Genomic DNA, 144,179 nt, shown 5'->3' with positions numbered 1-144,179 from the left:
GTTATGAGGTCTGATCTCCACGCCTTCATAGTCATAACACAAGTGCAGCCTTTGCCAACTTGGGCTTGAGGCGGGATTGATATTGCTTTGCAGGAGAATAGTTAAGACACTTGATGCGGTGCACATGCAGAGAGAGCTGGTGTATGCTGATGTGATTCCTTCATGCTAGGACACTAAGGTATGGGCCCGCCCTAAAACAACCCAAAGAGACCTTCTTAGCTAATAATATAATATATGTGTCAGGGAGGGTGAGATATAAGTGTTGTTAACTCTTATTCATTACAGCATGTTAACATGCTGTCACCATTCGCTTTTTATGTCTTAGTAACTATGCTGATAATTTTGCTACTGATAATAAGTGTACTTGTATTATCTAAGATACTGCGCCTGAGAAGACGGCATTAGTAAATAAACATTTCAAATGCACATGTGTCTTCTTTACTCCATGTTCTGGTTTGTAATGATAATATAACGAAAGAGTGTTCATGAGTCCCACGTACCCTGAGGTACTGTAAGTTCATGTTCTGGTTTGTCTAAACATTGGGTGTTTGATATGTCCAATGAGACACTGTAGCTAGCTCGGTAAGGGGTGAGTTGGTTGCTAAGGTAAGTTTTGGGACATCCTAATTTGCCGAGGTTCCACTCCTCTGTGCACAGTTCTGTGTGAGTACAGAAACCCTGCAACAAAAGGTTTTAATATTGATGAAGAACTTTATGCTTGTCTATATTGATAATTGTCTCCCATTAAACACACTCTTCAAAGAGAGCAGTATAAAAAACGTGTTATCAAAACAAAGAGAAAGGCGATAGAAGGGTAATAGCTAATTAGGACAGGCACTTAAATGAATGAAAGCACTTTAGATATTTTACACTTTATATTGATTTTTGGGTACATTTTATTGGAAATATCTACACTATAATAAGACACTAGCCAAAAGATATGACATACGTGCTCATCACATTCTGTTGTTTTTATAAAGTAGAAGGTTTTTTTAAGGGAATTTTCCCATGAAATAATGATTTTTTACAGAAGAGACAATTGTAAAAAATGTTTGGTTTATGTCCAATTTAGAACATCCATGAAATTGAACAAATAAAATATTTATGGAAAGTTTCATTAAATGAAAAATTAGAACATTAGTAGAAAGAGCCACTGAGTAATCCACAAAAAGAATCTGAGAATGTTACAAAATGGCGCTGACAGTGATCAGCTATAGTGCAAGGATATGTTCCAGACTTGTCCTTTCCTAATGTATATTGTAAATAATTGAAAACAAATTAATGCATTGTAAAACAAATGGTGCTCGTCATCGTGAACAAGGCTACATTGACAGTAGGAACGCTTGGATGAATAACTAATTTTCGTAATAAAATAAGAGAAGCCCACAGGAGAGCCGACATCATTTTTTGAAGGAAGGTGATTTGCATCCTATGTGAGGTGTGGCGGGTGCCTCGCTAGATTGGCACCCCCGGTGGTTGGAAGACACACCAGCAACCGCGAGGAAAAGTAATATATATATATATATTACCTACTGGCGGTCGCCAGTAGGTATATATAGTTAGGATTTTTTTGAATAGGGATTTCTGAAAATTCTATGTTGAATAACTTTGGCGTTGATGGACGGAATTGGCTGAAATTTTCAGGAAAATGGCACATTTTGTTTCTGAGCGTCCCCTGAAAGTTTAGGGGGGTTTCGTCAAGCGGGGGCCGAGAAAAAGGGGGGTCCCAAAACGTGTTTTTAACATTGAGTTTTCCATAGGGCGGGTGGACTCACTTTTAGCTCGAACGGCTGAATGGATTTCCACAAAACTTGGCAAAATTATAGGGACTGGTAGCCCGATGTGCCTTTGCTATGTCTCAAGATATATGCTCCAGTGGTTTTTACGAAAATTAACTTTGAAAAATATATATTGGGCTACATTGGGCTATATATATGTTAGGGCCCAAATGTAGCCCAATGTAGCCCAATGTAGCCCAATGTAGCCCAAAGATGGCCACCAGAGACAAAAAAAACAAATGTAGCCCAAATATCAGCCAGATGTAGCCCAACTATAGCCCAGTGACAGAATGTCCCAGAGTGTTCTAAAGAACAACTAGAGCGCTAACAGTCTTACTTATGACAAAAGTATGGCACACCTGAAGTCATCTTGATTGGAATAAAGTGTTAACACTTAAAACATTTAATTTGCAAAGGAACAAAATGAGGGGGTTCATTTTGCCATAGAAATTATGATTAGTGCTGAAGAAAGAAAAATTAGGGCAAATTTTGAGTGACTTCTCAAATCCTCTTATATTTCATTAAAAAAATTCTGATATGCAGTCTCCCAAGATGGCCATCAGAGACAAAAGAGCCTGTGCTTAAAAACTCTGTTAGCAAAGCAGGCATTTGAGATTTACCTTCAGTGCTCATGACAAGGTCAACTCGTCATGGGTTTTACCTGCCCTGTGCTTATGACGAGTTGACCTTGTCATGAACAATGGGAATCCACGATGATCAGCACCCAGCGGGAAAAGCCTTAGCATTGAAGGTGTTAAAAAACGTTTTTATATATAAAAACGTTATCCGCTAATAGAATTAGCATTTAAAAAACCTTGCGAATTCAATGAAAAAAACATAGGATTCAGGCCTTATATAGTTAGGAATTAGCATTTAAAAAACCTTGCGAATTCACTGAAAAAACCATAGGTTTCAGGCCTTATATAGTTAGGAATTAGCATTTAAAAAACCTTTGAAATTCATAGGTTTCAGGCCTTATATAGTTAGGAATTAGCATTTAAAAAAACCTTGCAAATTCACTGAAAAAACCATAGGTTTCAGGCCTTATATAGTTGGGAATTAGCATTTAAAAAACCTTGCGAATTCACTGAAAAAACCATAGGTTTCAGGCCTTATATAGTTAGGAATTCGCATTTAAAAAACCTTGCAAATTCCCTGAAAAAACCATAGGTTTCAGGCCTTATATAGTTAGGAATTAGCATTTAAAAAACCTTTGAAATTCACTGAAAAAAACATAGGTTTCAGGAGTTATATAGTTAGGAATTAGCTTTTAAAAAACCTTTGAAATTCACTGAAAAAACTATACGTTTTAGTGGTGTTATAGTTAGCTGGACATTTTACTCATACAAAACCATTGAAATTGCTCCTATATAGTTAGTTGTACTAACTATATTTCGCACACCCGCAATCCACTGCTGATGATGTCACATATTAGATCATTCATGACATGGTCAGTGACATCACTGATGACATCTCAAATGACATCACTGATGACATCACTGATGACATCATCCACGTGACAATCACATACACCTTTTCATACACTATTACAATTTTTCATCACTCTTTGTAAAATACAGAGTATCATATTTAAATCCATTGTCACAGCAATACAAGTATCTAAAAATCCACTCAGTGATTCATAGATGTATACACACATCTAATCACTTAGCTATGGATTCACTCATACATGCTGTCAATGAACAATAGAACACTATCAAAAATACTTATACATCTATATTGACATTAAACAACAGCACGCATCCTATTCACATGTGAAGTCATCCTACTCACTTATACAAACAATGAATCATACTTACATATTTACTTAGCAAAACACTTATACAAACACCACTTCTTCTATTCATTTAGATAGAAAGTCATACTTAGTGAATTATAAAATCATTATTACAAGTATACAGTTATCCATACAGTCACTCACACAATCATTGTGTCTTATGTATACTTATTTATATACAACAACTGACACATACACTGCCTTTTATTTTTCTAGTTTGTTGGACCTGTACCATTGAGAAACATATTTGCTCATCACCACACCCATAAAGATATTCACTCACCCAAACAACTGTTAGAACATGTAGTTTTAACTTCATATATCTACTGAATCAACTATTCACACATCTTTGGACAGTCACACACCACCCACCGAACCACACACACTTTCACACTCCCATACAAATACTCAGTTAACTAATCAATAACTAATATAGACTTTCACATAGCTAGTAACCAACTGTAGAATCAGTTTACACAACAACTGACAAAGTGATACAGATATTCACACAGTTTAGTCACTATCCACTATATTTAGTGAGACATTATAAAGTGGTCAAGTAAACAGTCAATTACACTGCTACTAAATCCTCAGGTCCTCAGGTCGAGCCTGATGCAAGAAGGGGTGACCTAGAGAAAAAACTAACGAAAAGAGAAGTGACATTAATCATAAAGTGCAACTCAGCAGTGAATGGTTTGAATGAGATGTCAGAAATCTATCATCTATAATTATATGAGTGGCCACGACACTGGCTAATCAGATAAGATCTGTCATCTTAGTGCATTTTTTGATTCATACAGACCTCTTTGTCAATTTAGGCATGTAACATATGCAGCCTTTTTCTAGGCTTTTACTGTGTTTGGACTTGAAAGACTTTGGCCATATCCTTCAGACCTGCCCCGGTAGTATAGATTCAGCTTTATGTAAAAACATCTTGACTAGAGTAAGAAATGTAGCCTTCTCGTCAGCCTACTTCTTATCGAAATAGTGGGTGGACGAAAGAAATAAGAAAAGGTCGTAATATTGACAGTTTTGTGACGGAACACGAAATATATCCAAAGCTTCTCCGACCAACAGCTCTGAGATGTCATTTCCAGGAGCATTCATCCGATCAACCTACGTTTCCCAGAACAACCACCCCCCCTTAGTCGTCGTTCGGACGTAACAGCTAAATAGATAAATTTACAAAGGGTAATGTAATTGCGGCACATTCATCTAATTAAAGACGAGTCAACACCTTTTAACTATTGAAATGTATCGTTATTCAGATCATGAATTTGAAGCATGTTAAGAGGCACCCGCCTGCAGAAACTACGCTTCCCATCATCCTCCAGCATTTGACAACGTCTACATATCCGCGCCGGATAACACCGGCTAACAAATGAAGCTGACAGTGGAATTGAAGCGCCACGTTTAGGGAGCCCCGCGGCTGGACAAAGGTAAAAACTCTGCCTTTACAGAAGGTTTTTAAATACAGGCGTGCTACGTACATGACTATTTTAAGTGCTTAGCACTCGACTCCCAAGCAGAGCAAATAGTTTGTTTCTTAGTCGGTAGTTGGGCGATAGTTTGGACCTAAATAGACTCGCTAAGCATAGGAGGGTTTCAGCATTATGTAAGGTTTTCGCATAAGGGATTTCCATGGAAAAGAAATTTGAGGACGCCAAAGCAAGCATCAAATTGAGTTACACTTCAGCTCTGGCGAAATGGATCACAAACCTTGCCCTTTGTTTTCCATTTTATACTAGAGGCTTGGATGCAAGCAAGTCCCGACGACGGCAAAACCGCGAATGATACAGCGATAACCACACATTTGGAAGAAGGTAAAGCTTAGTTTGGAACGGATTTTTAGCCTCAGCGAATTTTTGTAATAGACACTAATGTCGCTCTCCCCTTCTCTCACCATTCTATTTAACAGCCAAACCAACAAATAAAAGACAAAGGAAAATTTACCTGTTTACGAAGTATGATCAAAGAGCCTGTTAGAAGTAAGCACTTTTTCGATACATCCAAGCTGGTTATACTAAAAGATTACTCCAACATAAAATTGGGACTATAACATCGTTTGTTGATTTTTCCAGACTTTCAACTTTGAGACTCTGTCAAGTTTCGATAGGTAAGGAGAGAGTGTAGCGGTACTGGGTAAATGGAGAGATAGTGCTCAGCTTGCAGCAAGTAAGAAAGTTTTGTCATTTTTTTTGTCTTTCAGAACACTCTATTGGTCCTGAGGAGAATCCCCCTAGTGAGGGAGATTCGAAACGCGTTGACCATTTTGTTTTTTAGGCCAATATGTGTGTTCCATTGATTAGAAAAGAAATTTAAATTGTTCATGTCGACAGATGGTCTGTGTGTTGACCTATCCAGAACCTTAGCGATAGCTTCATTTAATAAAGAGTAATAGTGCCACACCATAAATAGGATAAACCAAAGATTTTGGGTGTGGCACTCTCTTCAGTTTCTCTTAGTATGTATGAGAAGATTATAAATGGATGAATGAAATAGGTTTTTGAGGTGCATGAATGTAACACAGTATGAATGTTGTGTATATATAGTACTTTTAGAGCGTGAGTGAGTTTTTTCTACAACTCTTCTAAAAAAAATGCTCACAAAATTCTTTAATTAGGGGGCTCCCTAAAAAAAATAAAAAATTAGGTGTTTAAGATTTATGTGTAGATCGTTCAAAAATTGTGATAATGAAAAAGTAATAAATGAAATAAAAGAAAGAATTGTTGATGATCCATTCTGAACTGAAATAGTGGTTTCGAAAAGACAAATATTTTATTCATTGTCTGGTTGAATTTCAGAAATACTAGTGCAGCACCGGCAGCTTGTGATTCGCAGCACCAGTTCCTGCCTGCTTTTTGTTACTAATGTCACAGACCCTGGTGCTGTCTGTTCATTCTCCAGCCTGAAGTGCGGTTAACTGCCAATAATTCTATAGAGGCTTCATGAAGACCAGTTTCCCAAATATAAAAAAACATGGGCTTGCATTGACAGTCTTAGCTCCTATATGGTTCCACACTGCCCACAATAAAGTGTGTCATGCAAAGTGAAAATACAGACTAGAGAAAAAAGCTGATGGTGCTGAGTGGCAGAAAAGCAAAAGTAGCATATTTTAATGTTGCAGTTCACCAAACCAAAACCAACTTGTAGCGGTAGCAAATAAGGAATGAAAAAACATTGTGAGAGTATGCGCCACTGCTCAACGTCTTTTTACATACATGCGTATGGCAATACAAGCCACGTACATCTCTCAATCAATCACATCATTTCATTTGTTCAGTGTTACATCACCCGTGGGCATGTATGTACTTTTTTGTTTAGTCACTCAAAGCCTTTATATTCGCTGGCAATAGGAGGTTAGGGAACACAATATATGCCACGCTCTGCAATCAGTCACCCGCAAGCCATACTTTTAATAGCGATAGAGCTTGTCAATGACGCCACTCAATTTTAAGGGGCTTTCAGCAGCTGTGTCCTGCAGTATGGGTGCACTCGCTAGCCAGAACAGCTTGAACTGCAACTGCCACTTCTGATAGGAACAGCTGAGCCCCACTGCACAGTCTTCATCAATGCCTGTGATTTCCCTCTACTTCCTCACATGCTAAACAAGCACTGCCTAGGGCCGCCAGCGAATTCCGAGGTGCAATGAGTACACATGGTTATGTTAATTAGGGGTCGACGGAACTCCGTGGAATTCCATGGAGTTTTTATTCAACTCCATGGAATTCCGCAGACTGAAACTCCTCAAGCTCTGTCCACCACAAGTTAATTCCCATTTGGATTTTGAACACGACTACAGCCCGAACTGCTAAACAGAAAAATACCAAATTTGACAGAAAGGTTTCTCTTGGTCTAGAATGCACCCTTTTAATGTTATTTGATTTAAATCCCTTCAGTAGTTTTCGAGCTATTAAAGGAAAACCACATTTGTGTATATAGGATGTGGATCCTCTGTGAATCCAAAATGCCCCTTGCTGATATCTGATTTGCTGCCAACACGTCAACCAGAAAGTGTTGGGAGCCATCTTGGTATTCAGCTGCAGCCTTGTCCCAATGAAAATATTTTTTTAAAAAAAGAAATGGGGGCATTGTAGAAATACCCTGACTACCCCTAGTGCTGGTCCTGCTATCATCCTGGGATACCACCAGTGCAAAAAGCATTTTTATTTTACATTTTTGCTGCAAAATCATGACAAAGTCACAAATCTGGGGTAAAAAAAAATAAAAAACAAATGCGGTCTCCTGTGCGTGTTTCGACTATAGCCCCTGGATGGACCAGGCCCCTTAGGCATGTAGACATGCAAGAAAAGGAGGGGGCGCGCAGGGCACCCCTCCTTAGGCTCATTTGAGAGGCTCTGGGACCACCACCTGCCCAGAACTACTTTAGTATATTGGAGAGGTTTTGTCGGACCCCCCTCCAGGAACTCATTTGAGCCCCTGGGACCACCGTCTCCCGGGGACTTTAATTTTTTTAAGGGAGGTGCACACCACAGACTCCCCTCCAAGGCTGTTTGAAGCCCCGGGAACATCCACCTTCCTGTGGCTAAATTAAAATATTTGTTGGGAGTCAGATGGACCCCCCTAGGCCATGGGGATAACCACCTCCCTGGGGCATGTAATATATTTAAAAGAGTGAGGGGCCCCACAGCCCCCTCCCAGGTCATCTACAGCCCAAGGATCACAACCTCCCTGGGCAGGCCTATGCAAAGTAAAGGAGATGGGATCACGCAGCCCCCTCCTGGAGCCAAATCATGGCCCTGGGGACCACCACCACCTAAGGCCAGATTTTGCTATCGCCTGAGGTGCCCACCCTCGAGAGACTGCAGTTTGCTTTTGCTTGGTGGGAGCTATAACAGGTCCAGGCAAGCAAGAGTAAACATAATTCAGCTCCGAGGAAGCGGGAGCCGTCAATCTGCTACCGCTTGGTGAGAGCAGAGTTGTCATCTGTTTCCCTGCCTGCTGTCAAGAGGGGAGGGAAACAGATTAAATGATTGGTCCTGAACACTGGGTGCTTCACATTTAGCAATTCCCTGCATGCAGGAGCAATGCCAGCTCCCACAGAAGACCAGGAGCTGGTAGGGACCGCAGGGGCATGCAGGCTCCCGCTGGGATCCCCATCAAAGCACACTAGATGTCCTGGGTGGAGCAAGGGAACCCAGGCAGACATGGCTGGGTCCCCGGGGATGAAATCAGCCGGGGGAGGGGGGCCAAGCAACCCCCTCCTCATATTATGTTTTTTTAGTAGGCCCCGTGAAAGTCTTGGAGGGCCTGAGGTGTCCACATGCCCCCGCTTATGTTTAAAAATAGCCCAGCAAGGTGGTGATCCTTGGGGCATGGTAAAGCCCCAGGAGAGGGTCCATGCAGCCTCCCTCCATTGATAAATTAAAGCCCCAGGGAGGTGGTGGTCAATGGGACATGGTAAAGCCCCAAGATGGTGGTCTCTGTAGCCGTCCTCCATAAATAAAATAAAGCCCATGGGTGGTGGTGGTCCCTGGGCCTCCAAAGAGCCCTAGAAGGGTTTCCCCGTGGGCCTCCTGCTTTCTTAGCTTGCACCCACTCACAGACACAGTCATAAACTTGTGCACACCCTCACAGACCCACTCAAACACCCACTGATGATCCCACTGAGAGACTCACTCACCCACTAATAGACCCACTCGGACACTCATGCACCCACTCATATATCCATTCAGGCATTCATGCACCCATTCACAGATGCAATAAGAGACTCACACACCCACTTAGACATTCATGCACCCACTCACAGACCAATTCAGAGACTTACACACCCACCCACAGACCTACTCAGACTTATGCACCCACTCACAGATCCACTCAGACACTAACACACCCACTCAGAGAATCACCCACACATGCTCTCACAGACCCACTCAGACACTCATGCACCCACTCTCAGATCCACCCTGACTGACTGACCCAGTTAGACACTCACTCACCCACTCACAGACGCACTCAGAGACTCACACAATCACTCACACACCCACTCAGATGCTCATACACCCACTCACTCACGCACTCAGACACTCATCTACCCACTCAGAGACTCACACTCTGACTCAAAGACCCACTCAGACACTCATGCACCCATTCCCAGATCCACTAAGACACTCACACACTGAGTTACAGACCCACTCAGACACTCACACACCCACTCACAGATCCACACAGTCACTCACACAGCCATATATAACCATACAATCATTCACTCACCCACTCACAGACTCATACAGCATCTCACACACCCACAAAACCATTCAACACCCACTCCAAGACCCATACAGCCACTGACTCACCTCCCTTTACAGCCACTCACACACCAACTCTCAAGAGTTATTGTTATAATATAAAATTTTAAAAAAACTTTGATAAAGGTTACAGGAACGTTATAGTTAGGAAATATAATTTCAATTTATATTCATTGCAAAAGCCAAAGGTTACAGGGGCGTTATAGTTAGGCTCATGTTTGTATATGCTCAAAACCATAGTAATTCAGTCAGTCAGTCAAAGTACTTTATTCGATAATTCAATATCATAAAAAGACAGTATTGATCAATATATAAGTTACAGTTACATGCTTAAAAAATTCACAAGATTCACAAAATTTCATAAATGTAGAATAGTTAGAAAAATATTAAAAATATTAGGAAAGGTCAATACATATACAAGGTAAGTACTATACAAAGTTGCATGAGCATAGATTATAAGAATACGATCAAGTGTGGAGATTCAATATCTTTTTTCTCTCCCTGACAGCCCCCACCAAGAAACTTGCAACATGAGAGATGACCCTGGGACTGTTTAATAGTTGCAAATATAGAAGAGCAGGCCTCACCTGAATAAGCCCTGCTTCCTTGAGAATAGGAACAAGAAACTTCCTCCTTGCCGCCATATAATGGCCACAGAACATTAAAAAATGCATTGTGTCCTGCTTAGAGAAATTATCACAGGAACACGGAGGCGCTTGATCGGAGGTACACCATGCCGTTAGTTGGCCTAAATTCAAATAAATCAGATTTAAACAAAAACGCGTTAAAAGAAATCTATGGTAGGGTCTGTTAACTAAAACTAGGTAGGGCTCAGGGCCTGGAGGATTAGAAATCATAAAGTTGGATCTAACAGTAGTTTTTCTGAGTTCCTTCTCTTCTCTACACAATGACAACCTCTGTAGCATTGCCACTTTTGTTAAAGCTACATCCTTTGCGGTTATATTTTCTGGCTCAAAAAAGCGCCCTGGTCTTCCAATGTTCTGAAAACCTTGTTTAACGTAAGATAACCACTTAATTTTGTTTACGTTGTCTAAGTGGAGACAATCCTTGAGTATGGAGTGGTTCAAGGAGAGTTCTTCATTTAGCCAGGTCTTCAGCCAGGTTATTAACGGCGCTACCTTTAGTAAATCAGTAATAAAACTAACGCCCAGCTCTGAGTGCACTGAAAAAGAGGGGGTTGACTGCGGGACTGATAAAATTGTTCTCATAAATTTATTTTCAGTAATTTGCAAGCAGTCTGTCGCACCGTATCCCCATAGTGAACAACCATATGTTGCTACCACCAAACACTTTGCTTTATAAATATTTAACAGTGCTTCTATGGGCCTTCCCCCGAGCTTTTTGCTAAAGGCCATAATGGCCATAGAGGATCTTGCGAAAGCAGTATTTCTTGCTTTAATCTGTGTACCCCAAAGCCACCTCTCCTCAAAGATAATGCCTAGGTAAGGGAATATTGAAACTCTGCTTAGTTCCTCACTGCCGCAGAAGAAGGTTTTCACGTTCTTCTTTCGGGAACCTTTCCCAGTTATCATAATTTGGGATTTTTTTACATTAATTTTAAGGTCTAATGAGTTCATAAAAACTCCAAATGCATCCAACAGGTGTTGAAGCACCACCCCAGTTCGCGAGAGAAGGACAGCGTCATCCGCATACAGGAGAACCGGTATACCCAGATCTCCTGCATGTGGTATGTCTGCCTTCACCTCCTTAAGCACCGATTCAAGGACGTTTATGTAAATCGTGAACAAGAGAGGGGCCATGATACACCCCTGCCTGACCCCCCTTTCTGAGTGAAAGTGGCTAGAACAACGGCCCTCTGTATTTACCCTAACGGTGGCCCGCAGACCAGAGTGTAGGTCCGCCAGGAAGTTTACCAAGGTTGGATCAAGGCCTAAGTCAGTTAGGATCTGCCACAGTTTCGGGCGATTCACAAGGTCGAAGGCCGAGGAGAGGTCCATAAAGTCTAAATATAAGGACCCTTCCCTAGCGACAGTGTATTTGTCCACTAACAGTTGTAAATTGAGACACTGATCCAAAGTACTTCTTTTGGATCGGAATCCATATTGGACATTTGATAAGATCCCTTTATCATCGAGCCAATTCTGCAATTTACGCAGGATGACCCGCCCCAGGATTTTAACAGATGAATCTATTAGAGAGATTGGGCGGTAACACGCTGGGTCTGACCGAACCCCCTTCTTAAATACTGGGACGATAATAGACTCTTTCCAGGATGATGGAATGTTCCTGTAGTTTAATGCATTGAAGACCTTGCTCAGGATTTTTGACCATAATTTTGGGTCGCACTTAAAGATATCTGCGGGGACCCCTTCGGGTCCAGGTGCCTTATTTTTCTGCGTTTCGTCTATAGCCCTTTCTACTTCTGTGACTTCAAAAGTAACATTATAACCCTCAACTCTCTCTTTATTCATATATAATGACTCTTGAGGAGTCTAGTACTAGAGTATATGTTACTAAAGTGCATAGTCCAAGCCTCGTCAGCAACATTGGATTCAAGGGCGCTATTCTCTACCGGAGCGAATAGGGGTTGATTTACTACTTTCCAGAATTGAGAACTGTTTTTTAAAACATCTGGGTCTAGTAACTGTGACCAAGCATTATCTTTTAGCACGTTTTTTCTGCTTTGTATAGCCTTTTTATAGGTTACTCTTAGCCTGGCTACTAGTGCGCGATCTTTTGGATCAGACTTTAAAGCCTTTAACAGGTCAGCATGAGCCTTGGAGAAAGAGCGATCAAACCATCTCTTGGCCCGATTTTGTGGGCAGCCCTCAACCACCGTTAAGCTCTGCTTGATCTGTTTACAAATACTGTCAAATGAACTAATCACTTGCTCAGTAGCAGCCTGAGAGTCTAAGCACTTAGCTACGTCATCATCCACCTTATTCAATACATCCTGTATGACGGCCTCTGGGTTTATATTTGCCCATTTTAGTCTGCGAACCTGATCTATCAGGATCACTTCCTGTCCACCCTTGTGTGACGCTGTTTTAAATGATAAAAAACCCTTAGACAGAACCTCCAGTAAGACTGGATTATGGTCACTAAAGACTGAGATTTCTGTTCTGTACTTAAATACTTTTCCTAAAATGTAACAAGACATAAAAATAAAGTCAATAACTGTGCCATCACCCATACCTTTAAAAGTAGGGACAATCAAATCACCTTCCCTGCAGCTTGATTCATACAGGTTCCATGCCGCCAAAAATTCTTCAAGAGCCTCCCCCCTTTTTGTATGTTCAAAGTGCACTACTGCAGAACATGGAGGACCCTCTTCTACTGAATTGGCACATGTGTGGAAAAGTAAATTTTGCCATGTTCTGTGTCCCTACGTGTCATCCATCATATGTTATGTGTGCATGATTAAATATGCATATGTATTCCCCATGTTCGATTAATGACGCAATTACAGTTGTGTCCACCTCTAGTATGCCAGTTTCCAGTTCTCGTGAGTACTACGAATATCAGGCCTATGTAAAGCTACGTTGCCACGTTTCTCAGTGTGCACGTTATTCCATTGTAAAGTCCCCGTTTCTAGGCCTCAAAAGGGCCTGGACACCAGATTCAGCTCCTGTCTCCTGAAACTTCGCTGAGGAGCGATACAGCCCCCACCTGTATCCTCGACCCTTCACTTACTTCCTGCCTCGCAGTGCCCGGCCTAGCCTGGCTCAGCCTCTGAGTCTGCCAAAAGTATGTTATAGTTCCAGTTATCAGTTCAGTCCTCCTTCTCTGCATTCCTAAGCTACTGAACTGCATCAATAGTTTCCGTCATTGTCTAGCCTTCACGTCTCCACGTTAGAGAAATACTGCATTTAATGGTCATTTAATCTTCTTCATCACGCACTACATGTAGAATAATGCATGGTCCAGTCTTAGAATCAAGTCAGCCTTTCCTCTCCTAACTTCTAGTTTATATCAATATGTTCTCTAAACATCAGATACTAGATACTGTTTAGGTACATGTCGCCCTGACTCTCCAGACTTCAGTCTCTGCTCCTAGCACAGAGTTCATAGCCCCCAGCTTCTCCTAGTGATACGTCATTGCTAGTTTGCGCGCACCATCAGGTTAGAGGTCCCGGCTCCTTAGGTAGCCCCCTCCATGGTTTCCGCCCCATTCATGACATATTCTGTTACGTTTGCATCACATGTCTATGTATACGCCCAGTTACACCTACTTTCGCCCTTATCTTTCGCGACTGCTACGCGTCACACCTTCTGCTCCACCCACTGCTACGCCTACTGCAATGTAATGCTATGTGTTTGCGTTATGTATATATGCTCATGTATGGTTATTAAAAGTCAGCGCGCTCATCCCAGATCCAGCCCCAGCAGCTGCTGGGCCCTGTCATCCTATTCCTATGCAGGTTGTCCTGTTCCTGTCCTTATGCTGTAATAAACCTGCGAAACTCCTACTACCTCGAATCTTGACTCTTATTTATTGAGCTATCTGTTATGATATATGTCTAGTCAAAAAGAGAGGTATTATTTATTTATTTATTTACCACATAATGGCGCCCGAATAGGGACTTGCCCTTTCCCCACGCGTCGGTGAAGCCACGCCGACCCCCTGACCCTCTGCAGCCGTGACGGAACCATACCGTGCACATGCAGATATTTCTGCTTCAAGTATCCCTCAGGCCCACGGAGGAGACGGAGGAGGCGGTCCAGCATCCAAACGAGACGGTGGAGGAACGCGGTGAGTCCCGACCAGAGCCCAAGCCAAGAGTCCAAGGTCCGAGGTATCCGGAGGCCCACCCGTAACTGAAGTCCGAAGTTCGTCGTCCGTCGTCGTGGCAGTCCAGTCCAGTCCGAGGCTTTCCGTTCTTGCTGCCCGGTGAGTACCATTACTGGGGTAGTATCTAGACAGGGTCAATCTAAATTGACTCTGGTCCGTGGGTTGGTGGTACACAGACTCACAAACGAAGTGTTCACCTAGGTGGATACGGGTCTTGATGCGTCCCTTTATGGGACCGGTATGTTCCGTACTGTTTCAGCAGTGCATCCAGTAACTCTAGTCTGTTCCGTTCTCGAGAAATTCTTGTGTTTCTGTTCTCAGTATTCCAGGTAATATTCTGTCCGAACTGTTATGTTATGATGTTGTTCAATGTATTTCCAATGTCGTGGTATGCCTGAATTGTTCTCCAAATTGTTATTGTTTCTCGTGTATTGTATTGTGTTCCGATTCAAGTTTACAATGTCTCTCTTTTCGAGATTACGTCAGCTAAAAACTAGAAAGGGTTTGTTAGAAGAAGCAGTTCCTGTCCCGCCGAGGGACAGTCCAGGTCACTTTATGTATCAGAAGCATGGCATAAGCGCCATATTGTATCTAGATTTATGGGTAGAGTATACCAAACAGTTAGAAGAAAAGTATAGATGGCCCGTATCGGGTACATGGGATGCCGAATGCATCATGCGAGTAGAAGAAGCATTATGGAAAAAGAAAGCCAGACAGTCACAGAAAGATGCCATCGAGTTATGGCGCAAAGAAGCTCATAAAAGAACTGAAAAGGAAATCAGAAAGTCAGAATTAAGTAGAGAATCCTTAGAACGAGCACAAGAAAAAGAACTAATCGAGATAGGTGAACAAGTCAAAGCCGAACAGTCAGATAGACAGAGGCATGCCCTTATTAGGGGTATGTATCCTCTCCTTGCCGAGGGCTTGCCAAAAGCGACCCCAGAGGCATCCAGTAATTTCCCGCCACCATTAGTTCCGACCAAGCTACGTCACAAACAGACCGCAGCTGATATTTTTATTTCGTCCTATTTGGACGACACAGTCCCAGAATATGCAAATCCTGTTCGCGCTCCGCCAGTCCCTGTAAATCAGGCACTTCCCGCTTCTCCAGACACCGGAGTACCTGTTACGGTACCCCCGGTCCAGCCCGCCATACAAGTCCAGCCTACATTTCCATTTCCCACTCTGCCAGGACGAAGAGCCTCAGTAGACGACTCCAGTTTAGGGGCCGCAGGGGGAGGTACTCCTCAAACCCCGCCGCCACACAAGCGTTTAACGACAGCCGAATTACATGCACAAGCGTCACAGCGTACGCCCAGACATCAGACTGTAGCAGAAATAAGAAAATCCCTTGCCGAATGCGGCTATGATCCAGTCCCAGGCGAGGATAATATGGTTTTATATTCATTCCGCGTAAGAAAGGTGGCCGAGTATCTAGTCACCTTACCGAATATGAAAGAAGATCTAGACAGAATATATCGTTTCATCCGTACAGGGGATGATCCGGAAAGCATTAGCGAGGCCATGTCTCAAAGGAAAGCCGAGATCCAGCTCATGATATTAAAGTTTCTGATCAATTGTCTAATAAGAGAACAAGATTACCCGTCTAAAGATCCGGCCGAAATGAAAATCCTGACAAGGTGGAGTGATAATATAGCCGAGGGTAAGCACAAGACCGTCGGTGCTATGGAGAGTATGTACAAGAAAATCCGTAGAGAAATAATAAAGATACACGAACAACGTAAAGCAGCACAAGTAAGCGAGAAAGAAAGTAACTCTGATACTGAAGAGGTAGAGGACGAGAATCCCGCCAGAATAGCGTATGTAGGAAAATCTAGATTTCCAGATCGCCATTTACGCCTAGAACACAAGTCTACTTTCCATCATCCAGCACCAGAACAAGGTTCTCTAGAACAAGTGTTCCAAGCTACCGATCACATTCTGAAATCACGAATCGGTTACAGTGAGTTAAGTACCATGCATGAACAAGAACTAGCCCGATCAGCAGTCCGATGGATTACTGATTCTACCACTTTTCCAGACGAAATAGTGGCACAAATGTTTCTGAAACTGCCCCCAGCCGAGCAACGACTGGTGGGTATGTATATGATTCAGCACCTCATCACATTGTATGAGGGTCAGCACTCTGATCCAGGTCCGTTACATGATGTCCTGAACGAGTTACTCCAGTATAGATGGAAAGGTTTAGGTACCGACTTAATTAGTATCATTCTAGAACAGCGTCACAAATATAGAACGTTTCTGAACCCGCATTTTGTTCATGTCTCACCCCCAGAAGGTAAACCATTTTACATGGAGAGACAGAATCCGTTACGAGAAGTCCACCCGGTTAGAGGAACGGGTGGCGAACTAGAACGAGTGTTTGTTTACACTCCGATTACAAAGATGGAACTCCTCGAGATGAAGAAATTAATTCCCTGTCATGACAAAGATCCAGCAGGGTTCCATAGAGAATTAAAAGACATGCTCCGTATGGGAGAATACACATATCCAGATATAATTAAAATGTTAAAGGTTCTGCTGCCCGCAGGGGTGTATGAAAAGCTCAAGGAAAAAGAATGGGAGGTGGGAGAGAAAAAGATCGATTGGGCAGTTCTAGAAGCTGAAGACAAGGCACGAGTACCAGGTACCGGTCTTGGAGATAAATGTAAAGAATTACCAGAATTATTAATACAAGTTTTACCCAGATTATTGACAACTAGAAAAGAAGACTGGGATGCAATCTCAGCCTGTAAACAGAAGCAAGATGAGGATATTAGTGATTTTTATTCTAGATTTGAAAAATGTTTCAGCATCAACAGTGGCCTCAAGACAAGTAGTGAGTCATACCCTCACCTTTTTGTTACTAAATTAGTCGAGAATTCAAGTCCGCAAATTAAAAATCGAGTTTTGAAAGTCGAAAGTACCTGGCAAGCTAATACCCCGTCCCAGATGTTGCAAATGCTCCAATACCACCAGAATAGAATCAGGGAAGAACAAGAACACGAGAGAAAACGTATGAAAGACACGAAAATGAAAGTACTAGTTGCACAATCTGTTCCTCAAGACAGTCAGAAGAGGGGTCCGAATCAAGCCAGTCATCCTGCAGCTCCCGTTAAAGGGAACTGCAATTATTGTAAACAGCCAGGTCATTTTATAAATGAGTGTGCAGTTCTGAAACACAACATAGCTACTGGTAAGACTAAAGAAAGACCACGTCCGCCTAGACAAGAACAAGTTTCACAGACTCCTCAGCCACAGAATGCACCACAGACAGTTCCAGCACCGCAGCCTATTGCTGCAACACAGCATGTTACATCGCAGATGTACCAGTATGCACAGTCTGAGTATCCAGAGTACCAGCAGTATTCATGAAACAGCCTAGAGAGGGAGGTAGGCTTGCCTCTCATCGAGATACCTGTAGATCAAGAAGGTCCCTATGTTCACAGTCAAGTATTAGGGAAAGACAGAAAGTTTTTGATTGATACAGGGGCAAGTAGGACCACAATTAGTCACGCCGAAGTTCCAGGGGCTCCGCTCTCAGGCTCAAGAAATGTTTCCCTTGGATTTTCAGGAAAACCTATCGTAAATGAGATTTCAAAGCCAGTTACTCTAGAAGTAGGTCCATTGTCCCGCACTACTGATCTGTTACTTACTAAGTCATGTCCAGAAAATCTATTAGGCATTAAGACACTGAAAGAGTTAGGTGCAGTTATATGCTGCTCCCCAGAGGGAATACGATTGTTCCTACGTGACTTTAAGGGTCACTATGTATTACGAGATTTTGATTCAAGACTGTCTAATGTTCCACAGCATCTATGGGCACAAGGTCCAACTGATGTAGGTTACATGCAAATCACACCCTATCGTGTGACTCTCAAGCCAGGTGTAGTGTTACCACGAATCAGACAGTACAGATTGCCACCTGAGGCTGTAGCAGCCTTATCCAAAATTATTGACGAGCTTATTGCTCAAGGAGTGGTTGTAGAAACTGACTCCAATGTATGTAATTCTCCGATCATTCCAGTCATGAAACGTACTGATCCAAATGCACCCCCAGTATATCGATTAGTGATTGACCTACGAGAGCTTAATAAATGTATTATTCCGCAGTACCCAGTTGTCCCAGACATCTCTTCCCTATTAACGGCCATTGACTCCGAAGCCACGTTCTTCACTGTCATAGACCTCAAGAACGCATTTTTCAGTGTTCCTATTCATCCAGACAGCCAGTTCCTTTTCGGATTTTGTTTAAATGGAAGGAGCTATATGTTTACACGAGCTCCTCAAGGTTTCACAGAAAGTCCTAGTATTTACAGTCAAGCACTCAAGAGACAACTAGACAACATTCACATGCCAACTGACACTGCCCTGCTCCAGTATGTCGATGATCTACTGATCACAGCCCGTTCTGAACGTGCTTGCGAGCGGGCATCCCTTACAGTCTTGTATTTCCTAGCCGAGATGGGGCACAAGGTGTCCCCTTCTAAGCTTCAATTCTGTGTCCAGCAAGTGGTATACTTAGGACACTTACTGTCCAAGAGGGGTAGGCAGTTGACACCAGACCGTATCCAGTTAATAGCGAGTCTTCCCCAGCCCAAGACCCAGAAGGAGGTACGTGCTTTTATCGGCCTTACTTCTTACTGCAGACAATGGATTCCCCAGTATGCATTTCTAGCCAAGCCACTGATACAGTTAACGACACAGGAGGCAGCCGTATCGACTGTCCTCCCTTGGACATCTGAACATACACTTAGTTTCAATGAGTTAAAGAAAGCCCTATGCCAAGCTCCAGTTCTAGCTACACCGAACTACAGTAAGCCTTTTACACTTTTCGTTACTGAACGTGAAGGTACAGCATTATCTGTTCTCACACAAGATCAAGCAGGACAATACAAGCCCTGTGCTTATTTTTCGAGCACATTAGATCCTGTAGCCCAGGCTCTGCCTGCGTGCCTCAAGTCAGTTGCAGCCACAGCACTAGCTATCAGACAAAGTGATTCCATAGTCTTAGGACATACCTTGACAGTACAAGTTCCACACTCTGTGGAAGTTCTTTTAAACCGAACACAAACTCAGCACTTGACAATTGCACGTTTAACAGGTTATGAATTGACACTGTTCCAGCCACACATAGAAATCAGACGCTGCAACGTCTTAAATCCTGCTACATTATTACCATCAGTTACTTCGAATTCTGCCACACATGACTGTGTGGAAGTAGTTAACATTACGACAAAACCAAGACAAGATCTGACAGATATTCCGTTACCAGACCCCGACCTGACACTTTATGTGGATGGTTCATGTATGAGAACTAGTACAGGAGAACTAGTCGCCGCGTATGCAGTGACTACTGACACTGAAGTTATTGAGACACACCGTATTGATACCCTGTCCGCTCAAGCAGCAGAGCTAGTTGCTCTGACACAAGCCTGCATACATGCCAAGAACTTGAAAGTTAATGTTTACACAGATTCACGTTACGCATTTGGAGTTGTACACGACTTCGGAGTGCTCTGGCAGGAGAGAGGTTTCATGACTTCTCATGGAACCAAGATTCAGCATGGTCTCCTTATTCAAGCTCTGTTAGATGCCATACATTTACCGACATCTATCGCTATCATGAAGTGCAAAGCACATACGAAAGTTACTGACACCATTTCTCAAGGTAATGATCTAGCAGATCGCACAGCCAAGCTTACAGCACAGACTCCAGACATTCAAGTTAATCCGACACAGACACATACTCCAGATCCGACTACATGTATGACAGTTAAGGACCCTACACAAGATGTCATAGATATCCAGTTACATGCTACTCCCGATGAAATCAAGAAATGGTCCGAACAAGGAGGGGTCCAGACAGATCAAGGATGGTTAACGAAGGGTAGAGCCACATGGTTTCTCCCCGACTCTATGGTTCAAGTCATTATTAATACCGCACATAGTCCAGCACATTTAGGAGAAAAAGCTATGTTAGACAGTATCCAGAACATTTGGTTCAACAAACATTTACGAGCTGCAGCCAAGCAGAAAGTCCGTACCTGTATGATATGTTGTCAGTTTAATCCAGGTAAAAGTGTCCCGGTGGAACAAGGTGGATTCCAGCCCCCTGACCACCCTTTTGAAGTCCTCCAGATGGATTATATTCAGATGGAGCGATGTCGAGGTTTCAAGTATGTCCTTGTAGTTGTATGCGCTTTGTCCAGGTGGACAGAAGCATATCCAGTCCCAGATTACACAGCCGCGACCACTGCTAAGCAGTTGGTTCGTGAGTTCTTCCCCCGTTATGGACTCCCTAGAGTCGTATATTCTGACAACGGCCAGCCATTCTCATCTGAACTCATGAAGCACGTTTCCCTTTTGCTAGGGTACCAGTGGAAGTTTCATTGTGTACGCCATCCTGAAGCAGCCGGTCTCGTAGAGAGACATAACCAGACTCTGAAAATCCGTATTGCAAAAGTATGCAAAGAAAAAGGTGTGGACTGGCTAGTAGCTCTGCCAGTCGCTTTATTTTATATGCGCATGGTCGCACATTCCAGATCAGGTCTGTCCCCGTATGAGGTCGTTTTCGGCCGCCCCCCTAACATGTGGGGTACTCCTAGACCCCGAAGTATTACCGATGTTTCAAGTAATATGCTGACAGATTACCTAGCTTCCTTGATGTCTGCCCTCAACTCATGTCGTTCACAGGTTGCCGCCGCATTTCCAGACAATACCGAGGTGGCACCGCACGAAATCGTTCCAGGATCCATGGTGATGGTCCGCAACTTTGACAGATCAAGTCCGCTGGAGCCTCGCTGGAAAGAGCCCCGACAGGTCCTCCTCACCACCCGTACAGCCGTGAAGTTGGAGGGTCGCAAAGGCTGGGTGCACCTTTCTCATATTAAACTTTTTAATGGACTGAAACCCGTCTTAAAGAACATTTCCCGGGATTTGAAGGATTGCCAAAATATTGTTCTCAAGGACTGTCCCGCAAAAGACATTGCTACAACCCCTCCCCTGTTAGAGAAAACTCCGCAACAGGAGTACAAGCTAAAACTCCGGTCTAGTAAAATAAGTCAGTCAGTTTGATTGTCTAAGTCCTCCCCTAGGTGAAACGGTTAGACTGTTTCTGACATGTATAAAATAGACCCCCATAGTGAGAGAGTTAGTCAAAACTCAATCCGATGTATCGTTTTTCTATGTTTCATATTGTTTCTCAGCCTTATGATTTCCTGCACCAGTTATGCATTTTACTTGTATTTCCCAGTTCTTCATGTAAATAAGTCTGCTAATGCTACAGTAGAGCACACGTTTAGTGATCTGCCTCCTCATGAACTCTCTTACCGCCTCGCCATGCGAAATAACTCATTTATCCGCATGTTACATTACTCACACCAGACCAGCAATGCCACTAATTGTTGGGTGTGTGGTCGACTCCCCCCTTTCCAGACACCGAAGGGAGTTCTGCCACTTTTTCCTTATCCATTCTCACATAATGGTTCGTGTGGAGCATGGTCCACGTTAACGTCATCCTCAACAGATATGTCTTTTCTTAACAGTACATGTTTTCCAGACAAGCAAGGTCTCCCCCACAGAACAGGGTTAGATCTAGAAAATGAAGTGTATAATTTAGGTAATTATTCTTCGAATTTCATGGTCTTGAATGTTCAGTCTGATACTACTCCAGACTTACCTGCTATTTCAGTACTACCAGTCAAAGGCGAATTATGTGTCCGAAATAAGGGTTCCATACACGTAGGACATAGTGAATGTACTACTATTGTCAAGTATAGTGACAGTGGGAAATCTATTTTTAAAGCTTCACGTCATTCTTATTTTATTTGTGGTCAAACCGCATATGTTCGTCTGCCCCTCGATTGGGAGGGAACCTGTTACATTGCCTTCCTACTGCCACCAGTTTTCCTAGCCCCACCTGATTATCATAGAAATACACATCTAGTACACATTAGACATAGAAGGGAGTCCCCAATTGTCGATTATACTGAAACTGCTCTAGAACAGTATACAGATTTCAACAGAGGTTTCTTCTTCTTTATAGGACCTATCCAGAATAGTAAGCTAATCCGTAGGTTAACCAGAACCCTCTAAGCTGTAGTAAATGAGACTGCCTCTGCTCTAGGTAACTTAACCGAAGAGCAATCTGCTATGAGATTTGTCGTTTTACAGAATCGTCTCGTCCTTGACGTCATACTGGCCGATAGGGGCGGGGCCTGTAGAGTCATCGGATCTAGTTGCTGCATTTTCATTCCAAATAACGCGCCGTCTGTCTATTCAGCTATAACCAGACTCCATAAAATTGCCCATCTGTTACACCAAGATCCAGGCACCTGGACATGGTCCGGTTGGTTCTGGAATATAATTTCCGCATGGGGATGGAAAATATTGTCCTTTCTAGGTATTGCAGTAGCGATCATATTCAGCTGCTGCCTCTGTATACAATGTGGCCCTGCGATTTGCGGCATTTGTGCTACCTCTTGTATTCCTAGTCCCAAGCCCCGTTCTAAATCCCGTTCCAGGATAATTCGAGACGAGCAAATGATACTGTATGAAATGATAGACGGTATCATGAAAATTGATGTTTCCTGATGGAAACGTAGTGACAAGGAGGGAATGTGGAAAAGTAAATTTTGCCATGTTCTGTGTCCCTACGTGTCATCCATCATATGTTATGTGTGCATGATTAAATATGCATATGTATTCCCCATGTTCGATTAATGACGCAATTACAGTTGTGTCCACCTCTAGTATGCCAGTTTCCAGTTCTCGTGAGTACTACGAATATCAGGCCTATGTAAAGCTACGTTGCCACGTTTCTCAGTGTGCACGTTATTCCATTGTAAAGTCCCCGTTTCTAGGCCTCAAAAGGGCCTGGACACCAGATTCAGCTCCTGTCTCCTGAAACTTCGCTGAGGAGCGATACAGCCCCCACCTGTATCCTCGACCCTTCACTTACTTCCTGCCTCGCAGTGCCCGGCCTAGCCTGGCTCAGCCTCTGAGTCTGCCAAAAGTATGTTATAGTTCCAGTTATCAGTTCAGTCCTCCTTCTCTGCATTCCTAAGCTACTGAACTGCATCAATAGTTTCCGTCATTGTCTAGCCTTCACGTCTCCACGTTAGAGAAATACTGCATTTAATGGTCATTTAATCTTCTTCATCACGCACTACATGTAGAATAATGCATGGTCCAGTCTTAGAATCAAGTCAGCCTTTCCTCTCCTAACTTCTAGTTTATATCAATATGTTCTCTAAACATCAGATACTAGATACTGTTTAGGTACATGTCGCCCTGACTCTCCAGACTTCAGTCTCTGCTCCTAGCACAGAGTTCATAGCCCCCAGCTTCTCCTAGTGATACGTCATTGCTAGTTTGCGCGCACCATCAGGTTAGAGGTCCCGGCTCCTTAGGTAGCCCCCTCCATGGTTTCCGCCCCATTCATGACATATTCTGTTACGTTTGCATCACATGTCTATGTATACGCCCAGTTACACCTACTTTCGCCCTTATCTTTCGCGACTGCTACGCGTCACACCTTCTGCTCCACCCACTGCTACGCCTACTGCAATGTAATGCTATGTCTTTGCGTTATGTATATATGCTCATGTATGGTTATTAAAAGTCAGCGCGCTCATCCCAGATCCAGCCCCAGCAGCTGCTGGGCCCTGTCATCCTATTCCTATGCAGGTTGTCCTGTTCCTGTCCTTATGCTGTAATAAACCTGCGAAACTCCTACTACCTCGAATCTTGACTCTTATTTATTGAGCTATCTGTTATGATATATGTCTAGTCAAAAAGAGAGGTATTATTTATTTATTTATTTACCACACATGGATGGTTACACGGGTGAATGCTGAAGTCACCTAAGAGAATTATCTCAAAACAAGTTACCGTAGTAGTGTAGACTGACAAAAATTTGTCTAATTGGTCCAGATTAAGTCTGGTGCTATCATTTACAGTAGCATTATAAAAATGTATAAATAAAATACTAATGGGATCTGGGGGATTCAATTCCACAATTAAACAATTGCTACATCCTGAGTCAAGCTGAGTTAGCTCTCCTTTTAACTCTGTTTTAAACAGAGTTAGTAGACCCCCTTTAGATCTTGCTACCCGACTAGCTATGGCAGGGATGAAAAAATTTACATATCCATCAAGCGAGAAACAGTTCAATTGGTCCCATGTTTCCTGTAAGGCCACAATGTCAAAAGTTTTTAAATAATCAATCCAGATTTCATTCCCCATTTTACCCCTTAATCCAGCAACATTCCAGGTCATTATTCTACATGGTTGTGCTTGGATCTGTTGGTTTTTTGCCAGTCAGTCATTTTCCTCCAACGATGTTAAAGGAGCAAACCGGTTAAGTAATGGCAAGATTTGCTCAGGTGGAAAGTTTGGTCTGCATAAATTGTAACAGTAAGACTCTTGAGGTGTTGGATTATGGTGACCGGTGTAGGCATGTGGCACTGTGCTTTGCACAAAGGGAGATGTTAACGGGTAATGATGAACAACTTGTGGTTTCGTGGTTTCGTTTAGATGATTATAAAAAAAAAACAGAGGGCGGGCACATACAGAATTGTCCGTCGACGGCAAGGAGGCTGCCCTCAACAAAACGGTTGCAACATGCTGAGGGTGCCTAAAATTTACGATAACACAGTCTCCCCTACTTGTCTTTTTTGAGTTGCCTATCCAGCCCACTCTTCGTGTCGACAAGATGTCATTACAGTAGGCAACAGGAAAGCCACAATATTTGCTTAGCCAGGCTATTACTTACTGATTTAAAGAGTCACGCTTTTCGCCTCTGGCATCATGTAGATGTTTATTTATTTATTTTGAAAGTTTTATATAGCGCGGACAAGATCCTTGCAGATATCAGAGCGCTTTACAAAGAGAAGTACATGAGGGAGCATGGTTAAACAGATAAATCAATAGGTCCATGAGTACAAATTGGTGGCGATTAAGCCCAACATGAGTACAAAGTAGTACAACTAGGTGGTTACAAAGCTAAACATGTGAGTAATAGACAGTTAAATACAAATAATCAAAAGGGTCAAACATGTAGTATAGCTCGGTGCAGAGTACTAACAGTGATCAAGATAGTAGTTCAGGTGTATTTAGCCATGAGGATAGCTTTTACTTCATTTTTAAAGAGTGTGGTGGACGAGATAAGCCTGGTTTCGGTCAGGAGAGAGTTCCAGATCCTAGGCGCCATTCCCGAGAAGGAGCGCTTATATGTTTTTTCCTTCCGGAATCTTCGAGGTTTCAACAGAAGATTGTTTTTGCCTCTGGTGTTTCTAGTTCCTCCAGAGATTGTCAGTTTCTGAGCGAGGTATCCGGGTGAGTTTAGATGTACCGCCTTGTGTGTCATGCAGGCGATTTTCAGATGTTTTCTAGCTTCAAATGGCAGCCAGTTCAGGGATTTCAGGTCAGGAGTAATATGGGAGTGTTTTTTTGACCCAGTGATGAGTCTCGCTGCAGCGTTTAGAGAGGCTCTTAGGGGTGCGGTTGTAGTTAGGGGGAGTCCTCAGAGGGCGATGCTGCCGTATTCTATTCGAGGGATGACTAGTGCTTGTACTGCCGTTTGGAAGTCTTTGGCTGGGAGGTAGGGTTTAAGTTTCCTCAGAGTGTTGATCTGGAAGTTTGCTCCCTTTGTTGCCTTGCTGATATGTTGCTGCATGTTCAGATTGGTGTCGAGTGTTATGCCTAGGGATTTTGCTGAGTCCACAATGGTGGGTTGGACATTGAGTGCAGTTAGGTCTTTAAGCCAAATTTGAGTGGTGGAGACCTTCGCTGGAGGTGAGATCAGAAGGAACTCTGTTTTCAAGGCATTGAGTTTGAGATGATTGTCGGCCAGCCATGATTGGGTGCTTCTGATCATTGAGTTCAGGAGCAAGATGTCCTTGGGGGACTGTAATTTGAGATAAAGCTGGGTGTCATCTGCGTACATGTGAAAGTGTACATTGGATGCTTGTAGCAAGGTAGTGAGCGGTTCCATGACTAGGTTGAACAGAGTTGGGGATAGAGAGGATCCTTGGGGGACACCTAGCCTTACGGGTATTGGCGAGGACATCATGTTGTTGCTCTTGAATTTCTGCGACCTGTTGTGAAGAAAGGAGGTGAACCACTTGAGAACAGTTCCAGATAAGCCCATTCTTGTGTTTAGAAGCTCTAGTAGATTCTCATGTTTAACAGTATCAAATGCTGAAGAGAGATCAAGGAGGATGAGGAGGCAGGTGTCGTTTTGGTCTAGCATTTGAAGTGCGTCGTCAATTATGTGAGTCATAGCCGTTTCTGTACTGTGCCCTGCTCGGAAGCCTGACTGGTGCGGGTCGAGGAGATCAAATTGTTCAATGTGTTTAGTCAACTGTAGTTGTGCGCATTTTTCCAGCAGTTTGGCAAGAGTGGGAATATTGGTGATGGGACGGTAATTGTTGAGATCAGAGGGGTCGGCTGTAGGTTTCTTTAGGAGAGGTGTGACCTGACCAACTTTTAGTGAGTCAGGTATGCTTCCTTGTTGGAGAGAGCTGTTGATAATTTTAGTCCAGAGAGGGATAAGCAAGGGTGTAAAGTCTTTTACTGCTGCAGCAGGGAGGGGGTCCGTGAGGTGATTGGATGGTTTCAGGGTGCTGAGCAGTTTGCCAATTTCCTCTTCTGAGTATGTGCCAAAGGTTGACCATGTGGCATTGTTTTTTGGTTCAGTGGCTGCTAGGCACTGTGGTTTGGAGTAGAGGCTTGCGTCAATGAGGAGATCGCTCTTTATGTTGTCAGTTTTTTGGGAAAAGAAAGCAGCGAAGTCTTCACAGGAAGGTGCCTCACGCGCAGTGATGAGTGGTTGTGGTTGATCCTTGGATTGTGATCTGATTAGCTCAAACAATTTTCTCGGACGGTTTTTTGCTTGGTCGAGCTGGAGGCTGAAGAAGTCTGATTTTGAGCTTTTTATTTTCCTAAAGTAGGCGTTTCTCTTTTTCTTCAGTTCTTTTAGGTGCATTGCCGAGTGAGCTGATCTCCAGGTACGCTCTGCCATTCGCATGTCTCGTCTATCTTCATTGAGTCTCCCGTCGTACCATGGATTGGAGATTTTAGTAGACGCTCTTTTTAGCTGCAATGGTGCAGCCTCATTGATTATAGAGGTCATAGCGTTGAGATAATGGTCGGTCAGTGTTTGAACGTCCGTATCGCCTGTCGGTGGCAGTAAGACATTGCACCTGTTAGGGGGCAGAGAGCCTGGGTTGAGTTTTTTCATGTCTCTTTTCCAGACTTTTGGCTTGGATACTTGAGCCGGGTTAACTTTAACTTTTTCCTTGATAAAGAATGTGACAGTATGACGATCTGACCAGTCACAGGGTTGGATGGAGTCGAGTTGGATAGATTCTTCTTTGGAGATGACCAGGTCGAGGATAGATCCTTTCTCGTGGGTCGGGCTGTTGCATATTTGGGTGAGGTTGAGGGCATCGAGGAAGTTTTTAAGACTATTTACCACCGCGTCATTGCAATCGTTCCAGTGGAGGTTGAAGTCACCAAGGTATATTTGGGTGAGCTGCCGTCCGGAATTGGTTGAGATCATATCCATGATTTGATGATGATGATGTGAATCTAATCCTGGCACGTTAGTCAACACAACTATGTAGGGGGCACAATCGGGTGGGAGGTTGACTGTAGGTTTTTGCTTTCCCTCCCTCCACCCAGTAGGTTCTCCTGTAATGTTTGCCTGTGTATTGACTCGTAAAGTTGGGTGAATAATAGGTGTCTTAGTGGGAGGCTGGTCACTAACTACAGCTGGGACCAAGGTTTTATTCGCCCCACAACCTGTGTTAGCTCTCACCCCCTTCACCATCACATCTGGACTAGGGGGCCTTACTGTTTTAGTGGAAGATAGATGAGTGGATAGAAGGACACCCAGTTTAGACACTTCCTTGACAACCTGGTCTAGTTTAGCTCCTTCCCCTTTACTTGGGACAGCAGGACCCTTATGAGTTTTGCTAATTGTACCCAGATTTTGCGGTGCTGCTATGTGGGGAGTCAGGAGAGTGCTTATTCTAGAAACTTCTAGAGAGACAGATTCCACTTTTTCTATCAGTGGCCTGATCATGTCTTCCAGTTTGAGCGTAAACATGTTTACCAGAAAGTCAAATTGATCTACGGTCAAGGTGTCCGCGTCATGCTCTTCATGGGTGACAGCAGTAGACTTTGATTTAACAGCAGTAGTGTCCACCTTTTTTGCTCTGTGATACACTGCACGTTTATTCTGTGTCCTTCTACAAGCCCTAACCACTCTACGAGCAGAAGGGGACACTTGAGAAGGTGCTGGTGAAGTAATCGGAGATACAGATGGAGATCTTTGAGTTATATCTAAAAGTGTAGAGGGCAGGGAGTTGTTAGTTTCCTCAGGATTTGGTTGTCTTAGGGCAATTATAACTGGGTCCCCTCCCAACTGAGCGCTGGAAGACCTCTCTGGGACTGGGTCTGGGACGGTTAGCTCTGGAAGTGCAACGCCACTTCTTGGTGAGGCAGGTGGACTGACACGACCCAGTGACATGCGGCGATCTCAGTTTATTTTAGAAACAACTTTAACCATATAGTTTTCTATAGTGCCGGTGGGAGTTGGCAATTTGGATGAGCGCAATTTAGTCATGATCAAAATTGAAGGATTAGCCACTCACAGTTCAGCAGGGTATCCTGATCTGCAGGTTCAAAAGGCCGTGGCCCAGTCCAGCCTCTGCCAGTTGCGGACTGTCGCAGACTGTCCCGCCCTTGTCCCGGGCTTCTCCCGCGCGTGACTCGCGGGGCGAGAGGAGGGCGAGCCTCTTGAAGCGCCTCCGGGCGTGCTGATTACGTGTGAGGTGTGCGCCGGCCCCGGGTGGTGCTGGGAAGTGTAGTCCCCCGATGGGAACTACAGCCGTTGCCCTCACGGCGTTCGCGGTCCGCCTGTCCGCCTGCCGTTCCCCTCACGGCGTGTGGCTGACCCAGCAGTCGGCAAAGCAGCAAGGTAGGTCCGAGTTCGTTTAGCACCCCATATTAATTCAACAGTTACATTTATCTGAGCTAACCATACCATATGCCCCGGTAATGTACTGGTTATGACCTCATATATTACATCACTCATGATTTGGTCAGTTACATTACTGATTACATCACTGATGATATATCAAATGACATCACTGATTACAATCATCCACAGAACAACTCACACGCTGATTCATACACCCACACAACCTCTCATTCATTTACTCACACACCCATACAACCACTCACATACCCACTTACTCATCCACAGAGCCACTTACAGACCCACTCACTCACACATTCAGCTACTCACTTACCCATAAACCTACTCACACAGCCACTCAATCACCCATACAGTCACTCACACACTGACTCACTCACCAATATAGCTACTCAAATATTTAGTCACTTGCCAAAACAGCTTCTCAACTGAGCCACTCACACACCCAAACAACATCTTACATACCCATTCACACATCCATACAAGCACTCACACCTCTTCTCACTCACCCATACAGCCACTAGCAGTCATTCGCCAATACAGCCACTCCCACATCCACTCAGCTAACCAAACACACTCAGTTGCTCACTCACCCATATAGCGACTTAGACACCCAGTCACTCACATATAGTCACTCATACAGCCAGTCACCCATGCAGTCACTCACACACCCACTCATACAATCCTTCACATAGCCACCCACTTAGTCATACAGCCACTCTCACACCCAAACCCTCACTCATCAATACAGCTACTCAGTGAGCGCTCACTTACCCATACAGCTTCTCGCACACCCCATTATGTACCCATACACCTACAGTCCTTCACATAGCCACCTACTCAATCATACAGCCACTCACACACCCACTCCCTCACTCATCAATACAGCTACTCACAGAGCACGCACTCACCCATACAGCTTCTCGCACACCCCATTATTTGCCCATAAACCTGCTCAAACACCCATACACCTACTCAGACACCCTATTATTTACCCATACAGTTGATCACACACTGACTAACACACCCATACAGCAACTCACACACCCACTCACTCACCAATATAGCTATTAATACAGCCACTCACTCAACTAGACAGCTACTCACCCACCCACTTATCCTCTCATACAGCCACTCACATGCCCCTCCAACACCCATACAGCCTCTCAAACAACCACTCAGCCACAGATATACACAGTTACACAGCCACTCATATAAAGTATATTTGAAATAGTATCACTCATTATCAGTACATAAGGTATACTCATTTAAGTTTTGTAGTGCCTTAGTATATATTTTAACACTCAAAAGCTTTTATGAAACATTAACAATCACTGCATGGTGTCATCAGTGATGTCATTTGAGATGTCATCAGTATTGTCACTGACCATGTCATGAGTGATGTAATATGTGAGGTCATAAGCAGTGCATATGTTATTGTTAGCACAGGTAACTATAACTGCACAATTTCTATGGTTTTGTGCGTATAAAAACATGAGCCTAACTATAACATCCTCGTAACATTTGGTTTTTGCAGTGAATTTATACAGTTTATTAATACTATTTTCAAACTATAATGTCCCTGTAAGCTTTGTTTTTTTAGTGTTTTTCAGCGTTTTTGTTCAGTGACTATATATGTACATATGTGTATATATATATATACATATATATATACATATATATATCGATTACCAATTCGTACTTCTTCCGATTAAGAAGAGGCGCTGACACCGTGAATTCTGTGCCAAAGTAAGATTTATTCCAACTTTGCTGCTCAGACGCGTTTCGGCTGTAAGCTCCCGCCTTGTTCACTACATCTGCATAATCACACATACAAGTTTATATATGTTCAGCATACCTTTCTTTACAGGTTACAACTGGATCTGGTTGCTATGGTAACACTGGCAAGACGTTCCGGACAGACATAGAAGAGTTTAACTTATTGAGTCATGATTAAATTGAAAACTTGGTACTGTCCGATGTGCGCTATGATTTATACAAACGTTAATGGCACATTTGTAGATTCATTGTATCTGCACATTGTATTTATATGGAAACGATTTAGGTGAACACTCAGATTTTTAAAAGAAAAATAACCAATTTTGAATCACTGTTTAACTAAACATGTGAAAACGGGTGTCTGAGTAGAGAGCATATCGAGTCACATGGCAAATGATAGTTTAGATTGTAGTACACATTAGAAAAGATCAACATATTTGGAGTACATATCTACATCAGTGTATGTTTTGGTTTTTACATATACGTATGGAATTATAACCGCAACCTAATAATACATTGGATGTGTTCAGGTTTTGAACCAGTGGTGCATGGAAATCCTTCAGTAGTGTTTCGTATTTAGTGGTCTTCGCTACAATGGATACCTGTCGTATTTATGCTACAGCGCACCCCCTGACCAAACAACAGACATACGTTTAAAGATTGGTAAGTTTAAAGACTATATCACATTTCCCACCTAACGGTGCAATTAACACAGTGTTGCTTTCCTCATCTCCAAGTGGAATGGTTATGCTATCTGCTACCCGTTGGTGGCCTGTTGTAGGAATTGGTTCATTGGTGCTTGTGTGTCGCGATTTATGTTGCGTCCCTAGCCGTGCTATGTCTCTACTCTCATGGTTCAAAAAGAAATACAAAATTAAACAACAAAGTTAAACTAAAATAAAATTAAATTAAAAAGTGCTCTAATGTGTCACAAATAGGAAAAGTAGCTAATGTTTAAAATTAATTTGTTACATTTAGTGAATTGCAGATGTTCTTAAAGTGATAAGGGTTTTGGGACAAGCAGTCTAGATTATAGGTGTACATTAAGTGCCTCATCGGCGTTCAACCCGTTCGGAATCTTTAAGTCAAGCAAAATGATGTACCGTGATTCTAACCTTTGCAGGGCTAGTAAGCGGTTACCTACCCTGATGTTTTTGGGTATGTTGTCAATTACAAAGTAAGACAGATCTTGAGTGTTTCCTGCGTGGTGCAAGTTTATGTGCCTGGCCACGGGGTATGCCTGATCATCATTGGTTATTGCCCGAAGATGATGTAAAATTCTTACATGGGCTTGATGGATCGTGCTTCCCACATATCGTTTGCCGCAGCTGCAGGTTAGTACATATAGTGAATAGTCTGTTTTGCATGAATAACTGCCCCTGATGATGTACAGTTTCTGTCTGAAAGGTAGTGTCACAGTGCTTGTGTTGATTCCATGCTGACAAGCTTTGCACTTTGTGCATTTTCTGAAGCCCTTTTGTGTTTGGAGCCATGTGGTAGGTTTAGTGATGGTAGGGGCATTGCAGACAATTTGACTACGCATGGATTTTGCCTTCCTAAATGTTACTGAAGGTGCATTGTTCAAAGACAAAAGGTCCCAATCACAAATGGACAACAGAGGATATGTCCGATTTAAATATTCCTACTAAGGGTGTCTAACTAAAACAGCATCCCAAATTCTTAGGCGTGAAAGGCAAAGGTACAATATAGTGTTTTTACGATAGTAACCATATCTCTAAAGGGACAGTGGTAGACTCACACAAAATTACACAAATTACTTTAAGCTATAATAATCATTGAGGCTTATCGCAGTGCATGTTTGGTAAAACTCTGTTATCAAATTTATTAACACAATCAATTTACAATTCATATGATCATTCAAAAAACAATTTAAAACCAAGTCTCACTAGACATTGATAAAAACGTATTCTTTTTATACAAAACCATTAAAAACAAGAAGAATCACAAAAGTCGACGCGGCGTTTCGGTTTTCTTTTAGTACACCTTCCTCAGGACTGATTCTTATTCCAGGTGGAGTAAAATGGCTCTACTGGAAAGTGCTGGCTATCCCAAGCAGTTTTCTATGGGCTTTTTTTTGATAGAGGACGAATCACAGGATGCCGTGTTCAATTAACAAAGTTTGACCTCTCAAGGCATGCTATTAGATGCAGATGGCTACAAAATGAACATTGATTAAACTTCTAAATCGAAGAGAGAGGTCACACTTTTGGAATAAGAATCAGTCCTGAGAAAAGAAAAACGAAACGCCGCGTCGACTTTTGTGATTCTTCTTGTTTTTAATAGTTTTGTATAAAAAGAATACGTTTTTATCAATGTCTAGTATTAATGTCTAGTGAGACTTGGTTTTAAATTGTTTTTTGAATGATCATATGAATTGTAAATTGATTGTGTTAATAATGTAATTTGTGTAAAGTAATTTGTGTAATTTTGTGTGAGTCTACCACTGTCCCTTTAGAGATACGGTTACTATCGTAAAAACACTATATTGTACCTTTGCCTTTCCCGCCTAAGAATTTGGCATGCTGTTTTAGTTAGACACCCTTAGTAGGAATATTTAAATCGGACATATCCTCTGTTGTCCATTTGTGATTGGGACCTTTTGTCTTTGAACACTACTTTCCCCCCAGTCCCTTATAAGTCTGTGTGGGGTCCTCCTCCCTTTTTATAGACTGAAGGTGCATTGCCACACAGGGGGCCTATGGTTGGGTCATTGCGTACCAATGGCCAATGCCTGTTCAGAATTTTTCGAAGATTTGCATGGTAGGTGTTGTACCCTGTGATAAGTCTTGGGGTGTTAAGTGAGCCTTCTTCTTTTTGTTTTTGTTTTTTTACAATTGTGTTGTCTGGGAAGAGTAGGTATTTTCTGTCTTTCTTCCTACACTTAATTTCCGCTTTTTCTAGGGGTTTTCGACTGTATCCTCTCTTTCTCAGTCTCGAGAATAGGTTTTCTTTTGCTTCAGTCAAGCTTCTTCAAGTGCTGCAGTTACGAATCATTCTGAGGCATTACGCATATGGAATGAACTCTTTGAGTTTTGTAGGGTGAAAACTTTGTGCATGTAATAATGCATTTCCTGCTGAGGGCTTACGATATGTGCGTGTTTGTATCTTGTTTTTGTCTATGTACAATTCTAGATCTAAAACTTGTATTGTGGTTTTACTGGTGGTACATGTGAACTTTAGGTTTAGAGAGTTCTCATTAATTTCTGAAACAAACATTTCCGCACTCTCACATGACCCCTTCCACAAAATAAAGATGTCATCTATAAATCTTTCATAGAGCACTTCGTTGTTGTTCATTACTTCTGATTGTGAGGTCGCTAATACCTGCTCCTCCAACCAGCCCATATGCAGATTTGCATAGCTGGGGGAGAAGCAGGTACCCATATATATATATTTATATATATATAAATATATATATATTCAACTCACAAAGGTTACCCCACTGGAAGAGGCCACAGGTAAGTGCAGATATTCCGTTTATTTTCAAAGCAACTGCATTCTGTGGAAGACGGAGTGAAACAGCATAGAAGTTCAAGTTGCCAGACCGGTTTCGGGATTCCTTTCCCTTCATCAATGGCATTCTGTGAGTGATGAAATGATTTTCACGTGCACTGATGTATTTTAAAGTTCCTGCCCTGATGGGCGTGGCTGCGCTCACAGCACTCTGGTTCCTGTAGTGCTCCGTGATTTGTTACTCAAGTGAGTCCATTCACAAACACAGAAGAATTACATGTTTTAAAAAGCCCTTGTGGGTTTGATGTTCGCTCTCATTCAAACACCAATGTTTTGTTCAGTCACTTTTCGGAACATACCTCCCAAAAACGATAGCATCCTTATGACGCCATCTGGGTCTGCTGGCAGCAGCGAGCCTCTCCCGCGGCCGGGTATAGCCGCTCAATATTCAACTCACAAAGGTTACCCCACTGGAAGAGGCCACAGGTAAGTGCAGATATTCCGTTTATTTTCAAAGCAACTGCATTCTGTGAAAGACGGAGTGAAACAGCATAGAAGTTCAAGTTGCCAGACTGGTTTCGGGATTCCTTTCCCTTCATCAATGGCATTCTGTGAGTGATGAAATGATTTTCACGTGCACTGATGTATTTTAAAGTTCCTGCCCTGATGGGCGTGGCTGCGCTCACAGCACTCTGGTTCCTGTAGTGCTCCGTGATTTGTTACTCAAGTGAGTCCATTCACAAACACAGAAGAATTACATGTTTTAAAAAGCCCTTGTGGGTTTGATGTTCGCTCTCATTCAAACACCAATGTTTTGTTCAGTCACTTTTCGGAACATACCTCCCAAAAACGATAGCATCCTTATGACGCCATCTGGGTCTGCTGGCAGCAGCGAGCCTCTCCCGCGGCCGGGTATAGCCGCTCAATATTCAACTCACAAAGGTTACCCCACTGGAAGAGGCCACAGGTAAGTGCAGATATTCCGTTTATTTTCAAAGCAACTGCATTCTGTGAAAGACGGAGTGAAACAGCATATAAGTTCAAGTTGCCAGACCGGTTTCGGGATTCCTTTCCCTTCATCAATGGCATTCTGTGAGTGATGAAATGATTTTCACGTGCACTGATGTATTTTAAAGTTCCTGCCCTGATGGGCGTGGCTGCGCTCACAGCACTCTGGTTCCTGTAGTGCTCCGTGATTTGTTACTCAAGTGAGTCCATTCACAAACACAGAAGAATTACATGTTTTAAAAAGCCCTTGTGGGTTTGATGTTCGCTCTCATTCAAACACCAATGTTTTGTTCAGTCACTTTTCGGAACATACCTCCCAAAAACGATAGCATCCTTATGACGCCATCTGGGTCTGCTGGCAGCAGCGAGCCTCTCCCGCGGCCGGGTATAGCCGCTCAATATTCAACTCACAAAGGTTACCCCACTGGAAGAGGCCACAGGTAAGTGCAGATATTCCGTTTATTTTCAAAGCAACTGCATTCTGTGAAAGACGGAGTGAAACAGCATAGAAGTTCAAGTTGCCAGACCGGTTTCGGGATTCCTTTCCCTTCATCAATGGCATTCTGTGGGTGATGAAATGATTTTCACGTGCACTGATGTATTTTAAAGTTCCTGCCCTGATGGGCGTGGCTGCGCTCACAGCAGTCTGGTTCCTGTAGTGCTCCGTGATTTGTTACTCAAGTGAGTCCATTCACAAACACAGAAGAATTACATGTTTTAAAAAGCCCTTGTGGGTTTGATGTTCGCTCTCATTCAAACACCAATGTTTTGTTCAGTCACTTTTCGGAACATACCTCCGAAAAACGATAGCATCCTTATGACGCCATCTGGGTCTGCTGGCAGCAGTGAGCCTCTCCCGCGGCCGGGTATAGCCGCTCAATATTCAACTCACAAAGGTTACCCCACTGGAAGAGGCCACAGGTAAGTGCAGATATTCCGTTTATTTTCAAAGCAACTGCATTCTGTGAAAGACGGAGTGAAACAGCATGGAAGTTCAAGTTGCCAGACCGGTTTCGGGATTCCTTTCCCTTCATCAATGGCATTCTGTGAGTGATGAAATGATTTTCACGTGCACTGATGTATTTTAAAGTTCCTGCCCTGATGGGCGTGGCTGCGCTCACAGCACTCTGGTTCCTGTAGTGCTCCGTGATTTGTTACTCAAGTGAGTCCATTCACAAACACAAAAGAATTACATGTTTTAAAAAGCCCTTGTGGGTTTGATGTTCGCTCTCATTCAAACACCAATGTTTTGTTCAGTCACTTTTCGGAACATACCTCCCAAAAACGATAGCATCCTTATGACGCCATCTGGGTCTGCTGGCAGCAGCGAGCCTCTCCCGTGGCCGGGTATAGCCGCTCAATATTCAACTCACAAAGGTTACCCCACTGGAAGAGGCCACAGGTAAGTGCAGATATTCCGTTTATTTTCAAAGCAACTGCATTCTGTGAAAGACGGAGTGAAACAGCATAGAAGTTGAAGTTGCCAGACCAGTTTCGGGATTCCTTTCCCTTCATCAATGGCATTCTGTGAGTGATGAAATGATTTTCACGTGCACTGATGTATTTTAAAGTTCCTGCCCTGATGGGCGTGGCTGCGCTCACAGCACTCTGGTTCCTGTAGTGCTCCGTGATTTGTTACTCAAGTGAGTCCATTCACAAACACAGAAGAATTACATGTTTTAAAAAGCCCTTGTGGGTTTGATGTTCGCTCTCATTCAAACACCAATGTTTTGTTCAGTCACTTTTCGGAACATACCTCCCAAAAACGATAGCATCCTTATGACGCCATCTGGGTCTGCTGGCAGCAGCGAGCCTCTCCCGCGGCCGGGTATAGCCGCTCAATATTCAACTCACAAAGGTTACCCCACTGGAAGAGGCCACAGGTAAGTGCAGATATTCCGTTTATTTTCAAAGCAACTGCATTCTGTGAAAGACGGAGTGAAACAGCATAGAAGTTCAAGTTGCCAGACCGGTTTCGGGATTCCTTTCCCTTCATCAATGGCATTCTGTGAGTGATGAAATGATTTTCACGTGCACTGATGTATTTTAAAGTTCCTGCCCTGATGGGCGTGGCTGCGCTCACAGCACTCTGGTTCCTGTAGTGCTCCGTGATTTGTTACTCAAGTGAGTCCATTCACAAACACAGAAGAATTACATGTTTTAAAAAGCCCTTGTGGGTTTGATGTTCGCTCTCATTCAAACACCAATGTTTTGTTCAGTCACTTTTCGGAACATACCTCCCAAAAACGATAGCATCCTTATGACGCCATCTGGGTCTGCTGGCAGCAGCGAGCCTCTCCCGCGGCCGGGTATAGCCACTCAATATTCAACTCACAAAGGTTACCCCACTGGAAGAGGCCACAGGTAAGTGCTGATATTCCGTTTATTTTCAAAGCAACTGCATTCTGTGAAAGACGGAGTGAAACAGCATAGAAGTTCAAGTTGCCAGACCGGTTTCGGGATTCCTTTCCCTTCATCAATGGCATTCTGTGAGTGATGAAATGATTTTCACGTGCACTGATGTATTTTAAAGTTCCTGCCCTGATGGGCGTGGCTGCGCTCACAGCACTCTGATTCCTGTAGTGCTCCGTGATTTGTTACTCAAGTGAGTCCATTCACAAACACAGAAGAATTACATGTTTTAAAAAGCCCTTGTGGGTTTGATGTTCGCTCTCATTCAAACACCAATGTTTTGTTCAGTCACTTTTCGGAACATACCTCCCAAAAACGATAGCATCCTTATGACGCCATCTGGGTCTGCTGGCAGCAGCGAGCCTCTCCGGCGGCCGGGTATAGCCGCTCAATATTCAACTCACAAAGGTTACCCCACTGGAAGAGGCCACAGGTAAGTGCAGATATTCCGTTTATTTTCAAAGCAACTGCATTCTGTGAAAAACGGAGTGAAACAGCATAGAAGTTCAAGTTGCCAGACCGGTTTCGGGATTCCTTTCCCTTCATCAATGGCATTCTGTGAGTGATGAAATGATTTTCACATGCACTGATGTATTTTAAAGTTCCTGCCCTCTCCCACTCACAGAATGCCATTGATGAAGGGAAAGGAATCCCGAAACCGGTCTGGCAACTTGAACTTCTATGCTGTTTCACTCCGTTTTTCACAGAATGCAGTTGCTTCGAAAATAAACGGAATATCTGCACTTACCTGTGGCCTCTTCCAGTGGGGTAACCTTTGTGAGTTGAATATTGAGCGGCTATACCCGGCCGCGGGAGAGGCTCGCTGCTGCCAGCAGACCCAGATGGCGTCATAAGGATGCTATCGTTTTTGGGAGGTATGTTCCGAAAAGTGACTGAACAAAACATTGGTGTTTGAATGAGAGCGAACATCAAACCCACAAGGGCTTTTTAAAACATGTAATTCTTCTGTGTTTGTGAATGGACTCACTTGAGTAACAAATCACGGAGCACTACAGAAATCAGAGTGCTGTGAGCGCAGCCACGCCCATCAGGGCAGGAACTTTAAAATACATCAGTGCACGTGAAAATCATTTCATCACTCACAGAATGCCATTGATGAAGGGAAAGGAATCCCGAAACCGGTCTGGCAACTTGAACTTCTATGCTGTTTCACTCCGTCTTTCACAGAATGCAGTTGCTTTGAAAATAAACGGAATATCAGCACTTACCTGTGGCCTCTTCCAGTGGGGTAACCTTTGTGAGTTGAATATTGAGTGGCTATACCCGGCCGCGGGAGAGGCTCGCTGCTGCCAGCAGACCCAGATGGCGTCATAAGGATGCTATCGTTTTTGGGAGGTATGTTCCGAAAAGTGACTGAACAAAACATTGGTGTTTGAATGAGAGCGAACATCAAACCCACAAGGGCTTTTTAAAACATGTAATTCTTCTGTGTTTGTGAATGGACTCACTTGAGTAACAAATCACGGAGCACTACAGGAACCAGAGTGCTGTGAGCGCAGCCACGCCCATCAGGGCAGGAACTTTAAAATACATCAGTGCACGTGAAAATCATTTCATCACTCACAGAATGCCATTGATGAAGGGAAAGGAATCCCGAAACCGGTCTGGCAACTTGAACTTCTATGCTGTTTCACTCCGTCTTTCACAGAATGCAGTTGCTTTGAAAATAAACGGAATATCTGCACTTACCTGTGGCCTCTTCCAGTGGGGTAACCTTTGTGAGTTGAATATTGAGCGGCTATACCCGGCCGCGGGAGAGGCTCGCTGCTGCCAGCAGACCCAGATGGCGTCATAAGGATGCTATCGTTTTTGGGAGGTATGTTCCGAAAAGTGACTGAACAAAACATTGGTGTTTGAATGAGAGCGAACATCAAACCCACAAAGGCTTTTTAAAACATGTAATTCTTCTGTGTTTGTGAATGGACTCACTTGAGTAACAAATCACGGAGCACTACAGGAACCAGAGTGCTGTGAGCGCAGCCACGCCCATCAGGGCAGGAACTTTAAAATACATCAGTGCACGTGAAAATCATTTCATCACTCACAGAATGCCATTGATGAAGGGAAAGGAATCCCGAAACTGGTCTGGCAACTTCAACTTCTATGCTGTTTCACTCCGTCTTTCACAGAATGCAGTTGCTTTGAAAATAAACGGAATATCTGCACTTACCTGTGGCCTCTTCCAGTGGGGTAACCTTTGTGAGTTGAATATTGAGCGGCTATACCCGGCCACGGGAGAGGCTCGCTGCTGCCAGCAGACCCAGATGGCGTCATAAGGATGCTATCGTTTTTGGGAGGTATGTTCCGAAAAGTGACTGAACAAAACATTGGTGTTTGAATGAGAGCGAACATCAAACCCACAAGGGCTTTTTAAAACATGTAATTCTTTTGTGTTTGTGAATGGACTCACTTGAGTAACAAATCACGGAGCACTACAGGAACCAGAGTGCTGTGAGCGCAGCCACGCCCATCAGGGCAGGAACTTTAAAATACATCAGTGCACGTGAAAATCATTTCATCACTCACAGAATGCCATTGATGAAGGGAAAGGAATCCCGAAACCGGTCTGGCAACTTGAACTTCTATGCTGTTTCACTCCGTCTTTCACAGAATGCAGTTGCTTTGAAAATAAACGGAATATCTGCACTTACCTGTGGCCTCTTCCAGTGGGGTAACCTTTGTGAGTTGAATATTGAGCGGCTATACCCGGCCGCGGGAGAGGCTCGCTGCTGCCAGCAGACCCAGATGGCGTCATAAGGATGCTATCGTTTTTCGGAGGTATGTTCCGAAAAGTGACTGAACAAAACATTGGTGTTTGAATGAGAGCGAACATCAAACCCACAAGGGCTTTTTAAAACATGTAATTCTTCTGTGTTTGTGAATGGACTCACTTGAGTAACAAATCACGGAGCACTACAGGAACCAGACTGCTGTGAGCGCAGCCACGCCCATCAGGGCAGGAACTTTAAAATACATCAGTGCACGTGAAAATCATTTCATCACCCACAGAATGCCATTGATGAAGGGAAAGGAATCCCGAAACCGGTCTGGCAACTTGAACTTCTATGCTGGTGCACTCCGTCTTTCACAGAATGCAGTTGCTTTGAAAATAAACGGAATATCTGCACTTACCTGTGGCCTCTTCCAGTGGGGTAACCTTTGTGAGTTGAATATTGAGCGGCTATACCCGGCCGCGGGAGAGGCTCGCTGCTGCCAGCAGACCCAGATGGCGTCATAAGGATGCTATCGTTTTTGGGAGGTATGTTCCGAAAAGTGACTGAACAAAACATTGGTGTTTGAATGAGAGCGAACATCAAACCCAGAAGGGCTTTTTAAAACATGTAATTCTTTTGTGTTTGTGAATGGACTCACTTGAGTAACAAATCACGGAGCACTACAGGAACCAGAGTGCTGTGAGCGCAGCCACGCCCATCAGGGCAGGAACTTTAAAATACATCAGTGCACGTGAAAATCATTTCATCACTCACAGAATGCCATTGATGAAGGGAAAGGAATCCCGAAACCGGTCTGGCAACTTGAACTTATATGCTGTTTCACTCCGTCTTTCACAGAATGCAGTTGCTTTGAAAATAAACGGAATATCTGCACTTACCTGTGGCCTCTTCCAGTGGGGTAACCTTTGTGAGTTGAATATTGAGCGGCTATACCCGGCCGCGGGAGAGGCTCGCTGCTGCCAGCAGACCCAGATGGCGTCATAAGGATGCTATCGTTTTTGGGAGGTATGTTCTGAAAAGTGACTGAACAAAACATTGGTGTTTGAATGAGAGCGAACATCAAACCCACAAGGGCTTTTTAAAACATGTAATTCTTCTGTGTTTGTGAATGGACTCACTTGAGTAACAAATCACGGAGCACTACAGGAACCAGAGTGCTGTGAGCGCAGCCACGCCCATCAGGGCAGGAACTTTAAAATACATCAGTGCACGTGAAAATCATTTCATCACTCACAGAATGCCATTGATGAAGGGAAAGGAATCCCGAAACCGGTCTGGCAACTTGAACTTCTATACTGTTTCACTCCGTCTTTCACAGAATGCAGTTGCTTTGAAAATAAACGGAATATCTGCACTTACCTGTGGCCTCTTCCAGTGGGGTAACCTTTGTGAGTTGAATATATATATATATATATATATATATATATATATATATATATATATATATATATATATATATATATTCACATTCGTAAACTCCAACCACTTCCCACACACGGCGAGGAAGGAGAGACGCACCTCTGAATGCAGGCAAGATGTTTTTTATTCGTTAACCCAGCTTCAGCATAAAAGGATGACGCGTTTCGGGCTCGAGAGCCCTTGTTCACATGATGAATATATATATATATATATATTGGCCACAATGTGATCCTGTTTTCGTCAAAGAGCGCTCCACAGCGGGTGCCCAACGCTAGGGTTGGATCCTGACCCCCAATTAATTCCTTTTCTCCAACAAATGGCGCGGCACTCCAGAGCAGGTTACTTAATGGTATTTATTGTTGCCACACAACCACTCAACCAATGCGTTTCAGCCTGTTTGGCCTTTGTCACGGTTAGTGAGTCCCTTTTCCATTTCACCTTAAATACCCATTTCTGCCACAATGAGGCATTATGGGATTTGTAGTGTTATTTGCATTAAAAAAACGTTATACATATTTACAAAAAGGACATTTGATGTAAAGGCAATTATGCATTAAGGACCTGCGGATGAAACAAAAGTCTTATTTTGCCAAGAACTGCATCGAATTACCGAGTAGATGAAAGGTGAGCAGTAATGGTGGATTCTGGGTACTGTGGTCCGAGTACTACACTGAAAGACATTTTGGAAATAGCGCAGTGTTGGGACACAGGTATTATGAAAATACTGCATTTTCAAGGAACTTTCCTGATGGATTTAAAAGGTACTTGCCAACACTCCGTGAAAGAAAAGCAAGTTACATATATGTTTGAATACCCACTGCCACTTTAAATCGAACTGGTGGACATTGGGCCTTCTTCAATGTTTAAAGCTACGTTTTTAAAACTGCTAACGAACGCATCCATTGAAATGAAGCATATGATTAAGCCTCGAGGGAGGCGAAGCGCGTCATGCTTGAATTGTCTCCAATAAAGAAAAATACCAGCACGGTTGGACTGGCCTGTCTCGAGTTACGATGTGTAGCTTGTGTTCTTGGAATTTGTGAAGGTGTCTGACACACCTACGATGGGCCCCGACCCACTTGGCTGAGGCGCTTCGCTTGTCAGGTTTTTGCTCGTGGATTGCATCCAATTTGTAAGCGCCCGCCAGCTGTGAATTATGGACTGTCTACAAAGGAATGATGAAAGGGCCACGTTGAGAGGCCCGCCTGTACTGAAGAGATATACATGAACACAACCAGGGTTTGCGTAGGGGATTCCCCCTCGCACTTCGTGCTGATAAATGTTTCTTGGGAAACTCAGTTGGGGGAAATGAAACCAGGGTGGTAGCGGAATTGTCTTTGAAAGAAGCTGCAACCGGTAAAGTACATGCCACAAAATGGAACTTTTCCTTGTGAAGGCAATTATGTATTATGGACCTGCGGATGAAACAAAGGTTTAATTTTGCCAAGAACTGCATCGAAGTACCGAGTAGATGAAAGGTGAGCAGTAATGGTGGATTCTGGGTACTGTGGTCCGAGTACTACAGTGAAAGACATTTTGGAAATAGCGCAGTGTTGGGACACAGATATTATGAAAATACTGCATTTTCAAGGAACTTTCCTGATGGATTTAGAAGGTACTTACCAACACTCCGTAAAAGAAAAGCAAGTTACATATATGTTTGAATACCCACTGCCACTTTAAATCGAACTGGTGGACATTGGTCCTTCTTCAATGTTTAAAGCTACGTTTTTAAAACTGCTACCAAAGGACCCCCCCAAGCACCCCTGAAATGTATTTCTAAGTACAAGTTTCACACACACATGTTCCAAGGACATGTTTGTGTGTAACATGAACGTTTCAAAAATGCATTTTTGTGCATTTTTGAGATTTTTCGCAAATTAACACGAGGTCCAACTTCGTGTTAATTTGCTCCCTCTAATTAAAAAATTGCAATTCTTTACACATTCATGCATTGCATTTAAGGATTCGCAAAAATGTGATTCCTTAAATGCAATCGCATTTTAAGAAGTCGCAATAAATAGTGATTTCTATTAAAATAGATGATGCATCCCAAAAAGCGATTTAGGAATCGCAAACGGCCGATTTTTGCGAATCGCACCATTTGCGACTCCTATAACGCTTGATGCATGTACCCCATAGTGACACCAAAACGCTGCTTGCCGGAACAAACACAAGAATAGAAAGGAAAGCCACTAAATCAGGAGCAGCAAAGGTAGAAAGGCAACAAAGCCATCCAACATCTCTGAGGGGCTGACCCAAATCCCACTGTAAGTATATGTTATGAAGTGGAGGTAGTAGGGCTTGCTAACAGATAGCTAAAGCTGTAGCTCAGATCTAAAAAAGGTGTCTTTGGCACATAAACTATCTAAGAAAGTTGACGTATGTCTCACAGACAATTCACAGCAGTGGAACAGGAGCTCCGTGCTTATGTGCAGGTGGTCTATTGACACTTGTGAGCAGGATGAGTGCAGCCAAGCAATGTACAGTTTATCTTAGGAACTGAGAGACCAGAAGACTAACGCCCAGGTGCTAGCAATGCATCTCCTACCTGTCCTATCTTGAAATGGTTCACCATTTGGTAGTGCAGTCTTTTACGGATCTTGTAGATTTCATTTGCACGCGGTGGTCTTTTTATGTCCTTGCACTTTTTATGGAAACAGGTGCACGGGCTAAGGTCCTTTCACAACACATGTTACCCCATACAAATGAGGGAATACTACGGTACATTACATGTGCTAACTTTTCATACATATGTAGAGTAATAATGAAGAGGCTGAAAAAATCGTTGAGGTCCTTTTCGTAATACCAAAGTGCCCCATTCTGTACAAAACAGGTACAGATGCTTGTAGCCTTCCCGGGGATGTTTTTTTTTTTTTAATCGGCCAAAGAATTAGACCACGGCCTCAGAAACAGAAGTAACGGCCACATGCATCATTGTAGGATTTTGCGATTCCTAAATTGCGAAAATTAAGGTATCGCAATTTAGGAATTGCAAAATCCTATGCATCAAGAAATCTTAAAAGTATTTAGGATTTCTTAATTTTCTGTATTTGAGATTCCTTAATTGCGAATCGCAATTAAGGAATGGCATTGGCTAGAGGCCCATAGGAATCAATGCCTTTTTGCAATTTTTATTTTGTGAATCGCAATTTGTTGATGCATTTCAAGGGTGCCTTGAAATGTTTTTTTTTTTTTTTTTTTTTTAATATTTATTTTTATTGAAAATTTCTATATACGAAACAGCAAGGCAAGAGAAATCATCATTTACAGTACTGATTCCAAAACGGGGAAGGAAAAACAACACATCATAGTCCATAATCAATGTAGTTGAGGAAAAGAGGGGGAGGGGGAAAGGGAGAAATCCACGGTAGAACATACGTAAAATGATAGTGGAATGTAGGCTCAGGGAGATAGCAAAACATCTGGGACATCCAGCACAGGTGGTGTACATATATGTCCGTGGTACTCATTCCAGGGACCCCACACTCTACTCCATTTTCGGGGTTTACCTCGAGCTAGATATACCGTCTTTTCCCTGAACATGCATCAGTCCATGTTTTCCTTCCACGCCGCAATCGTGGGTGCCCTCGGGGACCCCCACAACTGGGTAATATCCCTCTTAGCAATCATGACCCCCAGGGTCACCCATAGCATCTGAGTTACATTATGATCAGTTGGTTCCCATACATTCAGTAGACAACGCCTGGCCTCCGGCCGAAGGGTGATCCCCATGACCTCATCCATCACATCATGCACCTCACTCCAGTCGGCAGAGACTTCACAACATTCCCAAATAATGTGAAGGAATGTCCCCACCTGCCCGCAACCACGCTTACACAGACCATCTTTAGAAAAACTCATACGAATCAGACGAGGGCCCGTGACGTAAATCCTATGTAGAATCTTAAGCTGGACCAACCGGAGTCGAGCTGGGATCGCGACCTCCTTTGGGGAGGAGATCGCAGATTGCCAGTCTTCGTCATCCAGTTCAAGGCCGTCACGGGTCCACTGCTCTCGGAGATATGTGAGGAGGTCTGTTCTATCGTTAATCAGTTTTTTATAAACTAGTGAGATGGTACTATCAGGCACGTAACCATCCAACAACCTGTCCTCGAGCGGAGATGACTCCGGAACCACCTCCCCGACCTGGAAGACCGAGCGCAAGGCATGTCGAACCTGTACATAACGGAAATATTCAGTGCTATTCAGTTCGAACTCCTCCTGTAGCGACTCAAACGATTTAACCTGCCCCTTAACCCAGAGGTCGCCCACTCTGCTAATACCAATGAGGTCCCACTTGTCGAACCCCTTGGTATTCCAGAGTTTACCAAGCTTATCTGAACAAAAAAGCGGGGTTGCCCGAGTCAGACGATCAGTCCACCCCGTAGCGTTGGTCGCGTCTCGCCATAAGCGTACCACTATCTTCGTGGGGCCGGACAGCACACCGATGACAGACTTGGAATACAGCGCCCTATAATAATCGCCACCAGGCAGTAGCCATCTATCCATGGCGAAAGCGGGGTGTGGTTCGGGACCATAAATGCCATGGTTAATGGGTCCCAGATGGGACGCCCAGTAGTAACGCTTTATATCCGGGAGGGCTATGCCCCCGTCGTACCACGGGGGTGTCAGCTTAGCAAGAGAAATACGCGGTCTGCCGTCCCAGATCAGCTTTCTTTGAAGGTCCTCGATCGCTCGAAAATAGCTAGCGGGATGATATCATAGGCGTTCTGGAGAGCGTAGAAAAAACGAGGCAAAGACATCATCTTAAAGAGTGCAGCACGACCTAAAGGCGAAAGTGGAAGCCTTCGCCAACCCGCGACATCTTGTGTTAATCGCAACAAGGGCGGAAGGAGATTTTGCTGATAACGAATTGCCGGGTCCAGGGAAATGTAAATACCCAGGTATTTAAACCCCGTGTGAGCTATCTGAATGGGACAGTTACGCAGGAGAGAGGGAGCATCGCCCGAGAGGACATACGAATAGGATTTTGTCCAATTGATAATGAGGCCCGAGTTCCTACCGAACGAGGCCAAGACATCACACAGTACCAACAGAGATTTCCGCGGCGAGGTCAAATACAATAAAATGTCATCCGCGTAGAGTGAGATGCGATCTTCAAACGTAGAAGACCACCGAATACCCTTCATCGAAGGCTCCCATCTAATCCATGCGGCCAGTGGCTTGAGTGCCAGGGCAAACGGGAGTGGCGATAAAGGACAGCCCTGATGAGTCCCCCTCTCAAGAGAAAATGGAGCCGATACACGGCCATTGACAACAGTTTGCGCAAGGGGGGCCTCGTAGAGCAGCCTGACCCAACCAATAAAACCCGGTCCGAATCCGAACTTAGCCAACGCGGCCCACAAGTAAGACCATTCAACAGTATCGAAGGCCATCGTGGCATCCAGTGACGCCAAGATGGCCGGTTCACGCAACGTCGATGCTCTCGTGAGAACACCATGTAAACGCTTAAGGTTAAGAGCGGTGTTTCTGTGCGGAATGAAACCGGACTGATCCGGGTGGATCAAGTCTCCGATAACAGTGATCAATCTGTTCGCCAGGATCTTTGCCAGGATCTTAGGTTCAGCGTTCATGAGGGATATGGGATGGTACGATGCACACTTTTCTCTGGGATTTCCCTCCTTGTGAATCACCACAATGGTCGCTAAGCGCTGATCACGAGGGAGAGAGCCACACTCCCGGGACTCCATAAACATATCTCGCAGATAGGGAGCAACTCTATCAGGCCTTAACTTGTAAACTTCAATAGGTAGGCCATTAGGACCCATCGCCTTCCCGGAACGCAGCGAACGAATCGCAAGAGCCACCTCGTCAGCCGTTATTGCAGCATCAATCAGCTCTCTGTCCTCGTCAGAGAGACGCGGCAGAGAGATATCCCGTAGTAAGAGATGCGAGTCCTCCTCAGGTCTATCAGACACTGAGGAGTATACCATCTGGAAATGATTCGCAAACTGCTGAACAATCTCTATGGGGTCCGAAACCCGAGCACCACCAGCCGTCTCAATCATGGGTACCACTCTACTGGCCCTATCCCTCTTGTCTAGCCACGCGATTAATTTACCGGCCTTATCTCCAACATCATATAGGCGTCCCCGCTGCTCCCTACTCATGGCTTTAGCTGCATCAGTGACCAATGTCCTGTATTCAAGCTGTTTTAACCGTAGTACATGTGTCACAGCACCGGTGACCCCACGCTCAAGCTCAAGTTCCAAATCCGAAATCTCCGCCTCAATCTTAACCACCTCCTCATCTCTCTGTTTCTTGACACTTGCTATCAATGACAGGGCCTGGCCCCTGAGAACTGTCTTAAAGGCCTCCCAAAGAGACACAGCCGAGGAAACCGAACCCTAATTTTCCAAGAAGTACTGATCGATAGATTTCACCAAAGCTGTGCAAGTTTTGGGGTTCCGAAAGTACCAGGGGTTAATCGGAGCCACCCGGCCCTCCGTCTCAGAGCCCAGTGCCATCCTAAGCCATAACGGGGAGTGATCAGAGATACCACGGGCCAGATGTTTAACCTCAGTGACAGAGAGGGCCTGCCCCGCCGGTATCAAGAAATAATCAATCCTGGAGAGGCTGCCGTGTGCACCAGAAAGAAAGGTATATTGGCACTGCGTTGGGTGTAGCAATCTCCAACAATAGACCAGACCCAGGGTGTCTAGGAAATCAAACAGCCAATTCTGCGAACCCCCAAGGGACCTGGGTGGGTGCCGATCCATGCGACCGGAGACAACTGCATTGAAATCGCCACCCACAAGCAATGATCCCTCAGGAAGACCCAGAAGAACCGGACCCAGGTCTGCAAATGTAGTTGATTGAAGGCTAGGCGGAACATACACAGAGACCAGGGAAATGGTCCGGCCCTCCCACCTACCCACGAGGGCAGCATAGCGCCCTCTGTCATCGAGTACAGTGGCATCAATTTCAAGTGGGAGAGAAGTCTTAATCAGGATACCCACCCCCCTGGAGCCAGAGGAGAACCCAGCATGTGCAACCAGACGGTATCCCCTCCTGTTCATAGCACCGCAGGTGTTACCAACCAGGTGCGTCTCCTGAAGGAGAACTATATCTGGAGAGAGACGTTTCAACAGCTGTAACACAACACTACATTTTATCCGATCCCCCAAACCGTTCACATTCCAACTCATCAATTACATCTCCCTACCCCCTATCCCGGAAAGGAAAGAAGATCCAACCCCTGGTAGAATACAGCACTTCGTTCAGAAAGGATAGATATACATTGCCTTGCAAAATGAAACAAACTGCACCCAACAAAACCCCCTAAACCCCCCAACAAGAACCCGTTACAATACCCCCCACCCTGCACCCCTGCGTAACACCAGCAAACCACCCAAACTTGCAGTGTGCGTGTCGCCCCCCCCATCAAACTAAGCTACAAGAAGAAACACAGAGGAGGAAAAAGGACCCGATACTGACCCCGCGACCCCCGAAATATAATGATCAACTCAATTGTCAGAGTTGTTGAACCACAGTTCGAGGTCAGCGAAAGACCTCAGGACACCATCCGCCAGCACCTATTCTTGTTCTGCCTGTCCGCCCTCCGCTCTACCAGGATGGCTCTCCGGAGAAGATTGATTCGGTGGAGTATCAAGCCAGTCAGTCACAACATCTGGACGATCGAAAAATAGGTCCGCTCTGCATGCTCAATTCTTAACTTGGCTGGAAACAGCATGGCGTACTTGAGACCCATGTCTCGCAATCGTCTTTTCACACCCATGAAACCAAGTCTTTGTCCCTGCACTGATTGAGTGAAGTCCGGATAAAAACTGACCGTGGTATTTTCAAACCGCGTAGGGCCATTAGTTCGTGAGGCCTGCAGCACAGCGTCCCTGTCTCGAAAATTGAGGATTCTGGCTATTATAGGACGTGGAGGGGCTCCCTGCTTCGGACGGCCACCCGGGACCCTGTGGGCACGTTCAATAGTAAAGAATTTACTCAGTCCCTTGGGTGCAAGGTGGCGAATGATTAAGTCCTCCACGAAGAGGTCAGCAACCGGGTCCTCCGCTTTTTCCGGAACCCCTATGATGCGGACGTTATTCCGGCGAGCCCTCCCTTCATAGTCTTCGAGACGGCGTACAATGAGATCGCTGCTGGTCTTCAAGCGATTGACGTCTGTCTGCAGTGCAGTAACATCACTCGTTAGGCTGGACGTCTGAATGCCCAAAGATTTGACTTTTTCATTGGTTTTGCCCAAATCTGCACGGATCAGATTCACATCAATCGCCACGGTATCGAGTTTATGTGCAAGGGACTCAATTTGGTGTCCCAATGTGGATTTGATGCCATCTATGGCGGCCATGACGTCTTGCAGAGTTGGTTCGGCCGACGATGTAGGCAGCTCCTTCGTGCTGGCTCCCCCGGGAGAACCCCTCATCTGGGTATAGCGGTCCATATTATTAGATTGCGTAGAGCCACCTCGACGAGTGGTCTTAGATTTCAGCTTGTCCCCTTCAGGTTTCCCCGCCATTGATGGAGATGGGTCACCGTGGTGCCCAGGAGCCGGACCGGAAAATGGCGACCCCGGGTCTCGTCGGGCGACAACAACCCAAGACTGTGGGCACGGGACAAAAGTTCCCAGTATCTGGCGAGAACAGGTATCGCCGTCGCGGGTGGCTCAATCGTCATCTGCGAACTCAGGGGTAAGCTCATTCACAGTCACCAGTCACTTTGGAATCAAAACCGAAAGTGAAACCAATCAGACCGGCCGCTCCCGTCTACTGCAAGCCGCTGTTGTTCAATTACAGATCGAGCAGTATGGCAACTCCACAGCCGGGCACCATTGAGGGATAGGCCGCAATCTTCAAGGCGCCATAACTCCAGATCCCGAGGTCCGATTTAGAATCCGATTGCAGATTTTGCCTCACGCGTGGTTCATCTCCAGGAAGACAGCAATGGAAAGCAGGATATAAGATAGGTTGCGAGGGTCTCGGGAGCCCTCAGCAAGTTTCACACACACATGTCCAAAGGACATGTGTGTGTGTAACATGACACTTTCAAAAATGCTTTTTTGAGCATTTTTGAAAGATTTCGCAAATTGACACGAGGGTCAACCTCGTGTTAATTTGCACCTCCTATTTCCGAATTCGCATTTAAAAAAAATTCATGCATTGCATTTAAGGAATCGCACAAATGCGATTCCTTAAATGCAATTGCATTTTTAGGAATGGCAAAAAATTGCGAGTTTTGTGAAATTGTTTAATGCATCCCAAAAAGTGATTTTGAAATCGCAAACGGCCGATTTTTCCTAATCGCACCATTTGCGACTCCAAAATCACTTGATGCATGCGGGCGATAGTGTATTATCAATCTCATATTGAGTTTCAGCTAAGAGGCACAACATGAACAGGACACGTAAGTATTAAATACGATTTCCCATTCTTTAACTTTATTTCAAGCGTACCTTTAGCTTTGATGGCTCTTTCCAGATCTGCAGCATAATGAGGAGCATTAAAAGCTGGGGCTCCTAGAACTGGTCCAGCAGTAGCATTAAAAGCTGGGGCTCCTAGAACTGGTCCAGCAGTAGCATTAAAAGCTGGGGCTCCTAGAACTGGTCCAGCAGCAGCCTATAAACAATACAATTTCAAGGAATAAATCGTTTTCTTAAAATCCTGAGATTGAAGTTGAAACAGTATTCTTTAAATGATACAGTCTAACGATGTGATACTGAAATAAATAACATTTCATTATTCAGCACTTTACTGGCAGCAGAATTTCCCATATATCAAACTAGAACTAAGTATACAAATGATGTTATACTCGCGTACCAAAAGTCACCATAAGGCTGATGTTCTTTATATTCGTCTGTTTCTTACTAATCTGTCAGCTGCTTTGCAGTCTATTCCTTTCTGATCCTTTCATGAGCCTAATTGCCTGGAAATGATGTCCTGTGGCATGTTTCCATAGGATTTATTCTACTTTTCTCTCGGCTAACCTGATTTCACCAAGGTTATAACATGCTTACCACAACAAGTCTTCCTCTTCACAACTTGATGAGTGAAAGCACGAATGTTTCCTTCTTGTGAGGGCTGTGTTGCACCCTTCTCTGGACCACTGCATCAGCCTGTCATTTGTTGCTTCTTTTCTTCATTGCCTCAGTTAGAGGAGGAGCAGCGTATGAAAAGGATGCACCTCCCATCTGCCCTTCATTGGGATTCCCCTCCACATTTAGGGTGTATGGGAACGGCGGAGCTTCACTGCTGGTTACACATTGGAAATACCTTTCCGGTGGAGCTGATGCCCGTGTTTACATGTCAACTAACTTAGAGAGACACTACCACTGCCATTTCGACCCTTTCGATCCAGGACACAATCATGGTGGGCTAACCCAGAAAAAGTATTTACATCTTCCATCTTATAATATCCCGGGATATGTAAAGCGTGAACTAATCACCACAGGGTCACAAGGCGTAGGGGGCCATCAGGAGGATTAAACGAGCTACTGCCCAGTTACATGGTGCTAAGTTGAGCTTCCGTCGGCGATCAAACCGTGAGCCCCATGCTCCAGAGTCAGCTGCCCTGGCCGCTGTGCCACACCTCTCCCTTCTTTCTGAAAGTGGACCCCCTGTTTGAAAGTCCCTTTTTCCAAGAATCTGCCACAAGTGCAGCTGAATGTCAATGCTGCTAAATACCAGAACTAGTGGGACTAGTTCCTCCCTTCTCCCTTGGGGCCAAGTGAACGAGAACTTGATGAGGGCTCTGAATAAAGGGTCCTTTTAGATTTCTGTGGATTGGTCCTGGCTGTGGTTCCCCCAGGAGGAGTACTAGAAGATCCTGCTGCACACACAGGCAACATCGAAGTGGAAGAATGACTTGGGAGATTAGGGAGTGCAGACAGAGAGAGTGGTCTACCTTGACGACTCTAGGCTGCTCCTGACTGAAGACCTCAGACCATGAGACTACCAAGGGGTTGTCATGAAGGCAGGTACAGATACTAGATCCTAGCTGGTTCTGAAAACAGAGAAGTGACAGTGCCATAGGGTTGAAAAAGAAAAAGAAAACCCATTCAGAAAACACCACTAAACATTTTGAGAGAAGGAGGCCACAGCCCAGCATTCCTTGGGGCATATGTACACCACTAGGAGTAAAGCATACCGTAACAACTGTGCCTGGGCACACAGCAGGCCAACTGTGGCCTAAGGAAAACAATGTGCACATTGAGTACTCATATGTAGTGTTGCTGGACACTGCTCCGCATGTAGCCAGCTTTACAGTGCAGTTGGTCCTGTTATTGCTGACAACTAGAAGGGTGGTCTGTGATCAGGTGGAAGCATTAGCCAATTTGGTTAGTACCTGCATGGGTCGCGCCTGGACCTGACATCCTTGACATGACATTCCCCCAAACTTTCACCCCCTTAGTTTGATGAACCATTTTTTTGGGCATCAGGATTTTACCCCTGCTAGCCAGTGCTAAAATATTTATGTCCTCCCCTTAAAACTTGATGAAATTTGCCTGCACCTAATTGGCACACTTAATTTACTTATAAGTCCCTAGTAAATTGAACTGCATGTACCCAGGGCCTGAAAATTAAATGCTACTAGTCGCCAGCAGCACTCATTGTGCCACCTACCAAAGTAGCTTTGCAAAACATGTCTCAGGCCCAGCACTGCAGACTGTTCTTCAGTTTCAAACTGCCATTTTCACCGTGCAAAATAAACCCTTTTCCAGGCCTTAACCTTTCTTTTTACTCCATGTTAGTCACCCCTAGGGCAGGCCCTAACCCCTCTCCAGGCAGAGTGCATGGTATTTAAAGAGTTGGACATAGGCATTTAATTGTTTACATGTCCTGACTGTGAAAAACTCCTAAACGTGATGTTGACTGTTGCAAGGTCAGTCTCTACCATAGACTAACACTAGGATACCTTATTTCAATTATGTTATTTGCAAATACTTTATTTGGTGCTATGAACATAAAAGTGTGGCAGACAGCATAAAAATACAAATAACAAAAAAAAGCAGGTAAATAAAAACATGATCATGTCAATAATTGCAGTGTGTTACATGATTTGAAATATAAAACCTGGCAAGTACCTAAATCATAAAAAAATAAAATTAGACATGAATAAAACATAGCAGAAATATGGGAGCTTGTAAAGACCAGCATGCCAGCTACGAGGTTGGGCCCTCAAAGGCAACACAAGCCCTCTTGATGGACATTCCTCCCTATACACAACACAATCACATTTAGGAGAGCAACGGCCCTAACTTCAAAATATTAGGGACATTAACTCATGTCGTAGCTTTAAGCAGGAATAATGATTCAGGAGTGTTGAGATCGATAACCAGTAGAAAGTTTTCCTGAGTTACCTCATCGCATTGGCTCTGATTCTCTAGCTTCAATGAAGATATCTGGCATTGGCACAGACAATAGGTTCTTTAGATCTCTGCATGCATAATCCTAAGGGCCACCAAACACTGCCTGACACCCAGCTGTCTACAAATTGGAAGAATTCTTCTCAACCTTGGCCGTACATAACCAGGGCAGAAGAAGAAAAAGTATTGTATGTTTTCTTCAGATAGTAGGCATACAGGGCAATTAATACATCCTAACATCCGATTAGGAGCAGATACTCAAATACATTTTACACCCAAATGAATTGTAAGTAAACATTCTCTTTAATGGTAACATAGGATTTTAAGTTACTACTTTTAGAAAGTTGGCATTTCCCCCCCCCCCATCCACTGTGCTTTGCTGCCAGTGTCCTGACTCATATGACTGGAAATGGCTCTGTTGTTGTGGGTTGTATATTGCCTCCAGACAGTAAGACAAAAGAAGCCTAGGTGTGAGGGAAGAGGATCTTCCTGACAGGATGGCTGAGGAAGAGCTGTACCATACTCTGATTACACTTGAAAGGGCCCTGCCCACTGCACACACTAAGGAACCTGGCACCAGGCCTGCCCTTGTCTTTGTCATCCTAGATAGTTTAAAGCCAGGACCAGTGGATCGGGAAAACCAGAACCAGTGCTGGGGGTAGGTCAGGGATTTCCCCCACCACAGGCTGGTATCAAATATATACATGGGACCCTCAGAACCTCTCCCCCGAACACTCCTGGACCTCTGGAAGATTCAAAAGAAGGACTTCCTTGCTGCTGGAAGGACTGCCTTGCTATCTGGAAGAAGGAAGGTTGGACGTGCATGTTTGGAACCCAGTCTACCCAGAGTGACTTCAAGGGTCAGTTAACTGACCTTCTATGTGGGCTACAGAGACACAACAAGTTTCCCTGAGCCTCCCTCCACCTGCCCTGCTGACCAGCACCAAATGAACCTGCCAGGACTTGCAAGAATCCTGTGGTTGGGCTTTACTGGAGTGAAGCCTGAACCCTTAGCTGGCATCAGTGATAATTATTTTTAAAACATTTGATGGCAATCCAGAGGTTTGGTTTCCTTTCTTCGAAAAGTGACCTCTTCGTGCCGATGACCATCCAGAAAATTACTAATGGGAACAGCTGAACCATACTCTGATTACACTTCAAAGGGCCATGCCCACAGCACACACTAAGGAACCTGGCACCAGGCCTGCCCTTGTCTTTGTCATCCTAGATAGTTTAAAGCCAGGACCAGTGGACCGGGAAAACCAGAACCAGTTCTGGGGGTAGGTCAGAGATTTCCCCCACACACAGGCTGGTACCAGGTATAAAAATGGGACATTCAGAACCTCTCCCCCGAACACTCCTGGACCTCTGGAAGATTCAAAAGAAGGACTGCCTTGCTGCTGGAAGGACTGCCTTGCTATCTGGAAGAACTGCCTTGCTATCTGGAAGAAGGAAGGTTGGACCTGCATGTTGAGAACCCAGTCTACCCAGAGGGATTTCAAGGGTCAGTTAACTGACCTTCTATGTGGGCTACAGAGACACAACAAGTCTCCATGGGCCTCCCTGCTGACCAGCACCAATTGAACCTGCCAGGACTTGCCAGAATCCTGTGGTTGTGCATTACTGGAGTGAAGCCTGAACCCTTAGCTGGCATCAGTGATAATTATTTTTAAAACATTTGATGGCAATCCAGAGGTTTGGTTTCCTTTCTTCGAAGAGTGACCTCTACGTACCGATGACCATCCAGAAAAATGACTAATGGGAACAGCTGTTCACTACGAGAGGGACCATCTGCAGCAACTGGCAATTTGAAACCTGCAATTCCCACTGGCATTGATCGCCTTTGACGATCAAGCAATGCGAAGCTCCCCCAATGACTGGTTCTTCTCATTAAAGCAACTACCGTCCGTGAAACTTACCCTGCTCCTCAACCTGAAAGCCTCCTCCTAGAGACCTCTGCCAAAGCGAATAGCCCCCTTCTCACCCGAAGTGAGAATGTAACTTTTCGACAGGACTAACCTGGTCACTATAATTTGACCCATGCTCCATTGGAAGACTTCCCGAATTTGTAAATTTCCTCCAGTCCAGCATGACCAGATAATTGCATTCAGCACTTTGTGCTTCTTTTTGGTTCTACTGATTGGATTTCTGCTGTTTTGATGTCATTTTATTTAATAAAATGTACTCTATTTTTCTAAAGTGGTTTGGGATTTAATTGGTGTTGTGTTCTCACTTTATTACAGACTGTGAACTGCAAAAATATGTTACTCATTGCCTCTAAGTTAAGCCTGCTTTTTTGTACCAAGCTATGTGACTTTTGTGGTTCACCTTGACAAAGAGTGTGTTTAATATAAGAGGGGGTTTACACCCTTCTGCACTAATAACATTTCTTACATTTCTATGTTTTTGTACTCAAGAAACATCAGGATCTTCATCCTTGTACTGATTTAAGAGCTTCAAATAAGATAACAAGTAAGGATCCATTTCCCTTGTCTCTTATAATGGATATAATGGAGCTCATTCAAAGTGCTCACCTCTCAAATCGGCTCAATTTGAAAAGCCATTACAATATTCTGGTTATAAAGTAGAGCAAAAAGCAGATGATGGCTTATTGCACCCCACTCAGACATTTTGAATAACATTTTGGTTGTGTAATATTGCAGATATGTTTTAGTACTTCATAGATTATATAGTCTTTATTCAATCTTTATTTCGACGCTTAAGCATCATAAAAGAAACATAACAATTCATTAACATTACAACTGCTGCACATACAAGAGAATATTTTTTAAAAATCAGAAGGACAAGTTTGACAACATATTTCAGGGCTCATCTCAAAATTCAAGGCTGTTGTTTATGTACACTTTCATGTCAAACAATATTCTAGGAGCGGAGATTATACGCACAAGTTAAAATAATAAATAAATACGGATTAAAACAACAGAATAAAAAAATTTAATTAAACAGATAACCGCTAGTTCATAATTTAAAAATGAGTCCCTTTTTTTTTTTTTTAAACAATTTAATGTCAATTGATTTGTTCACATGGATGGGCAAATTAGCGTGCAATATAAATACGTACCCTACAACTTATTTTAACATGTTAATTTTTGCGTATCCACCTTGTATTCGATATAATAGTTTTTCATTAAAAATGGAGACCCAATTTGAACCTGATAAAGTTAACAGCAAGGAGAAATCTACTAACGCCAAAGACTACAACCTGACTCGTGTCAGACTTTAGGATTCTTCCTGCCTCCTTATAGGATCTTGAGCCAATCCTATGACAAAGTGGCAATATCCACTTTCTCCGTGGTGTCGCATAACTAGGGCAAAACAGTAATACATGTAAATCATCTTCCCTCACCTGATTAGTACATACAGTGCAAAGATTACATCTCGATTTTGACCAGCTCTTTTCGTTCACATTGGTCCTAAGTGTGCCATATCTAAATTTCATATACAGAGTTTTTGCCAATGGCGGGTTGATCTCATCTAGGAACAATTAAAAAAAATGCGGTATCTTTGAACATTATGAAATTTGTTGTTAGAGGGCCGTGGGCTTTTACATACACAGACTCATAGCTCACAAATGTCCAAAAGGAAAGTTTAACAATATTCTTTGTGCTAGAGTTCATGGCCACTGGGTCCTTCCAATAATGGGATAAGCCAATCTTGGCCATCCAGGTTCTAATGTGTTTGAGCCAGTAAACCTTGTTGCAACAATCAAGAGCCATTACTTCTTGCAAGTCTTCCTTATAGTTAGATAATTCGGGAGTCGTCCACAGTCTAACCCACAACATTAGGGGTCTCAGTATTGCGTAATGATCTATACGCTTCATATTAAGATCCATAATGAGCGGGGTTAGAGGGGTATTTACAAGTAGTTTTAACAGCCCCCTGAAGAACTTGTTCTCTGCTGTTTCAAATGTACTTCTACATGAGGGACCCCACAATTCCGCCCCATACAATGATGCTGATTGAACCTTATATTTAAAGATCTCTAGGGCTGGGGTTACTGCTTCGCTCAGGCATTTAGCATGTCTTTTAAGGATTGGAAGACAGTTTTGTTAAAACTATCTTACTCTTTTCTAACTGTGATCTCCATGATAAGGTAGAATCAAGTTATACGCCTAAGTAGGTAAAATTCTGCACGTAATCAAGCTTCTGTTCATTTAATGTTAGATTCTACCTGATGTTTTTATGCGGGTTCAGCGCCATGTATTTGGTTTTTTTAACATTAATTTCTAGGCCTTTGGAATTACAGTAGGACTGGAACCTATGCAGCAAGTTCTGGAGACCCCAGGGTGTTTGGGAAATAAGTATAGTGTTGTCCGCAAAAAGGAGGGACGAAACCCGTTCACCCCCCAATCTTGGGGAATCATTGTCACACTCATCCATGTAGGACGGGATGTCGTTTACAAACAAGGAGAATAGGGTCGGGGCCAATACACACCCCTGACGTACTCCCCTCTGTATTGGAATTGGTTTTGTTAGCTCCCCAGTTGGACCCCATCTGACCCTTGTATAAGTATCCATGTGCAATCTTATAACTAATTTCAGTAAGTCTACCTGAAGGCCCTGGCGTTTGAGAGATTCCCACAGAAGTTTACGTGGGATTAAATCACACGCCGCCCGTAGGTCGACAAATGCCACATTCAAGTGGCCTTTGCGAAGAGTGACATATTTCCAATACAAACAACAAAACCTTAGTACTTGGTCAATAGTTCCTGTTTTTGTTCTGAACCCAGCTTGATATTTAGTGAGAACTGACTCATCTTCCATCCATGTATTAATACGATTTAGTATATGCCTAGCGAAAAAATGTTGTGTTATGTCGATAAGACTTATAGGGCGATAGTTAGCCGGATCGCTTCTATCACCCTTTTTAAAAATGGTAATAATTTCCGCTCCCTTCCATGTGCCTGGAATTTTCCCCCCAGCTGCGATAACATTGCATAGGTGATTTAGGTATGGTACCCGAACATCCACTTCTTGTTTAAATAAATCACCTGGGATTTTGTCAAGCCCTGGAGCCTTCCCATGTTTAACTAAATTTATAGCTAGTTCTGTTTCCTGCAGATCAAAGGCTAATTGTATGCCTTCATCATCTGTAGGCGACAGAGCATGCTCTTCGTGGACAACACCTTCAAGCCCTGGAGCAGCATACAATTTTGTGAAGTGGACAATCCAGGTTGCCTCATCTAGAAAAACCTCTCATGACCCCTTCTCCTTTTTGTTGCCCTTTGCTACTACTTCCCAAAATACCCTTTGGTCCTTCATTTTAGCCGCCGACAGCATAGATGACCATAATTCATCATCCCATGATGATTGAGCATTGGCCAACACTTTCTTAAAAGCTTTCCTCGATTCTTTAACTGCCACGTCGTTTTTAGTTTTAACTGTCTCAATCAAGGTAAGTTTTGCTTTGCGACATTCTTTGTTGAACCAGGGTTTGCCTACAGAATGTAGCTTGACAGTTCCTGCACCTTTTTTTAATCTTTTTGTCATGAGTTCTAATAATTCATTAAAAAGAGTTTGATGCAGTTTAAGAAATAGGCTGGGTTCACTTTGGGAGGGGTTGTATGCTTCAAATATATTTGAGAGGCAACTATAGATGTTGGCCACAATCTCCTCTTGTTCTAGAATATAAGCCCATTTAACAGACCGGCTATTATTACTACATACGATGTTGTCTGGGATTGCTTTATGTGTACCATCTTTAATTTCCAACCCCAGTAATAAGGGGCTAGAGAAGCTTGCTTCGAGAGGGCGATGGTCACTATCTGATCTTGTTTTGACCACCATGTCTATGACATATAGCCACAGATCCAAGGAGACAATAATGTAATCAATTTTGCTCTGGCAATTTTGTCTGTAGAAAGTGGGAGCTTTGGGGCTATCAGATGGTAGGCGGCCATTGCATGCCCTCATACCGTGGCTTACCATTACCCTAGTAATTTGGAGAGCTAAAGTTGTACCAGCAACTACCCCACTACTAGATAAGCATGGTATGCCATTTGCATGGTCCTCATCCTCGTACAGTTTATTCATCCCAGTAGTGGGCTCAAAATTACAGTTCATGTCCCCGCATATGATCTTGCTTGATCCTGGGTCCAGAGCATCTAATATTGATTCTAGTCTCTGATGCTTTAAATCAGTTTGTGCTGTTCCACTTGGATGGTATTGTGGTATTATCTTAATTATGGTTAGAAGAATATGTGAGTCTCCTGCTACCATGATTTTAGCAACTTCATTAGTTCAAAAAAAACATAGAAGGGTGAATTTGAGAAGGTAAGATGGAATACCATTGAATTGAATGTCTCTGGTCTGCCTATTGATCCACAGAAGTTTTTGACATTCACCTTCTAATGTCATAGAGACTGAAACCTTTTTTGGTTTTGCAAACTTTTCTCACCAGTTTATTTCAAATGTTCCCAACATAACTGCTGACATCGCCCACCTTTTGAAAAAGGAAGAAATAAGAAAGGATTTATTAATGAGATGAAAAGGCTGAGGAGCCAAGACACTTGAATGTATGTTTGCTCAAACACCTATGACATATCACCCAGACACTTTACAAAAGTTTAATGGGGATGCGGATGTCTCTGAATGAGTTGTTAGGGCAGGTTTGCTAGAAAAGCAAGACAAATTTTGGTTTGAACATGCTGTTTGTTACTTAACCAATGCTTTGTCACATTCTGAATGGAACTATACAGTTCTGTAAAGAGAGCTTCTTTTAGCAATGGACATGGCCTACACCGAAAGGAGACCTCCATGGGTACTAGAGAACCATTTGAAATTTGAACAGGTTATTGGATTTATACAGTATGTTTAGTCTTAAATGCAAGAACCGTTGTCAAGCTAGATGGTCATTTTCTTTGCTCAGTGTGGTTTAACAACAAAGTATATTCTTATGGTTTTTGTTTTGTTCGGTTGCTATCCTGATACACCTTTTACGTATGATCAGCCTCTAGTTCCTTTTTATTTAGTGGCTGCTACTGTCCAGTTCTTTTCAATCAAGACGAAAATGGTGCACAAACAGAAGGATCCAAAAGAATTTGATCTCAATCTTAAGACTCTTTTAGTTCAATGCATTAAATTGTATTTCTTTCAACATGCCGGGTTCCAACTAAATGTTATGTTGTATGTTATGTTCTGTTATATATTGATTTATAACGCGCTCCGTTAGTCGAGACTGTCCTGGCGCGGGGAAGAAACTGAATCAGAGTGATCGGAGGAACAGTTATTCATGATGTATAAAAAGATGAGTTTTTAAGAGTTTTTTTTAATTAATCAGGTTGGTAGAATGTCTTAGAGCATCAGGAAGGGCATTCCACATCTGAGCTCCCCTTACCGTCAGAGATTGCCCCCCTAGGCAGACTCTCTTGAATCTAGGGACGACCACCTGCTTTCGGGAGGCAGATCGCAGCTGACGGGTCGGTAGGTAGAAGGCAAATCTTTTTGCAAGGTAGGGTGGGCATGGTCCATGTAGGGCTTTAAAAACGAGTACCAGAGCCTTAAAGCGCACTCTTTGGGCCACTGGGAGCCAATGAATCTCCCTCAGTTGCTTACGAACGCTGAGCCTCCTCGGGATGTTATAGAGGAGTCTCACCGTCGCATTCTGGACTACCTGAAGCTTTCTAATCAGAAAGTCAGGTGCCCCGATGTAAAGGGCATTTGAGTAGTCCAGGCGGGAGAGCACCAGTGCTCTGGCTACCGTTTCTTTGGCCACTTGGGGGAGAAGGGGAAAGAATCTTCGAAGGGTGGTCAGAGTACCAAAGCAAGTCCCCGCCAGTCTAGAAATCTGGTCACGGAAACACAGGTCGGCTCCAAACCAGACTCCAAGTTTCTTAGCTGTCCCACCTTCTCCCTTAGGGCAAGGTAATTCACTAGGCCAAATGGACTCCCTAAAGTCAGTTGGAAATTGGCCATAGAGCAAGATTTCCGATTTGTCCTCATTGCATTTGAGGCATGCTCTCGCTAGCCAATCAAATACAGAGGATAGGCATTGGCGGGCTCCTGAAGTGCAGATATTCTCCTTATTCCAGGTAAAGAGAAGTTGGGTGTCGTCGGCGTATGCCATTATCTTTGCACCCAAGTTCTCTGCCAGCCGGATCAAAGGTGTCAAATAAATATTAAATAAAAGGGGACTCAAGGTCGACCCTTGAGGTACTCCAGTCTCTACCTTGCGGTTAGAAGAATGAAAGGGAGGTAACCAGATTTGTTGGGACCGGTCAGACAGGAAAGACCTAATCCACTCAAGGACCATGCCTGAGATGCCAATATCCTCCAGCCTAGACAAAAGCTGTAGGTGGGGCACCGTATCAAACGCGGCAGAGAGGTCCAATAAAATTAGAGCCGCTCTGCCGCCTCTGTCCAGGCACTCCCTGATGGCCTCTGCCATCTCCACAAGTGCAGTCTCGGTGCTGAAAGAGGTACGGAACCCTGATTGGGCCGGGTGAAGTGCCCCATAGGATTCCACGAACCTCTCCAGCTGCCGAAATACGGCCTTCTCACATACTTTGGCAAGGGCTGGGAGAAGGGATATGGGCCGGTAGTTAGATGTAATCAGTGGGTCTGCAGTGGGTTTTTTAATCAGAGGGAGGAGTTTAGCTTGTTTCCACTGGGAGGGCATCATTCCTGAAGCTAGTGACTCATTAACTAGAGCAGTTACCATGGGGGTAATTACTTCGGCCACTCCACTCAGAACCCTCGCAGGGCAAGGATCTGCTGGGGACCCCGACTTCAGAGCTTTTAGTATGGTCATCACATCCATCTCTTAAACATGAGTAAATTTAGACATCTCATCTTGAACCTTTGTTACTAGGCATATTGAAGGTGAAGGTAGTCGATCGATTAGGAGTTGATCGGTTTGCAGAGAGGGTGGCTGATCCGAAGGTTTAAAACTATCTTGAATTTTTTGTATTTTATCAATAAAAAAGGTGGATAGTTGCTCACACCAATCAGTGGAGATCGGGGCTAACATCTTCTCTGCCTCCGTGGCTGTGAAGCTTTTAACAATGGAGAAAATTTCTCGGCTGTTGTTCTTAGCTTTGAGAATTCTAGCCGCGTAGAATTCCCCCTTGGCCATCTTAATCGCCGCATAGTTATTATTATTATTATTATTATTATTATGCGTTCTTATATAGCGCTCGATTACCCGTAGGCATCTCGGCGCTTGCCTTGGGAACCCGTCCTGGCTTTTTTCCCTGTGAGATACCCGTACTGGGCATCCCCCAAGGTGAAAGCCAGGCATCCCGCCGCGGGGGGGGGGGGCATAGTGGAGATTAAGCAAGCTAATGCTCAGAGCTGCAGAGTGTGAACCCGTGATTCGAGTAGGCACCGAAACGAGAATTATCGAGTCCGTGGATAATTGGGCTCAAGACCCTGCCGCGTCGGGAATTGAACCCTGGTCCCGGGTCTGACCTCTGCTTCAGGGTCTGCCTCCTCTAACCAGTGAGCCACACTTCTCCACTTAGTAATAGTAATTTTGTTGAGCTGCTCGGAGTTTTGATTTAGCAATGGGACAGTAATATCTTCTCCATGCTCGCTCTCGCGCTTTACATCCTACTTTTAAAATCTTTAATTGTTCAGTATACCAAGGGGATGTGGGGGTGGCCCTACGGTTCTTTTTTCCTTTACACTCTGGTAATGATCTAATGGAAGAGTCTATCCAGGATGAAAAATTATCAACAGCTTCATCCAAATTTTGTGCTTTCACTGGGGCGGTGTGCCTAAGGGCCTCCACTAAGTCCGGAATATTAATTCGTCTTGGGAGTTCCCCAGGCTTGGATTTGGGCAGCACACGAGTATTGTTAATGTTCCAGGAGAAAAGGACTGGAAAGTGGTCTGACCATGTGATAGGGAGGGGTGGGTCAGTAGAAATGTTAAAGTTAGAGTATACCAAGTCCAAGCAGTGACCCCCTACATGAGTAGCAGAGCGCACCTGTTGAACCAACTGGCCAAGGTTACCAATCTCTTCCAGATCTTTTACTCCAGGAGCTAGGCTCGTGTCCATATGTAGGTTAAAGTCTCCCAACATTAAAAAATGTGGGAATCTAAGCGCTCTCTGGATAACGACCTCCTCCAGGGATTTGATAAAAGTACCCAGAGGACCTGGTGGGCGATAAATCAGCAGACCCCCCAAGGTAAATTGAGGGGACAGGGCCAGGGAAAATTCCAAAGCTTCCCCGTCCTCAATCTCCCCTGTACATTCTTTCCTCAATGACCACATCTCCCTACATATCACAGCCAAACCTCCTCCCCTACCTATTTTACGGTCCAGTCTGGTGATCTTGAACCCTCTGGGAACAGCCAGTTCAACCACTGGGGCGCAGCTCTCATTCAGCCACGTCTCCGTGATGAAGAGGATATCAAGGCCCTTGTCGATGATGAATTCATGCACTTCTTCTGAATGCTTTGATAGGGAGCGGGCATTGATAAGAGCAGCATGAATAGTTGACTCACCCGCTTTGTTAAACTGGGGAAGGGAAAGGGGATCAGAGGGATTAAATTTAAAATGACAATCCGAACAGATTCGTGAAGTGGAGTCTAAGACGTTCCAAGGGGCGCCATTGCATAGGGGGTTGCAATTAAAGGCCCTCAGGTCATCAGTATTGTACGTGATAGGGGAAATGGTCTCATACAGTGCAGGTTTTGCAGAGTGTCTGGCCCTGTGCGCTGCCGGGGCGCGGACGGGCGCAGACGGGCTTGCCTTAGGCGCTCCCGCTGCGCTCGTCCGCTGCGCTTCCAGCAAATCCACATATTTAGTGTGGGTGGGGGGGCGTGGCCTCGAGGGGGCGTGGCCAGCGAGCACGCCGGCGATGGCGGCCTCTGAAGTAACTATTACCGCAACAGCATTAAATCGGCTGTGCGATATGCTGGGAATGGGTTTCAGCCCCTAATGAAGTCAGGTAGGCTTTGTTTTTAAAAGACAATAAATGCAAGTGACAATCACACAATTTTAAAACAGAATGAATATCGTACCACCAGCTCCCAGCTTCCGCCTCAGGAGTGGGAATCAGGTTTCTGCGGACGCTTGTTGTCAGCGCCTTTTGAGCAGGACGAGGGGGCGTGGCCTCGAGGGGGGTGGCCAGCGACTGTATACAAGGATGATGTCTAATACTTCTTCATTTTTTGGTTATAAAGGCATTATATTTACCTTGGGGTGAGCATTATGATCTTGTCATATAGATATGCTTTGCGTTCACACACAATCTTTTTGGAGGTCAGTTATTTAATCAGACATTTAGTATGATCTCTTGGTTATCCCACTGAGCTCCTGAACCTTGGCTTGCACACTTTATAACGGATCTCCCACCAATGGTTACTGTAGCTATCTTTTCTAAGATGGCTCATATTTCACCATCAGTCAATATATCAGAGCAGAGATAATGGCTCAATATTTCTTGGCAGATATTTTTCATCTTCCTGAGCTACCTCACTCCATTAATTCTGACAGAGCAACTATGGGCTGGATTTATATATTGGTGGATGGTTTACTCCATCACAAGGGTGACTGATATCCCATCCTGATGAAATATAAATCCCATTACATCCTAAAGGATTTATATTTCGGCGGATTCGATATCCGTCACCGTTGTGACCGGGTAACCCATCTGCTAAGATCTAAATCAGGACCTACGTTTTTGGGGGATTTTCGGTGGCTGTGTGTAAGACCTTAAAGGAATTTAAAAAGTAGTTTTCTATGGTTACCATCCTCCGTAAAATGGTCAAACAGAGAACACACATTATTATATATTCAATGTTACTATAATGAATACAAAGACAATTGGTTCTCTATGTGCCCACTGCTGACTTTTCCAATGATAATGTAACTCATAGTGCTGCTGGGAATTTACCTTTCTATTGCTGGAAATGTTTTACTTCAAGATGGTTTACCTCTTCGTAGGCGTGGCCAAGATGGCAAATGGGGCAGACAAGGTATGAAGAGCTCTGTGCCATCCACCTTTCTGACACCATCCTCTTGCATAGTAGCCCACTAACCGACCTCAACATTTAATAATAATCAACACTTACATCCACCCCAAACAGAAACGACAAGCTGGCAACGAACTGATAAAAGTCTTGGAAAAAATAATGGTCGAAGAGGACTCCAATTTATTCATCCTGGCAGGGGACTTTAACATTTTCCTCATTAGCTGGGATTCAGAGGGCGACCTTAACCAAGAACTCAGTGCTGCATGGTGAGTCCCAAGACAGGGCTCCACAAAAATCAATGAATTGCTCAAAAAATCTACTTCGCCAATTAGAACATCTTAACTTAAGAGCCTTGAAGAGGCGCTATGCTGAAGACGATCCACCGGTCTCAACCTTTCATTCCGATAAGTAATCCCCATCTGGACTACACATTCACATCTCTAAATATGCTTGGCAGAGTAAAGGCGTTCAAAATTGGGACAAACGACCTTAGTGACCACCTGCCCCAAGAACCCACAATAAAAGTCAATTCATTTCTGCAGACTGAACCACACAGGCATTGATGTTTAAGGGACTTCAAATTTAAGGCGGCTTCGGTGCATTCCCTATAACATCGACTCCATAAGCCTCGCAGCGAAAACTCTTTTTACTCAGACGGCAAGTTCCACAAAGTTGACAGAAGTATGGCAAAACTTTATTCTAGACGTCAGTGTGAAATTGCTAAAAGGCCCGCGCAAACAGGTCACGCCAAGGACAGGGAACATCAAGCAAATTGCAATTAACCCCAGAAATTAAAACTAAAAAACGGTTAATAAACTTAACACTGAGACAGATACGAAAGGATACAGCGAACCATGACTTGCAAACAATCCTACGGAGAGCGAAAAAACTTAAAATGGATGAAGTGGGAAAACCAAAAATAACAAGCTATGGGCGAAACTTCTTTATGAAGTAAAATGGAAAAACAGCTCAAGGTTCTGGCAAATGATTAAAACAATAAAGAATCCAGGCCAACTCAGCCTAAACTCAAACATAACGGAGGAAGTATGGACAAAATACCTACTTAAGCACTTCAACATTGAGGACAGCTGTGAAGAAGCGATGACAATAAAGCTCTGCAAAGAAGCTCAGAGGGAAATAACAGACAATCAATGCATAACGGTCACGACCCAAGAAATCCACATGAATGGAGACACGCTACCGCCTCGAACGGAAAAACCAATGCCCGACCCTAGTTATTCTTGCCAAATCAAGTCTGGACATTTGGCCACCACGCCAGCTGACGTCAAAAGGCAAATAGCCAGGGGAAGACCAACAGGAGCCCCCGGGCCAAACGGCATTCCACCAATGCTGTACAAATCGGACGCGGAATTCTGGAGCATAGCGCTAACACCGATATTCAACAACGTAAAGGACACTCCGACTCTACCTAAATCATGGCGCGGGTCAATAATCAGTCCAATGTTCAAACATGGCAACAAGAAACATTCAAATAATTATCGGCTTATTGCCCTCATAGATGTGGAGGCTAAGTATTTTGCAGGAACCATACTGGAGAACCTGACGCTATGGGCATCTGAAAACTCAATAATTCCGGTCAATCAAACAGGGTTCTGCAGGTGTCAAGGGGCCACAACCAACATTATGGCACTGACCCTGCTGATGGAAGCATCAAAAGAGATTAAAAATCCCCTTTTTCTCTCCTTTATTGATTACACTGCTGCATTTGACCACGTGGATCGCAACAAACTCTGGCAGAAATTGGACAACTGGGGAATACCCTAACATCTCCTAGACGTGCTAATCTTACTCCACTCAAACACCTGGATTAAAGATAAACTAGGAGAGTGCACACACCTCTCTAAACCCATTCCAACAACAAAAGGGTTAAAACAGGGTTGCGTGCCAGCACCGATTTTATTCAACCTCTTTCTTGCCGACTTGCCAGGGGAACTTGATAAATGCCTCTGTCACGCTCCGAAACTAGGGAAAATCCCACTGTCAAATCTGCTGTATGCAGATAACCTGGTGCTGATAAGCCGGAAACCAATAGGCCTCCAGCACCTTCTAAATGTAGCCTACTCCTTTTCAGGAAGGAATGCCCTGCAAATAAACTTCAACAAATCCAAGGTCATGGCAGTGAACTACAAAAATATTTTTGGGAGTAATTCTGGATTCCAAGAACTCGTTTAAACCCCAATTGGACTCTTTACGGGGAAAGGGAACCATGCCAAAGTCCCCGACCTAACGCACAACACTCTTCTCCAGGTTTTGTGCGCAAAGCTACAGCCAACTCCCACATATGGGAGTGAATACCTCCAAGGGAAGGACGCCGCAGTATTGGACACAGTAATAGCTAATTCATACAGGGCTATCTTCAACCTGCCAAGATACGCCTCGCCTGCACAAATTCGGTTAGAATTTGGGATTCTGAAACAAACACTGGGAAGGCGGAATGCATATGTTATCAACTGGCACAAGATTAGCAGCGCTGAGCCTGGTTCTCTAAACTCCAATGTATCGGAAGAGCTGCTCCGACATCGTAAACCCTCAAATAGAGATTACCTACTTGACTCACTTCCAGTCCTGGGTCTCGCCGACCTTTGGGACACCCCAACAGACCTCTTGTCTTTTAAAAAAGTTACAAAAAAAGCAGCACGCATCATCTACTCCATTGAGGATAAGGACTCATTGGCAAAAAGAGGGCACGTTAGATCACGCTCGGTGACTATCGAAGAATGCAACCGCAAGCATATTTTAACATTGGAATGAATTTAAAAACTAAAGAAAATGTTTTAAATTACGCCTTGGCACAATTCCGGTTATCCCACATTTGCCACGGTGGGTAAGACAAACCTTCTCGCAGCAGTGCTGTCTGTGTAAAGCTGACAAGGAAAACATTGTCCATGTGATATGTATTTGTCCTAAATTAAAAGACTTGAGGCACAACTTATTACGACCCTCCTTCAAATCACATGGCGTCCGGTCATGCAGGCAGGCTGTCAAATTGTGTTTGAACCCCGCTAATACAAAATTAAATTTTCGGGTCGTAAAGTTTTTTGAATTAGCTGAACAAAGACACAAGAGCACTTGAAGGCTGTTAAACATTTTATGGACAACTAAGACACTGATATTAATCAAATTGTAATACTGAGGAACTGCGCACAATGAACTTTTAACCATTTTTAGCTATGCTTTTATTGTTTTGTAAAGATTTTAATTAATCATGTACAAATAAAAATTACTTATTTACTCACTCTCCGACCAAGTGGGGGCCCTCCAGATGACAGCAGGAGCTGGTTGGGCTGAGAAAGGGGATGAGGGCTGTGGAGCTCTGACGGTGGATTGAGCCTAAGGCAAGCTGCCGCTCAACCTCATGTGACTACCCCTTCCCAACAGCACTGCAGGGCCAGAGGTGAGAGACCGCAGAGCTGCCATGGTACACCAGAGGAACGCATGGCGGGACTGCAGCCTAGGGTGAACCATGGTTGTGGGACCCCATGATCTCCCTCGAAACACACCCTGATTGGACAGGTCCCATGGTGCCACATCTGGGATAGCTTCCTTCTCTGCCTTAACACGAACAACTGAGGTGGGACAGCAGCAGTGGTGAGGATATTTACCACTGGGGTATAGGATTACACCCTACTGAGCCGCTGTGGGAAGTTTCAGCCCCCACAGTGCTGAGGTTTGCCTTTTTACTGCCTGTCCCGGCAACTATGAGACAGTTCCTACCCACAGTAAGGTATGTGTACACTTCTGGGGCAATACTACATTACCAGAGATTCAATGAACTCTTACAGGCCATCAAACATGTCAAGACTGCATTGGAATCCACATTGGACACCTGATGATCAAAATGGGCCTGTTAAGAGCTGACTGAGGGACAGAGTGGAATCTAATGGATCTGCCTTGGCAGGCACGCAGCCATCAATTGTAGATATGCAGTTGCAACTAAAGGCCCTTTAAGCTGAAGTGACTTTGATACGCACAGACAAGACGATGTAAAAGGTCAATAACTTTGCAACAACATTTGTGTGGTGGGTCTCCTGAAGGGAGAGGAGGGCCCTAATATGGACTTGTTTCTTGAAGATTGGTTGTTCAACACTGTGCTGGGAAGAAATAGATAAACCTTATTCTCAGTTGAATGGGCCAATAGAGTCCACAGCAGGGCTGCCACTCAGGGACTTTGCCTAGGGAAGTGGTGGTACATCTCTTTAATTATCAAGATTGCAATCATATTTTACAAGTTGACTGCATGAAAGGCCCCTGGCAAGTGAATAACAGTCCAGTGAACACCTGCCCAGACTACACAGCAAATTTGCAAAGCCAGCAGGGCTTGTTCATAGCGTTTAAATGGAAACTTTGCCAACTAGGTGTACAATATTGACTCCATGATCCTAGCCAAATCAACCATCATAGACTCTGAACACACGCATTTCTGGAAGTGGCTGGTATTGAAGGGGGTCACTGCATCAATGCATAATTCACTATTGCTTAATGATCGGCAACACCAGAGGCCCAGACAGTGGCAGCATTGAAATCCAATGGCAGGCATACAGAAGAAGAAGAGGTGAAGGAGAATGCACAGGTGCTAGCTGAACTGGACTTTAGACATTGTCAGCCCATGGGTTCACTTGACCATGCAATGGTTTCCCTAGAGAGGGTGTTGCCTTTTCTCCGGAAGATATGTCACCTCAACCTAGGTCAAGCCATGCTCTTACTCACATGACAGCGGACCAAGTGATGTGAACTGAGGTACTATATCCTTTTTCCAATCTGTATACCAGGGCTATGTTTTTGTATAGGAGAGGGGTTCAATTGCAGCTGTATTATGGGTGTTGATGGTCAAATATCCTTACCACACATGGATATTCCAATCCACTGAGTCTGAAGGACATTTTTACTCTTGTTACATTGTAAAGTTTATATTTAGTCTAGAGCTTGTTGCTGTCTTGACTTGGGGATGGGATTTGAGATTTATGTTATTGCCTTATTTTTTGTGTGACGAGACTACAATACAGTATCCATCAAAAGGAGGTCAGGGACACCCTGTGAAATTGGGGTCCTCGCTGATTGGAAAGGTGTGGGGAAGACAACATGCCAATCACAATAAAGTCAGAACATTTGACAGATCCCCATCCTACATATGACATAATGACCTGGAATGTAGGGGATATGAACACACCCAGATGCCGCCACAAAGTGTACTCTTATCTGCGATGCACATAGATCCACTTAGCATACTTACAAAAACCCCACATGACGGCCATGGAACTCCTCAAGCTCAATCGCTGTTGGAGAGGCCAGATTGTTCACACCTCCTATTTGGCATATGCAATGGGGGTGCTTCTGTGGGTGATACCAGCAATGCCTTTGGTAAAGGCAGGGAAAATGGCAGAATCCATAGGGTTCTATATGTAGGCTGAGGGGAGGCTTAATGGTGCATGAAACACAATAATGGTGCTGTGTGCCCTCAACGTTGGTCAATCACAATACCTAGACATGGTAGCCCCCGTGATGATACATGTTCTAAAAGCTCCGTCTATATGTTGCATCTACTTTAACTATGTGAACAACACTAGTTTGGAGAGATCTATATCTCTGCTACATGGCATACATCTTCATAGAATAGCTAGGACACAACTGTCAGAAGTACATGTGGCGCTCCATGCATCACCTCATGAGAGAATACTCATTCTTCTGCATGTTGCACACCAGAATTAACCTTCTTCTTTGCAACCCTGACATGTTTGGGGAAGACGGCAAAGACCCATACCTACTTAGCGGTTACACATATGGGCCGTATATGATGACGCATTCCATAGGACTGTAGACACATACGTAACCCAATTATTTTAGGAAAATGATGAAACAGCGATGGAGTGGGATGCCGTTAAGGTGGTCATGCAGGGATAATGCATCAAGACTGAGAATACGTGAAGCTCACACTGCATTGCAAACTTGTTGTAAAAGAGTATGCTATACACGAGGTAGAGGGGGGTGACATAGAAAGTATAGTGCATGTGATCTAGCTCCCTGCTCTTAGAGCTGATCATAAGTCCTTAGTGTATAGGCTAAGACAACTGGATTATAAAGAATACATAACAAAACAAGTTAAAGAGAGAGAGAGAGAGCATGACACATATGGCTTGGCTGCTGCTCTTGTACAATAAGACCAAAATGATTTAATCCCAGGGAGGAACACATTTCTCAACCTGAGGCGTCCCTTTTATTTCACTGAGGAATATCCCCAACTTTGCCTCTGCCTGTAGCACTTTGCTTAGACTTACACACAGCCTTTTATATTCTGGGTTGACCCTATCTATATGGAGTGCTACTTACACAATGGGCCTGGGACCTCCTATATGCTAATATAGTTGCCTGGGTATGCACAGGTAGGGAACCCTTCTCGACCATTTGGGTAGGCAGGGGCACCAGGCATGGATGTCCACTGTCACTGAATATGATTATGAGGTGCAAGAACCCCTGGCAGGCTTGTTTCTGCTGCAGGGTTCACAGTGGGGATCTTGAGTGGAGACCCATGAGAAGCAATATTGATTATACGCAGTTCACACCCCAGTGTATCTTGGAGATGTACGGTGAGACCTACTTGAGTGATGGAAGCAATAAACAAGTTCAAAACTGCCTTTGGCTTGAAATTGAACTGGGCCAAATCCTGTCTCTTACCTCTCCAACGAATTCTAGAGTGTGAAGTGTTCTACCACATGGGCTTAACGTGGCAGAACGACACATTCAGAGTCACTTGGAGTCAATGTCTATCACTCATATGACAACTTAGTATAGGGCAACTTGGGGGTGGTGATGGCCAGCATGTATCAGTCAGTGACATTCTGGAAGTCACTACCACTCTGGGAGTTAGAGTTGCAATAGCAAACATGTTGCTCCTACCTAGGTTACTCTACCATTTCTCAGTGCTTCAACTCCCCCTTCCCCGGCGATTTCTTCAAGACTTAAATACTGTTCTTTCTGACTTGATATGGGCCACAGGGAAGAAGAGAGTGACTCTCCATAAACTGCATTGCACCAATAGAGGGGGGATGGGGCCCCCTAACTATGAGCTGTACTATTCAGTGGCACAGCTACAGCAGATCATGCAATGGATATCAGGCACACTTAATCCAGAACAGTTGTCTCTTTTACAAGTTATGTAAAGGCGGGGGATATTGGAATGACTTTTGGACTCCCACAGAGACACCCCACACATTGGACAACTTGCCAAGGTGGCCCAATACTGTTGTCACATGTATGTACAGCCCATGAGCAGCCCACAGGAGTATGCACCCAGCCTGCCACTATGAGTATTCCCAGCATTTGCAAGGTGGCTGACTGACACAATATAAGGCAGTGGATGGAGGAAAGCATCCTCAGGATAAGTAACCTGTACAAGCATAAAACCTTGATGGCCTTCTATGTCCTCAGAGAGTGTTACAACATTGAGGAGAGCTAGTGTTTAGCACACAATGCCCGGACAGCCATGGCAGGTACCCCGTGGAGCCCTAATTTTATATCCAGAACATTGCAATTGTTACTGGAGCATGGCGTAGGGAGATGAGCAATCACATTAATTTAGAGTGCGCTGCTGGAATCCCATGGCTTAAGTCTATATGCCCTGAGGGAATAATGGGCCCTCTTGCTTCAGCGAGAGTCGCAGGCAGGCAGTGGTCTCTTGCACTGGAGCAGGTCCGGCGAGTCTCCAGGAACCTGTGTTTATAATTCACACAGTGCAACTACCTACATTAGACATATCTTACTCCCACGCTTCTGCATCACATCTTCCCAGGTGTGGACCCGAAATGCCAATTGTGACTATGTCTGAAGACAGACTTTTACCATATAGTATGGGCCGGCCCAGAAATTGGACTGAATTGGACAGACACAATGACGACACTAACAGACATCATGGGACGTCCATTACAGCTTGATCACCTACACTGTTGGCTGGTTGCGTGGGTGTGACATGCCGTACATGCAAGAACAAAAATGTTACAAAGCTTGTAGACCTGGTGTATATACTGCAAACATTTTGCATAGCGAATACAAAGAAGTCCACCACAGTCCTCCCCCGTTATCTCTGTGGCTTAGAGACCATTTCTAAAGGACAACTGCTAAGACAATTGCCTGGCGCTCACTTCCACTACAGTGAGAAGCGGTGACACAATGGGAAGCCTGGCACACATATGCAGACAAACTGGCAGCAAAGACAGATGAGTGACCACCTAGAGGCCCTGCATTCACCAACTGCCTTGCTCTTGTGCTGTTAGCTGTGGCCACTGAAAGTATTGACTCAATGATCGGTGACTCAACATTTATGACTGAGGGCCAGACATTGGGGTCCTGCTTCCCACAAATTAATGGTGTTACTAAAGCTCTTCCTTTCTTATTTTCTATCAAATAAATGGGTCCCGACACTAAGACACATTAAGAGACTGTGCTTCCCAAGAGAGGGGCAATAGGCAGATTTCACACAACTGACACGAATGTCAATGGGCACTGGCGAATTGTTACTAATTATTACACAATGTTGCAGTAGCTCTTATGAGAAAGACAATAGGGTGCTCTAACCTCAATTGTCTGCTGACTATGTATGCCCTGGACACTAGGATAGATGTCTGTACTCATTTGGGAACTCGAGATGTAGGAGAACACATTGTGGACTCACAAGGCATAAAATGTAATGCATACTTTATACTGCTATGTTGGGAATCCAAACCATGCTCATCACTGTATGTCTATATACAGGGCAACATGAAGTGGAAATCTCATATCGATTCTGTGGTCTTAAAGTTCCATCAGCTTTCTGGGGCCATAGCACTGAAACATAAATCTTCTCTAACTAAACCCATCCCGTGATGGAGATTTATGGTATGAAAGTGCTGGGTGCATGCCTTTATGGAGCAGAACTGTGGGGCTTCGCTAATGTTAGTGCGCTGTCAACTGCGGAGAATAAATTCTTACGCCGGCTTATAGGAGTCCCGCAGAGCACTCCATTGATCCCACTCCTATATGACCTAGGGAGGAAAAAGATAGAGGACTTGGCTCGGTTGCGACCACTGCTATTCTGGAGGCGCATAAAGACAACACCGGAACTGGGTCAATATGCATCTGCACTCATGGACATTATCAGTTCAGACCGGTTCCACAAAATAACTTGGCTCAATGAAATCAGGAACTTGCTGCAAAAACTGCATTTAGACCACCTATGGTCTATCACTGACCCTACAGTCTTTCCATCTAAGATGTTGTTAAAGAAAATGTATTGGGACATGGTACACCAATCTGTTTTGACTTCCAATCAGCCCTCTATGTTGACGTTCCAGTACCTGGAGACTAAATTAACCCCAACTTGCGAACATTACTGGGATTTGATTACAAAACCCTTGGACAGAAAGTTGTATTTTCAGTTCAGAGTTGGTTGCCTACCTCTAAATGCTTTTACTTTAAAATGGTCACCTAATAATGTTAATATGTGTTGTTATTGCAAGGTCCATGCTGAGGACATCCCACATTTCTTGTTTGCTTGCCCCCTTTATGCTGCACCAAGAAGTAGATGGCTAAAACCAGTATGCAAGAATCTGGGGATAAGAAGATACCAAGAAGCACTTAGAATCTTAAGATCAAATTGCTCCCCTTGTCTTGCAATTGCCCTAGCTAAATATTTGGGCTGGGCATGGATCATACGCACCCGCACTTTAACTTTAATGAAAAGTGATTAATGAACAGTATTATGTTTTTAACTGGGTTTATTACTTGTGATCTAGGTACAATGACTTGGCACTTTTAGCCGTAAAATTCTTTTTTAAACACGAATTCGCCAGCATTTTGTATTTAATGTGTATTTTAATTGTTGTAACATAGCATAGTATTTATTTATGTTTAGATTAGGGTGAAAATGCTTTTATGACAATGCTGTCGAATAAAGCTTTGAAACTTGAACTTGTATGTCTATAAGTTGAAAAACCAATAAACACTTACTATGGAAAAAGAGTGTTTTTCTCTTTTCCTCGGATTGATCTTTTGGTTCTGGCAACTATTGATTATGTGAATCAGTACCAAAAACTAAGGGAACCTGTTTCTGAAATTTTATATAGTTCAGAGATCAAGATGAAGTAAAATGTTGATATGTAACAATCGTGTTTTCACTTTTTGCTCCTGGAGTAAAGTTTGGCTGTCTTCTCATTTTCTTCCCATTCAGAAACTCCCAGTCTAATCTTGGAATGATTTTTCGGCCCACTTATTGTTATTCATCAGATCAGTTATGTGGCTTTCTATTTGAATATGCATTACATTTGGAAAGATCATTGATTTGTAAGCGATCTAAACTGAAGCCTGTGTCCCAAATTCTATTTTTTAACTTTCATTTGAACCTCTGACACTGATGGTACCAGGACAAACAGAACATAAAGTTCAGACAAATTGTGACTGACAGATTTTCATGTTCTATTATTGATTCAATGGAAGGGGAAGGATTACCCATCTATTGAGTGAACATGGTGAGATACTTCTGCTCATGCTCTGTTACTAGTTTGACACTTCTTTCAAAAGCATCTTAATAAACAGAGAATTTCTGTGTAGTGTACACTGTCACAACAGTGCCTTGATTCGGCTGCTGTTGGTGCTGTGATTAGAGACAACCACAGCAGTGTTTCAATATCAGTTAGAGACATTAGCTGACATGGGTGGTTGTGGACTTGTGGAATGCAGTGAAAGGAAAAGAATGTCCAACTTGGCCTTTTCCTTTTCATGTTTTGCAGTGTAAAACCTGCAAGGAGACCACTGAAATACATCCCTTTGACAGGTCAAAACCTATCTTTGACACATTATTAAGCCACATGTATGTCAGCCTTGTAGCTTTGAAGGCAGTATGTTGGCATTTAAAAGTAGTACATGCACAAATGTAACATGTCCTACAGTGACTAGCATTGAAAAGTAACTTTTCACTGTGGCAGGTCTAGTTACCCTATGTATAAAACATAGTGCAGATTGGCATCCAAATACTGCATCTCAGGAATGGGTCTAGCTAGAAAATAAATTCAACAACTATTTTTGACAGTTATTAAAATACAATTGAATGGAGAAATTGGATTTTTTTATTAATATTAAGGAAAGGTAACTTTTAGAAAGTCAGCTCTTTACTGCATGAAGTTCCTGAACTTATCCTGGTCAGTGATTAGCATTAGGTGTGAAATGCCTTCCAGGAGCAAACAAAAGGCTGGCCTAAATGGGCAAGAATGACTCATCTGAAGCTCACAGAATATACAGAGTGGTGGCTCTGGGCATCTTTTTTGACAATACAGTGTCACACTCTGCTGAAGGGTTTAAACCTGCTTGACGGGTTCCCTGTATTTACATACAACACTTCGGGTGTACTTGATAGGCAGAAAACAGGACACTTCTTATGTATTGTTTGGTTCATGAAGAATCCTACTTTTGTCCTACCAGACCTCTGTGTCTAGGTTTTATGTGGGTACAGACGGTGGCCCAAACTGTATTTTAGTGTAAGATATTGAAGGACACTAGGGTTACCACAGTACATTCAACATTGGGAAAGAGAAAAAGTACAGCAAAACACTCAATTGATTACTGCCAACACTCTCCTTTTGTCTCAAAGACAATTGCAACTACACATTCGTATATATGAGCAGAGTTTAGTTGTGTATAAAAAGCATTTTTATTTCATCTTATTATTCTGTTTCGAAATACTTTAGTAGACATTTTTAAATTTTTTCTTTTTCTTTTAAGGTAGGCAAAGCGGTGGTTTTTGTCAAAAACCACCGCTTTGCCTACCTTAAAAGAACATTGACCGGTTTTTGTGATTTGTTTATATGTTATGTGTTTTATTATATATGTATTCTGATTGATTAATACCTGGATAATGAACTTCAAAAAATGAAAACATTTAAAAATGTCTACTAAAGTATTTTGAAACAGAATAATAAGATGAAATAAAAATGCTTTTTATACACAGCTAAACTCTGCTCATATATACGAATGTGTAGTTGCAATTGTCTTTGAGACAAAAGGAGAGTGTTGGCAGTAATCAATTCAGTGTTGTGCTATAGTTTTTCTCTTTCCCAATGTTAAATTTCTCCCTACGTATAGCAAACTAAGTATTTGTAGGGGTCCCCTGTTTTCCAATGCATACCACAGTACATTCTCAACACACACACATCCAGCCCTCAGAGCCCAATTTTAGTGTAGCTGAAGAGTTTTTCCATCTTCACAATGCCCAAAGTTGGTAGGGTTAATATTATTAGTATTAATTAGCATTTATAAAGCGCATGGCTACCCAGAGGCATCCCAGCGCTAGGGGCTGTTCAGGCTGAAAGAGAAAGCTATCAATTACTATTCTGGAATAGCCATGTTTTAAGACCCTTCCGGAAGGAGAGGTGGGAAGTTTCAAGCCGCAGATTGAGAGGGAGGGAGTTCCATAGTCTAGCTATGTTATATGAAAGGGAGTGTCCTCCACTCCGCAGCCTATTAATTTTAGGAATGCCGGCTAAATTTAAATTCTCCGAGCAAAGAGATTTCTTAGGAAGATAGGCGGTGATCAGAGACTGATTGATGCAGTGGCCTGTGCCCCTAAGACTCTTCTGAGCAGTGCATAAGGCTTTAAAGGAGATCTTTCCTTTATTGGTAGCCAGTGAAGGGCTTTCAGACTAGGTCTGGCTGACTGCGTGCTGCCAAGTCGTGCAACACAATTCTGTGCCACCTGGAGCTTCCTTAGGGTTGACTTTTATGGCTCCCAAATACAGTGAGCTACAGCAGTCCAGCCGCGAAAGAATCAGGGCCTGGACCACTATTTTCTTAGCTTCAGTGGGCAATAGGGGAAGGACCTTCTGTAGCATTCTAAGTATGGCGTGACAGAACCCCGTCACTGCCACTGCCTGCTGGTCGAGTTTAAGAGAGTCATCCAGCCACACACCAACGCTCTTAATCTTGAACTTCAGGACTGGGGGTGCTAAAGCACAACGGCCAGGGCAGTGTGGGGGCTAGCTTGGCAGTATTGCCCAAGTACATGATTTGCATTTTTTCTTCATTCAGTTTGAGACAGGAGTGTTGCATCCAGGTGGCGACTTTCCCAAACAGAGCTCCAAGTCTGCAGGGTCAGTCCGCGGATGATTTAGAGATATCACCAACTGAGTGTCATCCGCGTAGGTGACCACTTTGATCCCATACGCTGGATGACCTCAACCAGTGGCCTCATATATACGTTAAATAACGTGGAACTCAGAGAAGATCCCTGGTGAACTCCATAGTTCAGAGGAAGAGGGCTGGAGGTGGATTCCCCTGTGAAGACCTGAAAAGTTCTGCCATTAAGAAACAATTGAATCCAGGAAATGGCTTTTCCTGCTACCCCAGCTCTCCTAAGCCTTTCAATGAGAACGTCGAAGTTGACCGTGTCAAAGGCCGCGCTGAGGTCCAGGAGGATGATGGCCGCCACTCCTCCCTGATCCACTATCCTCCTGGTTTCCTCAACTACAGTCGTTAGTGCAGATTCCGTACCGTGTTGTGAACGGAAACCCGTCTGGGAGTGATGAAGTAGCTCATGGGTTTCTAGGAAGGCTGATAGGGTGGAATTTATATATTTTTCTAAGATCATACTAAGCAAAGGTTGGAGGGATATGGACCGGTAGTTGCTCAGTGCATCGGGGTCCAGGCTGGTTCCTTTTCATAATGCTTTTACCATAGCGTGCTTCCAGACCTGTGACACGAGTCAGTTGGTGATGGACATGTTGAGCACCTAGTGTATGGCTGTTAGAACCACATCTTTGGTCTTAGATAAGATGTGAGGTGGGCGGGATCGAGGGGAGATCCAGATTTTATTTTAACAAAAATCTTAGCTAGAGTCTTCGTGTCCAAAAGAAGACATTCCTCCAGGGTGGGAGTGGCTGCTACCCTCATGCTCCTAGTGCTAGGCTCCTGTTGCCCAGCTACTTCCGTCAAGCTGGTGTCTAGATCACTAGGTAGTAGGGATAGAGGGAGCTTCTTATAAATAGATTGTATTTTTCCCTGAAAGTAACTTACCAGTTCATTACACTGTCCCTTGGATGAGTTTCTGGAAGTATCACGGAAAGTGGGCTCCAGGCGAGATTTGGTAATCCGGAAGATTTCTTTTGGTGCGTTTGATGCTGCCTTCATTTTGTCTTCATAATAAAATGACTGTGCCTTTTTATTTTTTCGCTTGATATCGCTTTATGGCTTTTCTGTAAGTATTTTTGGTGCTTTCACTGAAATCCTTCCTCCAGATCCTCTCTAGTTGTTTGCATTTTTGTTTGAGCTATCTAAGATGAGGTGAATACCATGGGGAGATATTTTCTCTCATCCTACGATTAATTGTTTTTCCGGAATAACTTTATCCAGTGTGGATTCCAACCAACAGTTAAAGATCTTAGCTGCTGAGATGATGTCTGCCTCAAAAGTAGGTTTTGAGTTTATAAGTTGTGTTGACCATGCCTCAGCTGAAAGTTTGGACCATGGGCGGTCTTTCATCGAGCTATGTTCCTTGGATTCACAGTGGGAGGGGGATTTTAGAGTGAAGGGGATCATTAAATGATCGGTCCATGGTAGAGTAATAGGACTCTTTACAGTCAACTCCAAGATATTAGTGAACACAGGGTCCAAGGTATGACATTTTATATGTATGGGTGCGGTGACTTTTTGTATAAGTTGTATTGCGGTGAGATCTTGTATCAGCTCAAGTGCCTCTCTTTTACTAGGGTCCTCAAAATTAATGTTTAAGTCCCCTATCAGTGTGAAATTGCTGGCAGATTTTGCAAGCGACGCTGACACTTCTGGGAGTGAGCTAAGGAGGGGGCCCCCTGGCCCCAGCTGTCGATAGATAAGAATTCCCAAGAAAGACAGTGTAGCAGAGAGAGAGAGAGAGAGAGAAGAAAAGGCTCTCCGAGTTAAGTACTAGGTTGGGTTTAGTTCTACAATTAAAGGTTGGCCCAGGGAACCTTTACCTCTACCTCATTGGTAAGTCCATACCCAAGAGTCATTCGCATACACTAGCTAATGTCAAACATATATGTGGCAACTCAAGACACTCTCTTCAGAACACTGCTGGACCTGAGGAAGAACAGAAAGGACTAGACATGCTGTTTGTGATTTGAGAGGAGCCTTGAAGGATTGGGCCTGCTCCTTCCTGTACACAAAAGAATGAATTTGACTCCAAGGATCATAAGGCTGATCTCATGTTCAAGCTACAGGGACACAATCAGCTACAAATGTCCTTTCCCGAAAATGCCCAACTGGCTAGTGGCAGCTGTTCCTGGGCTAGTGGCAACTGGTCCTAGGCTTGATCCTACTGTTGTCCTCTGCCTTATTCTCTGTGAGACTCTAAGTACCTCCCCTGATGTCCTGAAGGCTTTAGGAGCGTACTCGTGTAGTTGATTGGGGCTTGAAGGACTGTGTCAGACACTAAAATCTTTGAGCAGGACGATTGGTTGATGTATCCAACCTGAGCTCCACCTGAACCAGCCTCAAATTGCTCATTGGTCTACTGCAACATAGTCAACGTTGTCTTTTATTGGCGCTATTCCTACTTAAAACTAAAAATTCAGATTTCTAGTTCCCTTTTTGGATTTTTTGCTTTTTGGTGTCATTTTCTTTATTACAATTTGCTCTATATTTCTAATTTGGTTTGATTGTTTTGTATTTTGACTTTTGTTATGTTTTGGTGCCACATAAATACTTCACCCATTGCCATATGTTAAACCTGTCTGATCTGTGCCATAGCTACCAGGGTTTAAGCTCAAGTGAATTAAGGGATTTTAAGGGTTCACCCTCACAAGGGTTGTGATTATTCCTCAAACTCGGTAGAGAACCACCCCAATTAATAATCACATTTCGTACACTGATGGTCTGGTATTATCTATTATGTCTAAAGCTTCTGAAAAGGAGATGTCCCTAAAGTAAGTGAGCTTATTATGCTTTTATTCTAAAGGATTTTTTTATCCAGAAAACAATGGTTCCTGTGGCATAATAAATGTACAATACTAAGTCAGTACAAAGCTCAATAGCAATTAAGATGTTAGAGGGAGGATAACAAAGAGAGAAGCAATCCACAATTGTACCAGTTTGTAACAGGTTCTTTGTATTTCAAAACAGTTAATACTGCAATTATATACACATCGTACACATAGTATTCAAAAGTGCAAGGTGTCCCAAGTGTTATTGTGAGCGAAACAAAGAAAAGTGTGACAATAAGTAATATGTACAAGTTTCTGCTGGGGGTATTTACAAGGAGAGAGGAAAATGACCATGAACAATAATAGGAGCAATCATTAATCAGTGGCTATCTACAATCATAGGCACTGTGTTATATAGTTCATTTCCTATGGCGTCGCCATAGGAAATGAACTATATAACACAGTGAACACAGCAGAAACTTGTACATATTACTTATTGTCACACTTTTCTTTGTTTCGCTCACAATAACACTTGGGACACCTTGCACTTTTGAATACTATGTGTACGATGTGTATAAAATTGCAGTATTAACTGTTTTGAAAGACAAAGAACCTGTTACAAACTGGTACAATTGTGGATTGCTTCTCTCTTTGGTATCTTGAGCTGTGTACTGACTTAGTATTGTACATTTATTATGCCACAGGAACCATTGTTTTTTGGATAAACGCATTGCCCTGGTTCCTTTTGTGAGTAGGGTCCCTTGTTCCCCTTTTCGACTTTATTCTAAAGGAGGCACTAGTGAGTTCCAAGATATGGCCAGTGCTTCAGGCTTGAACTCTGAGTGAATCTTGTGTATTTTACCTGTAAAAAATAAGTTGGGATAGATTGTCACATAGGTCTTACATATGCTAAGGAGCAAGAATGAGCTGTCAGTTTATTGATTATTTTGAAAACTTCTTTAGAATAATTTAGGACTGTGGCTATGCAAGTACAGTAACATTTCCAGCTTGCCAGAAGGACTTGCTTTTTGCAAGCAGTACTTGCTATTGAGTTCTGTTATTTTGCTTCCTCTTAGTATTTCAGCCGCCATTACTTTCCCAATATTCTAGCTTTATGTTTCCAGAAATGAAATTCTGGATTGAAATATAGATTGTCCTTCTGAATGGGTGGAAACGAGTGGTTATGGGAGTGCTTGGAGAGCTTTTTGTCCAACACAGAATTTAGGTAATTCAAGATGATCGATGCTATCTTAAAATTAGTAGGTTTAGAGTTCAGATAATTAGCATTGACAATAGGAATTGTTGAAAACAACCTCAAAGTTCTATCCATGGCTGAAAGTGTTTTGCTAGTTTTTTTTAAATTATTGGCACAGCAATAGTAAACGGGACACCCGGATGTACAGATCAGGGTAATATTATACAGAAGTCAGCCACAGAATGTAAATCCGGAGAGGCATGGATGATTTGTAGGAAGTGCCATTCTTGATGAGTAGGTTCATTTATAAATGTTAAGTTGCAAACCTCTATTTCTTTCCAAAATCTATGTGCAGGTCCTGCTAGGATTTCCAATTGAAGATTAAATGTCCCAGAGCAACGGTGAGGTAATTGATCAAGTAAAAAATCTTCTATGATATATACTTACTCCTTTAAATATATGAAACTACAAATTGAAAACAAATACATCTCAAGTTGCAAAGCAACTTTCGTTTGTAATCCTCCGACGGTGAAAATGGCTGAGGTGAGGTGAATATCTAGAAAGAGCGCAAAATTATGATAGTCAATCAGGTCACTTGTGGTCAGAAGGGTCTGCACGCAAGTCAAATATATCCAAGAACCACTGACTTATCTCTGAGATGAGAATCATCTATGACACTATGCACAGAGTGATTTAAATACATTGTGGATTATTACTCGTTAGTCAACACTGTAGTTTTACTAAAATATACATTTTATATAACAACATTGTTAGACCTGGCATCATTGTTGTGGGTCTCACATCCATGTTTTTGCTATTGCCTCTTGTGTTTTTGCCATGTTTTTGCTGGTCTGGGGCTCTGGGCACTTGGCCACTGCTATTCAGTGCCAAAGTGCAAGTGCTCCCTATGGTAAATTGTTGTACTGGATTAGTGGTTTCAGGTTCAGGTTTTAAAATCTTTATTTCGATTTAAAAAATCATAAAAGACACATTGTAACACACATTAATAAGTAAATTTCATGGTTTTAGCTGGTCTTATCCATATACAATTATGGATGTTATTGATTAAGATACCGCAACGGCTGAATTCATTTATGTAAACAAAGCAAGACAAACTAAGACTAAATAAAATAAAAATAATCTAAACTGAAATAGACTATACAATACTAAACTAGACAATTTTTTTTTTAATTTTAATTTAAAATGGTATTAAACAACTTGGAAGACAGACCTGACCCAAACATGCTAAAAATTAGCAATTAGATTCCAAACAACAACATTTAATAAAGGAAAAAACCATTCCAAATGTGAAATACGTAGGATGCTATCATATATTTACAGGAGCGAAAAGCATACGGCCTTTTAAAGGGGCATCAAAGGACTCTATCAGGGATTAATCTGATGTTTTGACCTGATTATCCAAGCCCACCCTAGGTATTTGGCTAGGCTCACTACAAATACCTCAGAGGTGTTAGTTTTTAGTGCCCAAATGGCCTCTGCGGATTTTCTGAAAGGCAGGCGCTGGAACAGCGGTTTTATCCATTTGGTTCGCGGCGCTGAATAGCTAGGGCAGGCAAACAAGAAGTGGCCTACTGTTTCCTTCTGACTTGAGCACCATCTACAGAGATCCGTGGCACCAATGGACCAGTTTTTTGTAAAGGTGTTCAGCGGCAAGGCTCCTACCCGGAACTGATGATAGAGTTTCTTGTCCAGCGGTTTGGTAATTATATCCCAGTAATATTCACGGGATGGATCCAACTTAAAAGTCAGGAACCTACCCGTGAGGCTGATAGAGCTGGAGGCAGTGACTCGAATTTGGCGGAGCGTGGCCCAATACAATGCTTTAAATTCTTGTTTGGAGGGAAAGGTGCTGGTTGAAGGGGATGTCCATAACTGTTCTAACCCCATGTCTCCCAAAATGGTTTTTACCATTTGGAGCCAAGGCATTTTCCCAGAGCCCCTAATTAACCTGACTTCTGCTACCGCTTTTGCAAATAGGGTGAGGTCAGGAGAGGTCCATAAACGCCTCCAAAAGGCCACCAGTCTAAATCTGGCCATCTCATTATTCGGAGGACATCCCAGGTCTAAACAAAGGGGAATGGATGGGGACGACTGTGGCAGTCCTACTAGATTCCGCAGAAATTTACACTGGGTTTTAAACAGACTTGAAAGGTCCATGTAGCCCCAGAGATCTGCACCATATAGGATTGCTGGGTTGATCTTGGCGTCATAGATCTTGAGAGCTGGGGTAACCCGTTTAGTGATAGATCTCTTTTGCTCACTTATTAGGCAGCCTGTAAGTCGGGCAAGCTTAAGGTGTTGTGCACCGACTTGAGCTTTCCATCTCAAACAGCTATCTAGAGTGACCCCCAAGTATGTCATGGTTTCCACTTGATCCAAATTGACTCCACCCATGCTTACAGAGCTCCGGACAGGGTGGTTCCTCGTAAGGACCATAAACTTCGTTTTGCCCACGTTTACCTTGAGATCATTGATGGCACAGAACTCCTCAAAGCGGTCCAACGCCCGCTGTAATCCGCAGCGTGTTCTAGAGAGGAGTAGGGTGTCATCGGCAAAGATGAGCATTGGGAACTGTTTCCCGGCCAACATTGGGGCATCCGTGGGAGTGTCTACAAAGAATTTGACCACTTGATCAATAAACAGAAGGAAAAGTGTTGGCGCCAGTACGCACCCCTGGCGAACGCCTCGAGTTACGTAAAAGGGTTCCGTCACTTGTCCCTGGCCTCCCCACCTCACCCTCGCATAGTTGTCCTCATGCAGTTTAATTATTATGTCAAGTAGCTCCTTTGGTATTTCTAATTTCCTCAGGACTCCCCACAATTTGTCCCTCGGCACTAGATCGAAGGCGGACTTCAGATCGATGAACGCTGCAAAGATGGTACCGCCACCAAGCTGGACCACCTTCCAGTAGATAAGACAAAATCTGAACACCTGGTCGATGGTACTCGTTCCCGATCTGAAGCCCGCCTGCATAGGAGATAGTATGTCCTCTGATTCGATCCAGCCTTGGACCCTGCCCAGGACCATACGCGCAATGATTTTTTGTATGGAGTCGATGAGGCTAATCGGGCGGTAATTACCTGGATTAGACCTATCGCCTTTTTTATGTATTGGTAGTATCTCCGCCCCCTTCCAGGACTTGGGGATTCTCACTCCTTTAGCTTTTGAGTTGGAAACCTTGGTTATATAAGGTGTACACAGAGCGGGGTTAGCTTTGAACAGATCGGCGGGGATGAAATCCATCGCCGGCGCTTTCCCTCGCAGGGTCAGGCTTAGTGCTAACTCAACCTCTGTTTCTGAGAAGATGAGTTTCTCCCCATGGATGGGTGACAGAAGTGCCACTCCCAAGGTACACGGGGGGTTGGGATTCTCAACACAGAATTGGGCCGAGTAGAAAATCACCCACTCTTCGGGAGGCACATGATTTGCGGGGGTGCGTGAGTCAGGATCCTTCCCCCACTTAACTAAATCCCAAAGTTTGGTCGGATTGTTCGTGATGCAGGCATCCAGAAGGTCCGACCAATGCTTGTCCTTCCACTCCCGTTTGGCTTCCCACTGTGTTTTCCTGTATTGCAGCCTAGCTACTTTAACTGCACCCATATTCCCGGATTTGACTGCTTTAATAAGACAGGTATGGGCCACCCTACATTTTTTGCTATACCATTTCTGGTGAGGGACATTTACTTTGGTGGCTCCCTTCCGACACGGAAGAGAAAGTAAAGACTTTAACTCGTCAAAACAACGGTCATGGAGGTTAATGATATTATTTGCCATTTCAAGACTACCCCCCAACAAGTCATATGTCAGCATTTCATTAAGCATATTTGTAACCACAGTATTAACATTATCCCGTAGCGTTTCGTCCTCCACGAACCTAGACCATTTTAACCTCTTCCTGTCATTAGTAAGGAGGACATCCCCTGTCCGTGAGGTACTAGGCTCCTCCAGTCTCTTTATTCCTGGTAACCTTAGTTGGAGTGACAAGGGATTGTGGTCGCTTTCTGGGCGGGATACTACTTCCATGTCCACCAACAAAGGCCAGTCTTCCAGCTTTAGCAAAATATAGTCAATACGGCTTCTCCTTAGGCCATTTTCAAAGGTGTAATTGCCTCCTTGGTCTGATCTTGTGCGGCCATTGCAGGCCCGAAATCCCCGGGTTAAACAAAGAGCCATCCAGTTCACTGCTGCCTCAGTCGCGGTAGCAGTTTTAACAGAGATCAGGTCAGGAATATCCCATACAGTGTCCTCTGCTGAACCCCAGCTGTCCCCTAGGTCGTAGAGCGGCTCAAAGGTACAGTTTAAATCACCTGCAAGGAGGATAACATTTTCGCTACCCAGGCCAGCAAGGTTGTAGTCCAGTGCATCCAACAAGGCAGGAGAGCGACCACCAGGCAAACCTCGAGCATATATATTAAACATGGTCAAATCCCGATGACCAGTCTTACTCAGCTTAATTATTAGAAGGTCCGGGTTCTGTACAATTAGCTCTGTAGGGTAATATCCCAAAGACTGCTTCACCCAGATCAATAAACCCCCTGATGCGCGCCCTTTACCACCTCTGATCGCAGGTTTAAAAAAGTTAACATATCCCAGCCTGAATATTGGGTCAGGTGCCCAGGTTTCCTGGAGTAGGATAATATCGAATTTATCCACAAACTCCAACCAGTCTTCAGAGAGCATTCGGCCCTTAACACCGGCAACGTTCCAGGACACTATGTTGAGTTTTTCTGTGGTGAGGACCACAGGAGAGACCATCAGACCTGGAGCTACAGAAGTTACCTGTTCACCCTCACTACCCCACCTATTCTCAATACTCCCAAGATTATCCGGGATGTTCCCAGCCTTCAGGGTCTCTCTTACATCCTTGGGTGCTAATATGGCAACCTCTGTCCTAGCTAAATCCCCCATACACTCCTCTACATTATTTATAAGCTGTGGGGCCTCCTGACTCCGCCTCGCTGCCTGATACCCAACATTTTTGACAAGGTTAATCAACCTAGATGGTATATGATGTCAATCTATGGCCTCAAGATCAGATAGGGGACCAAAATGGTTGAAGAGGAATAGGAATTGCTGGGTTTGGGGTGTCTTTTCCATGGGGTGCTTCCTGGCAGGGGGTCGCCCAAAGTTAGGGCCTGGTAGGAAAGAACTTTGTCTATGTGGATAGAAATATGATAGCCCCAAAGTTTGGACATCCCCCTGTCTAGCAAACCTGGCTTCTCTACAAATAGTATCCACCACCCAGGGATCCTTAAACGAGATTAGGATACAATCACCCTCCAGATCCTTGGTGCCATGACCCACCCAGTCAACTCTTCTTACAAAAAGGATTTCGGTTGGCGAGGATGGGGGCAGGGGTCGATTTTTATTTAGCCAAAAGATCACCTTGTTGCGTAGGTCCCCATATGACTCCTTCCTACCAGGTTTTAAGGGGGCAACACCAGTTAGTACTATTGTATATTGTGTTGCCTCCGTGGGGAGGTCAGCGCGTGGGATGGTATGCCTAATGTGTTTTTCCACCGTTGATTGGTAGTGCTTCGGTGGTTAACTGAAAACCCGTGGGAAGGTTGTCGGGGAGTATTAGGGTTGGGTTTTGCCAGTGAGGGTGGCCTGGTGGTGTGAGGTCTAACGAGATTAGGTTTGTCAGTGGCCTTCGTCTTGGGGGCATGTAATAAGGAGCCCTCAGTTACCTTGCTGGTAGTGGTTTTTGGCCTTCCTCCCCCCGTAGGCCTATTGGTAACTGACCCTGTAGATTTAAGGTTGGTGGGATTACTGGTGGGAATATTGTTAATGCTTGTTGTCTTTGGTGCTAGCTGTGTTGTAATAACTCCCCCAGAACTAGTGCTGGTTAATTTTTGTAGCAAGCCCAAATTTGTGTTCACTACGGCCTCCAGTGTATCTATTTTTGAAGTCATCAACCTGGTCCGCTCCAAAACGGGCAGTAGGAGGGTTTTAAACATGGCCTCCATCTTTGCTAACAAGGACTCGTCGCTATTGAGGCACATTGGGCAGGGATTGGAGGATCCCAGAGAGATGAGGGAAGGGCATAGCACATTAGGGAATACACAGGATGTAAGTGTATCTGTGAAATGCCCAGGAACCGGGATATCTTTGCCAGGTATATCTTTTATTTTGGGCATCTTACATTCTCTCCCCCCCGTGAGGCTCGAATCTTGCTTTCTCTTTCTAGATGTTATATCTGTGACTGAGGGATCTGCATCAACTAGCGAGTTAGATACAGTGTTGGAGGCATTGCGAGGTGAGTGGGTAAGTTCCAAACTAAGTTCAGATGCCACACTAACCTGGGATCCAACTCCCCCACTAACTTCGGAATCATCTAAATTGTGTTCATCGTTATCCAACAAGCGGACAGAAGGGCCCTCCCCCTCACTATCTATATGAACTATTGCCTCAGTGGTGACAGAGTGTATACAATTGAAAGCTGCGTGTGCTACAGGGCTGGGGATAGTTGCCAACCCACCCAGCGAGGAGCGCTTCCCACTAACAAGATCAAGCGAGAGTCGTTTTTCCACCATCGCAATTTCTTTTTCTAATATCTCCGTGGCACGTGTGATGAAAGCGTCCAACGGACCCGAGACAACTCCCTTAGATGTTTGAATTTGAACTGTGCGTTCTTTGCCTGATCTTAGGGGCATGGTAGAGTCTAATTGGCACCAACAGCTGCTACGATGGACTTGACACGCTGGTCGACAAAATATTATGATGACTTTGTGGCCCTCACAATCGGTAAGCTGTTTCTTATGTCCAAACACACATTACCATAGGATTTTGGTGCTATATAATCCGCCTACCTTGGGTGCGTCAAGATAGGGCAGGGGGGATGGGCCTGAGCCGGACTCTGCCGTACTCGAACGGCCTCAAACGGCCCGCTCTTTGCCCGGTCTTCGCCCGCGCCTTCGTCCGCGCGCGTCCCGCGTTCGCGTCAGGGCTCTGGGCTAAGTAGGAGGAGGAGGGGGCGGGAAGAGGCACCAGGTGCACGGGATGGTGTTGCGCAAGCACTCCTGGTCCTCGCAGTCCCGCTCCCGGTCACAGAGCTTAATTTCCACGCAGCTGTTGGTGACTGAGCACACGGGCTCCCAAGTCACGGGCAAGTTCCCTTTGGTGCAGAAATACAGGGCAGAAGGGCAGAAGGGCTTCTCCACGCTACGACTGCGAGCGGCGCCCGCGAAGCGGGGGCCGCGAGTCGTTTTGAAGCTCAGAGGGAGGAGGGGGCGGGAAGAGGCACCAGGTGCACGGGATGGTGTTGCGCAAGCACTCCTGGCCCTCGCAGTCCCGCTCCTGGTCACAGAGCTTAATTTCCACGCAGCTGTTGGTGACTGAGCACACGAGCTCCCAAGTCACGGGCAAGTTCCCTTTGGTGCAGAAATACAGGGCAGAAGGGCAGAAGGACTTCTCCACGCTACGACTGCGAGCGGCATTAGTGACTCCATGATTGGCTTATTTGGTTTACTTGTCAGATCCTAGTACAGAGCACCATGTGTGCCCAGGGTCTGTAAATCAAATGCTGCTGGTGGGCTTGCAGCACTGGTTGTGCCACCCACAGAAGCAGTTTCTAAAATATGGTTCAGGTCTGCCATTGCAGAGCCTGTGTGCAGTCTGGGACTGCCATGTCGACTTGGCAAATGCACCCACTTTCCCAGTCCCTAAACCTTCCCTTTTCTACATATTAGTCACCCCTAAGGTAGACCCAAGGGCAGGGTGCATTGCATGTAAAAGGTAGCACATGCCCTGATGTGTGTGGAATGTCCTGATAGTGAATTACAGCCAATTTCGTTTTTCACTATTGCAAGGCTACCTGTTCCCATAGGCCAGAATAGGCAGTTGGATTATAACATCTTATAATCCTAACTGACCCAGGGGGCTAGGTAGAAATTTGAGTTTAGTATGCCTGAACTCAGAATGTTTAAATACATCTTTAAGTGAAGGTGTTTTTTATATTCTGTGTTTGAAAATACCACTTTTAGAAAGTAAGTATTTCTTGCCTAACCATCCAGTTGTCTCTGTGTGTATTCCAGATCTGGCTTGTGAGTGCTAGGGGGCTGGAGATGGCCGTGGCACCAGTAACCGGTGGGTCAGGGCTGGGTTGAATAGGACCTGCATTGAATAGAGAGTAGGGGGAGGAGAGTTCCTTTCACTGCTCTGAGCCCTCATAGAATAGAGAGTAGGGGGCGGAGATTTCCTTTCACTGACCTGAGCCCTCATAGAACAGAGAGTAGGAGGAGGAGATTTCCTTTCAGCTACCTGAGCCAGGTCTGCTCTCAAACAATGCTTTCTCCACCTCCTGCCAGGAAGCTGCACCCAGGAGGACAGAACTGCCTTTTACAAGGTACAGACACTTTCTGCCTTCAGAGATCAAAGGATTTTGTTTGTATAAATATTGGGGCCCAGACCCCAGAAATTTAGATCACTTCTGGTAATCAAGACGGACCTTTGTCAAGGAGAGAAACCAAGGAAGCTGAAGAAGGAGACTGCCACAGTGCTGGTTGCTGTCTGGGGTTGGCCTGCAGTGGTTACTCAATTCTAAGAAAAGGTAAAAAGGAACTTTGTGTACTTTATTATCTTGAGGAAGATCTCCAAGGGCTCAAAACGGAGCTTGCCTCCTGTCTGAAGTCACAGGGGTACCAAGACTTCACAACCAGCTTCTCCCTGAATTTCCTTGCTGGGAATTCTACCTGCAGAGAGGTGCCTGCTGTTGTTCTGGGTACCTCTAGTGTCTGCGTGACACTAGAGCTGGAAGCGTGACACAATGAGGAGAAGCGTCTCGCTGCCGCAGCAGTTACATTGCCGAAAAAGCGTGCTGCCTCCGCAGCTGTTTGCTGTTGCATCACAGACGAAGTGTATTGCATCACCGAAGCGTGACGCTGCCGCAGAGGTCACCGTCGCATCACCGCAGAAGTGTGTCGCAGGGCCTATCATGGCTCCAAAGTTCATCGATTTTGCCACACGGGCTTCAGACGTGCACGCATCGCATCCCCGTTGTCGCATCGCATCCAAGACGGCATTTTGACGCTGCAGTAAGAAACGATGTAAGGAAGGAAGCGACGCATCACCTCCCCTGCACTGCACTAAGGAACCAACACATCCACTCCCCTGAGTGTAAGGAATGGCGCATCAACTTCCCTGCAACCCTTTTGTTTGCATCGCGTGACGCATCCCAGGTACTTTGTGAGTAAAGTGTAGCATTTACCATCTACATTGAACTAAGCTATTTTCTACCATTTTAAAGACCTATTTTTTATTACAGTATTGTGGATTTTTGTCGTTTGGTCTTGTGTTAAGTCATGTAAAGATTACTTATTTTTCTAAACTGGTGTGGTGTCCATTGGTAGTGTTTTCACTGTATTACTGTATATGTTCACAAATGCTTTACACTGCCTCGGAGATAAGTCTGTCTGCTCGTGCCAAGCTACAAAGGGGGTGAGCAGGGGTTATTTTAGAAGTGTAGTCCCTTACCCTAACTAGAAGCAACAGTCCCTATTTGGACAGAGGTGTGAACCATTGCCAACTAGAGACCCCCATTTCTTACAGATATGCACAAATATCAACTTCACTATATCGACTTGCATCTCATCCACGTAAGTAGATGTGAAGTTGGGGTAGTAAACCTACACTTCCCCATGTATTTTACCATGATAGTATATTAGTCGTCAATATTTTGGTTGCAATATATGTGTAGATTCAGAGTTCTGGCCTCAATATTGTGGCGTGAAAATAGCAGTGGGTGGAATTTATTTTCGCAGGCTGATTCGGAACAATTTGGTAATTTGTTAAGTGGAATTACTGAATAAATCCCCCCGCCCCGCCGGCGGAATGAATCGGCAGTGGTTTATATTTTTAACAGGGCTGGTACATTGAGCAGTCACTCTATGTTGAAAAAAACACTGCAAATAAAGTTTAATCTGCTGTGGTTTTTAAACATAGAGGGACTGGCTCTTCCAGCCCTCTTAAAGCACAGCATGGCATACGCCTCGGGACCCTTACATACTAATGTAAGGTTTCCGAGGGGTATGCAGTGCAGTGCATACCCTTCTGTGTCCTTACATACTTTTGTAAGGGCACATAGGGATATGCGTTGCAGTGTGTAGTATGTTAGTAATTCATGTTATCATCCCTTTAAGATAAGTGTATTCTTTGAAAGTTCTACATTCCAGTTAAGTTGTAATGGAATGTTCTATGTAAGACGGTTTGACAGTTCCCTGTTGGATGCAGACCTGACCAGACGTGCTTTGGTGGTATCCACTATAGTGGAAACCCCGCCTTGCCCTTACATGCTTATGTAGAGAGTGAGTGGGAGTGGATGTTTTAGAAGAGGCCAAAACATCTCTTTTATGTAGCATCCTTGACATACCTCCGTGATTGGACTCTGCTTAAGGTGTTTCTCCCCAATAATAAAAAAACATAGGAAACTACCCACTTGGACAATTAGGTAAACTTACAGTCGTTTGGGATCCTTCCAACACGTCTAGCAAAGTAAGGCTTCCCAAAAGTGCGCATATGATGCTCATTTCTGAAAAAAAAGAAAAGAAACGAAAACAAAAGAAAAGAAATTTCAGAAAACTATAACATTCAACATATGCAAGAGCAGGTATCATGGTTGTAGCTTCATCCATGTATGATGGTCACAGTTCACCTCGATGTGTAGTACACAGTGTAGTTGAATGATTTTCACAAAGATGAAGCAAACGCTGTAACAGGTAAGAGGTAGAATTGTTCATGCTGGGGTTACAAAGGGGCCGGAGGCAGGGAGAAAGTAACAACAGCAATCTGTCGAAAGGACAGCTGGTGTTGAACATGACTCACTAAAACCATAGAAAATTAAATGAAACACTGTCGAAGAAAAAATAAAAAAGATTCTCGCTGAGGGGGAGTTTGAAGCGGTGTACCCACAGGTTGGGAGCTAGGGACAAATACAATTTTGCTACTGAGGAAAATCATTAATGTTTTAATTTTATCAATGTCTTTGGCAAGGCTACTCTGAAATGACTCACCAGTTCCAAGCAGATATATACAGTTCTGATAAAGAATTCTGAATTACCCTGCACCTGTCCGAAACAAAACTATCATATAACCGGTGACTTATCAGATCAAGTTTCTGAAGCAAGAATGATCAGGCCTGCCAATGCATGCAAGCACACATTGGGTTTATTATTCGGATTTCTTTGATGACCCATCTGCAAACGTCATGTAACCCTAAATAATCGTTGTGCCCTCACTGTGCATTAGATGCACCTGTCTCCCACTCTCCAGACACCAAGGGTCGCAAACAGGCCTACCTCATGCATATTAATGAGGTAGGTCGCAATTTGCGACCCATTAGGAATCACAGGCATCACAGGGATGGACCAGCAAGTCTGTGATTGCTTTTTAACAAAGCAATCTTTTTTTTTAAATGCAGCCCGTTTTTCTTAAGGGAAAAGAGGATGCATATCAAAAGAAAAAATGAAACTTTGAAGTTTCATTTCGTAAGAGTGAAACTTTAAAGTTTCATTTCGTAAGAGTAGAGAGTAGTCCATGGGACCACTGCCTGCTCTTAAAAAATATCCCCCAGATTCATGAAAGCCACATTCTGCGAATTCCAAATTGCGAAAATTACCGAATCGCAATTTGGAATTCGCAGAATGGGATTCATGTAGAAAAGCGAACAAAAAAGTGAATCGCAATCGGCCGCAATTGCCGTTTGCGATTTTGCCTAAATCGCAAAAAAAAACGCAGAATCGCCCTTTTTCGTGTTGAAATTGCGATCTCGCAGTTACCGAAATCGCTAATTGCGATCTCCCTAATTGCGAGATCGCAAAAACGGGAAGTCGCATTTCGAGCACAATGATGACATCACAACCAGGAAGTAGGCAGTTTCCTGCCTCATTCTGCTCACTGACCCTGAAAGTGGAAGCAGCACTTGCCAGAGCTCCACTACAGGGCACCTGCAGCAGCAAACCAGGACACAATCAACCCCAGAAAATGTCCCAGGAATCAGCAGGGAGCAGTGCCCTGGAAGAAAAAGGAAAATTAAATTTTCCGAGCAGGAACTAGAATATTTAATTGAGGTAGTCACCAAGGACCATGACCGGCTCTTCGGTAAAGATTCAAGGAGGGTGCCTGAGGCGGACAAGAGGCGCATTTGGCTGCGCATCCGCGCTAAGGTCAATGCAGTGGGAGTGACCCAGCGCTCCATTGACGAACTCAAAAAGAGGTGATATGACCTCAGAGGGCGTGCAAAGGAAAGAATTGCAGAGAGGTTGGGGGAGCGAATATCAACCGGAGGAGGAGAGCCCACCGTACCACCCAACACCCCACTGGAGGACCTTGTGGAGGACACCCTGAATCCCCAAGCATGTGTGGTGGTCACCCGGCTGGACTCCTCCCAACCCACCCAACAATCCCTAGGTAAGTGCCATGCGACTGCGACCCTGTCCCCTGAAAATGGACATGACTCCAGAGCCAACCATTAGAAAACCCCAGTCATGCAGGCCATGCACACCAGAAATGCCCAATTGCATTGTGGGACTTGTAGTGTGACCACAAATTTCAGATAGCCCCATACAGCCAGACCTGTCAAGTGAGAGTCAACCCTAAAGCCAGTCAGGGAATGCTAGCCTGCATGCATGTAGCAACCTCCCATGTGCAAGCAACATGTCATTAATCACGCTCCCATTTACATCACAGGTGGCACAGAACAATCCAGCTCGGCCCTACACATTGACGACAACCCCGAGGACACCGAGGGAGAGGGCCGTCCTTCACACCAACCAGTACCATCACAGGCAGCAGCAGTAGTACCACCACCTGCCCCTGTGGCCAGTGCCACCCCTGCAGCCACATGTGCACCACAACCAGCCGGTGTAACACCCATGCCAGTGGCACAGGCCACAACAGTTGCAGCCCGGAGGCAGACAAGGCGCACAGCCACTTTTCGATCACAGTCCAGTGGACTGATGAGGGAAGAGCGCGACACACCAACACGCGCTGGCAGGGGGGGAAATATCCGGGATCCTGGCCTGTCCATTGAACGTCGCATGCTCCGAGTCCATCAGAAGCAGGCACGTCACTTGGCTGCCATCCACCTGCAGCTGCACAAGACTGCACGTAATGTGGGACAGCTCACTGACAGCATGCAAATCATGACCGCTGCTGTCCAAGAAAACACCCAGGTCCTGTTGTCCCAGCAGGATGTCAACTGCCGCCGCCACCGCCAGCTGCTGACCCGCCTGTCAGCTTACACACGGTCAAATCACATTATCGGGAATGCTACCTCCCAACTATCGCGTCGCTCCCTAGCGATGCAGATTCAAATGGTGCAATGCTGCCAGGACGTCGCTAGGGCACTGGAGCAAGTCACGACAGCAGTGCAGGGTCTGCAGGCGACTGGCCATGGACAAGCTAGTGGGGGGGATGATGCCAGTGAGGGCAATTCCAGCCACAACAGCCTGTCGGTGCGGCTGGTGACGGTACCCCACCGCAGCACCAGGCCCACTGCAGCCTCATGGGCAAATGCTGAAGTGGAGGAAGTCGAAAGGCGACTGGGAGCATGTGCCCGGAGGCGCCACTGACTCTTCCTAATGTACCTGCAGGGTCATGCTGATGATACAAGCATGCCCTCTTCACAAACATGGGGATGTATGAGTTAATACAGCTCTCACGCAATGTAAACATAATGAGCCTCAGGGTAAATCACCATTTTAATTGCAAGACATTGCCTTTGGAGGCCCCCTCATCCCCTTGCCCGGAGTGTACTTTTTCCTTTTCCCATCTCCAGCCAGGATCAACTGGGGAGTCTGCTGCTGACACAAATATAAATCCAATTAAGAGTAAAGATCACGTTAACCAGTATACTTTCCTTACTACAAATTGTAGATCGCTTCCTAAAAATAAAGATGATATTTTCAATCTCCTGCTTGATCAGAAGCCGGATGCGCTATTCCTAACAGAGACTTGGCTAACTGCAAGCTGCAAGCGGACATAGCATCAGCCCTCCCTCCCCAATTACACGATAATCAGGAAAGACCGTCTAAACCAAGGAGGAGGGGGTATAGGCATCATTTTTTAAAATTCTAAAAATTTGTTTCAATGCAAGTGGGAAGATGTCAACCTGGTAAATTGTGAAGCAGGGCTTTTCAAACTAGCCTTGTCTCCGCAAATTACACTTTCAGAGATTTTAATATATCGCCCTCCAGGGGCAGCTGGGGATTGGGTGGCAGCCCTATCAGAATATATTGCGCCACTTCTGTTGGAAACATCTATGTTTTCCATCTTAGGAGACCTCAATCTGCACCTTGAAGACCGCAGCTGTCCAATGATTCTCAATTTCCTTTCTGATCTTGAGGCACTGAACATCCACCTATGGAATACAGGCCCCACACACAGAGCCGGTCACCTATTAGATCCAATCTTTGCCAATTTTGATCGTATAAAGTGCGAGCCCGCTCTGTTAATCCCGTGGTCTGACCATTTTCTCACCAAATTTCACATCTGGGAACCCGCTCATAAAACTCTTGTAAAATCTGAGGTATGGTTCAGAAATTGGCAAAAACTCCACATAAAGGATCTTGATGAACAACTAATTAGATCCAGCCCTTGTTTCGATCTTGAGAAGATCGCTATTAGTGACCATGGTATACAACGTTTACAACGCGCGCGTTACAACGAAGTACCATTACCACGCGGTTATAACAACGAAAGTTGATACAACGAATTGCGCTGGGGGGCGCTCAAGGATAAAAAATCATTTAATTTACTATCCCAACACCTTCCCTACTATCCACGGGGACTGGTGTTGGAATAGTAAATTATATTTTTTAAATTTGCGCCCCCCCCCCAACGCAAGTCGTTGTAACGACTTGCGTTGTTACAACCGCGTGGTAATGGTACGCGTTGTAACAGTGTGCGTGCTAACGTCATACATCCGTGACCATAGGACGATCAATTGTTGGCAGTCTAGTGCCATACAAACTATTATTCCCCTGACCCTAAGCAAGCATAAATAATGCAATCCCCCGGTCCCGTGGTTCTCAGATAAATTGAGAGAAGAAAAAAGTCAGTGTAAAAAATTAGAGAGACTGTGGAGAAGAGATTATAACCCCGCTAAAAAAGAAATATATAAACATGCACTAAATATGTACCATCTGTCCTGCAAAATCGCCAAGGGCGATTTCACCAAAAACACCATCTTAGGAGCTCAAAATCACTCAGGGGTTCTCTTTAAAACACTAAAGAATCTAGCTGGGGCAGCTGCTCAACCCGAACCTCCTACTCTGTCCCCCATGCAATGCAACTCCATTGCTAATTTATTCCAGGAGAAAATATCGACAATTTATGGCAATTTCACTTTAGATGTTGACGGCATTGATGGTCCATCGAATCTCTCCACCTCTCGCTATAGTGACCAAAGGGATCGCACTATGAACCATGTTCTTACAGCATGGCAGCCGTTAAACATCAATACTTTCAGCGAAGCCCTGAATAGTATCAAATCAGGCTCCCCCCGGACCCTATGCCTGCTCATGTTCTTAAACAGCTAGACCCATCCATTTTGGAAGTAATTAGAGCGCTGTTAAATGCCTCCCTCATTGAAGCGGCAATACCTGGTGAGTGGAAGCACGCCATGGTGATGCCCTTGTTAAAAAAGGGCAATAGCGATCCGGAGGTTCTCTCTAACTTCTGCCCTATATCACTCTTACCTATCTTTTCTAAAATCCTTAAAAAACATGTAAACAAGCAGGTGACGGACTTTGTCAATGATAACAACCTATTACACCATTCTCAATCGGGCTTTAGAAAAGGCCATTCTACAGAATCAACCTTATTGGGGGTCACTGAGTTTATCCGTCAAGAGCTGGATACTGGAGGTACGGCGGCACTCATCCTATTAGACCTGAGTGCCGCATTTGACACCATCTCTCATACAATCCTGATTCAGGCGCTAGAAGATATAGGGGTTAGAGGAAAAGCACTGAAATGGCTGGAACAATTCCTCCTGAACCGGACCTTTCAGGTCTTTTCCGAAAATAACTCCTCAGAGGTCCAAAAGTCCACTTATGGGGTACCACAGGGCTCAATTTTAAGTCTGTTACTTTTTAATGTCTACATAACTCCATTGGCCAGGATCGCGGAAGAAATGGGTTTGACCATTTATTCCTATGCGGATGACACGCAACTTGTGTTCTCCCTCACCCCCACAGACAAATCTGGAACTTCTCCCCTTTGCACTGGGCTCCTAAGAATAGCAAACTGGCTTCTCTCCAGGAAACTTAAACTGAACGGGGAAAAAAAAGAGTTGCTCTTCTTCGGTAACCAATAAAATCTCTGGGGCCCGACTCATGGCCAGCAGAAATGGGGGCAACCCCGGTTGCGGTACAATCTGCTCGCAACTTAGGGGTAATACTTGACGATAAGCTGTCTATGTGTGCACATATAGCCAAGACCGCTTCAACCTGCTTTTTGATCCTCAAATGGCTGAGGAAAATCTTATGGCAACTACCAGATGATGCACAAAGAACAGTATTACAGGCATTATTCAGCTCGAGATTAGATTATGGCAATGTACTTTATCTAGGAGTTACAAAAAGTATTCTGAACTGACTTCAAGTGGTCCAGAACTCTGCGGCACGACTGCTCCTTAATCTCCCAGGGCGTACAAGCATGACAGATCACCTTAAGAAACTACACTGGCTGAAGATTGCCAGAAGAGTTAAATTTAAGGCACTATGCTACATGTTTAAGATTAGCTCTGGAGAAGCACCTGTATATCTACGCAAGATTGCTCAGAAATACATACCCTCCCGTAATCTGCGTTCCATGAACCAGACAAAATTTATAGTTCCCAGGGTCAATCGGGCTCGGATGGGGAGCCGCTCATTTGCCCATCTGGCCCCTGCACTGTGGAACTCACTTCCGCTCTGCTTACGCCTAGAACCCGGCTACCTTCGGTTCCGGAAAGAAATTAAAGCATGGCTGCTCAATCAATAGCGCTTCTACCTCTCCTTCCATGTGTAACATAGATCCAAGGTGCCGGGAAACCCTCAGGGTAGCTGTCGCGCCATATAAATGCAATAAATAAATAAATAAAATAAAAATAATATGACTACATTATTGTGAAAAAAACAATAAGGTTTAATATGCACAAGTTAATCTGACTCATGTCATTATTTAATTTGTCATGCATGAGTCAGTGTTGGGTGAGGGGAGTGGGTGCACTAGAAACAGTTAATTGTGATTTGGTTGCGGCGCCTGTGTCCTTCAGCAGGATTCTCCCCCGTGCATGATGCACATGTGCAGGTGGGCGGTTGTCCCCGTCCGACTCACTGCCAGAGATCTCTACAGGTATCCTCCGCTTGGTAGCAATGTTGTGGAGTATTGCACACACGGCCACGATGCAGCAGCAGACTTCAGGCTGGTATTTCAGGGCCCCACCAGTCTTGTGTAGTATGCAGAATCGGCTCTTCAAAAGCCCAAATGTCCGCTCAATGGTATTTCTTGTGCGGATGTGTGCAGCATTGTAACGCGGTTGCTGTGGAGTGGCAGGGTTGAGGTATGGGGTGAGGAGGTACTCACGGAGACCGTAGGCGCTGTCACCTGAATGAAAGGAGCAGAGGGTGAGTGCCTGTTATGCGCAGCTACATGGTCGCGATGTACTGTTTGTTGGCATGTGTACTTACCTAGAAGGTGTCCTTCGCCAAAGTCTCCCATGGCCAGTCGTGTGTGCATGCCGCTGTGCCGGAATATGAAGGAGTCATGTGTGCTCCCCGGGTATTGTGCCACTATGTCCGTGATGATTGTCTTAGCGTTGCACACCATCTGGATATTCGGTGAGTGGTAGCACTTGCGGTTCCTGTACATGTTTTCGGTTTGTGCAGGTGGGCAGATGTGGATGTGGGTACAGTCAATGCATCCAATGACATAAGGGAATTGTGCAATGTTGTAAAAATCAAGCTTAGTTTGATTCAAGTCCTGTTGGGTGTTCGGGAATTTGATGTAATGGTGTAGCCGGGTCAGCATGGCCTCCAGGAAACTGTTTAGGCAGCGTGACATGGTGCTCTGGGAGATCCCCCCCTTCTTCGGCAACTATCCCCTGGAAGCTTCCCGAGGCCAGGAGGAGCAGGCTGCACAAGACCTGGACATGGGTGGGCACGGCATTGGCCCTCCTTGTTGGGTGCTGCATCAGGGGGTCAAGGTCCCGGATGAGCTTTGTAATCATTGCCCCATTCAGCCGGTACTTTGAGTAGATTTGCTCCTCAGTTTGGCCCAGAAGTGTGACCCGCTGGCGGAAAATTCGCTCCTGGATCCTGCGTCTGTTCCTTGCTGCAGCCTGGAGCCTTCGCCGCCTAACCACCATGTATAGTCCTGGCATTGTGAATGTCCTCATGCTCCTACTGTGTCTCCTTCAGTGTGTTTGGTCAGGGCCGCACCTGTGGCTAGCTTAGGAATTTTTTTTTTCTATGGACTTCATGATTACCACCTAGTTTGGGTTCTCCTTCAGTTGCGCCTCGCAAATTGCGATTTTGAGGTTTTTCGCAATTTGCGATTTTTGATGAGTTTGGTTTGCGATTATTCGCGAATTCGCAAACTAAATCGCAGTTTCATTGGAATCTCACAAATTCCGATTCGCTAAGGGGGTTCCACCTTGATTCTGCGATTTAATTTGCGAATTCGCTAAATATATTTTGCGATTTCGCAAATTGTTCATTTTTCAAATCATGAATTGCACATCATTGAATTGCGATCGCAATAGCTAATTTGCAGCTATTGCAATCACAATTTTGGTTGATGAATCTGCCTGTATATGTTTTACATTCTCAAAGATTAAGGGGTACCCTGGAGACCCCTTCCCATTTGTAAATGGGTTACCACCTCCTTCAAGGAGTCAGTAAAATAAGAATATTTTGCAACTGTAATTCAGTAATATGTTACAGTATTGCAATTTGTGTTTTGTACATTGTAAAAGCATTTTTGCTGTCGGAAATGGCCCAATCAGCCGTTTCTGACAGCAAAAATGCTTTGCACATGTGGCCCTTCAGGCCTTATTCACAAAAGAAACCTTCACTTTTGCGTAGGTTTAGACCTTGGAGTAAGTTTAGTACTTTCAGAATTCACAAACTCTCAGTACAAAAGTGTAAATTACATGTCTCCACCTCTTACGTATTGCACTTAGCTTACTGTTTTGCTGGTTGGTGATGTCTTTCTCTAAATTCCTCCCTGGTCATACCTAAACCCCTCCTACTCACCCTAATCCCATCCCCTTTCGTAGTAAGTCAGTTCCTTCTTTAGGCCACTCCTCTGTGCCCCTCCCATATTGAAACCTATACTTACTTCTGCACAGTTGGGGTAGAGAGCTACGCACACAAGTTTAGGTAATGGAGATGCATAAAACTTCACACAAAGGAGCACATGTATGAATAATTTTTGTATTCACAAGCAGGCCGATTCTGCGAATCGGCCCATTTGCGAATACAAAAAAGGCTTTTCACATGCATCAAACCCAAATTGCGATACGCTAACCTGTTACTGAATCGCAAATTGGGTTTTACGATTCAGTATTTGAAAGGGGTGTTTTAAGGGCGTCCTTTCCAAATACCGAATCCTAACAGTATGCATGAATGTTTTGTGACCGTGAATGTGGTCGCAAAACATTTGCATATTACCACCTACTTCAAGTAGATGGTAACCCATTCGCAAATGGGAAGGGGTCCCCAAGGGACCCCTTCCCCTTTGTAAATGGTTGTTGTGAGCAGGTAGTGGTCCCACGGACCACTGCCTGCTCTAACAAAATGAAAAGAAAACCTTTTGTTTTACTTTTTTGTAAAGCATCCCGTTTTCCTTTAAGGAAAACAGACTGTTTTTAAATAAAGCAGTCTTTTTTTTGTAAAACAATCACGGACATGTTGGTCTGCTGACCTCAGCTGGCCATCATCCCTGTGATTTTTGCGATTCCTTGAGGGTCGCAAAGTGCAATAGAGTGATTTGCGACCCCGTAGGAATCGCAATCTGACACTCTTTGAATATCAAGCATTGTAAATTGCAATTACCTCATTGAGATTGTCAGGAATTCACATTTAGGTATTTGCAATTTACATTGTTGATGCATGTACCCCTAGGTGTACAAAGCATTTTTTGCAGTCGCAATTGTCCTGTCCTTTGTAACTGCATAAATATTTTTTGTAATGTACAAACACCAATTTGCCATTTAGTAACTTGTTACCAGTGGTTAATTTGTAAAAAACAGAAGTGCTGGGGCTCTCATCAGGAGGCAGCTTCGACCAGCCCATTTCTCCTGTTAGCGCTGTCTAATACAGAACCAACAAACCGTGCCAGTGGGGAGGGGCTGTGACCCAATGGCCAGAGCTGCCGACTTTGGAGCTGGAGAACCAGGTAGAGTCTCCGCGTCAGCTCAACATCCTGTGATTCTGGGGAAATCACCTTATCTCCCTGTGCCCACCAAAAATTAATGTATCCTTAACTGGTGTTCAAGCGCAGGTGTTGATGATTAAGTGCTGGTGCTGATCACCGGAAACCACTGGCTCAAATTAAGCACTGGGTTGAATGCTGAATTGAGGACCATAAAGGACAGATTTAGCGGGGGCTTATTAATAAATTAACTAATGGAGGACTTCCATTGTAGAGCAGTTTAGAAATAGTAAGACTAGGGATATGAATCCTGTTATCTGTTAGCCTATAATTTTAGAAGACAAGCTACTATTATGCATAGCCTTTGTCTTGTGCACAGATGATAACATAAAGTCAACTCCCTCCCTGAAGATATCAACTGAACCCATTTTGTAATGCTCTACAAACATAGCTGTCTGAAAGGCACTGCATTTTCACACACATCAATCAAGATTGGCATTCCGCCAGAAGCTGTCAAATGGCGATAGAAGTTTGTTAGTTTTGTTTCCGTTTTAGAAAAACGCAAATCAAAAAAGTAGTAATGTGATTACAGGACGCAATTGCAAATGGACTATAGTGATAGTGGGATATTAAACATCACTAGAAAATTGTACCAGCAATACGGCCTAGGTTACAATGTAAAACTAACTCCTTTATGATACCTCCTAAAGGTAGCGCCCATTGAGCTGGGAACGACGCCAAGCTACTGTTTACAGCTGGGCAACAATATATTGCATTGATGCTTGTAATATGATGTCTGTACATTGATGCTCATATTCATACTACCAATAAAAAAGATTTTTTTAAAAATGCAAGATTGTCTCTTTTGTATGTACAACAAGGTTTCTGAAATGACTGAATGTGATGTTCATGCACTCTGCAAATCACAGCAAGAGCGTTGCCTCAGTACTGTGAAGATAAAAAAGGCTGCATGGTCTTGACTGTCCAAAAGGGTTCACTTACGTATAAGCATTGCTAAAGCCAATAGGGCCAACCGTGTGGTAATGCACGCAGACAACAAGCAATGCTAACAAACAATGGTGCATGACAAGTGTATCAATATTCCTGCTTCACTTGCAAGTGTGAAATAGGCATCTGTATGGAGTGTGTATGCATCCGGCTCCCTTCAGCCTTTCAGTAATCCAGGGAACTACTTGGATGTGACTGTAATTGTAAGCAGGACAGCTCCCATTAGCCTCGGCTTCCTCCATGGATATCGGGACCACTGACTGGAACCCTGGTAGAGGCGGTGATTCAGCTCAGCAGCCACGTCCCCTTGCTAAATGGAATGTAGGTTTTATGAGCAGTGACAAGAAAAGGAGCATTTTCTTCTCTCTCAGTGCACAAGCAAATTGTCCTGTCCAGGACAAGGGCACTAGGACCCTGGGGCAGCGCAGGGGCGAGGGGACACCGGACACCACATCCGGTCAAGAGGTGGGGAGAGAAACATTCTGGTGCTGGACCTCGAGGCATGAGGTCGTGATCTGCATATGCTGTAAGGAATAAGAATAAAGGCATACCTGTACAACACTATCGTGTCCTGCGTGCTTTCCTGGGTCTGGAGACACGACATCTGGCGACGAGGGTTCGACGGACTGCATGCTGTGCCCATCGGAACATCGAGATTGAAACCAGGAGCCCACCCTGGATTGCGTCGTGGTCAAAAGGAAGAGGGAAGAGTGAAGCGCCATCCAGAAGAAAGCAGCGACGTGGGAGCCCACCCCGACCGCCGCGAACGAAGAAGAAACGAATCCGGTAAGCGCCAGCCAAAGAGCGCGAGTTTCATGGAATAAAAGAAAAGCCAGCGCGAGCTCTCGCGAGAGTCTCAGCGGCCATATTGGGGCCAGGCGCGAGGGCCAATAGGGACGAAGAACAAGCGCGGCGGCCATTTTGAGGTCAGGCTGCATCGCGATTGGCCGCGAAGTCCCGCGAGAAGACGGCGGCCATCTTAGAATAAGGCTGTACAAGCCAATAGGAACAGAGAACGAGCGTGGCGGCCATCTTAAAGTCAGGCAAAGGGCGAAAAACATCAGAAAGTGCCGATCAAAGAGGAGAAAAGGCACAAAGAAGGACAAATAACGACAAGTGGGCATAAATACATGTACATAAGAGAAACACCAGAAGAAAAGGGGCAAATAAAAGGACAAAAAAAAAAAGAAAAGAAAGGAAATTAAGAAAAAGGCACAAATAAGGAAATGCAAAGGCAAAAAGAGGCAAGGGGCAAATAAAATGACAAAAGAAAGAAAAGAAAGGAAATTAAGAAAAAGGCACAAACAAGCATATGCAAAGGCAAAAAGAGGCAAAATAAGAAAATAAGGGTTGAACAAGCAGCAATAGAACAAAGAACAGAAAAGAAGGTGACAGCACAACGAACAGGTGCAAATAAAGAAGATACAAGAGAACAAAGCACAGACAAAGAAGAAAATAAAGAGAACAAAGGGTGACAAGGACGAATAAGAGAATCGAACTTAAGGAATTGAGCGCTAATAAAGCACAAGCGAAGACAAAAACAGGGAATAAGAGAAAAAGACAACAAGTAAAAAGAAAGAAAGGAAAATAAAGACACATAAGAGAAAATAAAGACGACAAAGTGCAGAGCACGGAGAATAGAAGAGTGCAGGAAGAGCACAGAAAACAGAAGAGTGCCAGAAAGAGCACGGGAAACAACAAAAGAAAAAGATAATAGAAGAAATAACAAAAAAAAAAAGAGTGCCAGGAAGAGCACGGAGAATAGAAGAGTGCCGGAAGAGCACGGAGAATAGAAGAGTGCCAGGAAGAGCACAGAAAACAGAAGAGTGCCAGAAAGAGCACGGGAAACAACAAAAGAAAAAGATAATAGAAGAAATAACAAAAAAAAAAAAGAGTGCCAGGAAGAGCACGGAGAATAGAAGAGTGCCGGAAGAGCACGGAGAATAGAAGAGTGCCAGGAAGAGCACAGAAAACAGAAGAGTGCCAGAAAGAGCACGGGAAACAACAAAAGAATACCAGGAAGAGCACACGAAAGAGTGTCAAGAAGAGCACAAAAAAGAAGAAATGACAGACCCCAAGCCAGAAAGACAAAGTGCACAATACAGAAAACCACCACCATTCAACTTGTCGGAGCCACAAGTAGGAATAAGGTGGGAGAATTGGATCAGACATCTGGAGAGATACATGGAAGAGACTGATGTGACAGAGGCAAAGAAACTGGGTCTATTACTAAATTATGCAGGCGATGACATTGGGGACCTCCTAGTGACGCTACCAACAAAGGAAACAACTACTTATAAAAAACTAAAGAAATGTTTAACAATGAAATTTGACCAGCAAAGAAATATTGATCTTGAAAGATACAATTTCGCAACTGCGTCTCAACAAATAGGCGAAACACCAGATGACTTTGCGACCAGACTGAGGAAACTTGTAACGCATTGTGAATTTGACAAATTTGACAACACACAAGCAATAAGATTGCGAATAATAGAAGGATGCCGTGACAGGAGCTTCCGTGCAAAAATACTAAAAGAGCCAACATCACTAGAAAACATCCTGGCCCTAGCAAGAGCGGAGGCTAGAGCGACAGCAGACGCAAAAGAAATGGAGCGAGGAAAGTTCACAGAAGAAACAGCGCCGTGCCTGTTGAGCAACGTCACAACGCAAATGATGGGTCTCATGGCAACTGAAAGACTGGAAGAAGATGATGCCATCACAAGCACCCCACCGAAGGGCTAACAAACAAAGGAAAACGTTTCACATGGACCGAAGAGCACCACAAAGAATTGAAAGAGATCAGATTTGCTATGACGGCCGAGGACGACCCAGCACATGCTGACCGGGGACAGCGCAGAAAGCCAAATTCAGATGGCAACGAAATAGAACTGGTAGCAAAGGTGACACAACATCAACAAAGAAAAAAATCACCGAAGACAGGTGGTGGCAATGAGAGAATGAAGAAGAGTGAGACTATCACACACAAGAAAGGAAAAAGAGTGGAACAAGAAGACACTGCTGCAAGAGCTCAAACAGCAAACGCAACAACAAAGGCTCAGGAGAAAAAAGGAAGACATGCGACGAAACGGAAAAGAAAGAAAGGAGGCATCGCGATGGTCAAAGAAGGACAAGCGAGGAAATGGAGCAACGAGATCCCCGGAGGCAAATTGAAGATGACAAAAGCAAAAGAATGGATGGCAAAGGCGGCAGTTTGGCCAGTATCACGTCACAGGGCACCTTTCGCATGTCAGCAAGGCAGACGCAAGAGAAGCGGAAAGGTCAAAGCAAGAACTATAGAAAGGCACACAAAAGGAAGAAGCTCAAGCGGATATCAGAAAACAGCGATCAAGAAGGAAACACATGGAACCAAAGAGACTAATTGAAGAGGTGTAAACGAAGAGGCCTCTGGGCCATCGAACAACATCTCTCTCTCTCTCTCTCTCTCTCTCTCTCTCTCTCTCTCTCTCTCTCTCTCTCTCTCTCTTTCTCTCTTTCCTTTCTCAAAAAAAAAAAATGTTTGTTTTGCAACAAGGGGGGAGATGTCCTGTCCAGGACAAGGGCACTAGGACCCTGGGGCAGCGCAGGGGCGAGGGGACACCGGACACCACATCCGGTCAAGGGGTGGGGAGAGAAACATTCTGGTGCTGGACCTCGAGGCATGAGGTCGTGATCTGCATATGCTGTAATGAATAAGAATAAAGGCATACCTGTACAACACTATTGTGTCCTGCGTGCTTTCCTGGGTCTGGAGACACGACACAAATTATGGAGAAAAAAAAGTCTGCATAGATGTTTCAATATTTTGTGCTGTTCTAGGCTTTCGATGTTGGAAATGTAGGTTTTAAACTGGCTTGCAGCTTCTTTATGAAAACTATTCTTTTTTGTGTTCATCTTCCATGCCCCTGACAGCTTGTTGCCTCTATTTAAACTATTCATTCCTTTAATACTCTACCAGTGATAGCCTGCATATTTGTCATTCTCCCCTCTCTGCTCTATGCATCAGGCAAAATTAGATGCTTGGAAGGAAATGTGCCTGGAAGGGTCACGGGAACATCGATTCACTAAAATGTCGGTGGTAAAGAAGTTCAAGCACATACTCTCTGACCCTTTATGATGTTACAACATGTACCACTTGTCCGGTGTTTAATTTGCAAAACAAATCTCGCCAGGGCTGTCGTCAGGAGGCCACTGCACCTTGTGCCACACATTGCCCCTGCCAGTCCTGCCAATGATAGTAACAACACAAGTACTAACATTCACACTCCTACAAGTGTGACAATTCGGACTATTTCAGGTCCCCAAAGCTTTAAGAATAGCTTGGGTTGCAGGTAATATTCATTTTAGACGTGTATTGAGTTAAAAATTCACTGTTGCTATCATTGTCTCTAAATAAGCCAGGCAGCGCCACCTTGCACCAGACTGTCCCAGGCTCCGGTGCTGACAATTAAGTGCCGAGCACTGGAAAGCACCAGCTCAGATTAAGCACTGCTTTTTACCAAATGGCAGTTTGGGTTTACGAGCAAATAAGAACTGTTATTTGGAAGGGTTGTGTTCAGGGCGTCCACTCCAAATAGGGAATCTGAATGGTATGTACTAATTTTTTGTGACTGAAATATTTGCACTTTATCACCAACTTGAAGTGAGGGTAACCCTCTGGGAATCATTCCCCTTTGGCAATGTTGAAAAAAATATCTTTTAAAAGAAGGCAGTGGTCCCATGGACCACTCCACCTCTTAAAAAATAAAAATGCAACATTTTATTTGCAAACACGTCAATTTTTCCTTCAAGGAAAACAGGATGCATTTTCTAAAAAGGAATTATTGCTTTGTTTGAAAGCAATCACAGACATAATTGTCCTGTGACCCCAACAGTCCACCATCCCTGTGATTGCAGTGTATCATAGTGGGACACAAATTGTGACCCACCTCATTAATATTAATAAGTTAGGCCTATCTGCTACCCACCAAAAATTGCTAATTTGGAAAACGGATCTTAGTACATTGGTAATAGCAATCCAGATAGCGATTTGCAAAAAAACGCTATTTGGTAATCGCCATTACTAATATTTGTACACCTCGCACCTAGGCACAATGCAGCAGTTTAACTTCTGAGTGTGCCACACTGCCTGCAAGCTTTACTTTTCTGCAGAACTGGACATATTTTTAGTTTTCCCAGTGTGATCCCATACCTCAGCACAATCTTGCTGATTGCTCTACCACAAACTCCTCCAATGCGTATTTGTATTCTCCCATCCCTGCAGCATGCTAGATAGTCTCACAAGTTCTGTATTTTTATCTTTTTGTGAATATTTCATTCCAATCTTCATGTGATGTCCTTGAATGTTAAATTTGGTGAATGGCATCATATTCCAGTGACAGCTAGGTCAATGTCATTGTTCAGGATTGTGAAACAACAGCATTGCCACTCCCTATTACTTTTCCCACTGATGGCTTTGTGGTGCCTCTCATCCAACCATTGTTTCACTTTTTTAAAACAGAGCTTATGTTGTAAAGGGGCTCCAGGTGTTGCTTGCCTAATTACAGCAAAGTCTGACTTATCTTGGAACTTGCTGTGTCAAAGGCCCAATAGACCCAAATCATGGCTGTAAGTTACTCTCTAGCTAATGGACGAGGGTATCAACGTACCCTGCTTGAACTAGAGTCCATGGCACCATTGCATTGCCACTGGCCTCCCTACCCTGGGCCTCACACCCATGGGCCAACACTAAGAAGCCTATGGGAGAGGCCCCATTCCTAGGGCCTCACAGCACTGGCTCACAACAATGAGTTTCAGGTCAAGGGACCCCTTTCAGAGGCATAGGTACCAACACTGGAGCAGGTGTACTGGCACTATCATCCAGGGCTATTAAAGAGCCAATTACCCCAAACTATATCTTTGTTATACTGTCCAGCCTGTGGTCATGCCAATTTACCTTTCTCACAACAAGGCTCAAGGAGACTTTGCTACACCACTTTCCCCTATCCTAGGGTCCATGATCCATCACTGTAAGGTCCATGAGTGGGGATTCTTCTCCCCTCTGCATTTTAGCCATAGTCTACTGCTTGAAGCCCAGGGGTAAGATCCCCCTCTACTCTGCAGCACTGGTCCAGGACTCTGAGTCCCAGGAGAATATGGCCCTCTCAGGTGCATAGTTATACATAATATAGCAGGGACAGTGGCACAATGGCCCAGGGATGTTAGCAGCCAAATGCATAGAAATGATATTTGTATTTTACTGTCCAGCAAGTGGATGGGGTACCCATGTGCTTTGATTTTAGCAGGGCCCATGGCACCATTGCAATGCAATTGCCCCATCTCAACCATGGTCCGGTGCTACAAGGTCCAGTGAAGTAGAGAGGAAGGGATACAGATGTGTCCTGCATTTTAGTCGTAAATCCTGCAGTGACTGAATGTTAAACAAATAGTCCAACAGGGAAGCATTGCCTTTAAAAGCCCAGACAGGAAAGATTGCCCAGTACTGTTACTGGGAACAATCACTGTGCAGAAGTACAAGGGACTAGAATATATTAGCATGATAACTAGAAAGAAGGACATTAAGCCCAAGAGGTGACCAAGAGAGGCCTCCTCAGCAAAAGGTTTACCTTCAGGGGTGCTAAAAGGGGGAATGTAAAATCGCAGAATGATCCAGACCTAAACTAGCAGTCACTCACTAAAAAAAATACATTTAGATAATGACCTTATGAGCCCATGAGCTAATGACAGATAAGAAGACACCACTATGTGGAATTTTTGATTTTTCTAAGATCACACAATTTGGCAATTATGAAAACCAGGATTGCAATAACTTTACCACTATACCACAATTTCTTCCAGGTAAAGAAATTAGAGTCCTGATTTACTGTGGGATAAAAACCCCAGTAATTAACTCAGTGACTTTTGCTAACCCTCATATAGACAACTTCTTTTCAAAATAATAAGTGTGCAAAGTGTCCTTTGAATGAACAGTCGACTACTGTGTAGGAGAGGAAGTCTTGGGGATAATAATACATTTTAGAACTTAATAAAAGAGCTGCTGGAGATTGATTCTTGTCATCAAGGGTTCCTATCTATGGCCCACCAATGCAAAGTCCAGTCGAGGGAGGCTGTCCTAACTGAACCTCACATCCATTGTTGTGCCTTACAGCCATGGCCAAGTTCTGAGAGGCACAGGGAAGGGGGCTCAGTGTTGCCTTTGATTACTTCCGAAGTTCAAAAAATCTTTTATATTTCTTTCCTGTCACAGACTAGTGCTGATGTCTCCAGATCCCAATTCTTCTGTGCACAAAATCCCTCCAATAGTTTGCTTCTAAGTGAATATTCAGCTTGCACGGGGCCATGTCCATTCAACAAGGATCTACTTGGTGTGAAGTGGCATCTAAGGGGAATCTAATCAATGGTATTATGCCAAAAAGACAATCAACATGCTTTTAAAATAAAAGCTTGATTGGATTTGTGAAATATATACATTACTGTACCTAGCCTGAATTAACTTGATGGTATGTATTGAATAGCAGGCCTCTTTTGTCGTACAGTGGCACACTCTTTTGATATACATAGCATACATAGTCTTCAGTTTTACTCTTGCCTTCTCACTTTCATTGTACCCATGCATTTTAGAATGTATATGTCTGCAGACAAAACAAATAAAAAGTTATATCCTAAGAGGTTGTGTTTATTTTTCTACTAAGAAGAAGAAAAAGTGATGAGAGGAAGGCTTGAATTAATCTCAGACACTGGTCATTACTTGCGAAAAAATGCCAGGGCATGGTTTAGGTTCACTGCGTCACTACTGGCAGGGACCAATCTTATACAACTCAGTCTTTGTCCTGCTCAGATAGGTACAGTCCAATAGAAACACAAGCAACCCCAGACTGGTTTCAGCCTTGTTAGGCCTCCTCAGCGTGACACATATTGCATCTTATTGCCCAGTGTACTAAATGTCCCACATCTGGATATACCCATCACACTTAGAAAGTTTTCCAGAGAAAAAAAAAGATAAAGGGTACAAATGCTTGAATTAATTTCAGCTCCTGGTACTTATTCTAGTAAATATTCCACTTCATTGCTATCTTGCCTTGATCCTTCCTTAGGAAACAATAACCGCTTTTTAAAATTGCTGTCATAATTTAGACAAGAAAATACTAGCCATGCTGGTAAAATACTAGCTAAAGCATTGTCTGTATACAGATGAAAGGAGATATGTCGCAAAACTGTTAACTAAATCTGCATCATGTTAATTTACAAACAGAAATCGCCACGGAAGCCTCCTAAATGCAACTAATAATTAGTGTTAGAACTTTTAAAAGATGCTGAGTAGGTTGATAGGGGTCTTTCATCCATGGCTCGGGGGACATTACATTGAACCGTCTAAGCACACATTACATTGCATTCTGGTAGATGCACATGTAATCATTTAAGTTTGGTATAACAAATCACAGAATACAAATCCATGTCAGAGAAAACCCTAACCTGGCAGACTAATCGTGAGGGATGAAGTCTACGGGTGAGCGTGCTGGTAAACTCCGCTCCGCTGGCAGTTGGTGAAATTTTGCCGTACTTCACATTCCAAGCAGATAGCAGAGTGGCAAAACTCTGCTGGCAGAGCGAAGTTTACTGCCAGAGACTCACAAACTAACTCATGTACCCATTCTGACACTCATATACCCACTTACAGCCCCGCTCATTCTCTCTCACACCCACTTACAAACATACTCAGACAAATATTAACCCTGGGCGTACAACTCCGCTCTGCTCAAGGAGTTTGCGGATTTTTGGCAAGCACTTCCATGTTCCGCGTAGAACGTGGAGTTGCCAAAAACTACGCGCTCCTCAGCGGAGTTATTTGTTTAAAATGCGTTTTCACGCACACATGAGCTACTTACCGGGATGCCTCTGATTACTTATGAGATTTCCCATGCGTTGCAATCACAAACACATCATTCGGGCACACCATCAGACTTCTGACAGCGGCAGGAGATTGCCTGGAGGCGGAGCAAGCAGGCGAGCGAGCAAGGAGGGAAGAGAGAGGTGGAGGGGAGCAAGCAGGCACGGGGGCTCGAGGCTGCCGGACTACCAGCGGGGCAACAGCAGATTTTTCAGGGCTACGGCCACGGCAGTCTGTGGTCTGACAAGGAGCTGGGGGATGTGGCGTGCAAATTGGAATCAGTAGCAGCAGGCTTTGCACGGCTCCCACGGCTTCTCGCGGCCCCCCGTGATCTCCCGCGACCTGCGGCTCTTGGCGGGTCTTGGCTGAAGGTGGACGGAGCACAGCCAGGGACTGGAGCTACGGGGCTACAGCGGGCCAGTCCTCCACAAGCACAGTGAGTACCCGCAAGGCCGCTAGGGGAGGCACATAACTCTCCAACTCTCTAACGGTCAGTCACCGGTGGTGGGCGTGGCACTGCTCATCTTGCGCCCACCTTGCGCCTGCGCTGCGAGTTGCTTGCCCCCATTAACTCCGAACTCCAGGTGACTTAAGGTGAGCTCATGAGGTCGGGCAGGACTAGGGAGACCCTGGCGTCAAAACCAAAGGCGAAAAAAGGGAAGAAACCAAACCCCAGCGCATACTACATCATAGAGCCAAACTTCATCACAACTGAGCAGGAATCGGCCGAGGCTCAGGGTACGGCAGCAACAAAACTGTAAGCCACAAGCACAAGCAACTGTTACCAACCAAAGATTTAAACAAAGTTAAACTTTTTAAAGGATGTGGGCTCAGCCATCTTTTCAAGCAATAAATCTCTGCAAGGCCTGCAAACCCCACTGCTACCATCGTCACCAATGCTTTCAGCACCGCCATCACCAACACTAGTATCCATCACAAGCCCATTATTTCTAGACAAACCTATGGTACAACAGCACCAAGGCGAGATTTTTGAATCACAGAAAAAACGGCACTTCCCAGAGGACGCCGACTAAAGGAGAGAAGCCCCACGAATCTGTTGATGATCCGCCATCACCTCCACTACAATTCGCAGGCAGACTGGAAATTGGCAGCCTGAGTAGCAGCCAGAGGACTCCACTGTCAGAACACAAAGTCAACAAAATAGTTACCACATCATCACAACCAGATGACAAACCAGGCAACTGGTCCATCGAAAGGGTCAAACCCAAGCAGGAGCCCGGGGCGAACCAAGGACAAAAGCAGAGGAACAAATCAGGGAAACAAACTTCAGTCTTATGACGAGTACGCAATCCAGGAGTCACAGCACGCCAATCAAGACAACAGATCCAACGATGAAAAGTCCTCTACCAGCCGCAGGTCTCTGCGGCTATGACCAAGGCAGTGCACCCACCAACCTGGGAGGACTGGGGGTAGGCTCTCAGGACCCAAGCCAGAAAGAAGACGGCTGGGCAATGGTGTCTTATCTTAACAAGATATGCTTGCAACCTGCAACCCAGACCAGAAGGAGCACCCCCACCAAAACTCCCCACAGTAGTCCTCCAGGGTTACAAACCAGGCTGCTCACAATACCAACAATAGCAAAAACTAGAACTCAGGAAAGAACAAAACTCTGGCACCTGGAATTCTCTCTTAAACACAATTCAACTAGCTGTCGAAGCCTTGCAATACTAATCAGAAAAGATGGAGTTACAATTAACACTTCTGAACACACTGGCAGTTTTCACAGCCGGTATCGATGACAAGCTGCGCAACCTGAACAGTTTGATAATGAGAGCCCAAACAACCACCTATCTCAGTTGTAACTGCAACCAGGTAGTCGGCAAACTAGCTACTCCGCCCCAATGCTAACTTTTCAACGTTTCATAAGCGATATAAAAAACTTAAATGTAGAAAATGCAACAAAAGATCTGGGCACCATCCAAATCGAGGAGGGACCATCTAGTATGGAATAACCTGGCAAAAGGCCAAAGGACAACCTTAATGATCACAATGAGGAGATAGCATCGATTGGAAAAGGGAATCCGCAAAACCTTAACGCCAAACAACGTCATCAACAAAAAAGGAAAGGGCGCAATCAAACACTACAAACAAACACAACAAAATACCCTTCCATTTTCGCAGGCACACATGAAAAACATACATCTAATGCAGGGTCAACACATTGGGCAAACCTGGTATCAAATACTTCCAATCAACAGCAAAAACCAAACAGAAGAGCGACGGATCATGATAAAATAAAGGTCCAAGAGTCACTAACAAGAGACAAAATCAAACAAAACATAGAACAAAACATAGAAACACTGAAGACTCAACCATTTCCAAAAATCGGCAGTGAAAAGATCAGCCAGGAGCAAGACAATCAAGAACAAATGAGAGAACCAAGACTCCCAAATAATGAACTTGCTCCTCCAGGGCAAGCACCCGGCCAGACGCGCAACCCAGAGGCATCAAGATCACCTGAAATTAAGCAAACATCTACTTCAAATGCCCACGAAGGGGACATAAAAAGAACCAACGGCCCAACCTCAAGCCCAAATCATGAAGAAACAACAGGGGACACAGGAACTAAGAGTGCCAACACTATGATCAGACCAACGGGGAACTCACTGGTAAAACGGCCACAAGACAAGGGGGCAGAACCAAAGCAAACTCCTCCAAAACAAATAATAACAAGTCCAAACATAGGGATCTCCTTACCAGCTGGAGAAAGTAAACACCTGGAAATCCAGGAAGTAAAGCTATGCAATGAACCAATGGCTACAACATACAGATCACCAGCGAAACAACGAAGACAAGGAATCAGCTGACAACCCACGTCAAAAGGGCAGCAGGACCTGCTAAACCGCGGTAATGTCCTCAGACTAATTAAATCTATCCCAAAACTGGGGAGAATAAGTTCAAAGGACTTAGTCTCTGTAGAATTTTTACATGCAGTTAACCCACAAAGCTCGGAGGCAACTAAGACAACTTGGACTTCAAGCAACATTGCAGACTTGATCTTAGCTGAACAGGAGCTTCTCAAAAACTGGGGAATCAAGTTGGTCCCCTTTCAAAAACCAGCCTACCCTCAAAAAGATGATTGGATTAAAAAAACTCCTCAGATTGACATTTGGCTGTACATTTTTGCGTAAGGAGTCCTTTTTCTTTTTCTACTATTTTTTTAAGAGGAAGGAAGTGCCCCAGTGTTTCCAACTTCTTGTTCCTGTCCATCAGACTCCTCCGCAGTGCTTTGTCAATCTCCTGTTCACTTTTATTTGGAGTTGGAGCTGGAAAGATCCCTTTTTTGTCTGCTGCATCATATATCTTTGGATTTGAGGACTTTTGGATTTGAGATTTTACAAGTCAGTTAGAAAATTGGTATTGTTTGTTAGATTAGGGCATTGCTCCTACATTTTTTTCGAACTTATCATCATTTATTTTTAAAATGTATTGTAGTGGGTGGCCTATACTTTCAGTAGGGGCCTAGTTGTTTCTTTTTATGTAATTTGTATTTAGTTTTCTTTTATAAAGGAAACATGTTGCACAGTTCACTATATTTTCTCCAACTTTTGAAATCAATTTGCAATATCGATGTAATTCACTAGCCCAGTAGTCTGCCAATAGGTATTTCAGCCAGTAGCCCCAGAGCTTCTCATGGGTGCATGAAACAACTGTTTTTCTGGTGTCTCTGTTGAATTTAAGCAACATAATTTAGGGCATGGATGGCATTGGATTGAAATGCAAAATGTATTTTTTAATGGTCTTTTGCTTTTTTTCATGTGTGTTAAATAAATGCATTTGTTGGATGTGTGTGGTTGTTGTGTAACCTGCAAACATTTTTAGCCCTGTGGATTTTTGTTTTTGGCATTGTTGTATTAAACTGTGTTGTTTAGCATGCCTCCTTGGTCTGGCCAGCGTGTGAGTGTGTAGTGGGCCAGCATTTGTCTTGGCTGAGCTTCTCCGTGTGGCCAGAGGCCATCTTGTAAAATCGGTGTCCTTAATAGGCCTTCTTGAGTTCATTGTTGTGCAGGCCTCCTGCTTATTGTTTTGAGTGACCATGTGGCTGGTGGCCATTTTGTGGTGGTGGTAGTGCTTTTGCCATAGACCTGCATGTCTTCTTTCCTTTGTCCTCTTGGCTTATTGCTTCTTGTTGTGGTCTGCCTGGTGGCCATTTTTAAGGCAACCAGTGTGCACTGCTTTTGCCATAGGCCTGCATTGTCTGTCATCCCTTTCTTTTAGTTGTGACCTGCCTGGCCATGTGGCTGGCGGCCATTTTGTAAAGGCAACCAGTGTGCTTTTGCTAAAGGTCTGATTTGTCTTTCTTCACTTTCTGGTTGTTGTGGCCTGCCTGACCATGTGGCTGGCGGCCATTTTGTTAAGGCAGCAGTGTGTTTTTGCCATGGGCCTGCACGGTCTGTCTTCCTTTTCTTGTTGATGTAGCCTGCCCATGTGGCTGGTGGCCATTTTTTGAAGAGGCAGCCATTGTGCTTCTGCATTTTGCCTGCACGCCTTCTTTGTGGTGGCCATGTCTTCTTGCTGGTTGCTGTTTTGCAAAATTTGCATGCATTTTGTTTCTTCTTTTATGTTTTATCCAGCACAAAATGTAGCAGAGTTCACTACATTTTCTAATACATTTGCAATATTATTGATTTGATTTGATTCTCTATGTGGCCTAGTCTGCCAATGGGTTTTCCAACTAATAGGCCCAGGCCAGAGCTACTCATGGGTGCATAAAACAACAGCTTCTGTGGTGTCTGTTGAATTTAAACTTCATTTAGGCCATGGATGGCATTGGACTGAAATGCAAAATGTGTTTTTTGGGGTTCTTCACTTCTTTTTCATGTGTGTTAAATAAATGCCTGTGCTGGATGTGTGTGGTTTGTGTGTAATTTGCATTGCAATTTGCAAACCTTTTTTAGCCCTGTGGATTTTCGTTTTGGGTATTGTTGTCAAGCTGTGTGGTTTAGCATGCATCTTCAGTCTGGCCAGTGTCTGGGTGTGTTTGTAATAGTAGGCCAGCATTTGCCTTAGCTGAGCCTCTTCGTGTAGCCAGAGGCCATTTTGTAAAGTCTGTGTCCATAAAAGGCCTGCTTGAGTTCAGTGTTTTCCAGGCCTCTTGCTTGTTGTTGTGAGTGACCATGGGGCTGGTGGCCATTTTGTGGTGGTGGTAGTAGTGTTTTTGCCATAGACCTGCATGTCCTATTTCCTTTGTTCCTCTTGTTTTCATTGCTTCTTGTTGTGGCCTGCCTGGCCATGTGGCTGGCGGCCATTTTGTGAAGGTAGCCAATGTGCTTTTGCTGTAGGCCTGCATGTCTGTCTTCCTTTTCTTGTTGTCGTGGCCTGGCTATGTGGCTGACAGCCATTTTGTGAAGGCAGTCAGTATGCTTCTGCATTAGGCCTGCATGCATTTCTCCTTCCTTTCTTCCTCTTGGCTTATTGCTTCTATCCATTGTCATCTCCAGCTCTCTGAATGCTGAATCCACGTGATGCAAAATGCCAAACAGGGACCGTTTATTTGTATTTTTGCTGTTGTTGTTTTTCTTCTTTCCTATCCTTCCTCGGTGTACTGTAGAGTAAGCTAGTACACCAACCACGAATGCCCTTGTTTTTGTCAGTCTCACAAATGTCTACACTGTATTGTTATGTATTTTTTAAATAACCGAGGTAATACATTTAATATTAATATTAATAAGTGGACCACACACAAAGTTATATATTATATTTGTTTGTTTATACTAATAGTAATTGAACCACAACAATGAATACCACGTTTCACTGATGTTCTTCTTGCTTCTTTGCTTTTCGGTGCATAAAGGAGGAGAAGGTGTCATCACCCATTGTACTGCCAGACAGAAATCCAGCTGCGCACAACGTGACATGTTGTGTGACCACAGATATCTCTTCAACTTGTGCCACTGCGTGCTGCTGACATCTGAAGAATATGGCCCCAAAGAAAGGTACCAGGTTTTCCAGTACCAAGAAAGTTGTCAGTGAGAAAAAGTAACTGCCACTTACCAAGACTGGTGTGCAGCCCAAAATCTTTTTGGGAAAACCCAAAACTTGTACCTGCAGCAGTGTCTGGTGAGCAAGCTGGGAGCAGCACCCCCGCATCAGTGGACCCACCCCACCAACCTAGCCCCAAGCCCATGTCTGTCTCAGAGGCAGATAGTCTAATCATGATAACGCCGACGAACAGTGATGTTGAAATTGACTTATCATTATAGCAAAGAAGTACCCAATGAATGCAGTGAACTGAGATAAGTGGGAAACAACTGCCACAACCACCCTTAATAGTAGTTGTTCCTCCCAAAGTAGGGGCAGTTTAGGAGCTAGAGCATTCAGCAGAAGAAGAAGAACAAGCCACTCTTACAGAAGATCAAATGTCTTCCAGATCCCCAGCAAGGGAAATGAGGTATTGTCTATCAACTTCTTCTGCAAGCCCCCCTTTTGATGATCTAGACGTCAATTGGATCCCACCACCTGAGTCTGAGAGTGAGACATGCCACGAGACGAGGCTTGGGAAAAGGAAGGTTCCAGAAAGCCTTAGTTATGGAGGTAGATGTAGAAGAGGAAGATTACAAGCCAGTCATCATCATAGACATTAGTCCCGCCCCAGTGGAGACCAATATTACCCCATCCCAAATTCCTGTGAGGGATGTGGCATGGATACCACCAACACAGATCATACCACCAACACCACCTCCAGCTTCCATATTTCGCTGGCAGCGACGTACATCCACCACAAGTACCACCTCAGTAGAAGTAGGTACTGCAAAGTGTCAAACTTCACGCCCACTTACCAGTTTATCCGGCATTACAAGTGGCACCAGCAGCAGCGCCAGAAAGTTGACCTCACAGTTTAGGACTTGTTTTTGGTTAGCATGAAGGAGGTGAACATTGCTATGTGCTCCATGTGTGCACAAGGTGCTAGTCTGGGTTAGCTTGGTACAAACTATGGTACGGAGGCCAAACAACCCATCTGAAAAAACACCATGTGCTCCAGGGGGAGGCACACCTTAGCAGCCAAAAAACTGTACCCATTGCTGTTGATGGGGATGAAGAGGTAGAAGATACGACGATAGCGGTGGGAAGTGAACAAGAGGGAGACATGTTCTCTGGTACACAAAGTAACCCTGTCCCTAGCAGTGCAGTGGTACCACCCACATCCTCATCAGCAATATCGCAGTGGCACAAGAGTACGAGTCAGGCTGAGAAACCAAGGGGTCCCAAGCAAGAGAGTACCGCAATGAAAAAACATGTTTTGAGCCTAACAACATCTGATGTCAAGAAGTCACCTGCATCAGGGGCACCAGAAAAAAAATCCAGCCTACCATTCTCAGCATGTTTAGGTCGGAGGGGTAGTATGAATGCAACCACCCAACAGCACGTTTGTACAATGTGAAGCTGGCTAACATGTTAATGCTGGAACTCCTCCCTCTTTCTTTTGTGGAAGGAGTGGGTTTTCTTGAATTTGGGACTGCCACCTGCCCAAAATGGAAGGTTCCTAGCCGGTCCTATTTCGCCAGAGTTATTGTTCAAACACTACATCACAACATGCTGGAATTGCTTGGACAGGTTTTGTAGCAGAGTGCTCACATTATCCACCTGACAACAGACCTGTTGACCTGCTGACAAGCCACTGATCACATGTGCATCACTGCACACTGGATCTCTTTTATGGGGGTTCGAGAAAACATATCTGCAGCAGGTGTTGTTGGCACTGCTGAGATTTTCAATGCCACTCGGAAATATGCAACTGGAGCCATGTTTGCCATGGAGAAATCTCATACTGCTGCAAACATTTTGGAAGACTTTGACAGCAAGGTCTTTGAATGGCTGTGCCCAAGAGGGCTTAATATTGGTTTTGTTCCCACGGATGATGGCAGTTATATAGTTAAGGCCATGCATAATGGTGGCTATTTGAGGGTTTTGTGATTGGCGCTCTCCATTAACATCATTGCTCAAGACTTTCTGAAAAAAGAAGACAGAGTCAGCAACTTACTGACCACCTGCAGAAGAATCTGCACACATTTCTGCCATTCTTTTAAAGCCCGGAAGCAGCTGAGGATCATTTAGCGTAGGCATAGAATGACTGTTAAAGCACTCATCCAGGAGGTGCCAACACATTGGAATTAAACTTATTACATGCTAGAACGTCAGTTTGAGCAGTACAACCCAATCAATGAATATGTCATGCAAAGAGGGGATGCTACTGTGAAAGGCATGATCATTGAGATGGACCAATTGGGCCTATTTAATGCCTCACAGAGATACTACTTCCTTTCTAGCTCTTCACACATGAAGTCAGCAAGGAGGACTGTACCATGGGCCAAGCTATCCCATTGTTGCACAAGCTACAGAAACAGCTGAAGGGGGTCTCTGCAATGTACGCATGTGTGGAGGAAAAAAAAGAAGCATATGAGTTGGTGAAGAGCTGAACCTTTTACTTATCTGAAAATACAAGGGTGCAAACAGGCATTGTGTCATCCAACCATTATATTTCTGCCACAATTCTGGATCCACGGTACAAACAGATAATGAACACAATGATTCATTTTTTAGGACGGGATGTTGCCAAATACAAAACTTGGATATCTGCGGAATCTAGTCGCTTAGAACAAGAATGGCTGGTAATTAGAGGCCTGCTACTCCAGGCCACAACAAGTTCAACTTCAGAGCCTGAGGGCAGTGCAGCTGGTTCACAGCAGTCAAAACCCCTAACACCAAGAACAACATCAACAAGAACAGGAGCATCAGCACCACCAAAATCGGTGCAAGAATGGTTACTATAGAAAGGGCTTGTTAGGTCCAGTGCCGAGGCAAAGGCAAAAGAGGCCGAGCGGAGCTCCCCTGAGCATTGAGCGGAGGGTCCAGGCCTATCTGGATGACCCAACAGAGGTCTACATTAATCAAAACCCATTGGTGTGTTGGTATGGGTAAAGGCGCCAATGGCCTGTGCTCAGCAGGCTGGCTATAAACTGTCTTGCTTTCCCTGTTGAAAGTTTTCCTTCTAAGAGTGTTTTCAGTGCTGCTTGTGCCATTCTGACAGTGAGAAGGACCAGTCTCTCACCCCAAAACGTGGAGAGGTTAACCATGATCAAAATTAATCAGCACTTCATACCACTGGATTACACCATACCTGAAGTAGCACAGCAGGAAGATGATGATGGCAACTTAGGCCATGGAAGTAGTGTGTTAGAAGACCTACTTCCGGGTGAACCACCAGAGTTTGAGGACAAGCTCTACTTCCCTGTCAACTAGGCTTTTGAGTGTCGACTTGTTACTTTCTTTCTTGCTTATTTACTTTGATTATTTTTGTGTGTCTCTTTCTTTCCGGTTCGAATCACAACAAATCCATCACCATTGTCTTACACTTTTATTGCCGGATTGGAGTTGCAACTGAGTGCAGTCAGTGAAGAAGTAAGTTCACTCCTCTGAGTCCTACTCCAGTACACTCCTGAGTCCTCACTCGCCCCAAATCCTTTCCCTCAAGCCAGACATTGGATGGAGAATAGTACAAGAAATATATGCCTGCCTCTTCGAGTCCCTCCAAAGGACGGACCTGACTTTAGCTATCCTCCTTTCCGAGCCTTTCCTTTACCTGCTCCTCTAGACACGCCACCCGGAGGAGCATGCAGTGCTTGGATGCTCTACAATTGCATACATAGGGGGGGCAGCAGTGTTAAATGAAGATGAAGTGCAACCGGTGGCTGCCAGACCGTGGTGGCAAACCACTGGGGGGCCTGGCAGGGGCCCGGGGCAGTGAAGGAGGCTGCGGCTGCGGCCGCCTCCTCCTCCGCTAGAGCCACCAGCCGTCGATATTCTCTGCAGATGACCTCCAGCTTCCGGCGCCGGGCCATGGCTGCTAACTCGTTCCTGTTTTGTTGGGAAGGAGTAGCTATATCAAGATAAAAATAAAAAAGACAATTGTAACCAGTACTCTAAGCAAAACTGTAGCACAAAATTAATTATACACATAGCAGCACAGTAGCACTAGCAAGCGCAGTACATTACATTTGTGGTATCCTCCCACTTTCTTAGCCTCTAACATGTGTGGGAGTTCAAACATTACAACTACTAGGCACTATGGAGTAGACAAGTCTTTCTCTCTCTCTCTTTTTAAGCTAAATTAACCTTGTAAGCAATTAGGCATGCCAACTCAGTCAGCTTGCGCCCTAGACAGACACACTCGTGTCAAAAGACTAAATTAATTTTATATACTACTTTCTGCAAGTGGGGTACCTGTAATCTATAATTACACAATTATCTTGTTTTTCTATTATGGCCATACTCAGTTACATCAATGGCAACTGCTCAATTTCACTTTCACCCTGACTACTCCAACAAGGCTTAAGATATTTGATCCAAATGATCATTAATTATATATGAGACAATAGCAGCAGATAGGCCACCCATGGAAGGCTGTCACAGTTGAAAATGAAATAGGTAGGGACTAGGGAGTGTGCCTCGGAGTTGTATGGAGGCGATTGAGAATGGTGGGTGGGTATGGGTACATACATACGCAATATATATGCTGTGCTTGCAAACTACTGTGGGTCAAGGGAGTATTCTGAAATACAGCCTTGAATCAAACACCTTGAAAAAAAACAGTCCTTGTTTCCCTTACCAGCTATTTTTCCATTTATCATTGCATTGGTCTTCTAGCATTATATTTTTTTATTTGAATCTCTTTTTCTATTCTCCTTGGCCTTTCTACTCTGCCATGGTTTATTTTTCTTTTACATTGTCTTCATCCAGTGACAGGTTCTACCTATGTGATGATTATTATAAAATCCAGGCATCCATCCATTTAACCGCATCGCTGCGGCGGCTTTTCCCGCTGTGCGCGGCAATTTTAAAAATACCGCCGTTACATGACGAGCTCAGCTCGTCATGAGCGCACGGCAGGTTACGCTCATGACGAGCTGAGCCCGTCATCAGCCTGGAAGGGGTTAAAGTAAACATGGCTATCATTACTCTTAAATAATCTCTGAACAAACATTTCACCAACAACATACATTTGTAATTTATTTTTTAACCACCACCCATGCGTCCTTCCTTGCTTGCCTTTAAGTTTAACCCAAGGAATCCCCCCCAGAGGATTCTTGCTATCACCCATACAGTTTCACCCAGTCAGGCAGGCAGCCTTTCTTTCACCTTCCACCTATCTTTCAACCTCCCATGCAGCCGATTCCTATCAGCCACCTATGCATCCCACACTTCCTTCTCTGCCAGTCCATACTAATATTATAAAGAGAGAGCCCAAACCTTTGAGGCGGGTAATCTCAGTAACCACAGCACCAATCACAACACCCATTACAGCGTTGGAAAGGGCAGTTGCAGCTGAAGAACATAGGCTATGCAGACGGATAAAAAAAGTATCATCAAAATTGCAAAAAACTACATCATCCAGAAGGCCGAGGGCCAAAATAACATCAAACAGGAAATGATGTAATAATGTGACTCACAGAACTCTGCTTTCTGTCCCTCAATCAACCTCCACATACATAATACATTCAGAGCTTGGATTGGGCTATATTACCGACCTTTTAAAATCAGCCCCAGTTATTGGATGGTTGAAAGTCTGGTTAAACCAGGAGCTTACTTTAAATCATTCAATCCTTAAAGATTGTTTAGCCCTGGACAGAGCACGTAATATTCCATGGCTAAAATACGTTCAGACGCAGTTGACCTTAATTGGCCGACCTGAACTTTTCTCTTCTCCTCATTTGATAAATCAGGAAGACATAAAAATAGTGAAAAATCTCCTGACAAATCATTATGTTTCGGAGAGGGAAGCCACAGACTTAAATAAACCTACGGTCAGGAAACATTGTATGTTAATAACAGTCCCAGGAATGGAACCATACCTTTTATTGGTAAACAAATCATACCATCGTTTCCTTTTAACGAGATTTCGTTTGGACTTGATCCATTTCATTCTGGGTAATTTTAAAAAGTGGACTAGACCTGAAAATGCTGAACCATGCGATTGCGATAATTTTTCCATCCAGGACACGACTCACTTTATTTTCTTCTGCGGCCATTATCAAGACATTAGGAAAAAATATTTGCTGCCAATACTGTGCAATTTGGGTTTTACACAGGTAAAACCAGCTCTGATGTTCCTGCAACTTCTTCCGAACTTAAAAGTAGCATTTCATGTTGCTAGCTTTTTGGTTGCAGGTGTACGTACAAATAAGCATCGTTTTAGAACTAGGCACCTTGTCCCAGGTTAATGTTTACCTTTTATATCTTATCGATTTTACTCTTTTTAATATTAATGTATAATTTATTCTGTATAATGTGATTTTTAGGGTTTTTAAAAAAAATATATTGTTCTATGTTAATATGTGTCTTGATTAAATGAAATGTTATGTATCATTGCTCGCTCTTTTATGATTTTTAATAATCGAATAAAGATAATTGACTGACTGACTGACTGACTCACTATATTGAGACTGAGAGCCTGGAGCCAAATTGATCGTGAACAAGGGATATGCTATCCCGAAACGCTTAGATTTGTGCCTGCCTGCTTGAGAAACTCCATGCTGTGAGGATTAAATAAAAAAGCACATAAGTGAAGACAAACAAGAGTTTGTCCCGTTTTTCTCCCAGCGGGGGGAATTGGTTGTGGATTTAAATGCGGCGCGGTTCAGCCGCGGGGATTTACGAACCAGCGAGAGAGCGCTGCAAATTCTGGCAAAAAGGAACCGAGGGGTATAAATATAGATATGATTCCATATCACCTGAGTTCTCATCCCGCTCAAATAGTGTAAATTTGGTGTATATATATTGATTGTGTATATGCTTGTACATTTGTGTTTTTATATATAGATTTATATATGAATACCTCATAGTTTATATTTATTTTTCTACATCTGATTTTAATATGATATTGCAAATCAAGTATAATACTGATATCTATGACTATGACGTTGGTTTACAAAACACTATTTACACTGTATTGATATGTTGCACTTTGCCAATTTTTGCACTGTATTTTGAACCCTTTAAAATCTTGGATTATCCAGTGGTTTTTTCAGTGTATCTTGAATACAATAGATATGGCATTAGCACTTTATTTATTACTGTTTGCACATTTTCACATAGGCTTGCATCCGGGATTTTCCCGAGACGAATTGTGCATTGATATGTTGTCTATGAGAGATTACTCATTTTACACGTGACCATGTTTCACCAATGGGTGTACATCTATAGTAGCACTTGCACTTTAAAAACTGCCTCCTCCCGAGCATGCGTCATGTGATCAAGGCCTCTGTGAAGGCCGAAACGTCATGCTGAGGTGTGCCGTCTTCCCGACGAAATAAATTACACTGCTCACCTGCACTTGGGTCTCCTCTCTTCTTCTGCGCTGCGGTATCCAGGATTGGGCTCCAGGCGAGAGTGGCAGGGACTGTTTCATATATATATATATATATATATATATATATATATATATATATATATATATATATATATTCACTGAAAAAACCATAGGTTATAGACCATATATAGTTAGGAATTAGCATTTACAAAACCTTATTTTACTCACACAAAACCATTGAAATTCCATATATAGTTAGTTGCACTAACTATATATCGCGCACCCGCAATCCACTGCTGATGATGTCACATATTACATCATTCATGACATGGTCAGTGACATCACTGATGACATCACTGATGACATCTCAAATGACATCACTGATGACATCACTGATGACATCTCAAATGACATCACTGATAACATCTCAAATGACATCACTGATGACATCTCAAATGACATCATTGATGACATCACTGATGACATCTCATTTGACATCAATGACCACATCACTAATGATATCATTCATGTGACAATACAATGCATCTCCTCACACTTTAATATAACCTCTGTTACACCCAGTGTTAAATACAGAGTATAATTTTTGAAACCATTGACACACCAATACTAGTTACTACATACGCACTCAGTGATTCCTATGTTTACACACACATTCACTCATTTACCCATACAATCATCCATACATACAATCACTCATCTTTACAACACTATCATATGCACTCATACACCTATACAGACTCTCACACTCTGTCACTCATCCATGGAGTTACTCACACACCTAGTCAGTCCTGTAAATAATCAATCACACTTCCATTTTCTAATCTATACAGTTAAACATAGAGCACCTTACATTTTGAAACATATACTAACACGTACTTACTCTCTTATACAATCATTGATACAAGTACACATTGATCTGCACAGAGTCACACACCTCCCAGCCAGCCACACACACACTCAGTCTCCCATACAAATACTTGGGCAATCAATCAATAACCCATATAGTTACTCATATAGCTACTGACCAACACATGCAGCAGTTTACAGAACAACAGACATAATGATGCACAAATTAAGACAGTTTAGTCACTAACCCATGCACTCAGTGAGACACATTTAATCACTCACTCATACAGTCAGTCACTCACCTAATAAATCCTTCATCCAGACACTTCTACATCTACTCATTCTTCAATATGTAAAACATATTTAAACTTTTCAGAAACACACAGTCACTGGATGATGTCATCAGTGATGTCATCAGTGATGTCATTTGAGATGTCATCAGTGATGTCATCAGTGATGTCACTGACCATGTCATGAATGATGTAATATGTGACATCATCAGCAGTGGATTGCGGGTGCGCGATATATAGTTAGTGCAACTAACTATATATGGAATTTCAATGGTTTTGTGTGAGTAAAATAAGGTTTTGTAAATGCTAATTCCTAACTATATATGGTCTATAACCTATGGTTTTTTCAGTGAATTTTCAAGGTTTTGTAAATGCTAATTCCTAACTATATATGGTCTATAACCTATGGTTTTTTCAGTGAATTTCATTGGTTTTTTAACAGCTAATATCTGTAGCTGTAAAATGTATTCTTCTTTAAATCCAAAAATATATTTTATATGTTTATTAATAACTTTTTTTTTTTATATTTTTTTTTCTTCGTTCCCGCTTCGCGAATCGGGAAGCTTCCCGTTAGCTGACCTTGATGCCGCGAAATAGACCGCGAGCCGGTAAACGTTTCTTTACCGCAACTGCCGCGTTAGAAAACAACATCGTGACACCTCCCGTCCGCATGACGTTTCGCGTTGTCGCGTGATACGTCATATGACGTGCTACGTTAGCGAACTCGTACGCTTACCGAGTCGCAAAGCACAGGTTTCTGGAAGCAAACCGGGAGGCCCTGCAAAGCGCGTAACGTAAACACAGCAGGTCATGTGACTTGGTAATAACACTTTTCATTTGTTCATTTCACTTTCGGTTTCCTAATGATGTAAGACTAGGTCATATGATCTAAAATGAACACTTTTCATTGGTTGAGAACTATTTTTTTTCCCAAATGGTGAAAATCCCTCCTTCTTTCCTCACTCTGACTTTCATCATTGTGAGAGAAAGACCCTTTGTTACCAGTGAGCAATGGCTTCTTTACTAGCTTCAGCTGGTGCTTCCCCACCACCTCCACCACATCCAAGGAAGAGTGGACCACCTGCTAAAGTTATAATTCAGCAAGAAGAGGAAGAAGAGGAACAGGACGACCTAGATAATCTCCCTATTATGGCCAGAAGATCTGTTGTACCGGAAGTAACGGGACCAGAGGGCAGGGAGATGGTGCCAAATATACAAACGAGATTTCGTGAAGTAAAACAAGTCTGCGTACATTGCAGTGGATTCATTTGCTACGGAGAAAGTAGCATCACTCTGATCAACAGAGCTATTGACAATCATGCTCATGTTTGTCCGAAACTCCCCAAACAATAAATTCTTTTTTTTTGTTTTCTTGCTCCTGTTGAGCCCTTTACAATGAATCGTTTTCGTTGCCCCCTCCGAAAAAAAAACAAAAAAAATATAAAACTGTTCAGAAAAATTCAAAAAAAGTAAAAAAATGTTCAGAAAAATAATTAAAAAAATATAAAACAACAAAAACAATTCAAAAAAAAGTTCTTTTCAGAACTACCTCCCCGTTATTAAAAAATTGGTACAATATTTGCAACTGTGCCAACCTCTATTTCTCTTAGTTCGCTTCCCAGTTCGCTCCCCGGTACGCGAACCGGAAGCGAACCAAAAATTTTTTTTTTTTAAAAAGAACAGTAAGTATAAGGGAAGGAAACAGACAGTTATGTTAAAAGAAAGACAGCTATAGGGGAGTAAACTAGAGATACTATTACCCGTAATCCACTGCTGATGATGTCACATATTACATCATTCATGACATGCTCAGTGACATCATCAGCAGAGGATTGCGGGTAACAGTATCCCTAGTTTATTCCCTATAGCTGTGTTTCTTTTACCATAACTGTCTGTTTCCTTCCCTTATACTTACTGTTCTTTTTAAAAAAAAAAAAATTAGATCAGTCAGAAACAGTGAAAGTAATGAAATATAAAAGACTACGTAGAATATGAGCACTGTATGCAACAACTTTGACACTTACAGAAGCCTCACCTTCTCCATGCCTCCTACACAGTTCTACATGTACATCATAAATGCAAACAGAACAGAATTAATTATACATGTTAAATGGTTTATTTTTGCTGTTCTCAGAATGTATCAAATTTCACTAAAACAGTGACTTGAAGGTATTCATCATATAACAGCGGGGAAAAAAAAACACAATCAAAATGATTGTGTTTAAAAAACCCATACAACATTACAAATCAGAATTCAGAACTCCTTAAAGTTAACTTACTTTCCATGACAGCCAAGGATGTCCTATGAACAGCTTACACTCTGTTGTGCTGTTATTACTTTCAACCCGCCACTTTCTGAAAGAAAACCTCCATCGTTTTCAAAAACATGTTACATACAATAAATGACTTCTTGCTCTCTACCACAAGTTTCCACAAGGCCAAATCTTGTCAGAGCCATGTATAACTCTTGGATTTCTTGTTAGCCAATCCCGTCTTTTCGCATTTCCGCAACTTTCAGAATTAAAATGTTGAAGATCATTTACGCAATCCTGGACTAGTAATATCTTCCCCTTCTTGCTCAATCATGTTCTACATTTCCTATCACACTGATACTGCTTACTATGAAGCAGACTTACACTACCTTTATGACTAGTACAATTATTTAATTCTCTACATCACTTTTAATCACAAAGCAATGTAAAACAGTAGACAGCATTGCAGACTTACATTCCCTCTACTCCATGTTTTGATTGGCTGCTTCAATTAGCTTATAAAAAGAAATAGTTTTTCTGAACTCATTCAAAGTGCAGGTATTTCTCAATAACGTCCAGTGTTATGATAAAAAGTTATGTCTCTGTACTACACTTATCCTCAAGGCCAAATAGTGCAGGAGCCATGAGAACTTCTTGAAATTCCTCAGAGCACATCCCGAGATTCTTTCCCTAAAATTTTGGTTTTAAAAACACCAGGTAAGAGTTTTTAAGGTCATATGGCAATTTTTTTTTGAAAATTAAAACAGAATCATTGCAGAATGACCAGCCATTTCTACACTTTAAATAAGCTGTATAATGTCCTGATGTTATTGAAGGACCATCATGATATATAATTGCTACAGTTACAAAAGTCCTTCCTGATATTGACAACTGTGAAGCCACAAAATTTTTAATTAAAGTTGTCAATTTTGTTCCATCAGGCCTACATCGTTGGAACATTAAAATGACATACTGGCCATATGTTCGTATAAATAATGTGGACATCATTTCAGATTTACATTGCCTACACTCCATATTGTGATCAGCTGCTTTTACTAGCTTATTAAAAGAGACTGATTTACTGTCTGGCAAAGTTAAATATATAAATCTTTCTGAGTCTACACTAGTACTACTTGATACCCTACAGTTCTCGCAGTCATGCTGCCATTGATAAGAAAGCCCAAACAGGTGATCTACATCTACACCTTCAGCATGCAATACATCAAGCATATACATTAAAAACTCCTGACAATCTTGCTGACTATTTTGAGAGAATTGTGTTTGGCCTGAACATCTGTCTAACAGATTTCGAATTTCAGACACACTTTCTATGTTTGTTCTATCAGTGCTACATTTCTCTAACACAGAATTTAACAAACTGCAAAATCTTTGATCAGAATTGACCACAATCTCTTCTTTTACATTTTGTAGAGAAAACAAAACATTAACCACTACATTAGCATAGCAGTTGACACCAGAACTGTTTTCAAATTGAAAACCAACAACATCTTCAACAGAATCCTTTTTGTTTCTGCTTATAATTTCAGGTTCATCGACTTTTCGTCTTTTTGCTACAACCTCCCCAGTATTGGTCACATTTCTTCGTTTCCGGCCTACCACACGTTTCTCAAACAAAGGATACTGAGGCAAATGTGGCGCATACTCTCTTCTCAACCTATTGTATTCCTTAACACAATCTAGATCCGCACAAATGTTTGTGACATCACACTCAATCAAGTACAATCCCGATAAAGTCCTAACTCGTGACAATGCCACATATGCCATACCCTCCTTGAACACAGAACTGCCAATATTCACCAATGCACAGTCTACACTTAAACCTTGCGATTTATGGATTGTCACCGCATATGCCAAGCAAACAGGAAACTGCTTACGACGAACATATAAGTCTTTTACAAGCAAAAATCTAGCAGAACAACGAGCAATTAGCTGTACTTCCTCAATGCCATCAAATTTAATTTTTAAAAATTCAATTCCATCTCTATTTCTGTATTTCACAAAATCAACAACATTACCCATTGATCCATTTACCAGACCTCTTTCAACATGTAAATTCCTTCTTAAAATTATACGGCAGTTCAAGCACACATTCAGAGTCTTTTCAAAACCCGCAGTTTTAGATATACTCTTCTCTAATGAATCCAATTTTGTTTTCTGATTCTCAGACAAAATAATTGTTGATCCCATATGCTCTACTCTGTCAATAGCTTCCAATTTCACAATCTCTTGCTTTTCTAAATGCAACATTTTGTTGTTGAATTTGGCACATTCTGCAAGAGTTGGCATCAAACATATTCCAGATTTTTTCTCAGTAACTTTCTGAAAAATATTCTCAGGCACAACATCTTCGTCTGGATATAAATTTGTCAGTAATCGTGCATGTAAAGCTTCTTTCCCATGCTCGGTCACTTTTCCAATTCTAACATCTTGTAGAATAGTCTTGTAAACTTCATCCTTTGCCTGACGCATATTTTCATGCAGTTCAGCATAATTGAAGTTTAACCATATATTGACGTTGCCAATACTCCCTAAGCACTTCCTGGTATCTTCATGCGTGAGCATTTTGAACACAGGTTGCCCTTTCACTGGTGTCAGCTGCAGAAGATCTCCGAAAACAATGATGTGTTTGCCACCAAATAACACATCATACTCTGTTTTGAGAACTTCTTGCATTCTCAAATGCACAAAGGCAAGCATGACATTGGAAACCATGCTTACTTCGTCAATGATAAGAAGTTTCATTTTCCTCAAGACTCTTGAAACTTCAAAACAAGCATCTCCAGATAGCTTGTGATATTCTAATTTGTTGTCATGCTCCACTGGCAGCACCAGTAAACGATGTAAAGTAATCCCTTTAATGTTATGTGCTGCCAGTCCAGTTGGAGCGGTGACAACACAAGACAGCGATGACTCTGTCCTTTCCTGCAAATAACATGAAATTGCTTTAATAAGGAAACTTTTTCCAGTTCCCGCTTCTCCACTCACGTACAGTCGGACAGGCTTCAACGACGTACATGAGCACTCTTTCTTGTCATGACTTAATCCATGATCAATTTGCATGGTAAGTTCGTCATATATTTTCCTCTGCTCAACGTTGAGTTGTCTTTCCAACTCTTCTAAGTTAACCGCATCCTCCTGAGCATGTGCCATGGCTCTTTCCACTTCATTCATAGCAGTGGCAGCTTCATTTTCGATAAGAGGTCCTCCTAGTGGATCCTGACTCAATGAAGCAGAACTCTGACTGTCCTGAGAACTGTCTCTGGCAATCTCGGCTGCAATCGTTGCTTCCTGCTCAATTTCCACATTCAACATTTCTACATATTTGGGAAAAGCAGGACATTCTATGGTCTCCTTGGCAGCATTGAATGAGTCTTCGTAACAAAGGAAATCTCCAAGCAGTTCCTCTTCTGCACGCCAAGGCTTAAAAAGTTGCAAAAGTGCTAAATAGAAAAACTCCTTTTTTTCAGGAGATTCGCCACTCAATTTTCGATGGTTTATCAAGTGGCATTTTCTTTGCTTGACCAGACATCCCTCACTTCCTATTACAGCATACACTCCTTTCTCAGTATCTTCTTTGATGTTCCTCTTGAATATGTAATTTTGCAGAACCTCATACAGACAAACATTCTCGAGGTGACTGCTTCGATTTGGATAATATGTATCCAACATGTTGCTCTTCAAAATGTCGGTACTGTTTGGCTCCTTTTCCGCCAAATACTCAATTTCCCACACAGGTTTCAGAACTCGATTACGCGTTGCAGCAAGACCAACACTCGCCCAAACGATACTCCTGGACTTGGCATAGAGACTTGCTGAAGACAACCGGTCAGAACATTCGTAAGCTCCGATTTCTCGATGCGACAACATCTTCAGACTGAAACTGTACAACTTCTTGCTGAGGCTCTTTTCATGGGAAATGTCCTCCCACATATCCTTCAATTCTGTCTTCTCTTTTTTGGTGATGTAAGATGTCACATACCGAGCCACAGCCATACAGTTATCAGCCACAAACTGTATATCCATGTTAGCATTCCACATGGACAAAATCACCGGGTTGTAGTCGTTGATGTACTTGGACTCTTCGTTCCTCTTCAAATTGTATGTGTTTTTAGGTGATTTCTTCATCACATTATGTCGCAGCGAAGACATCAAACTGTTCACTCTTCCTTTAGAAATCACCGATCGTGGAAAGCCGAAACGACATTTGGTGTAGAACTTGTCTTTGTTCCGGAATTTACGACGACAGTACTTTCCACATCGATGGCTTTGGAAACGTAGAACTTTTTCTCTTAGGCTTTTTTTCTCCTTTGCGTTTGGAACAGCACACGTAGAATACTGTTCTATGAAACTCATCACTGAGTCGTCTGCATCCGTTCCAAATTTAGGTGCATCCTTGATCCACAGCAACATATGTATATGAGGAGCACCTCTTGCTTGGTACTCCTTCCTCCAGAAGAAATCCAACACCTCTCCAAGAGGTGGATTCTTCTTATTCATGATGAAAGACATCATACCTTCAAATCTATGATTGAAGTACCTACATACATTGACTGGATCCAAAGAGCACAGTTCACCGGGTGTCTTGAATTCGATGTTTTCTACGTTAGCATTTGCCTCTCGTAGAAATTCAAGTAAGTCTTCCCAGCCATACTCAGCACAGCTCAAAGTGAGGAACCATGTGGGAGTTCCTAAGTTCCTCAGCATACATTTTAAATCACCATGACGACGGTACCAGTACTCATTAGTACCACGCTGACACGCCATGAGATTAATCAGGTGAGAATCCAAAATACTGTCTTGGACATTGACTTTATCCATAAAGTCACTTGCCGAGATGTTTTGCATGTGTATACCACTTTTCAAGATGTGGTTCACTGCATATGACAGTCCAGACAGATCACTTTCAAACAGGAGATGAAACAAATAAGGAATGCATTGTCGAAACCTAGGATCTCCTGCATACAATCGCAAAGTCCGGTATTCAGAAGCAGGAATTTGATGAGGTCGCTCATCATATCTTCCTCCCTGACCTGTTGGAAAAAGCTGTGGGAAACACCGAGCTTCCAAACTTTCCTCCCAAACACTAATGGGACTCCCTTTCGCTTGTTTCATTTGAAACAACTCAATAGCATTCCCCATGACTTCCTTGGAATGCAAAGGATGAACACTATAATGTTCATATATTTCTTCACTAGTACAGGGTTCTACTTTCTCAATTTGACCAGCACACAAATCGCTATCCTCTTCCTCACTTACTTCCTCTTCTGCAACATATACATTTTTATAGTATTTATTATATTTTTTCAAATACAATGTTGCCCTTTTGACTTTCCTAACATCTACTAAATCTTGCCATATTTTCTTATTCTTTGTCGGAACCCCATTAACTAAGATAACAAGAGGTTCCTCTTCCACTTTTTCTACTCCAACTGTGTTAATGTTTTTCTTCAAATCTAGAGGCAAATAAACAACTCTTCCCTTTAATCCTCTCTGTAAATCTGATGGAGGCAATTTCCCTGTCTTTGGCTCCATTCTTACAATAGCCTGAAAGGGATGGATACTTTGAATCAAAATAGATTCATAAGTATTTAAATCCTTCAATTCAGAAGGAATCTCAACCAATTCCAGATTATTATGAACTGCTCTAGCAGGCATCTGGTTTTGATTTAATTTGTTACAACAATAAGTACACACACGTTGATCCAATCCCAAATCAAAACAATTTTCTACCATCAAGTATGTTGTAAAATCCTTCCATTCACTATTATTTTCCCTTTCACTTTTTCCATATAAATCCACTAACTTAGTCGCAATTTCCCTCTGGAAATTATCTGTACTGGAAACCTGTACACTATCTTCCACATTACTCTCTTCTTCTTGGTCAATTTCAACATTCTCCTCTTTACTTCCAAAGTAACAAAACTCAATTTCTTCACATATATTCTTCACATCTATTTCAGAACCATGCAAAAGAGCAGCGCATAATTGTTTAAGCATAATTGCTGGACTCTTAGCATAATACAACATTCTAACTAATTTCCTCACTTTATTATGATGCACTGCTAGCATCCTGAAATGATGAAAAACACTCTGGCATACTCTCCTGGAAAGACAAGCCAGTGAATGACCATGCAAACCTATCTTTTCTCTCACTCTGCAAGGATCTAATTCTTGCAACAACTTCATTTTCTGCTTCAAACTTTTCTTACTAAATGACCGTATAAAATCACAAAGCAAATTGATGGAATCCTGTCGTACACTGCAAATACTACTACACTTCCAGGTGTACACAGGACCCTTAGGACGTCTCCCTAAAACCTCATTACCTAACACCTCTTCTATCTCTGTTCTCACAAGTTTTTCTTTTTCAACTGGACAACCATCTTTCACTTCATAAGCTCGACCACTGGTGTCAACTGCATGCACCAAATCATTATCCTGGAAATAACTCTCCTCATTAAAAAATGCCTCAGAGCTTGAACTATGCATCCATTCTCCAGAAAAAACTTCACAAAAATTACTACGATTAACTATTCTCTTCCATCTACTATTTCTTTTGAAATCATAAATTACCTTGTTTAGCTTCCTAATTCTATTGATTGTCAAAATAAATAACTTACGTTTAATTTCAAATGCCTGATCAATAACTTTCTCAACTATTTTTTTTCTCTTATAAAAAACCACTTTCTGCTGACCTTTCTTAATATTTTTTAACAAATTCCCAATTATCCTGTTGCGGAACATTCGTTTACGAATATCCCTAAACTGTTGTTTCCTTCTACTTTCATGCATAGAGTTATCTCTTACTCTAGCAGTAACATTTCTCATTGGCCTTTCCTTACCATTTGAATTCTTTCTCCTTTTCTGGACTGAAACATTTTCTGTAGTAATATTTTTTTTACTACACATATTTCTTATGACTGTTTTTCGACTCTTACCCGGTGCTTTCTTGGTGACTTGACAAATCTTTTTGTTAGAGGACTGCTGCATTATTCCATGGTCCTGCTGTCTTTGACGTTTTGCAGCCTTTCTTACTCTTTCTTTGCTAGGCATCCTAAAATCTTGAAATAATCTGCAGTTGAATCTGTGGTAAAATATAATAAAAAATGTTATTAACCACTATTACCCAACAGTAAATTAATAACAGTCATCAAAAACTTAACACACTACTTAAGTATATAATATACTGAAGCCTATCTCCAATTTTTCACTGAACAGGACTCATCTCTTCTTAACCTTGGATAAACCTCACCTACTCTGTGTCCCCTGCACATAATTAAATGTAAAGGGGCAGATTTATATTAACTAGCACATCCCCAGGGATGCACCAGTTAACGTGCACCGCTGCTCTGCCACCCACGGTGTGCCGCATTTACAATCAGATAGGACAAAGCTACATCAAAACCCTGCGCCTGCTTGAAGCAGGCATAGATCTTGACGCAGGTAGGCTGAAAGCTAAAGCAACAACTAAGTGTCGTGTGCAGAAGTTACAAAAAAGGAAAAATGGCGTTTAAACCAGTAATGAGACCATGCTAACGTAATACAGAGTAAAAATATCCAGGATCTACATCAGTTTGGGGTTCACGAACCTGGCAGGTACAAGGCACTGAGGCTTTCCACCGTGCATGTCTCATCCCAAAACATATGTTGTTTGTGAATGAAACAATTTCCCAGACCAAATGCTTTGGATTGGCTACTTCTAAAAAATTAAACACCCCTACTATCCCGGAGTTAGAGGAATATGATGGTTGGAGTAATTTTACCCGTTGTCTATTAAAGATTTACAGGCCCTACTCCGTAATTCTTCCTTTAACATTTCCAGTATAAATCCAAAAGGTTGACTGCTTTGGCAACGTGCCTTATCCACGGTTTAATAACGCTGCCTTTTGCTTTATATAAGTTTTCAAATTGTATGAAATATATACCAATAGGTCGTTATTAACCTTTAGGTAGTGGTTTTCTTCATGAAGTCTGGTCGCTTCCATACACATACAGATTTTCAAAGATGATCAAGAACTTTATCTGAATGGAGAGGAATGCACTGAGACGCCAGATCATTCACTAATGTGTAGGCACATACAGTTACACGGTTCATGCAACAAACACCGACCAAATATGGCTTGCGTGTTGCAAGGCACACCAGTTCCTGCTATCATCCCCACGTTCAAGTTCTTGGAAAATGGTAGTTATTTGATGCTCAATAATGAAGATTGTTCTGGGTTAATTAAAAGTATTCATTTTATCGTAACAGTAAATGAACGGGTTATTTGCTGCAGAAATGTTCTATTTCCTCCCACACATGAACATAGGGAGTTTTCAATCTGGCCACAAATACCAACCTTGGGAGCACATTTCAACGGCATGGCAAGAATAAGAGCTATTTTGTCTCAGAGAGAGGTGGCCTTGAGTTCGGCCCGTGAAACTTTCGTGCTTCACACAGCGAACACCCGTACAGAGGTGCAGACCCTTTTAAATACAGATTCGCCTTTCCATTTCAGCAAGATGGTTCGGACTATCTCTAACGCGTCCTCCACAAAGGGCCTGGCGCACTTTTTTAAAGTTGTTACCAGTGGTCTCGTGACTTCATTTGAGAAAATCTTTGGAGTCATCCCTGCTTTCTTACATTCTATTTTTTCCACTCTGCTTCGTGGATTCCCATTTTTACTTGCATTACCAGCGGACGCTCTTGTGCTTTTTTACATTTTTAAATATGGATGTCCCTCCTGTGCAAGCTCCCGCCCTGCAGCTGCTGACACTGTTACGCAATCGCATGCTAGAATATTATGGCACAATGCCGTTGGCGATATTAAGCACGGCATATGGATTATCTTTTCTATGCTGATGTGATTCCTTCAAATCTAAGACACTAAAGTATCGGCACGCTCTAAACCAACACAAAGAGACCTTCTTAGCAAATAATATATTATGTGTATTAGGGAGGGTGAGATATAAGCAGCCGCGGGCCGTGGAGGGAGTTACGGTGGGGCAGGGATGCGGGGAGGGGGAGGGGCAGGGTGGAGCCCTCTCCACCCTGCCCCTCCCCCTCCCCGCCTCCCTGCCCCACCGTAACTCCCTCCACGGCCCGCGGCTGCTTATAAGTGTTGCTAACTCTTATTCATTTACAGCATGTTAACATACTGTCACCATTCGCTTTTTATGTACTATTGACTATGCTGGTAATTTTGCTACTGATAATATGTGTACTTGTATAATCTAAGATACTACGCCTGAGAAGACGGCATTAGTAAATAAACATTTCAAATACACATGTGTTCTTCTTAACTCCATGTTCTCGTTTCTAAGAAATATATAACGACCGACTGTTCATGAGTTCCACGTATCCTGAGGTACTATAAGTTCATATTCTGGATTGTCTAAACATTGAGAGTTTGTTATATCCAATGTGACACTGTACCTAGCTTGCTAAGGGGTTTTGATTACTAAGGTGAGTTTTGGGACACCCTAATTCGCCGAGGTTCCAATCCTCTGTCCACAGTTCTGTGTCAGAACAGAAACCCTGCGACAGGGGCACCCCTCAACCTTACTGGAGCTTCATCACACTTGCGATACAACTCCAGCAATGCGCCAACTTTACGGCACAAATACGTCACGCATCTGTGCTGTTTTTGCCCCATGATGCGCCGCATTGTAAATGCAGCACTCCATAGGTGACGGAACAGCGGCACAGAATGACTAACACATCCCTGGTGATGCGCCAGTCATCATAAATCTATCCCTATGCTTCTTATCTTGTTAGAGATAAACCGCCATATGTATCATCAAAGTTTTTTGCATTTCCTAAATAGCGAACTTTAAGGAATAAATAGCGATTCTTTACCATTCCTAGTTTGCGATGACCTATTTGCTAATTACAAATTACCCATTCATTTCCATGCAGCAGGAGGCCCATAGGAATGAAGGTGCAATTTGCGATTAGCAATTACCTCATCGCAAATTACGAATTTTTCCGACGGTGCAGGGGTGTCTCAAGAACACCCTGCTGCACCCCTGAAAAAGAAATTTGGGGTCATATGGCGCACATACATTTTGAAAACATTCCTTTACCTCAAAAACGATTTTCAACTCATAATTTGAAAACACTGCACATGGGGAAATGACTTAAAATGTCCTTAAGACACATAAAAGCATTTTTTGATTGCCTTTGCAGCATGTTTCAGTCACCTTTAACATGCCTATGTAACGGAAACATTCAAAATCTAAATTTGCCATGCACAGGTGGGAGCATATTTACAAGCAATTTGCTCCACAGACATACTTCTTACATTGAAATGGGAAAAATAACATCAGAGACTCTCAATTACCTTATAAAGAAGCAGACACCATTATGTCCTTCTCATCAATATTAAAACCATTGCTTTTTCTCAAAAACGATTTACAAGTCATAATTTGAAAACACTCCACAGCTCCTATGCACATAAAAGCCCTGTCAGTACTAATACTTCACATTTTCTCCAATTACAATTTCTCAAAGAAACAAAATCTATTTGTGAAACACTTGACACAAAGCAACATTTGAAAAACACAACTTTCTTCATAATTTTCTCCTTAAAGCACACTATTCTCTATCTAAATTAAAGAAATCTTTTCTCACCTTAGCAAATACTTTGAGTTTCAAAACAGTCTAAGAAACACACCAATTTGTCTTCAGCAGAGCAAAAGGTATGCACTCCAGAGTCTGCAGCTATCAAAAGCACAGAAATGCTGTAATTCCTCACACATATCTCTCATGTCACCCAATCAAAACTCTTCCCTCACTTTTTTTCAAAGCAAAACCCTTCCCCCCTCTGCCCCCTCTCTGCTTTTTCTGCATAGCAACCACCTCTTGCAAGACCTCTCACACAACAATGTTGCAATTGAACTCTGAACTCTCAGTGCACCTGCATATCCAGAGCATTCTTTCATTTAATGATTTTTTCTTCGCCACTCAAAATACATCTTTCAACGAACTCATCCATGCACACTAACTTTCTGTTTTCAGCAATCAAAATCCACCAATCACTCTTACTGCTTCATTAACACAGAAACTCCTCAGTTTTTTTCATTTTACACTCTAATTTTTTCAACTGCCATTTCATTGCCACACTTCATCTGACTGCAGCAGAACCTTCTCTCACCATGTTTTCTGTCTGGATTGTTGGACATAGTTACATCTATTGGGCTCAAAGGTACGCTGAAAACAGGAATTTACCTAACCTCAATTTACAAGATGTGGAAATTAAGTGGTTTGGCCACAGAGGATTAAAATGTCACCAATTGATACCATTGGTGAAAACCTTTATGCATTTGCCAAAACCTGACCTGTTAATTGTGCACTGTGGAGGTAATGATTTGGGCACTTTGACTGGGGTAGGTCTGGAAATGCTTTTAAAGGACACCTTTGAGCAATTGATGGCACTTTTTCCTCAGACTGCCTTGGTATATTCAAATATATGCCAAAGACAGAAATGGAGGTGGTCGAACCAATTTTGTCCACAAATTGAGAAATCGAGGAAGCATTTAAACAAATCTGTTTCAGCTTACATGAGAGACCATGGAATGGGCTCCCTGTACAACAATAACTTGCGTTACTACATGCAAGATATCTACAGAGGAGATGGAGTTCACTTCTCAGATGAGGGCAACAGAGTTTTCACTCTGAATTTAAGACTGTGCATTGGTACCTACTTATAAGTACCTAAATGTACCATAAACCCAAAAGCTCTTCTCAGAGCTACCCTACATCTGATCACTCACAATTATTATTTTACTCTAACTTTTTTCACAAATTTTCAAGAAAGTACGCTCCCCAGAACGCTTCCCGGTTCGCGAACCGGGCGCACTCCACGCAAAAAAACTAAAAAAACAGTATATTTTTTTTTGCCCTGCGAGACCCTTTCAAAGCCTCCACATCAAACCTAGGGGGTCAGGGACGATCTACTATGCCCCCTTATGGTCATTTGCCCCTTCGCTTTGGCCTCCTCTTGTCTCTCGATCCTACCGAGAGACAAGATGGCGGCCGCTACGGACTGTTTGGAATGTTTACAGACGCCGAAAAACCAATCAGCTTCGCAAACCTCCGTAACGCGAAAAGTACGCGAAGCGGAGCGCTGTTACAGATATATATCTTTTTTTGAACGTTAATTTCTCAAAATCCACTGGAGCACATATATTGAGACCTAGCAAAGGCACATCGGGCTACCAGTCCCTACAATTTTGCCAAGTTTCGTGCAAATCCATTCAGCCGTTCGATTATTATTATTTTATTTTTTTTTGCCCCGCGGGGCCCTTTTAAAACCTCCACATCAAACGTAGGGGGTCAGCGAGGATCTACTATTCCCCCTTATGGTCATTTGCCCCTTCGCTTTGGCCTCCTCTTGTCTCTCGATCCTACCGAGAGACAAGATGGCGGCCGCTACGGACTGTTTGGAATGTTGACAGACGCCGGAGAACCAATCAGCTTCGCTTCACAAAGCTCCGTTGCGCGAAAAGTACGCGTCCTGGGACGCTGCCCGGTCCGCTGTTACAGATATATATCTTTTTTTAAACGTTAATTTCTCAAAATCCACTGGAGCACATATATTGAGACCTACAAAAGGCACATTGGGCTACCAGTCCCTACAATTTTGCCAAGTTTCGTGCAAATCCATTCAGCCGTTCGGGCTAAAAGTGAGGCCAACCGCCCTATGGAAATTAACATGGGAAAAACGCGTTTTGGGACCCCCCTTTTTTCTCGGCCCCCCCTTGACGAACCCCCCCAAAATTTTCAGGGGCTGCTCAAAAACAAAATGTGCCATTTTCCTGAAAATTTCAGCCAATTCCGTCCACAAACGCCAAAGTTATTAGACATAGAATTTTCAAAAATCCCATAGAGAAAAAATCCTAACTATATATACCTACTGGCGACCGCCAGTAGGTAATATATATATATATTCACTGAAAAATACATTGGTTTTACACACGTTATAGTTAGGAAATAGCATTTACAAAACCTATGAAATTCACTGAAAAAACCATAGGTTTGACACCAGTTATAGTTAGCTGGAAATTTTACTCGCATAAAACCAATGAAATTCCCATGTTATAGTTAGTTGGACTCACTATAACTTGCGCGTGCAATGCACTGCTGATGACGTCACATATTACATCACTCATGACATGGTCAGTGACATCAGTCATGACATCACTGATGACACTATCCAGTGAATGTGTGTCCTTTAAAAAAATAAATATGTGTTATATATGTATATGT

Source organism: Lissotriton helveticus, chromosome 2_1 (genome assembly GCF_964261635.1).
Source record: "Lissotriton helveticus chromosome 2_1, aLisHel1.1, whole genome shotgun sequence".
Lineage (NCBI taxonomy): Eukaryota > Metazoa > Chordata > Amphibia > Caudata > Salamandridae > Lissotriton > Lissotriton helveticus.
Note: the sequence above shows the minus strand (reverse complement) of the source record.